This window comes from Hirundo rustica, chromosome 16 (genome assembly GCF_015227805.2).
Source record: "Hirundo rustica isolate bHirRus1 chromosome 16, bHirRus1.pri.v3, whole genome shotgun sequence".
Classification (NCBI taxonomy): domain Eukaryota; kingdom Metazoa; phylum Chordata; class Aves; order Passeriformes; family Hirundinidae; genus Hirundo; species Hirundo rustica.
This window is the reverse complement of record NC_053465.1, coordinates 2,444,958-2,589,136: the sequence shown is the minus strand read 5'-3', so window position 1 is coordinate 2,589,136 and position 144,179 is coordinate 2,444,958. Positions and strand designations below refer to the sequence as shown.

Sequence of the window (144,179 nt, the reverse complement as noted above, 5' to 3'; positions counted from 1 at the left end):
GAGCAACATTAAAAGGTTGTATAGTTTCTTTCATGGCTGTACAGGTGTTTGTGGTGGGTTTTCAGATATATTACCATTATTCATTTATTTTTTTTCTCTATATTACAGCTATAAAGAAGAAATAAGAAATGCCTCAGCTGCTCTCTGCCTTCCAGCACCCCCCTGCATGTGGAGATCTGGCTGGTGTCTCCCACAGAGCCCAGCAAGACCCCAGCCTCAGAAATCACTGAGACTCACCCAGCATTATGCACAAAGGTCCATCTGTTCCCATCTTAAGCAATGTTACCTCGAGGATGTTGGAAAAGAAAGGTTTGGAAAACCTAAGAAGAAATATTCCAAGTATTGCATCTGCTTGTGTAACCTGGCAAAATTTTCCAAATGCAAATCCTCTTAGCAAGGATCTCAAGCCTTTTTTGAGGTTTGGGAACTGTCTGTTTTTCCCCCTCTTCCCTGAAGATCAGGAACATATTCACATGGGTGAAGCAATCCTAGATATCCTGATCCACCAAAATACAGGGCTCAGCATGCTGGTTTTTGGATTGTGGCTTTCCCTCCACTGGGTTTGCACAGAGAGGTGCAGCAGTGTCAGACTCAGCTCCACCGAGGTACCTGTCCTGCCCTCGTGCCCAGCACTGGGATCTCCCAGGGAACACATTTGGGGTTGGGTGAGAATGCAGGAGGTGCTGGATAAACCTTGCTGAGCCCTCCCATTCACCCATATCCCGATTGTTCCCATCCCAAAGCCTTTCCTCATCTTCTTCCCAAAAACTGAATCCCAGGAACGAGATTTTCACTGCAGCAGAAATCTTGAGGTTGTGCATTAATAGGATTTGTGTGGTTTTATCAAACCAATAATGTTTTTGATACAAGTACACTGATTTTTCATTTGTGCCAGCCTTTGTCCCAGCCTGGTCCCGTGGTGCCCATGCCTCCCTGCACACAGCACGAGCCATCCCGTCTGAACTCACCACCGCTCGCTCACGTTCTCTTCCTCTCCCTCCCCCAGACATTCTTTGACATGATTAGTGGCTAAATCAGATTCTTTAATTGAAAGAAATATAACTGAACTTTCTTCTGCTGGGAATGTGCCAGAGGCCACATCATAAGCAATGTCAAAGAATATTGGAAATGATCTGGACCTCTGACATTTGTGTTTAGCGATTCAGCATGCCCCAGGTGGTTTGTTTGGGATCGGAATTTGTCACTGCTCTGCAGAGATAGTCTTTGGTGGCTGGGGCTTAAGGATTGCTGCAAAGAGATATAAGAAGATATGTTTAAACAAGTCACTGGAATGCTTTGCTTTAATCTCCTACAACGTTTTGCACGTCGTGTCCAGGAGGATTTCTCTGTGAGAGACATCCAGCATTGTCTCATCCTCTCTGAGATGGCAGCAATTTTTAAAATACCCATTTTTTAGAGCACCTTGCAGCTCAGATAGGAAATATTGAAATGCAACCCTCTCATTTAGTGCTCATCCCTTTGTTTTTCTGTCTCATCTTCCAAACACCATAACAACTCTCAATACCAGAACAACAGGCAGTTATTCATTGAACCTTCTTCCACAACCGTGCAAAATATAAATCTTATATGGGATCCCACAAGTGGGCCTCATGTTACACTTTTCATGTAAGATTTGCATCTTCCAGCGTATTTGTCTTCTCAAAGAATCACTGGGCTGGAATGAGTCTCCAGAGGTCACCTCATCTGTCCCCATGCCCTGAGGATCCTCGTGTGCACTACAGTCTTCTGGAACCGTCTGAACTCTGAAATGTTTGAAGTGTAGACCAGCCTTGTTACATTTGCACCTCATTTACTTCTCTAATGCTTTCAAATCTCTCAGAAACATCCAGTTCACACACCTCAGAGCTGGTAAGAGGCTCAGCCCTGACTCTCCTGTGTACACCCCCCACCTGCAGACCCTGCGTGGAGCGGAACCAGCACTTGAGGATTTGTAGGTCTCTGGAGATTTAAACCAAGGCATTTGTTACACTGAGGACTACTGTAAAGCCAAGCACCTAAATCACAAAAATATCAAATTCTTCTCGTGTTCCATGAAACTCACTTCCCAAATCCCCGCGCACTTTGGGCACAAAATGCACTTCCCGAGAGCCAAGATCTTGTGAGCAGCAGTTCGCTCTTGTGCTCGTGTCTTTTGGGCCTCTACTGTCAGCTTCAAAGGAATCACTGTTAGTGGTTCAGATGGATTCCCAGCCATGTTTGATTTATTGCTGTGTGATTTATGGAGCTGCTGCTCTCAGGTGCTGGCTGACAGGCAGGGAGCTGCCCCGCGCTTGCACTCGCCACTCCCCCGGAGAAAGGGGGATGCTCTGAGGATACAAAGAGGCTTTTTCTGCACAGCAGCTGGAGACCACCGACTGCCTGGTAGGGGAAACCCTCTAACACCTCCTCATTCCCTCCTACAGCTTAAAGAGGGATCTTCCCCAAATAAATCTTTGAAATGGAAATGCGAATACGTACAGTGGAAGACGCACAGCTGCGCACCCTCACCCTGTGCACACAAAGTGCTAAAAAAAACCCTCAAAAAAAAAAGAGAAAAGGATGAAATATTTTTATTTCTGCTCAAATATCTGCAGTGTTAAATTTTGTAGCTGCATATTCATTTGTAAAACGAGGCAGCAGACGAAAGCATGTCCCAGGCTGGAGGTTCACGGCTCCCCTCACCAGGCAGGTCTCACTGCGTGATTGCAACATCCCTGAGTTTGTCACCTCTGTGTAAATCCCAGCTGGACCCAGCACATGCCTGCTCGGAGCCTTGTCACCTTCCTCGAGCACTCCCTATTTTGTAAATCCTTAGGAATGTCGCTGGATAAACGTTTTGCATTCGAATCATGTGGGGTTGTAGCTTGTTACAGCTTCGATTGTTCTGCCTGGTGAATGCACTCAGCTCTGATTTGGCAGCAGCCACTTAAACTGCCCTAAAATCATGATAAGAATAATTGGAAATGCATATTTTGAGGAGTCTTTTATGACCACATTGATTACTTCGCATTTACATTATCTGCTCTTGTACAAATCTATGTTTTTCTCTCTTTTTATTCCCCCACACAGTTAAACCACTTGTGACAGAAGTACAAAACAGAGCTCTGACAATTTTTCTTGCAGACAACATCCCATAAAGTTTTAAAGACAGATTTGAAGTTGCAGATTTAAATGCTGCAGATTACTCTTGTAGTTGACACCCTTCACTTTCTACCAAACGAGTCTTTACTGAAGTACGAACAGGGGCAAACAAGAACACATTTTTTCTGTCCTAATCAGATGGAGAGAGCACGGAATAGAAACAAGCTCCTTTAGGAAAACACATGCAGAGAGGAATTTCTTGCACAAGAAAAAAGAGAGATTGTGGGAAGAGGGTAGGAGACCAGGCTGAAAAGTCAATGCAAGAACAGACAGCAGAGCCCAGAAGAGGAGGTCACCCTTTTTTACATCCACTGCACTAATAGAATTATGCACATCTCCTTTGGGGAGCCACAGCAAATCCAGCTGGGAACCATTCTCATCAGGATCCTGGAATAACTGGGGATTTCATGATAATGGATAAGCCCACACTGGAAATTAGGCATGAGGAATGAAGAGCCTGCCTGGGTAAGCTTAGATCCAACCCTCGGCAGGAGCAAGCTGTGAACGCCCAAGTCTGGAGCAGAGGCATTTGGGGGCTCCAGAGTGGGAAGCTGAGGTATTCAGGAGCAGGGCCCTGGAAACACTTCAGTCTTGCAGAGCCACACAGTACCCCAGCATCCCTCTGTTAGCTTTAGACTCCTTTGTTGTCTGGTCCTATTACCCCTTAATTCTGGAAATACCCAGAGAGGAACGCCTGCCGTCGCAAACCATGAATGCAAACGAAAGCACACAGCGGCCCTGAGCCCCCGACTGCGGTCTCGCCCTTCCAGAGGACGACTCCACACGGCAGCCCCTTAAATCCACAATGTCCCCAGGACCCCAGAGCTCGATCTCTGCCCTTGTCCGCTGCTATACTCCTCACGCAGCAGACGCGGCCGTATGGTGTGAGCCCGCAGCGCCGAGCGCCCAGGACAGCCGGGTGACAAGGATCGCTGTGGACAGGGGCACTGCCTGCGCCCAAGGGACGTCTCCGTTTAAAAGATAAAAATGTACAGCTTATGCTTGAGATCACCACAGTGGCATCTGGTAGCAGGCAGAGCCGTGTCGCTGTTTGGAGGTTTGGGGTTGGGTTTGGTTTTTTTTAGCCCTCGTCCCTTGTTTTGGTGGTTAAAGAACGTGGGCTGGGCACAAATGAGTCCAGGCGGGGATGGCAGCACGGGCAAGTTCACAAAGTAAGAGCTGGGCTGGAGCTTCTGCCAAAATTCAGATTATTTTTAAGAAAGGGAAAGCATTTTACAATTCTCCTTCAGCCCAGATTGAAGTACCTCCGACAACACATAAAACTGTTGGAATCCTTGCCCAAGTTTAAAAGGAAAATTAATTGTGGGATTGGAAGCAGGAGTGACAGTGTGGCAGTGGAAGCATCCCAGGGCAGGCCAAGGCTGACCACGATGAGAGAGGGGGAATGTCCCACAGCACAGCCCCACAGCCCCCAGCTGCATCCTCCATCCCAGTGAGGAGCTGGACACCTCCAAGCTCAGGCCATGGCTTTTTTCCTGCCCATCACAGTAGCCTGGAGAGAAAAATGTACAGGGAGTGCTCAGCAATTCTCCTCTGTTTTGTGCAAAATGTTGGCTCTGTCGTGGACACAGGATCTTCACAGCAGCCTGTGTGGGCAGCAAGTGGATTGATCCGTCCCTTATTGTGATCACAAAGCTGGAATTAGACTGGAACAAGCTCGTGTGAAACAAACTCCACTGCGTTTAACCCAGCATCCCTGCCAGGTAGCATCTGATGAGGAACACCTCCAAAAGGTGTCAAATCCCTGTCATGCTCCAGCCTCGGGTGGTGTTTAGGGGAGAAAGAGTCTGGACATCCTGTTTGGGCCACTCCAGCCTGGTTTTCCTTTCTTTTGCTTTTTTGTAACCAAATTAGGATGGGTTCATTTTGCACATATCCACACACAACACACAGATCAGTAACAGATTTGGATGCAGCATAAAGCTGGCCAAAGTGAAGAAACTCCTGCGCTATCTCTCATGATGATTCTTCTGTAGTTACTTATCAAATTATTTAGGAATAAATGCCGCTGCAGATGCCTATAAAAGACAGGATGCAAAAGAACCCTGCTGGACCAAATAGTGTCTGTTGAAGCGTGAAATGCTCTACTCTGGAGAGGAAGAATCAGACCTGGCCTTGTCGTAAGTAAATATGTGAAAGACACCAGTAATACAGCTTTAACTGTGTGCTGCCTCAGCTGCTGAGGAAATGCAGCCTGTGAAATAACCAGATAAAAGCCAAGCCTCAGCTTCACTCACAGGTGCCACATCTGCAAGTTCTGAGCCTTGGAAATACGGGAAATCCATCTCTGCAGCTCTAAGCAGACAGCAGGGAAGCACCTAGCACTCATCTTCGCTTCTGCCTTGGGAACAGGAGACCTTGCCTGCCACAAGTCTGCATTTTGTTGCAAAATCACCTGACAAACAGGATTGTTGCTGCACGGTATCACAGTGGGATGCAAAAGCAAGATCTTCAAAGCACAGCTTAAATAGGTTCAGTCTTAAAAGAGGAGCGGAGGCAAACTACTATGAGAGTTTTGCTATGCATGAAGTGTTTCTGACAGACAGTGCTCACCACTAGTGTGGCCCATCAGAGGCTGCAGCTCTTGGCTTTCCACACTTTCAGGAAGGCCACAAGGCCACACTCTTCTCAGATTGCCGGTCAGAACTTTTTGGAAAATGGCATTTGTTGCTCTGGATGTTTTGTGAAGCTATTGTAGCTAGAGGGGCAAGAGGAATTTTTCCCTTTGTTTGCAGCGCTTCCACAATCATAAATAAGCATTGTCTATAGCACTGCCTCTATTGCCACGTCTTGTTCCCACCCACTTCCATGGCAGAAGATCCCGGGCTCAGGGCAGGATCTCCAGCAGCCAAGAAACTCTAAACTTCGTGTAAGATGAGAGCCACAAATCACAGCCCAAACTCCAACACGTCTCAGGGAGTGTGGGCTGCCGAGCTCCCCTGTTTCTGTGCAGACAATAGACCCCCTTTTCTGAGTTATGGCCGTGGAGCCTGATCCTGCAAGGTGCTGAAAGACACCGAAAGGCCGAGGGGGCTGAGCTCTCTCGGGGGTCTTGGCACTTCGTGCTGCTCAGAAAGAGAATGGGAATGGACAAATTTAACTTTGCCCTTAGGAGTTTTATCTCGCCTCCTCCACTCCCTGATCCCCTGAAAGGCATCTCACCGGGCTGGCCGTTTCTCCAGATCTTGTTTTAATTATTTAAGTTGAACTAGAGGACTTTTTGTCATTCCTTTTTTTTTTTTTTCTTTTTTTTTTTTTTTTGTGGAACACTCTGTACTTGGGGGGCCTCAGCTGGATATGCTGGGTTATGCAACCAATGGTTAAAGCTATTGTTTTCAGAAAGAAATTGCATGAATCTCATTAAATGCACTCTGATCAGGGGAGGCGGGATGTGTCTTTAAAACTGCATTTGGATCCAATCCTTTTGTCCCAGATAGAGCTGCCTGCCCTCTTTTCTGATTTAGTCTTAAAGAAACTATTGTGTGGCCTTAATTAATTTCATATTGGATCGTATTATCACACTGCAACTGGCACTTGGTTGGAGATGCCTTCAGCTGGCTGAGAATTGCTCCGAGCCAGGAGAGGGCAGCAATTTCCCTGACAAACCGAAAGTGCAGCACGATGCTTTATTTAAAACAGGTTTGACAAGGTATAAACAATCCAAGGGCACAAGACTAGCTGCAGTGCAAGCTAGAAACGGGGGGGGGTGGGGGGGGAAACAAAACAAACAAACAAACAAACAAACAACGAAAAACACCCCCCACAAAAAACCCAACCAACCAACCAACCACCACAACAACAAAAACAACCAAACAAAATGAAACAAACAAACCAACCCCCCAAAACCCCAAACAAACAAACAAACAACAAAACACACAAAAAAGCCCCCCAACCAAATCACAATTGCAAGGAGGAAAAGGTTTGCCATTCATTACCCAGCTATTCAAGCCACAGGTGTATAAATACTGCAGTCTTTACTGGCCTCTTGACTTAGACAGTGCTGAGCATTTGTCATCAGCCTTAGACACTTGATAGCCACTGCGATGGACTGCAGCCCACGCTGGTGGAGAAACAGAACCAGTGTGTCACTTCTCCTCCTCTCCAACCCCCGTGACTTCACGAGCATAAGCAGAATTGGTACTGGAAGTTCTTGTTCTTCAACACATCAAAGTGGACCAAAAACTAGCCTTCAGTCAGGAGCCATCCTCCGAGCCAAACTCATTCCTGATGCAATTTTATTTCATTTCTTTTGCCTACTGTGAAACACTCGCAGAAAAGCCCGATGACAACAAAAGATTCTGCCCTTGCTCCTGATCTCTCTGTCTCAGTAATATTCACCCTCTCCTTTCGTGGACACAAACCATTAACTGCCTCTACTCTGAGCAGATTGCTTGATACAAAAAAGGAGCAGGAAATTCCCTGAATTTCCTTGTAACCATACTGATTTGCCATTACTCAGTAAAAAGAAAACCAAGTTCCCCCCACTCGGTGTGTCAGGTGAGACACAGCTGGTGACAGCAGCCCGGGGCACACAGGTGACACGTTTTTGGCTGTGCAGAGCCAGGTCTGACAGCCTGTGGATCCCACCCAGGCCTCTCCATCCCCAGATCCCTCCCCAAAGCCACTGCAGGGTGGGGGGAGAGAGAGAGACCCCTCAGCTCCTTCCAAGAATTAAATTCTATGAGATGTGTGAAATGAAGGGATCAGGTGTGTGATGGCCACAACACACTGAAATGCTGGAACAACTACGAGGTGAGGGGAAATGTTTTGTTTTTCTCCCAAAAATTTGGTTTCCCTCTTTTTCTTTTGGTTTGTTTAATTATGCCGAATTTTCCCCTCCAAGGAGCTGCTCAAGATTCCTTTTTCTGCAAAGAGCAGACAGCAAGTTCTGCTTTATCCAAGAAAAAATGAAACCAAGCCTGGGGATACTTGGACTAATACAGAAACATGCTGGAGTTGTCTTTGGAGACAAAAGGGATTTGGGGAATCCTGGCAACTATTTCTCACCATTTTCCCTTCCAAAAAAGCAAATGAAAGACAACTGCCAGAGCTGAACAGGCTGAGTGCTGCTAATCCAACATCTCCAGAGAGGCCAAGAAGTCTCCAGGGTTTGTTAGTGAAAAGTGAGGCAGCCACAGTTCAGCACACAGGTGGGGAGGCAGATCCTTCTCCGGTGTAAACTGCTGATGAAATCCTTCCCTGATGCCAGTGATAATTTTTAATGCATTTTTCTTAAAGTGCTCTAAGGGTTTGGATGCTTATTTTCTGTGTAAAAACAGAAACCAAAAAAGTAGCGATAAATTCAAATAGCTCCAGAAAAAAAAAAACCAAAAAATCCAGGTACAACGGAAAGAGATTAATACACCTTGATTAGGAATCTACTACCCCTTTCAGAGAATGACCTATCCAGCCATTTTTAATGGTTTATCATCTTTCATAGGATTTAGTAAATAGTTTGAGAAACAGTCTTGGTGTATCCTGCATCTCTGCTATTTAGTATTAGTCATCTACAACATGCTCTACACATCCTAATTGCCCTTTAGAAACTGAACTTTTAAATAAGGATCCCGAAAACTTAAAATATGGAAGAAAAATATTGAGTCTAGAATCAGAAATGTATGTTTTTTCTAATGTTTATAAACAGCACTCTAAATAATCAAAAATCCATATTACCTTGAAATAGTGGGATCACAATCCAGACAAACTAGCATTGCTGTTCACAGTACTTTTCACCATTATTTTTATTTTTAAATGCCACCTTTAATTATCTTTCTCCCGTCATAACGTTGCCTTGTCATCACTTCCCTTCCTCCAGGCAAATGTCGATGTAGGAAACACAGGGAAAATTTTGTGCTGCAGAACAGCTGGGCAGTGTTCAAGGTGTTTCTTTTCCTTTTTTTATTTTTTTTTTTTTAACAGCATCTTTTATCTCCTTCTCATTTGTTCTACCTTTGACCTTTGTGATAGCCTTTCCTATATTTTTAGTTCAGATAAATATTTAAGGAACTGAAGTTAAAAGAAAAGAAAATCCATAAGGGTTATCATGAGTTAAGAATACAATTGATGTTCTTTCCTTGCAAATTTCTAATAAAATATGCGACTGAATTTCCTTTCTTTTTCATGCATTTCAGTAGTGAAAACAGCAGAAATGCTGCACGTTTTAACCTCACAACAAGATTCAGCATTTGATATTAGACTGGGAAAAGAATCCCGTAATTACTTCATTCGTATTTTTCATCATCTGCGAGAGTAAAAAATAACTTTGGGCCAGATGCCTAAGGAGGACGCTGGCTCCCAGGCTGCTGGAATACTGTAATTTGGTAATTCTGGTAATTCTCCCATCTGTGAGAGCCCTCAAAGGAGAGCAAGTTAACATTTCACCCGGGGAACAACAGGGACAGAGCCGGCTCCGGGTCACAGCGGCCGGCCAGGGTCTCCTCCGCAAAGTTCGATCATTTGGAACTTTTACGGTGCCTGCAACAACAACCCACGGGCAGCACGAGGATGATGTTTATCAGCTGAAATCAGGTAGCAGGAGAGAGAGGAAAAGCGAGGCTGCTCGCTCTGCTCCGATGTGCGCCCCGAGGGGCTTCCCCAAAGCCGGGACGGGGGTTTCTAGAACCGCTCCTAAAGTCAGTTCTGCGCTTAGAGCCACCCCACAGCCTCTGCCGAAACCGCCGCGGTTGAAAAGACAAAGCCAAAACAGAACAAAAAGCCCATAAAATCGTTTTGCCAGGAGCTCGCGTAGCGGCATCGCGGCTCGGGAATCATTTCAGCTCTTTTAGCTCTTACTACGGGCGGGCAGAGAAGGGATTACACAGGAAAAAAAAAAAAAATTAAAAATAAAATCCTGTCCCGTTTTCTCCTGAACGGGAAGCCAGGCTGCAGGTTTGGCAGAAGCTCGGAGAGGTGACATTTTGCTGGGCTCAGTGTCCCCTGTGCCCGGGGGTCCGGGTGCCCCCCGTCCCTGCGCGGGGCAGCGCAGCGATCGCGCTCCCTGGGCATTAACCACGGAAATAAATACGGCATTAACCGCGGCAATCCCTCGCTTGAACGCACCAGCAGGGCAGCAGGGACGCTGCGGTGCTGTTCGCCCTGCGGGAAGAGGCGAGGAGCCTGGCAGGTAGCGCAGCGACCGCCGGCTGCCCGCGGGGGCTGAGCATCCCCGGCCGGGCAGCAGCGGGACCTCGTCCCCCCGGGGAGCTGCCTGACCCCGCCGGCCTTGGGCCCACCGGGGTTTTTCACCTCGTGGAACCCCCCCTGCCCTCGGGGCCGCTGAATCCCGCGGGACCGGGGCCGGACCGGCGAGGAGGAATCGGCTCTGAGGCTGCCCCGGGGCTGGGAGGCTCCGGGGATGCAGCAAAGGTTCGGCTGCGGCACGGAACGGGTGAGAGGAGGAAGGAGCTTGGCCTCAGAGCAAGCGCCCGGGGCTCAGCCCCTGAGCCCCTTTCGCTTTGTTTTCGCACCTATCAAATTTACAGCACTTTTGGCTGCAGAATTTGTTGGCAAGAGGTTGGCCCCTTTCCGAAGCAATGCTCACTTCGACACCGCGCTCACAGGATGCCAAAGAATCCTTACAAATTTTGTAGGTTAAAAAAAAAAAAAAAAAAAGAACAGCGACAAAGCCCCCCCATCCCTCCAGCCCCAAAGCGGCACAAAATCTGGGCTGTGCAGCTGCTGTAAAACTTTCCTCCTCCCCCTCTGCGTGGTCTGAAAAGAAGGGGAGAGAACATACGTGGTGACATGAATCACTTCAGAGAAAAGCAAACAAATATTGGCTTCTCCGGAGAATCAGAAACGTAATGATACTATAACGCTAGCAGTTTATTTTTCACCGCCTCGGGCTGCTTGGCAGAACGTCACAGTAAAATCATCTAGGCATGAGAGATTAGCTGATGCCTATTTTGCTCGAAGGCTCCGTGCCCTTCTCTCGAGGGACTTTTACACCTGCTGAGGAATGCTGCTTCCCAATCGCCACGGCGGCACCAGCAGGGCACCCCGCAGCCTTTGATCCAGTCGGAGCAGGCGTGCTCCCCAGCCAGCTCCAGGGATGCAGATCGGCTGCAGGAACCAGCCAAGCACCAAAGTGAGCTCCAGCTGCAAAGATCTTCATCTAAACCATCAGAGCAGCAAACCGAAACTCGCGGCGGGGCGGCACACCAAGGCTTAAATCGCATCACACACGCGCGCTCATTGCGTCCTTGGGCCGGGGAAAATGTTGTGGTGCAAACCCTGGGCTTGGCTGAAGGCAGTGAGAATTCCCCCTCTGAGTGGGGGTTTCACTTCAGAGCAATTAAATGCTGCAGTTTGGGTAGCAAACGCTCTATGGAACAGGTGGATTTGCTGTCAGAACGGTCTTTGCACAGCAATTGTTTAAACACAGAACTTCTGTCCCCAGAAGTTCACCAGGCAGCACCAGCATGGCCTGAAAATGAATTTTTTTTTGCCTCTCCTTATCTTGCAGGCAAATGTGGATTTAGTATTGGCAAAATGCACCAACACTGGGAGACCATCTCAATGGAGCTGTCAATCAGGGTTCCTGTCCCATCCCCCAGAGTTTTCCTTAACTTCAGTAGGACTGCCTGCATCTGAAGTTCTTTCCGTGCTTATTTGAAGGCCAAGCACTGGAATTTTATTAGCCTATACCAAGAAGTATTTCTGTAAACTTTTCCGCAAAAGAACATTGAAAACATTTGCATCAGTTTAATTAGCTGGCTGCAGAAGAGCTTTTAAAAATCTACACTAAATTAAAATTTAAAAAGAAATAATAAAACCCGCTGTAAAACTGACTCACTGAAGTAGGTTTACTTTCCCCCAGGCAAAGGAGCACTTGCACCCATTTTGGTGGCATCCTTTGCCTCTGCCATATGCTGGGATTTCGGTTCCCAAGGTCACTAACACACCCTGGCATGGCAGCACAAAGCCCACAGCTGGCAGAGCCACATAGTTCAGAACTCACACAGAAATCTGGAAGGAATCATGCCCTGCAAAAAATAAACACTATTTGCATCAGCCATTATTTAACAACAGAAAAACCACATTTCTAAAAGTGTCCAGGGCTCATCAGGTCCCCATTGCAAGTGGCCTTCAGGACCTGCTGGAATCCACCCCAGGGCTGAGCCAAACCTCATCCGAAAATCACACTAAAAGTAATATTTGTATATTTTTTTCCCCCACAGGTTTTAAGATATTTTTGTTCTTAACAGGGGGCTTCCACCAGGTGCATGAAATATCTGTCACAAACACTCGTCTCAGCAGTGCTAATTGGCACAAATCCCTGCCTAACACGAGGTCCTGTCGTGGTGGGGGAGCTGCTGTGCCACCCCACAGCCCTCCCGCCGCAGCCCCAGCTGTCCCCGGCCCCAGCAGCCTGGAAACCGTCCCAAACCCAGCTTGGGCACCTGGAATTAATATTGCAACACATCCTCACGTAAACTAGGCTCGCACGCAGAAATCAAGCGGGGAAGCCGCGGGTTTGTGCAGAGATGATGTTGGAAGCACGGTTTTGCCTCAGCCCATCTGACTCTGCCTGCTCCTCTGCCCTCTCATGGATTACGTGCACTCCCTGGATCCTGCTGCTTTCTTGACTTGCGATGCCTCTGGGGCATGAACGGCGCTTTGCTCTTGCTTCACACAGCACCCAACACGGCGGTATAAATAACCAAAGCGAGTGAATCAGTGCCACAAACAGCCCTTGTCTCCAGGAATCTGCTGAATCAGAGAGGCTTCCCAGGGGAGGTGCGTTTTGTAAAGGCTCCAAAAAAAAAATGTCAAAAGGCTGAATACGAGGATGCCCTCGCAGATACTGCCATGAAGAAGTTTGGAGCTATGTTCCACAAGGGCTGATCTTGGGAAGAAATATCCTCCTGCCCCAGTGGCTTCTCAGGAAAACAGGAGCCCTGCCCTCACCCTCCGAGCAGTGCAGACCCTCAAAGCTGCCCCTGGACCCACCCAGCAGAGATGTGGCTGGCACCAGCCCAGCTGGTTTTGCTCTGCCAGCCTGGGGCTGTACCCAGCTGGGAGATGCCTCAGCTGGGATGCGGAGAAAGGTTTGAATTTACTCCTCTGCCCCCCAGCAAAGAGCTCTGTGCGGCCCCTCTGCCAGGGCTCCTGCCAGAGGTGGGCAAACCCACAGACAGGGCTGGTGGGCACTGATCCCATCAAGGGAGATGGGAATTGAGAGCCAAACTCTCCTCGGGAAATCTTTCCTGGGTCATCTCCTACCTTGGTTCCAGGTCAAATGAAGGAAAAACCAAACAAGCAAACAATTAAAAGGAAATTAAAGGAAACAAACAATTCCACTAAAACTGGCTTAAATTTTCCTTAAGTATCTCCTTTCCTTGCTGTCCCTTATTTTACCCTGAACACAGACAAACCTCTTCCCAAAGCCCAGCAGACAGTGCCATGGACGTTCACCCTGCGGGAATCTGGGGCTGTCCTCCCGCAGCAGGTGCACACAGCGTTGGAGAAGCACTGCTGTGCTCTCCAGTGAGCCAGGGAAACCGAGGATTGGGCCCTGGACAGCTTTATTCCTGCCAGAAGAGAAGGTTTTAACACAGGTTGTCCTGGGAGACTAACAGCATTCCTAATGTATGCAAAAAAGAAGAAAAAAAAAAAGCCTGGAGAGAGAACAGAGCTCAGCGACAAGCTGATTTGTCACTCCCTGAAATGCAAGAGTTCTTTAGGACAGGATTCTTAAGCCGTAGCTTGTAAAAAGCTGTTTGTTTTGTGCTGACCTTCCCCTTTTATGTAACATGAGAGGCATGCTTCAGCGAGCCCTGAATGCAGCTGAACATATGTCGTCAGCTGTGCAGCGCTGCCCCTCCGATTAAAATGGATTTTTGGGAGCATATGTGGGAATGGGCTCTCCACAGACACTCAAGGGAAATGAGGGAATACGGGGCAATTAGCAAGAGCAATCCCCAGACCTCGCCACTAAGCCTCCGTAGGAAGTACAAAGACTTATCTCGTGGGCATGGAAACAATTAAGGTCAACAAGTAATCGTGGAAAAGGAAACTTTAAAAACAAGGACATGGTAAATGACCTAGTAAACACTCCTTTTGCCCCCCTCACAGAGCTAGGACACATTTCATCTGGGGTTCATATGCACAATCGAGCTGGCTTTTGCCTCCCCAGCCCCCCTCACATAATGACTTCCCTTTGCAATTTCCTGGAGGAAGTCGCTGGAGCGATCTTTTAGTGATAAAAATAAGCCGTAGTGATTCTTAATTTTCAGTCAAAGAATTCTCCTAATCTCCTAATTAAGGAGCGTATGGCAGCAATGTCGCTTAGAAAGCATCAATGGGACAGGCAGCCCATACAGAAGAATGCAGTTATTCTGGAGGACAGAGGTATCCTATGGATCATTTGGCCACATGGATAATATCCTGTGTCTGACTCCTTCTCAGAAGTACACGCAAAGAGGGGCTACTTTTGACGATAGACTCTCTCCACAGTTATTTTCTTTTTACACAGGTCATTAGCGTTGGAGAGGAGACATTGTTGCACCCTTTCTCCCAATTTTAGAAGCATTAATTGAATGCTGAAGCCTCAGCAGTAATTGGCAGCCCAGGCTCTGTCACTCATTTTCTCACTTCCCTCTCAAGCAGGCAGGACAGAATTTCTGAGGGTTATGATGGCACCAGGGAGTTCTCCGGGGTTTTGTGTATTTGTTTTTATCAGTCTGACTTAACATATGTTATTTACGTGTCCTCTTCACGAACGTCTGAGAGGTGACCTGGAACAGCACGCGAGTGTCTGCTGCCAGCTCGGAACCCCTGACTTACATATGGAATGAGCGGCATTATTTCCATCTGAACGTGGTTCTCCACCCATTCAGCTGCAGTTTGATGTGGGAGCCCCTCAGCATGGCCAGGGAAGGGAAGGGAGAGGATTTGTGTGTAGGCCAGCAGTGGCTCCCAAAATGAGGAGTGCAGTGACACACAGAACCTGTTTGAGTTCAAGGACAAGTGGTAACGCCAGATCCTGTGTCTATAGCAAAGCAAACACAGATTTCCCAGTTTCTTGTCTGTATTTATGTCTGTATTTCTCAGTTTCTTGTCTGTATTTATGCTCTGGCCAGATCAAGAGGGTGGTTTGTATCTCTGTAGCTCAAGAACAAATAGAAGTCGTGACCCTGGGTCTCTGTCTGACAACAAACCACTCTTATTTGTGCCATTGTTCCTTTCATCATCACAATTTACCTCAACAGTTAATGCAGCAGTTTGAGCTGTGAGGAAAATATGGATAAGATAATATTAAACAACTCTAACAGTTTTGCAACGTGACACAAAAAACTCCTTTATGCCCAGGTTTGCAGGACTTGACTGCTATTAGTGCATCACCTGAATGAAAGGACGTAGTTAAAAATCGGTAGGAAACTGGTTTTGTGCAAGTATCCTCCGCTCTTTGTTTGCCTGCTTACTACATCATAATCTCATCCTAAAAATGCGTCCATTCAATGTCACAATCATATCTGAAGTCCTTGTCACTTGTTTCTACTGCAGGGTACTCACAAGATGCTTTTAGAGGAAGTACTCAAGCAGTACATGGCCGGAGGCTGAATCTGACACAGGGTGACTGTAACAAACTGTGACATGTGTCACAGCTCCTCTCCGATAGACCTATAATGATTGCTCTGGCCAGAGAAGAAGACATCTGAAGCCAGTAGCTGAATAATGCTAATGATACTTGGTAAACATCACAGTTCAGATATAATGATGCATTTCTCTGAAGAAAGATGCTGAGAGCTGAGAGGGGCCTGACTGGCAGATATTCCCCCCCTCCCATCTGTTTTACCATCCATAAACATCCTTGTGCAGTGCTGCAGGCAGGGAGCTCTCATTTTATGCATCCCAAACTGCAGCAGAGACCATCTAGCAGAGGGAATACATGTGTCAAACATGTCAATAGAGATGATATAATTCCATCCATGCATTTCTGGCATCAGTCTGTCTCTATCAAATAACGGCACATGGGAATCATCTGGCTGCATATGCTGCACCACTTCAACCTCAGCAGCAATAATTTTCGTTATTTTAAGTCTGTAAGTTCTCTGGGGCAAGGAATGTGCCTTCCTCACCACCAGGGTTAGTAATTAGCTGTGTTCTTGTGACGCTGCAGATTACAGCAGAGCAAATCAGGTGTGCCAGGTGTGCAGCTCCCCAGACGGGTCAGGCCATGCACCAGCGAGCTAACAGCCTAAACAGGCAAGACACACAACAGAAATATCATCCTGTACTCAGAGCTGATGTGCACAGGGGTGACACATCTTGCCCAGGGTCACAGAGAGGGCTGTGTCAGAATGCAAAGCCCCATCTCCCTAATCCCAGTCCGGTGTCTCTGTTAGAAATTGCTCCTTAACCACTGGACTGAATAGACTTGCAGTATTTTACACATGGCTTAGCCTAGTACTGCTGCATCACAGCTGTCTCCAGCTGCTTAAGAAGCCAATGTTTGTGCCATAAATTATGATTTTTGGCCATGTGACTGTTAACAGTTCCCACTCCTTCCCAGTAACCCTTCCCCATTAGCCACAGCCGAACCTCAGCACTGGCCGATGACTGACAATTGTTACACAGGGCAGCATCCCCGTGTCAACATATTCACAACACCTGTCATCACTTCTTGTCAGTAATCTTGATCTAGTTATGATTTAATTCATGCTTTGTGTGTCATAAGCCAGCAGTTAATTTTTTTCAAAGCAATCAAGTGAACTCTTTTGTTGAGCAGCTTCATTTCTTTGACAGATGCTGAAATTAGACTTCTTTTTTTTTTTTTTTTTTTTTTTTTTTTTTTTTTTTTTTTTTTTTTTTGTGAGCAGCTCATATCGTTCTGGCAAATAAGAAGTGCACCAGTGTTACCATCTCCCAGTGCTGGGGACTCTCAGTGTAATAGGAGCAGTGATACAGAATTCCCTACAGGAAGGGAAGCAAGCCTGGCAGCACACCCAATTCACACTAACATCAAGCTAATGACGGAGAATTTGTGACAACACAAGACTGGATTTTGAACTGCTGCTGCCTGTGCCAAGCTTTGCTTTAATTTAAGCAGATTCCTGATGTGAACTTTGCCCGTGTGCTTTGGGCAAGATTGTCACCACACGCCGTCTTCCTGCGGTGACAGTCACCAACGGGTGCCCCTGAACACGGGGATGGAGCTCGTCTCCTCCTGCTCAGCGTCACGGTGAGGGAGGTGTGACTTGCTTCCCAAATGGAAAGGTCATTGCTAAATTAAAAGCTGGGATGGAGTGATTTAAATAAAAAAATCATTTTGTTGGAAGTTAGTATTGACTGCTCTTTTGTCTGTGAGGCATTGCTGACAAGGGTGTATCTCAAGATCTAGAAAATTCCAGATTTTGACTAAAAAAGGAGTAAAGGACACTCGCAGAGCTTAGCTTTCCTTGCTGTAGAAATTAACCACAGCAAGAGTTACATCTTAATAGTATTCTCCCACTTCATATAGAACAGTCAGAGTTTCTACCCAAGCAGGAAAACACACTGTCCAAAGTTTCCAAGCAGAGAAAACCCCCAATCACTGAAACAAGACTGAGGAAAATGTATGTTTTAAGGAAAACAGAGCAAAATCAGAGATTGTAAGAAGCCATCTGAGCTGCCCATTTTCATAGAGAATTACAGCAGAACCTGGCAGGCAGGAATCTCCCTGGATTGCCATGAGCTGTCCAGGAGGAACCACATGACCCCCAGATGTTCTTTCCAGCTTCATACAGTTTGTGATACTGAGGTCTTTGAAAGTCACCTCACAAGGACATCAGCTGACTTCCTCAGCTCTCACTGGTTTCTGTGAGAAACCATTTCATCAGGTTCTGTGGATTTGTGCATGCACATTTTGTTTAAATATTCCCTAACTTGATCTTTCTCCACCTAGGGAAAGCCTTCCCTGCTCAGGATTTTCCCTCTGGCCCCAGGACCAGCGATTTCAACACTGAGCCAAAGAATCCCTTTACTTCCTTGGCCTCTTTCCTGCTCTTTGTCCCCTTCCCATCCCTCTCCAGATTCAACCCCAGAAGAGCTTTGGTTTTCCCAGCTCCATCACTGCAGGCTGTGACAGCACTTGGTGATCCTGCCGGATCACCTGCTCCTGCTCCCACCTTTGGGTGCTTCCGAAACTCATCAAAAGACTGCCAGGCTAAGAAGGCAGGAATAATCTGTGTTCATTCAGCTCCACAAACTGCTCTTGGCTTGGAATACACCTCTTTGGTTGTATGCGCTCACAAACTGGATTTATTTTTCAAATACCTGACCCAGTGCCAAAAGAGACAATCCATAAAAGCTGTCAGTTACCAATTACAGCTGGGAGTGCCATAAAGGAGTCACAGCAACAGCTGATCAGATCCCCGATGAAATCCACAGTTACCAATCCCACAATTGCCCTCACTGGGTTTGTAGCACCACAGCTTCAAGTCAAACTGGGAGGGAACAAACGCATCAACGGAGTCGCCTTTCTGCCGACAACTTTCCGTAACTTGTGTCGTTTGAAAAGCAGCTCCAGATTAAATCTGAGATATTCTTGTGATATACTGAACTGCAGAAATCCAGCCCTGGATCTGGATTTGAACAACTCAGCTGGGCAGCCCCTCTGGAGCAGGACAAATGCCCCCAACTCTCAAATGTAGGTTCATCAAACCCTTTGTACAAACGCTTGCAACTGTTTTTAAATCATCTTAGGCTCAATCAGTAGCACAAAGAAACAACACAGTTAAAATCTTTTTCATGTAACACACAAATCAATGAGCACTTGTTCTCCACAAGATCCAAGACAGGCAAAAGTATGGGCAGATGCTTGGGACAGAAAATGAAATCTCAGGTAAGAGAGATCTAAAAGCTTTCTTCTTTCACAGCTGCTGCTCTCCCATGGTGTTAGCACTGCAGGGCTGTATTGTGTTCCGGTAAACTTATATTTATTTCATAACCACAAGCAAAGACTTAGATTTCTGTAGCGGCTGACCAGTAAATAGATGCATTTACAGTACACAGGAATGAATTCAGAAGTAAAGAAAAAGACTGTTTCAGTGTTTCAATTTGCTATAGTAGGGCTTAGGAGAAAAATGCCAAACTAGAACGTTTCTTGTGATTTCACATTCGTCAAATGAGAAAAATACATAATTTCAAACAGCAATGATAAATTTGAGCACAGCTAAAGGTGTGCAGAAATTTTTTGTAACCAGAACTTGTCCATGCTGAACATAACCCAATAAAGCCAATGATTGAATACATCAGCACACGCTCACATACATGTAAATACTGTGACATTTATCCCTTTTGCTAAACTACTTCCTTGGAGGGTGAAAGGTCAGACTAATCAGACAGAAATTAACTGCAGCTGGGGGAAAAAAAAAAAAAAAAAAAAAAAAAAAAAAACACACAAAAAAAACTTTAGTGAGAAAATGCTTAAAATAATTGCGTTGCTTTTTTTAAACCACATTATTGCTCCTCTCCAAGCCGAGCGCTTGGCATGTGTGCAAAGGCTGCAGAGAGCACTTAACGAAAGGGAGAGTTGGAAAGGAAACATTCCCTCAATTAATCCAAATCCATATCTGTACATGCATGGAGACAGCAAGTACTCTGAGGCTGAGGAAATGCTCGTGTGTCCGGGTAGCCACGTTAGCCCTTCACACACGTTGAGCAGAAAGCAACAGGCTGCTGCAGTTTGCTCCCAAATAAATGAGAGGCTTTAAGTAAAACAATTTCCAGCACCACCCACTCGAGCAGCAATATTGTCATGGTTTCATTTTACCGCTCCGAATGGCAGTGCAAGTTTTTGCCTGTTTGGAAATGTAACGTCGAAGCAACTTGTTTTAATTTAAGCGAGCAGAAGCTGCCAACCATCTTCGCTCCCTGGCCAAGAGGAATTTATCTTACACATTTATTAAGTCATCATCCAGTTAATTACCATCATTTTGTAAATAGTGTGGCAGAATGAAGACAGCCATCCAGCACTGTTAAGCTAACACTGATAAGAGACACAAAGGGGCCAGGCCTCAAAGCAGTGCAGAGTCACTGTCACTGCAATGGTAGCAGTGGAAATGCCCAAATTTACCTCAGCTAAAGAAACAGCCCACCTACATTTCCTCTGCTATAAATATCAGATGTGTTTTCTCTAGCCAGCCACTGTCTCAGCAGAACTCCATCTTCCAAACTGGTGTTTTCACTCAAAGGAGCTGCTCTTGGAGGTGTTTTCCTGTCCGTGGTTGTTTGGGTGGAGAAGGGGAAATAAATTACAGGGTAAATAAAGCACCAGGGACGGAACTTCATTCACAGGGCACAAGTGTAAAATGAAAGCTATGAGGACTAAAACTTTTGTCATGCTTGAGTGAAACCCTCCCTGCCCAAAGATTTTAATCTTAAAATAGTTCGTTTGGTTGTTTGGTTGGGGTTTTTTAAAGCAGACTGGTAAGGAAAAGCATTTTTCTTTGGAGGATGAGATCTGGATTTATTGACTAGATAATAGCCTAGTTCTTATTCTTCACATGGCACTGCAATCCTGGTAAATCAATGAGTTAAAGAGTTATTTACTCCCAGTTCTAAGAGAAGAAAGAGGCCAAATTCTGCTCAGAAATGTAACTGTAAAGAAGGTTCCTCCAAACTTCCAGCAAAGCAAAATCCCTGACTGAGCAGATTTTGGCGCTCCGTCAATCTTCTGAAGGCTACTTTACATATAAAAAGTTACACCAGATTAACAAAATTATGCGGTTTTAAAATAGATAATTAAAGCAATACAGCTTTATGTGAAAATACCCTTGAAATAAACTCAACCTAGTTTATAGGAGTTTAGCTGCACTGGTTAATTTACAGCACAGCTGTAAATTGCAGTGAAAATGGTTGGCAGCGGCAGGCTACAACATACTTATATCAGCACAATGGTTTACATGAGCTGAGTTTAAACAGAGTCTTAAACCACATCAATATCCATGCTGAGTCAAGCTCTTGCATCCTCCTCTTCTTGTTTTGTTAGTTTTTCTAGCCCAGTTGTAAAAACATCGAGTATAATTCAATAAATAAAGATATATCATAACAAGAAAAAGACACCTGGACACTGGCTGAAATTAACGAGTTAATAAAGTCTGCTCTGACATTCAAACACAAATCTTTGGCTCCCTGTGTGAGCAGAATGGGAAGCTACAGCTCCACTTTGCTTCTTTCAGATAAAACTCAGTGAATTAAAGGGGTCGGAGCAAGGCGCAGTCTGGGTTTGTTTTCGTGTCATAGAACACAAACGTGCTGTAGGTTCCTGTGTACAGAAACATCTACAGAAACTGCCTGTTATCTGCTCTGCCCAGAGTCCTCTCACAGGAGCTGTGGTGAGGACAGGACCACTGGAGCATCATCCGCAAACTCCAGGGGCAGAGCAAGCTCCTTATCAGCACTACACTTGAGCAGGTGCTTAACTTTAATTACCCGCTTACAATCTGCCGACCTGAGAGGTTTATGAGCCCTCTGTAATGGCTTCTGTTGTAAATACCAATCTTTGACTTCTCCAAAATAAGGGAAGCTGGAAGGACAGAGCCAAGCCTTGCTCTCAGACAGGAATCAGCAGCTCCTGGTGGATGGGGAGCTGCTGCTGTGAGATTTGGAGGAGCCAAAGGATCGGGTTTGGGCTGCTGTTTGCCATCCTTGGAGCGGTTTTTGGCTGAGGTGGAGCTTGTCCATCACATCACCTGCTGCACTGCTCAGCTCAGCAGTCCCATGCACGCTCCTGGCACCTTGCTCAGCTCAGGGGATTCACCCTCTATCACCTGGCCCTGCCCTCCCAAGATGAATATACAGATCTAACATATGAAAAAGAGCAGAATTCGCAACCATGCCTTGTTATTTCAAACCTTTTTATCCCCTTTCCATTCAAGGAAGAGGACAGATGCTCAAGATGCTGTTTACACCGAAGTTAGAATGCTGCTTATTGTAAATTGCAAATTAGGTTGCAAAGACATTTCAACAACTAGTAAAACTACTCACAGTTCATCTGAAATTATATTTTCAGGATTCAGAACAAGTTACCTCATCATCATAAATGACCCAATTGTCCAAAACACAATAAGGACATGTCTTAGAAAGAGACAAAGAGGACATTATTTTCCCTGGTCTCTATTAATAGGGATTCCCCCAAACAGAAGAATCATTTGAGTGGAGATATATTTGGAGGCAAATGAATAGGTCCTTCTAGTTATTCACAAGACTATACTGTTGAGAATGTAGCAGTTATTTAAGTTCCTTTTTTTTTTTTTTTTCCAATTGCACACTCTGGAGTGGTCTGACATGTGATTAGCTGTTTTCTTTCAGAAAATAAACTGCATTGCACAATGCATTATTTTTTCATTTTTCAAATGTGCCAAATCATTAGAGAGATGTCTAGGTGTCTCCAATATGAGCAGGATCCCTTGTGAAATAAAAAAAAGAGAAATTTTATCCTCTAGAACCATCAAGAAACCTGAATATTCAGCTGGGTCTGATCCTCACCTTCCTGGAGGGGGGATTCCTCTAGGCTGCACACAGCCACTAACCCTGCAGCTCAGACACAGAAAAGAGTTTAAGGCTGCTCAGAAACTTGAGCAGGACGGCTGGAGAGTGTTGCTGTCACTGCTGGCAGTGCCAACCTGGCTGCTGGGAACACAGAGGGACAGCTGGAGGCAAAAATGCTCTGAAAATAAACATCAGGTCAAGCAGAAGGGTGATGGGGAGACTTGAGAAGGAAAAACCATTTTATAGCAGTGAGGACATAAACACCTCTAGATTTGTTCTGTGTGTCCAGGAAAGATTAAGACATTTTTTATTTTTTTTTTTGCTGCTCAGAAAAGAAAGGGATTTAAAATACATGTGTTGTCTTTTCTTCTGCTCAGAAGATGCTGCACTGGCAAGAGATGGAGAAGTAATATCATCACAAAAGAGCAGTCCAAGCTTCCTTTGGTGCCCAGTGGTAATTAACAGTTATTAAGCTGGGCAGCTTTTAAGTGTGCCAGGGACGGGCCAGGATAAGTGGAAGCAACGCAGTCTTGTGGCTCAGAGCTGCATGTGGCCAAATTCTCTGTTTTCCCAAAAGGCAAATGAACCCACTAGGAGCGCCCTGATGCCATGTGAGGAAGGCTTCAAACATGCAGTTTGTCTCGTTTCTGGCTGGCGTGGATATTCCCAAGCTCCCTGCGGAGCGGCTCCTGCAGCCAGGGATTGCTGCGGGTCAGCAGCAGAGCCAGGAGCTTTGTGGCTTCCAAGGCAGGAACGATTTTTCCTGACCTCTAGTGAAGTCCCTGTGCAAGTGTTTCAAAGCCTGAGGTGACACTGAGGCCACCGAGCGCTGATTTTCGAGCCCTCCTCCCGAGCGTGGCTGTGACAGCCCCGTGTTCACAGCCCAGCCCAGCTCTCCCGGCACAGGCACTTGTTTCTCTCAAAACAGAGGAGGAGAGAGCTGCCAAAGTTTCTGGGAGAACCAGTCAAGACCCATCTGAGTAGCTCGCAGCTAATGGGTACTGTAAAGTACCCGTGCCAAACATGCTTCACCTTTGCTATCTCCCCTTTTTACACAGCGTTTTATTTTTATAATGATGTTCCCATTAGCTCAGCCCTATCTTCCCATCCCATAGCTACAGGCCATTAGCTACTCTTTTTTTTTTTTTTTTAATATGAAAAAAAAATAATAATTAGAATTGAAAAAGTTGACTAATAAAGGAGAAGACTGTTTTCTTTGGCAGCCCTACTCCCTTTATTTATATTGGCATTTCAGGACTCCATCCTAACGAAAGATGCACCTCAACTTGCAGAATACATCCTGCCTTCCCCCAGCAGCAGCTCTGTGGCACAGCTTGTCTGTCGTGACCTCTAATCCTTCTTCAGCCTCCTCTGGGTCACAGGCACCACTCTGGCTTCCCGTTACCTCAAAATAACTCCCCAAAACGAAAGCCAAACATAACCCCTGAAACAATTCAGCAGAACACGAGAGCAGCTTTGTGTTGATCTCAAGTACAAGAGCTGCAGGGAATTTTGGACTGATAGAATTTCTGGGCAGCTCCAAGAGGAGCACGAGTTGAGTTTGTGAAGGAACTGCTGCCAGTGCCCAATTTTGCTGTTCTGGCCCCTGAAATCTCACAGGTGGAAACGCTTGCACTGCCTTTATATCTTTCTCTTGGGAAAGACAATGCTTGTTCCAAAGCATTCACTGCTAAATACGGAGAGGAATCCCACTTTTCTGGAAATTTCACAAGATTGGGGAAATCTTATTCCTAAATTGGTCTTTCCCATGATTAGAAAATACATAAATGAAACATTCCTTCAGGTAAGAAATAGGCAGAAATACTGTGAAGACAGGGAGTTCTAATAAGCTGTTTCAAAGCTGTATTTTTGAAAAATGTTTCCAGGATATATGTATAAAATCCAAAGGTCCCATTGCTTGTTACTTGGGTTGCCTTTGCAGAAAGAAAAAAAAAAAAAAAAAAAATCCCAGTAATCATGAAATTATGAGATATGGAGGAGGAATGAGCCATTGAAAAAGTGCTGAGGTTGAAACTGCTGCTGACAGTACAACACGGACACGTGGCTTGGTGATATTTTACCTATATCTGGCTATATTTACATAATTCCTACCTGCAAACCCCATTATCAGACAACAAATTATTTTCAAACATCACTGCCCAAAGTGTTCAGCGCATACTGTGATTAAAATTATCTGTATGCACAGAATGACTTTTCAGTTTACTCATCAGCTGCCTGATAAACCACAGCACTGAAAATAAGACAAATAAGATGGTTTGCAAATACTTCCATCTGCCTATTAAGGCTCGATTAACATTCCCACAGATGCAGTAAAAAAAAAAAAAAAAATTAAAAAAAATTAAATAAGTTCAGTTTTAAAAGCAAATAGGTCAAACAAATTACACATGGAATCTGGCACTGCTAAAGAAGGGTAAGTACATGCTTAGATTAATAAGTAATTACTCAGACAGCAGCAATGTCTTAATTTCTGGCCACTAGATTTTTGTTAGTGATTTAAATTACAGCTGTAAAATGTGGAGGGGGTTAAAGTTACGATCTGTGCTGGTATCCCAGTGCCACTTTCTGGACACCTCAAGGTTTTCCTAGACACATGGAATTGCAGGAACTGCACGCTGTGAACTGCAGATGTGGTCTGCAGCTTTAATCTCAGGAACGGAATTGTTCCGACGGCCGCCACTGTTCGACACCTGAGACTTCACACAGCTACCACTGCTCCCCTGGGAACGCTGGGCGGTTTTTATCCTGCAAGCATGGAGCAGAAAGCATGGATTCAAATTCCCAACACCCAAGAGAAAGCTCTGGGCTTGGATTTTTCCCTGTAGCGGGGCGTGCAGGCAGCCTGGTGAGGTAATCCAGGGGATGGATAGAGCAGTGTTTTACCAGAAGCAGCAGCCTCAGCGCTCATCTCTCACATTATTGAGCCCTGGTTAGCAACTCCAGCTGAGTTCCAGGGTGTAGGTGATCCCTTAGGCTCAGAGAAAGAGGGACATCCCTTGGCTAACCTTCCTCAGACTCCAACTTTTTGGTAACTCTCAATGTCCCCTCAGTTCCTCGCTGCCCCCGTGTGCCGTGTCGGGATTTTGTGCAATTAAATGGCAGCTGGAGCTTCCCCAAGGTAAAAGTGCTAAAATTCGGGCACTGTGAATATTTATGCACAGGTTAAACCTCCTTCTCTTCCCACCATCCATTAGTGCCATGCTTTGTTAACCCCAGCAAATAAGGTCCACATCAGAGACCCTGGGAGTTCAGGTGCCCAGCGCTGACACTTTGGCACAGATCTGTCAGCTCTGGACGCGCCGTGTCCTGCTGCCTTCCTCTTAGGGATCTGTGACACACACAGAAGCAGCACAGCTCTCATCTCGGAGCTTTAGCTCCCAGCTCAGAGCCCACATCATCTGAAAACAAAGAGAGAAAGAGAGAAAGAGAGAGAAAGAGAGAAAGAGAGAAAGAGAGAAAGAGAGAAAGAGAGGAAGAAAGAGAGAGAAAGGAAGGAGAAAGAGAGAAAGAGAGAAAGAGAGAAAGATGCAAAAAATCTTCCTAGCGCAGGCAATTTCCCGTTTTCCTTACCCCACCTCAAGTCTGGCAAAAGGAATACCTTCAGGACTTCAAATTAGAGGTGCGGGTACTTTCAAAAAGCACAGCGAGCTTTTCCTGAAGGAGCTCTGGGCTCGGGGCTGCGGCTCCCGAGCCTCCTCCAGGGCAGGGGAGAAGCCCCAGAGTGGCAACACTTTCCGAGTGGAAAGTGTTTTTAAAAGTAGGGCTTCAGGAGTAAATAAAACTCTTTCGACAATAACGAAAGTAATAATGAACTTTCTTTTCGTGTCAGTTTTGCTCTGTTAGTTACTTGATAATGCGATGCTCTATAAAAGGCTTGAAAGAAGATTCCTTGTCAGTCTGCGGTGCCTGGGGGTAATGCGAGCTGCTCAGCCCTCACAAGTAATTAAAGATAATCAGTGAAAAATGCGAGGGTCTGTTGTACTCTGCATTCCAAACCCCACCTACAACAGGAACAGCTCTCGAAATGATTATTTAAATTTAACCTTTCTTTTTTTTTCCTTGGGGATTGGTGGGGGATGGGATTAGTAATTGTTTTTCTGCTGGTGCTGCCGTGCTCCCAAAAAGCAAGAAACAATAAAAAAAATCAGCTTCAGGATGATCGATACTGACCGAAACACACTTGAAGCTCTGAACTGGCTTTTGTGTTTTCCTGCCTCTGACAGATTTCTATCAGCAGTGTTTTACCTTCAGGTGTATTAAATGACAGAGCCAAACCTGCTTCATCTCCTGAAGTGGGATTAATTTACCGCAGAATATTTATAGGAACAAATAACAGCTCTAACAAATAAAAGAATAATAATTCTAATAACAGCACGTATAACAGGGAAGGTTTCCCAGGTACTTCATAGACAACAACTCCCTCTGAAACTTTATTTATCATGAGCAGCAGTGAGAGCTACAGCCCGGCAAATAACTTTGAAAAATCAAGCCACTTATTCAGGTGCAGACTCAGCAAGGGAACCGCTGAGTGTTGAGCAATTTGGGAAATCTGGTTGAGACTGTCTTTCATTTCCAGCGCTCTTTGAACTCCCTGGCACAAGCCCTGCTTGCTGTACTCAGGGAAACCGGGAGCTGCCAGCTCTGGCCACACGAAGTGTGCCTCGGATCGAGGTGTGACATTCCTTGTGTCCTGGAAGGGGGACAGCAATAAACGGGAGGCACCAGAAGCAGGGGGGGAATTTAGATGCGCTCGGTGTGATGTTCCCCTATTTTATGGATGCACTGGACCGCGGAGCCATGGAGGGCAAAGCCAGCCTGGGGAGAACCCGGGTGACACAGCCTGGGTAACACAACCTGGGTGACACAGCCTGGGGACAGCCCAGGTGACACTGTGAGTAGGAGGCTGCGGCCAGGCACCCCCCAAACCCGCCAAGGAAGGCCCTGTGTGTGAACCACGGCCTCACACTGGGCATCCTCTGCTCCCCTTGCACTCGCTGAGTGTCAGAAAATCCTATTTGACCTGCTCAGGGTTCCGTGTCCCAAGGACAAAACCCCCATTGACTCTGTGGGGTCAAAGGAAGGGCGAAGCAGAAGGGAAATCCATGGATTTGGTGACTCCTGAGCTCTGAGGATGTTTGAGTGCAGAGTGTGACATGCTGAGCCTCCTGCCACCTCCCTGGCTGGAGAGCTCAGCGCTGCTGGCTCTGTTAGCAGCTGGGAAATGTTCTTGTGAAATCTGTGTCAGGCACTGGCGCTGCTGAGAGAAGCACAGTTATTGTCCTTTAGGGCACTGACCAAGCCCTGGGGCAGGTTTGGATGGTTGCTGCCAGGTTAATTCGGATTAGCCAAAGAAACAAAGGAAAGGAACCATAAAATTATGGCAAACAATCCATAACACCTTGAAAGGTACTACATCATGGGTTTCCAGACTTCGTCAATTTTTGTACCTCAAACAATTTTCTAAACTGTTAGAAAGACATAATCACACAGACACAGGTACAGAGAATTTACAGTTCCTGACAACAGCTTTTGCTTTTACTAGGTGATTTTTTTTTTTGTGGATTCCTTTGAAGTAGCCAAGAAAACCACATCACTGCTTCTGTGATTCCACAGGCAACAGAAGATCATCAACTTCCAATCTATTTTGTCTAGTAATTGTACATGTTTGTTTCTCCCACACTCCGCTGATGTGAAGTTTAACACTCAAATATTACCAGTTAAATACAAAACAAAGCAAAACTGTTGATGCATTATTTCACAATAAAGTAATATAAAACCATGAATAATGGGTTCCAAATGATGTAAACATGTGTTTAGAGTACTGCTTAGAGCACTGATGCTGACCTAGATTTGACCTTCCCAAGTATCCACAATCTATTCCTTCTTTAAAAATAAAAAAATGTTGCCTAAAGGAAAGATTGTGTTGTCTTCACAAATGATGAGTGAGGATTCTGTGTGACCGCAAACAACAGAAATACTGTACAGGTCGTAATTAAAATGACCTTAGAAAATATCCCATGGAAAAATATTTTCCAAGAGGCTGGATTCCACTGAATTTTGTGTAGACCACACACTTTAATTCCAGTCCTACTGAAGTAATTGAGAATTTTTCCATTGACTTCTATGTGTCCATGGTTTGGCCTTTGTTAGCCATACATGGAGCATATAATAAAATCAAACATCAAAACCAAAAGCTGGTCCAAAGTTCCCTAAAAAACATGCCCACAGGGAATTGCTGGGGAAAAATGCACAAAACATTTCTGGAGCGAGTGAGTTTGCAAAAAATATTATCCCACTTAAAAAAAAAAAAAAAGTCTGAGAAATTTAATTTAAGCCATATGGATGCACAAAGCATGAAATGAATAAGGAAATGATGTTGATTGTTAATATAGACATCTGAAATCAGCCACAACGAAATCTTGTTATGTCAGGATTGCAGCAGCCCGGATTCAGACAGAACATGGAGCATTACACAATCGATATAATATCATTACCAGGACATTCCTAACAAGTTTTAGGCAGAGACAATGTCACGTCTTTTCAGCCCGAAAAAGCAGTACGTCTACAGAAGATGCAATCATTTCGGTTCGGACTTTTAATGATCTATATAAAGGCAACAATGGGCTGTTTGTTACCAGCCGAATCGGGGTTCCGCCCAGCTCCAGCGAGAGCCACCGCCACCCTACGCAGAGCTGGGTGCGCTCAGACACGTGAGACTAATGAAAAAGGGAGCAGGCAGCTCAAACCCACGGGGGTTTGCTCCCCGAAAAGCGGGATATCCCGCGCCGCGTCGTCCGGCCGGGCGCGCACGCACGCAAATTAAACGGCTCGTCCCCGAAAGTCCCGAAAGCGAAGAGATGTTGCATCTGTCTCGCTCGGCGTCAGCACAGAGAGCGACTCAAGCCCTGCCAAATCGAGTGTGACCTTCAATCTGCCACTCTCACGGTGAAAGGCAGCGGAGTAAATTACTTGGCCTTCCCTTTCTATTGAGGGTGAATGCGAGCGGGCCGGCGGGACCTGCCGCCGCTCCATCGCCAGTGGCACCCCACAGTTTACACAACCCGGCCTGAATGCCATAAAAGAGGGGCTTCATTCACCGGGGGCCCGCATGCAAAAGAGACGCCCATTAGATCATAGTAATTATTCCATTTACATCACACAGTGCCACAGTGGGACGTGTAGGACTCATCAAACACTTCTCTTCACCGGGCCCGGCTGCTAATGAGGCCCAGTGGCGGCATTGTGCCTCCCATTTACTCATGGCCGTGCCTGCCTGCCAACAACAGCTCAGCCCTCCAGACAGGCTGCCCCTTTCAGAGCCATTTATTCCGCGCCCAACCTCTGACCCCAAGGGTTATGACATCAGCAGCCCTGATTTGTGATCATTTTTATTGGCGGACATTCAACTCTTGTTTCCTGTGTTTAACTCTGCCTCCCTTTTTTTAGCTAAACTTATTGGTTCTAATAGGCATCTGCCAAAAGACTATAAAGTAAGCCAGAGCTCGCACAAAGAGGCTTCTGATCTTGCTATAAAAAGCCCCACAGCTACTATTTATGCCAATAATAACGAGTAATTCATTATCTAGGTGCACAAAATCTGTTAACCACTAAAATGTCGAACGATTTGGAGCAGATGTCGGACAATTTTATGAGTTTTAATTAAAATGCTCTATGTATTTTCATCAATACACCTGGGTTTTTAAATTTACAAAGATGCTACATTGGCGCACAACGGTACTTTGCGAATGGCATTTTTTTTTTCAGAGGGGGATTAGGAGGGGATGATTTGGGCTAATCAGATGCTGATTTGTGGCGAATTTTTTCCCCATTAAGGTGTTGATGCAAAATCAAAGAGGAATTAGAGCTGAGATTTAAAAAGACAGCGCTTTCTTGGGACAAAGCAGCGATATTTCAGGAGTCAGTGAACTTCAGTTTGTCTGCTTGAAATAGAGAAGGGGAATTTGCATTTTGAAGCAGAGTCATTAATTTTAAAGCTAGTGTTCTAAATGGAAATTAAATATCTTTAGAGAACAGGTTCTCAAAACACATGTTTTTCATAATGCAGTTTGTTTAAGCACTGCGATTTCCATGTAGCAGAAACAGGTATAATAACAGACAGCACTTACTTTATCAAGAATGCAAATAAAATTTTTCTAAAAATTTGACATTACAAATCACTATGCAAGCACATAATCACAAGTTTGCATGATTTATGTTTTTAAGCATTTGTTAAAAAAATAAAATTTAAATACTTAAGAAGCTGATACTGAATAAAATAGACAATATTTTATCTCTGCTCTTTCATTTGGCTAATGGGAAGGTTTTGGCCTGAAGTTGAAAACTAACTAGTTTTTAAAAAGAATGGTTTTCCCTCAATTATAATCATAAACAAATTAACAAAAAAGAGGATCCTGTTCAGCTAATTTCAAACAGTTACAGTCGCAGATGATGATTGCAGGAAGTGGTTAAGTAATAGAAGATTTTTTATTGTACCAGTGAGGACTCAGTGTAACCAGCCCTGCACAGAATCTTTGTAATGCAGCCCTTTCAGGGCTAATATGGATATTGAATGGATTGGATTGGGAGCTGCCACCAATCCCTAATGTATCTCTAATGGAATCTGAGGATTTACATTTGTTTCCCAGATAAGATTCTCATCCAGCTTCTCTTTGTAGTCAAGTAAATAATTTTACTCATTATTTGCTAATCTTAATTTCATCATCTCTGCCAGCATTACCTTTATTTACATAGCTCATTTTTTGACAAAAGCTGAGCTGCTCTTCTTTGTGCAGCAATACTTTAGGATTGCACTCCCTACCCTAAATTGCATGCAATTCACACAGTTTTGTACACAAAACAGGGAAATGCATGAGCATTCCTAAATGACCACTCATAGATATTCATGCAAGCAACAACCTGTTTTACATGCAGATGGCCAGAAGTTTCCCTCTTTAAAAAGCAGGACACACAACCCCCTCCCCAGCCCTTCTGAGGGAAAAAAAAAAGAAAAAAAAGGCAGGGAGGAAAAAGAAAAAGCAAAATGAAAACAAAGAGAACACACTGGATTGGATGCACAGGAGAGCTCCAGGGGCACCAGCACTCTCTGTTGGTTTGTACAGCACTGTGGGTCTGGATCTCTTTAGATTCCAGACTATGGAAGATGGCAAGACATTAAAAACTCTGCACTGCAGGTCAGCTGAGCCCTCTCCTCTCACAACAACTTCCTTAATAAATAACTTCACACAGGGCACCGTGATTGCGGCTGGTGGCCCCTAAGGGAGCCAGGGAAGCAGGTCCATGGAGTAAGTGGTCTTTAAAGTCAACTGGAGAAAACAAATTGCTTGGTTTAGTTATTGTGATGCGCTTCTCCTGAGGGTTTGCCCTCCAGCTAGAAAGTTACCTATCATCATTTACCTGTATTCTATTGTTGAGGTGAATTTTGAGGGGGAAATAAAAGAAACAGCCCTCCACCACATCCTTTGGCAAGAGACACCGCTCTAACATATTTCACGTCCTAGGACAGTTTTTCTGGGTATTAAACCATACTTTTGGTTTAGAACATACAGAATTTTTAGTGAGATCAAGGAGTCACTTCTGTAGGACAAAATTCTTGCTAATACAGCCAGCAACAGCCAGTTGATTATGTATTAAAAGCAACAATGTTCTAAAGTTTTAATCTTTCTTCCTGGGCTTGCAGAAAACCTCTCTGTACCTATGTGCAGGTGTACAGATGCCATCCTCAATCACCATATAAATAACAACATATTTCCTCACAATTTGTTGATATGACACACCAATACATTGTTCTGAGGAGACAGAAAAACTCCAACACAGTTTAAGTGCTCTCAGCTCTAAGCACGCTAAGAAACAGAATTATTTAGGAAAAGCAACACCCTCACCCTTCATGAGCTATTACAGGACTATGGAACAGCTGAGTCTGGAAGGAATTTCTGGGTTTCATCTGATCCCACCTCCTTCCCAAAGCAGGGCCAGCCTCTCAGCCTTGCTGCCCAGGGCTTGTCTTGCTTTGGTTTGCCAAAGTCCTTCTTGCCCTGAGGATCCCTGGATTTGATGCTGCTCACCAGGTGCAGCCTCACCACTGCTGGATGGAGGGAGAGAAGATGAAGACACTTCACTTGTGTCTTCATCAAGCCTATAACTCAGTTTTCCATATTATTTCCACTTCCATGGAACCCTTCCTCCAGGAGACAATTCAGTCACTTGTGCAGCACTCCTGAGAACAAGGAAGGGATAGGAGCTGGCACTGGAGTTCACCTTGCAGAACCTGATGTTGGACTATACTTGGGGCTGCATCCAGGCTGTCTTTTTTAGATCCCCCCATGAGATGCTGAGATGAGAAAAGCTCAGCTTTTCTCAGCTCTATTGGCTGCAGAAAACTCCTTATACCTAGTTTAGCCTACAGTGAGACAGAAACGTGAAGCTGGGAGCAGGAATCACCAAGGCACAAACACAGGACCTCACTTCACCCAGTTTCAAACTAAATCCACACTTCAAAGCCAAACTCAGCCCAGCACACGGTCACAGGCTGCAAGGAAGCTGTGCACTGCTTGGCTGAAGGATGTTAATGCTCATCACCATTCAGAGCACTCAGACTGGGGAAAGCTTAATTAAAAACATCTGACAGGCCATGATTATGTTCATACATAATCGCCAGGATGCCTGTACCTGTTATGCCAGATCTTCATACTGTAAATAATTAGCTAAAGGAAACCTCAAGAGGTTTCTTCAGAACACATACTTCACCATATTCTTACAGCATTTGCAATTTTAAAATCAGAAATTGAAGTGTATTTTAAATAGGAAACACTAATAACAGGCCTGCTTGTTTCTTCCCTGCATTAAGAGCAGGATTAATTTTCAAGCACTGCTGCACATTTTCCAGAGCAGTCACTAATCTGCTAATCTGTCTTTTGTAGAAGTGTTTAAATCGTTATGATCAGCTTCCTCATGCAAGTATTGGGTCGAGTATTGCAGTGGGATAATTAGGAAAACATGAGGCAGAATTCCAAGAGAAAACAATGCAACTGGGGAGAAAAGAAACTGGGTTTGCAGTTAGGGCACAGGCTGAGGACTCGGGGCCTTTGAGCTCTCTGTTGGGACCTGGACCCAGGATGAACATGACGGAAATTCAAGGCTCAGCTCCCTCCTCCCAGCCCCTCGCAGCTCCTCAGTGTCTGCATTTGTAGTGATTAGTACAGGACTGCCCGTCCTGAACTACAAATCCCAGCTGATGCCTGAATCCTGAGAAATTTGCCCAGCAGAAGGTGCGATGCTCCTGCAAATTTCCTGGCGAAACTGTCGCCTCCAGATGGGAACCTGGGAACTCAAAGGCTGTCCCTGCTGTGCAAGGTCCTGGATGCCAGGTCACTTACTCACAGAGGCTCTGAGTAAAGGACAGGATGGAGTCTGGACCAGGACAAACCACAGGCAAGGGCTGGAGCTTGCTCTGGTTCCCAGGTGTGTCACACACCCCTTGGTCTGGAAAAAACTGCTGCAGAGGGAAGATCCCCGAATAGTCCCAGCTGTAGAAACACTGGGAATTTTAAAGCCACGTTTAAAAAACCCTGTCATCATACCCACAGGTCCCTCACACAAACCCAGTGGGTGCCCAAGTGTGTGTGACTCAGATCCTCTGCCTGCACACCTGCATGGCACTGGTGACTGCACTCAGTTTGGTTTATTTTATTTTATTGGACTTGGTAACCTAATAAAAAGCAGAAGAGTTCAAACCTGTGACCCTCCCTTCCCAAACTGGTCTTTTGGAAATACCTGACACCCGACTTGACTTTTCATTTCTGCTTATTAGAGTGAAGTTTTGCTGCTTACAAAACGGAAAACAAAATTTCACAGTATCTCAGTGGGGTGAAAAAAAGCAAATATTGATATTCATCCCAATGAGCTTTTGTTCTGTTAGTTCTAGAGAGTGGAAAATTTGCAATGCCCCATCTTTGTGAGGAACACCATGAAGTAAATGCTGTTTTCCCCAGATGACCACAGCCAGTTTTTGCAGCATGTCTCTGCGGTTAAGTTCACACTGTCCCTGAACAGGCATTTCTGTTACGCATTTCTCTCACTGAAATATCTCAATATCAAATGTAGTTTTTCAAATGATATTCCTATTTTTTCCGTAAAAATCACAAAAGCTGGAACTTGATTTACAATTGTGAGAAAACCTCAAACACCGAAGTTTTGAAAACCAAAAGTGTGGAGTGCAATTTCTTTCCCATCCCTCTGCTGAAACACTCTTAGAGAAAGAGTTTTGCCTTGGAGTTACAAAACATGCAAACACAGTTTTTTGACTCTGTCCCATTAGGGAAAAAATATTCAAACAAAGCATGACTTTTTTTTTCTTTCTTTGACATATTCAAACACAAGTTATGGCTGATTTCAAACAGCTCTATGGCAGGCAAATGTAATCTCAGAAATGATATATGCAAAGAAGTGCCCCTCTGTAGCGCTTGCTTGATGCTGTAATTTTTGGAAGCTGCAGATTGAAAGCAAACCAGTTATTTCCTGGAACTGGCATTTCATAAAGGTTGCAGTCCCAGTTTTGTAACTCTCCACAGGCTGCCCTGGTAGGAATTAATGAAATACCTGGGCAGAGGAGTCAGAAGGGGAATTGAGTTCCCAACACATTCCAGGGTTGGCTATCGCCACACCCGCTCTCGACAATGACCAGCCCTCAAAAGACAGCCACAGAAAATTTGTCATCAGCATTCCTCAACGTGCAGCAAAGCAAAGGGAACAGTCAAAAGGGGAGAAAAGAAATCTTCTGATTCAGGCAGAAGTTGCACGTCTTCAGAGAGGAAAGCTGTAAGGGAGCGATCGAACTCCATAGGAACGTGTGTGGATTGAACAAGTTCTTCTTCCTGGGAAGGGCTGACCCAGCCCATGGGTGGAAGGTGAATTTATTGAAAGGAAAAACCAGGCAGATTGGTGTTTGAGGGGCCATAAAGTGTCCTCTTGGCTGACATGGTTGTCTCCCCTCTCCTAACAAAATCACAGTCAGATTTCAAGCCCTTTTGTTGTAGACCGTTTCCACCCCAAATGGGTGAAGGTCAAATACATTTAGGATGAAATGCTGAAAAAATCCCATTTGATCAATAATATCCATGACACGTTAGTGTCACACAGTGCAACACTATTCTGTTTACTTAGGTGCCACTTAGACTGAAGAATAACAATCACTTTACACTGATTCTCTCAGCAAGAACCATCTTTAAATAATCAACATAATTTGAGAAATCAACACATTTTCACAAGACTGTTACTTTGGTTTGTCATTATGAAAAAGTCATTCCATAAATCTAAAGTAATTCCTCATCATGTCCTACCATCATCTGTCAAAAAGGTACTTATAAATATGTATACCATCATTCTTTCTCTTTTTTTTTTATTTTTACATGAAGAATGTATCAATGCTACAACTAATTGGGCTAATTTGCATCAAAGACTATACATAATTAATTTGTTTGTTAAAAGCTTTCAGCATTTCTTACAGGAAGTGCAAGAGATCATTGCTGAAGTTTGAAGAAGTAATTAGCAATAACAGATGTCAATGCACATAATTGTAAAATGAGACCAGAAAAGGTACTGACAGAGCCTAATTTCACAACTGGGTTTCTATCAAATATTCTGCATAATGGAATATAGAAACAATTATGAGTGTTTGTTCTTTCCTCATTCCAAGGAGAAAGCTCATTTTTACCACTAAATAAGAGCCTTACTTCTACTACTGCTTAAATTAATTATGAGATTTAATCAGTCTGTGCTTAGACATGACCTTGTCATGAATTTCAGCCACTCATTCTTGGAAGAGAAAATGCAGAGCTGCAGCAGCTCCAATGGTCACTGGATCTTGTGATGGACACAAAACCAATACACACCCCCCAAAAAGAGCAGGGGGTGCGTGTGTAACTTTACTGTGACTTTACTGTGGTCTTTTCCAAAACAGAATGAACCACATGAGGCTGGAGGTTGGCTGAAGCCAAGGGGTGACCCGGGGTCACCTCTGTCCCACCTGTGACCAAGTGTCACATTGCATGGGGAGGTGAGTCCCTCCCCTCTCAACGGGTTTGTCCCCTCTGATGCTGCAAATGTTGGGCACTAACAGCTCCCAGGGCCGTGTTAAGGCAATAACAGGGAGTGTGGATATCCAGACTCACTGAGCTGTTCTAGTTGTGTGCGTGCAAGTGCCACTCTGGACACTGATTCACAGAGTCCCCTCCTGCGTGCACCTCTGCAGGCTGCAGTGTTTGCCCTGACTCAGTCTTTAAATAAAACTCACAGCAGAACAGATCTCCTAGTTTCTATCAACATTGTTGTGCTGTTACTTGGCCCAAATTCCCCATCCTAATTAAACCTTTCACTGAAAGCACCCGTAGCTTTCAGCCACTCTCAGCCCAGCTATTTTAGTGTGCCTTTCCAGTGTTTCCATAAGCAGCTTATGGCCCTGGAAGGAACGTGGCCCAGCTCTGGAGAGACAAGTCCCCATCCATAGCTCTTACATTTGGGACTGAGGGTTCCCTACAGGGGACTCTGTCCAACGTGCTCTGGCAGATCACTGCCCAGCTTCTCCCAATGCCTTCAGATTACACGGCTTCCTCAATCGCACCCTAACACGTACAGACAAAAACGCCAAGAGCACGTCTTATTTTAGATATCATTTTATTGCTATCTGTGACTTCCCACAGCGTCTATCGATGCTCCAAAAATTGTTTTTGAAAGACAGAAACTGCTCGCCAATCTTGCCTCAAAGGAATCCCTCCCCTTGGAGGAAACAAATGGTAGCTACAGAGCACGCAAATGAAGTGACCAAGATGCCTATTCAGGAACTGCTGGCATGGAGGATAATTATGACCTGTGAAAAGCTCTCCTGGAATCCTATCCATTAGGATTATCCTACATGAAAGAAGAGTTTTTCAGTATGAAAAAGGGCAGGTGTGTCCACACCACAGCCTAGGTGCCACCTTCATTGTCTGAGCGACAGTTTCAGCACAACCCAGTTATTACCGTTTCCTCTTGTATCCAGTCTTAACAAGATTAAAGTTTTCTGTTCAATAAGCACCTACTCTTCACTGGCCAGATCATATTAGCATGGTTGGCATTCCACCAAGGTTTAGCAACTCTTTCTAAATGGAGTTTAATAAAGGACTTCGCAAGGATCATATAACTAGACAGAAAGAGTGTAGATAATCAAATTACTGGCTTTCAGCACATACTTAGCCTTCCTTGCATCCAGCCAAACAAGATTTCACATCAAATGCAGGAAAACTCCATGCAAATAAGCTGCTAATGATTATTAGAAGATTCTCACTCTTATGAGAGGATGTCTTATGACAGGTACTCAACATTTGCTCAGATGATTTGTCACCTCATTTTACAACAAATTTGAGGTGACACTTTTCATGTTTAAAGTGCTCCTGGAGGTATTTCAGATTAATTACTCCTTACAGCACCTGTGAGTTTACTACTAGTGAGTACTCAGGGATCAAGGTAAGTGCTTGCCTATGGTCACCCACCAGCGCAGCTCTGTCCTCTGAGGCCAAGCCCATGCACCACAGGCTCTGCTCAGCCCCAGGCGCCCGCCGGGCACCGTCAGCACCTTCACGTGAGCCTTCACTGTCCCTCATTGTCCCTCTGGTGAGGCAGGCACGGCCAGGGACCCCCACATTCCCTGGCAGCCAGCCTGAGCTCAGGTCTCAAGGGCAGGGTCCGTGATTTGAGCACAGTTTATGTGGTTACCCACTGATGGCAAGGACAGACAGCACCCAGCATCTCCAGTTCTCCACAAGTCCAAGACCGTTCACTTCCCCCCATTCCACTGCAGCTCTGACGCAGAAAAGCCAAACTGGCATTAAAGGCGGTGCTTCCCAGTCCCACTCTTCTTTCTGAAGGCCTGGAATACATTTCACCTTTCCCATTGTTCATCCTTGACTGTACATGTTTGTGGGATCCCGCTTGTGGCTGAGGCAGCTGGCAGGGCAGCTCCAGAGGAGGAGATGCCAGGTCTGCCTGGGCTGTGCATCACTAAGTGTTTGTCTTATGCCTAGACCTGCCAAAAGCCCAACATCAGGGTTTCACTGTACTCTCCCAGCATAGCAATGGTTAGATCCCTTTTATCTCTGATGGTAATTTTCGTGGACCCCTGCCAGGTTCTTTATGTGTTACAGAGTTCCCCACTTCATTCAGAGAGAACTGTATTGTTCTCTTCCCTATTCCCTCAAATATATTTCCAAAAAATCCAGCTCTGAAAAGAACAGGTTTTCTTGGAACCTGGTGCTGGAAGCCTTGGCTGCTGATAGCTCCTAAGCTGCACGGGCATCACAAAGATCTTTACAGTCAGAAGCTTTAATGAAGTCAGACCCAGGCCAGGAGCTTAAATCAGACCATTAGCTTTTTAGCATTGTTAGCTTTTGGTGTTTACACACTCAGACTTAATGTATATAACTAATTAATACATAAAATTACATCGGCTATTGAGCTGACTCCCAGTCTGAATACACCCTCAGTTTTATCAGTGAAGAAACTGGCCGTCAGCTGGTGTTGCCTCGAGGTTTCCAAGCGGATGTCACAATTCCCAAATAAAACAGTGAAGACCAGAGCACACGACCCACAGCAGGGTGACCTAAAAACTAGAGCTGAGTTCATGTCAGGCTGAGGCAGAACTTCAGTGGAGGAGAGCAGAGCTGCCTCCGCTCCAGAGCCTCACCATGGTCCTGTAGGGCAGCTCACTCGTGTCAGAACGATTCACCAAGTTTTCCCTATGGAAGGGAGCCCATCTTTGCTGGATAAATTTGCCATTCTCAGTGCCAGAGATGTGTGCAGGGCAGGAGGGAGATGGGGGCTGTGGGGTGGTCCCTATGCACAGATGGAGGATTTTATGAAGAAGACAGAATTCCATTGGAAAACCTGTACCTGTGACACCCTTTGTGGAAAACCAAACCCACTGGGCTCTGACACACCAAAGTGGCAGGTTGGACTTTGCATCCCGGTGCTTTTCCAGACTCCAGGAGAGTTTGGCACCACGGTGTGAGGCTCTGCTCACCCAGCAGCACAGTTCCCTCCCCAGAGCACTCACAACTCACTTAAATACACCTCAGCACCCTGCTGCGTTCTGGGACCCTGCATATCCTCTGCTATTCAAGCAAAGTAACCAGAGCATTCTTCATTTACAGCCTGCCTCCTGGCAGCTACACTTCATGACAAAACCTCGCATGGAAGCATAATAAAAACATAAACGGAAGACAAGGCAGCACGGCTCAGTGGATTTCATCTGAGGGGCTGAAAACAGAAATCCTCAAAGCCACACCTTACACAGCCATAACCTCCTCCAGCAGACCCAAGGGGAGCAGGAGGCTGCCGAGGGGAGATGCTCAATTTCCAGCCACAGCTCCCCAGTTCCAGCCACAGGAATTCCTTCTCGCTCTGGTGGGGTGTGCCCACCCACCCCACGGGAAATGAGATTGCTGGCCATCTCCAGCAGCAGGGAGATATTATTAATGAGATGTGGAATTCCCTGGGAGAGAAGAACACCACCTTGGATAATCATAAGGAAAAAGTCATCTCTTTTAATTTTATATTTTTTTTCCTCCCTGCACTTTTAGGTTTTTTCTAGTCTGACAAGAAAGGCAGCTCTTGGCTTTTATCAGAGAGCTTTTTCCTCCTGCCCAGCTCTCCAGCAGCAGCAGCTCTGCTGATGCAGTGTTTGGGCACTACAGGTGCTTGGAAGCACCGTGGCTGCTGACAGCTTTCTCTTCAGTGCTCAGAAATCTTTCTAGAGAATTTAGATTTAATCCAACACCGTTTTACCTGCAGACACAACTCCTGGTTGACTGAATAATGAAGAGGTGTTTTGATATTCAATGATCATTTTACAATGATCAGACTCGTCTCATTTTCAGAGAAATCAGTGGCAGTGGAGGGCACTACCATCTTTTTTCGTTTATAATTAACCAAATTTAAGGATTATAATTGAGGTTGGAAACAATACAATGATTCCTTTCATTTAGCTTAGAGTTTTTCATCCATTGCAACATATAGTTTTCTTCTTTTTTTTTTTTTTTTTTTTTTTTCGTTTTCTATTTTGGCTTTTAGGATTTTTGGTTTGGTTGCAACAGGAAAAGCACTGCAACACTAAACACAACAAAGCACTAAAATATTTGGGAAGAAAACACAAGAAAAATGAAACGTGATTTCCGACAAACACATTTTCTTCCCTATTCTCCTTCCAGTTCAGAAACTAATTATACACACAGCTGTGACTGGAATCTGTGATTGTTTCCCCTAAATACTGCAGCTGGCTTTAAGCACAATCACATCCAGAAAGACTTTGCTCTTAGCAGCATGAAGTTTAAGAAATAATAAAAGGACGAAATAAGTTTGAGCTGCAGTTTTGCCCACGAGTGTAAAGAGTTATTAAAACTTTTAAAAGTAGGAAATATAGAAACTACTTAAGAGAAACAGAATCCAGATCAGAGTTCTCATTCCCTGTTTCCCATCCCTGCTGTTACCTTTACAAGAATGAAATATTTCAATCTTGAGTTTTTTTCACTTAATAGGTTACAATTAAGGACTTTATAAATTATGTAGATGTTGAATACTTATTTTTTTTTAGCTTCTTTCACACACTCTCTCTTTTTCCCTTTCTCAACTGCTTTGCAGACTTTACTTAAAGAATGGGAAATTGCACAGTCCATCTAATTAGTAAAATCACAGTTGCATGCAGCGTGCCTGGACCAATGGCTGATATCAGAATATTCCTTATCAAAGACATTTCTCTCCTGGAATCTTGTTCCAGCCCTAGAACGGCTGCCCAGAAAAACTCTTTGCTAGGGCAAGCACACAGTGATACTTCTCCCAGCATCTGCTCTCTACCCAAATAAAGTGTTGGAATTACACAAGGAGAAGCAGGATAAAGTATCAGATATCTTCACAAACCTTCTATTTCACAGTTTTACCCAGTTCAGACCTCACAAAGCCTGTGCACACACAACACAAATTATTTTGGATTTTCACCAAAATGCACGACTTTAGCATCGAAATCTACAGGAGCCCATGCAGGATATTCCTCACCTTCCTCCCAAACACTGTGATTCTGTGGCAATTCCCCATGGACCTCTGCAGCTTTTTCCCTTTGAATTTTTGGAAGTGAAGGAATGAGGTCTGCTGGATGTCAGCATGCATCAGGCTCGTTAGGGTAGAGCTTGAGTGCCGAGAGAGCTCAATCTGAACGCCTGACTCCAAACGCTGGAGAGCGACAGTTAATTTTTCTAATGATACACAAAAGTATCAGGAACACTTCTGACATTTTCCTTTTAATTTTTTTCCCCTACAACCTTCCCCAAAAAATCCGCAAATCCAAACGACAAAGAGCTAAAGCACTGAGAAGCACGTGGTTCTCTCTGCTTTGGAAATGTTTTGAATTTGCTAGGAAGAGGTTTCTTATTACAAATACTGCTAAATTCAATCCTCTGCCTAACAAACCTAACAACCAAGTCTCTTGAAAGACAATTACATACCATTAAAAATAAATAGTAGAGATTTTTTTTTCCCAGAAATCACCATAAGGATTTTATAGCTAGCTGAAAGCACAAATATTTTTCTAAAGGATGATTAATTGAAATAAGCCTAGCTCAAAATAGCTTTTCATTTAAATTTTCATTTAATTTTAAATGACCACTCATTTATGATTGCTGCTATTAAAATTAACCACTCATCTTTTGTACAAACCAAGACAAACTCTTTCCACAAACTTGGCATCAGATGTTACAGAAGAAAACACCCACAGCCTGCACAATCCCTGAAAGATTGGGCCGAGATCTATATATTGAAAACCCCAAAACCAATTTAAACAAATGGAAACCTTTCCATGATGCAGCATCTGATCCTATAGAAGTTTTTCCTGCACCCTTGCTCGTTGCTTTTCTGCTTTGAACAAACTACCTGAAGACTTGGCCACATCGCAGTGTTGTTGTTGGGCACAAGTTTCTCCTACTGAAGCTAAACTGGGGAAAAAAAAAAAAAAAAAAGAAAGATCAAAGAAACTTTCAACAGTGAAATTAGGGCACGTAAAGTTGAAATAGGCATTTCTTGCAACATTTAACTCATTTAACTCTTTTGATTGCAGGCTTTCTCTCTCTAAAAGGAAGCGCCAGAGGAGATAAAAACACTGTCAAAAAACGTGGGCCAAGCTTTTTTTACTTATTCAGCACCCCTAAAGCACAACCTCTGTCAGTTCCCAAGGTCTGTTTTGCAGCACCTTTCTGAGGCAGGTAAGCTGCTACGGTTGTTTGAACCACGGGGAGGGAATTCAGGACACAAACCCTGCACCTAAACAGCAAACCTGGCTGAGCGTCTGTCTGACAGCTGCTGCAGAAAGTACAGGCAGAAAGCACTTGAATTGATCCGCTTGGTAACAAGTAAATTCAATGCTGTATCTACAGGTAGACAGGCTCAAGGATTTTATTTTCCAAAGCCCTGGACACTCCTTTCTTTTCCTAGAAAAGCCTGGTCTCATCTCTGGACCACCAAGAGCCCTGAACCATCTCCTGGGCTCTGCACAAATAAAACTCGCCTGAGCAACCCCCCAGCTGCCTCACATACAGCGAGGCCGAGCTGTGCAAAAGTTGTGTTTTCTTTCCAGCTGCCCAGAGCAAAAGAACTTTCCCCTCTCTCCATTCTTGTCTGGCATCATCAGAGCGCTGCGCTGAATCCAGCTGTCTGCCCCTCTCCGTGCCCAAGAGGCACGAAGGACACGGAGGAACTGTGGGCTCTATCACATGCAGGGTTTCTTTTGCAGCACATCAGAGTCAGACACGATCCCTTCTGACACGACATCAAGGAACAGTTTTGTTTCTTTCTTTACCCCAAGCTAAACGAAGGGTTTATATTCCGCTTTGTGGTTAATGTTGTGTTCGGAGCCACGGATCTTTCTGAGCCTCTCTGCTGGGTCATGCGCCTCTGCAGCCCACAGCCCACTGAGAGCTTGCTCCTCAGAGGTGCTCGCCTCGTACCTGTTAGGGCTCTTTTCCTTTCCATTAGGTACATTTTTGTTCCCTTTGGTTTTGGTGCCTCTCCCGGGGCTGAAGGAGCAGAGCAGCAGCCTCAGCAGGGAGGATGAGCCAGCCACGAGCCCCATGGTGAGTTTTGGGGACACCAGGGGTGGCAGGCGGACACTTCTGTGGTTCCACACATGAACAGCAACCCCTGGCAGCCCTGAACTCGCTCATCAAAACCGCCCTTTCCTTCTCTCCCGCATCCATCAAAGGATCTCCTCGTTGGAGGAGCGGCTTTGGAAAAGATGAAAAAACAAAGGGGAGCAGCAGGGGAAAAATTCCTCCAGTGGTTTCAGTTATTTGACCATTCCAGTGTGGTCTTTTCCTTGCCAAACTTGGATTATTTCAATCTTTGCTGGGCATTTGGGTAATGGTGGGAAAGGCTGTGCCATTCCCATCACAGCAGGAAATGTCCACCACAAATTCCCCACAATAGATTATAAAAAAATCTTAATTCTTTTACAAAGATAAAGTTGTAGATAGGCATTTATCGATTTCTTTTTCTTTAAAATTATGATTTAATTTGTCTGCAGATGATTATGGTCAACATAAATGAAAGGAAAACCAGCAGAATTTTTAAACAGTATTTCTTGCGTAAATTAAATCAGCTCTCAAAAACATCTCTCAGAAAAGAAGCAATTTAACAGACAAATGGAGTTTTTCAGTCAAAAGTTCCATCTTTGTGAATATATACAGTCCCAGACATGAGCAGAACCTGGAGTGCCACCAGGACAGGGAGCAATCAGAGGAGCCAACTGGAAGCTGCATCATTTTTCTATCTTCTTAATATTGAAACCCTTTTTTTTTTTCCCTCCTGAGCTGAGTGGATTTCTATAGCACTTTCATATGCACACAAATTCATACCAGGAGCTGTGTGTTTGTATTAATCAAAAGCATGTGGCAACACGCTGCACGTGTAGATAAACACCATGGTTAACTGAGAGAAACGTTCTGCTCAGAGTTTTGCTGGTTCTGTTCTCTGTTGTTTTGCATTTATTAACAAAAATTAAAGAAACCCCAAAGTTTCTTAAAATTTCCCATTGAAAAACAGCAATTTTTTAAAAAATTAATTTCCTCTTCCCTACACTGAGCAGTAATTATAACATACTTTTTTTTTTTTTTTTTTTTTTACTCTAGACAGACACCAGCATTTCTCTCATATGCCAAATTCTTTATGCTATCCTACTTGGAAATTGAAATTGATGGAGGACATCTGATCTAAAAGATTCTTTTCTTTAAGTTTAATATGCTACATCACATGATCTTGTCAGGTGGGATCATGTCAGTGATATTTATGCCATAATGTGAATCAGCCACGTATAAGTTGACTGTACTAATGCAGCAAAAGGACGCAGATTCTTTTGGCAGTTTCTTGCCTGACTTTTTCCCTTTTCTTCCCTTCTTTTTCAAGAGGAAAAAAGTCTGAGTTGTGAGCAGTGGCTAAATTACAGAGAATCTTCTACCAAGCCCAGATTCCTGATCTGTGCTTTGTGTGGGTGGATTAGAGTAATAGGAAAACCATTAGAGGAAAATGAAAGAGAGCTTTTATACCATTTTCTCTTGGCTCAGCTGTTGCTATGGTATTTTTCTTCTACAAAACTCAGAAAATTCAAAATTCTGTTTGTGGAATCACCTTTCTCTGACTGATTTTCCCTCTCATTCTATCACTGAAATGCAGCAAGAGGAGCAGTGTCTGAGGGCATCTTCCAGCTGAGGACTAGGATGAAAAAAGATGAATAAATTTACAGAGTCTCTGACATGTTATGGGACTCCTGGCAGCCTAAACCACGATGGGTGGCAAAAGAAACCTGTCTGAAATCCTTGCTGTGCCCTGAGGAAGGGTCTGAGGGCAAATTCTGCTTCCACTGACACCATTCTCCCTCTGCTGAAGAATTTGGTGGTGGAATTTGGCCACGTGCAGCCAGTTTTATGCCTGGGCTGCTGGGTATTCCTCTCTCACCTCAGAGACACAAGTGCATGGCACCGTGACAGCCAGCCTCTGTAATCCCTGTCTCTTGAGGACAGAAATCATCCCTCCTGCTGGTAACCAGGAAATCCAACCGGGCAGAGGTTTCTGCCAGTAACTTCTTCTAGCTGAGCTTCAAATAATCTTTTTGAGGTCTCTTTCCTATGCCCCTTCCAACACAGAGTTGTTTCCACTCTTTCTGGTGGCACTGGCCCCCGCTGTCCCTTTGGTCTGTGATGCTTTTCACAGCCCTTCACTTTTTCACAACAAAACAGCAAAAAATTGGCCGAGAAAACCCAAATACGAACACAAGGCTCCAAAACTCAGTTTGACCACAGAAGCCATGACTCCAAGGCCAAGCTCACCCACCAGGTACAAGGTGTGCAAAAGCCTGCACTGCTTGTGGTTCCAGATTAGCATCATTTACCCTTCACTGTGAAGGTTATTTAAAACACAGAAAAGCAGCTTTGCCAGTTCTCATTGTATCCCACACAGAAAGTTGCTTTAATTTGCAGTTGGTGGGGAAGTCAGCTGTTCCACCTGTGCCACGACAGGCTGCCTGTTCCTGCTGCTGCTGTCCCGGGGTGGCTGCGGGAACGTTTCTGTGGGAATGAACCTGGCTGCTAAAAATAGAACGGGGAAAAAAAAACCTGGCTTTTAAATTTTACAACAGGTTCTCCTGCATGCAAACTGGGAGCAGCTCAGAAATGTCATCTCAGAAGGGCATACTGCTCTAAAATTGCATTTCTGACCCCCCAAAAATAAAGGTTTTCCTTTATTCCAGACCAGAGAGGAATGCAAGAGCCAAGTCTGACATTTAGACTGCCATTATCAGCTCATGAATGGTTACATTAATAATAACAGAAGATATTATTAATGTTTAAGGAAGCATTAAGTCTTTGTTAACGATAATTAATGTGTTGTCTCTTTCTGGTTTTCAGCAGATACAGGAGAATGACTTTTGTCAGAAGTTTGGAAGCATCTCCATGTGGGCAAGGAGCTGCCTGCAGGTAACTAACACTGCCCCAAGAGGTGACTAAACCAGAAACAGATAATATGTCGTGGGAGAAGCGCTGCAATAAACAGAAATCTGCTGTTTTCTATTCATTTGTGCCTTTACAGAGCTGTTCAATAACACCTGATTTCCAGAACTTTAGTTCCAGAACTTTAATCCACAGGTTAGATCTGTTCCATTCCACGATAAGAAGCAGGTATTACAGAGAAGGCATCCCATTTTTTCCTACTCTGATTATTTAAGGAAGATGCTTTTTGCATGAGTGGACAAAACCTGCAACAAACTTCTCCACAGCTCAGTGGAAACAAGGTGCCACTGATCACAAATAACATATTCCAACTGACAGAGAAAGATAAGTTACATTAGTTTATATTTCTGGAGATGATCTAAGCTCTTAGTTATCTGTTACATCAAATGTCTCAGTTTTCTTTCTGTAATCTAATATCCACCTTCAAGCTCGCCCTACATTTAAAATTTATACAAGTTTTTTCAGATGCTGCCATTTTGCCTCAGGCTTTGTAGGTGTTAAGCTCCAGTAATAATCTACACTGTTTCTTTAAGAAAGTTCATCCATTCACTTTAATTACATTTTCAGCCCTGGTTATTGTCCCTGTGCCTGCAAAGAATGTTTCCAGCCATAAAAAACCATTATCTGCCACAATTATGGATAACCAGAGGATGGCCAGAGGGCAGAAATGCCATGGTGAATGATTGTACCGCAATTCAGCGCAGAATTTATAACTTTCCTCAGGGCTAACTGTCAGCCTGATCACAATGCCTGACAAAAAAATCCAGTAAAGCAAATGCAGATGCTTCTTTATGCCTGCATGGTTGCTCTTTTAATTTATTTTTTTTTTTTTAATTAAGGTGCAGTTTGTAGTGATACATTAAGTTGCAGCCACCGTGGATGCAGCACTACAGAAAGGACGCTCGGCCTGATTCATTCTGCTGGAGCACAGATTTCGACCATGCAAGTCCAGCACCATGGCTTCAAACACGTTGTTCCAGTGCAGCCAGGACCCCTCTGAGGTGTACAGAAAACACTGCTGAACATCTGTCCCAGTGGCCAAACTGCAGTTCAGTTTCAGCTCTATCACGGCCTCCCTGCTCTCCGTTACAGATGGAGACAGAGATAATTTTCCACAGCTTCCCATGTTACTGCTCTTGCAACATTAGATCTTTCCATCATTAATTCTTGTGGTTATTAACATCCAGAGGAATGCCAGACTGGAAGAAAGATTAACTTTTTGACACATATTCAATTATTTCTCTCATTCCATCAGGACAGAGGTTTGTGTTAAGCCCCCTGATGCAGGATTTCAACAGAAGAGGGCAAGGAGATCATGAGTCCCATCACGATATTTCATGAGGAGAATAATACAAATCCTTCTCTTTTTTATATTTTTTTTCCAGCCAGAAGTCTCAAAGTACAATACAAACATGACTCAGAATGATCCTCTTTGGTTTTGTGGTGAAAGAAACCGAGCAGTTGAGAGGGGCTGGGGTGATGTTCCTGGCATCCTTGTCGCCTGTGCAACTTCCAGCAGAGCAGCAGGATCTGCCATCCCACCCCTGCCCATGGGAGCCACATTTTTGGACCCTTGGAAAGGGATAAAGCAGGTTGAAATTCCTCCCCAACCTCTGTTGTGTTCCAGACTCGTTCAGCCTGTGCTCAGGTGCTGGTACAGATTCCCACGGAGCAGGTGAACCCCAAAGTTGGACTTTGTGCCTAACCTTAGAATTTCACAGAGAGATAAGAGATAAAGCTAGGATCTGTTGCTCCTGGTTTTAACAGAGGATGTTGCTTTTTTCAGCAAGAAGTGCAGAATAAAGAGCTTGAAGACAAATCTGATTTTTACACCAATATCTCCCCAGGATTTCCAAAAATACTGTGTGGTTCTACCAGAACAATAATGTTTATGGACTTTAGGAGGTCAAGGGCTTTCAAAGGTGTGGGCCTCCACAGATCAGGCAGAGAATTCTCTGCAGATCAACCTGATTTTCCTCACTTTAGTTTTAACCACAAGAATTCGAAATGTAGAAAAGATAAAGGGTAAACATTTCAAAGAAGATGTCAGGGCTGTGTTTTGCTCAGTTCTGGGTCTTGCTGTGAGATAGCTTAGTGGGAAGGTTCTGCTTAGCAAAATCCCTCTGAATTCTGTTCCAAACTTTCGGGGTTTCTTCCTCTGAGCACAACCAGTTCTGAACCAGATGCAGCAAGAACTTTTTGAGGAAGAAGCATTTCTAACAGTCTTTGAGAAGGTAAATCTTCCTCAATTCCTACCACCCTAACCCCACTCTGGCATGAACAGGTCACAAGATTTGGCACCCCTGATCCTGCTTCAAACTCAACTTCTACCCAAAACGTCATTGGAGGCAAAACTCCACCCCTTGGCGTATCTTCAATAAACCATCATTCTACCTGAACCTCAGAAAAGACAAACTATTAAAGTAGTAAGAGGATAACTTAATCTCTCTAATCAGATAATCCTCCAGCACATTGGACATTTATTTGCAGGGTATGTTCTACCGTAATAAGTTTGCAGCTCAGATTGAAACAATTCCCCACCCTCAGAAAAAAGCTGAAGGAAGTGGTTGAGACATTCCATATCTCAGGTGCCATTATGTGAATGTGAAAACAAATGAGTTTAATTGGGGAGAAATTCATCCCAGAGAGAGGGCTCGCCCAAGGCCCTTGTCTGAGAAACCCCACTTAACTCTGCTCTAGCACAGAACAGCTACCCAGGCACTGGATGCCAATTAAGCCCTACTTATCTTTTTAATGAAGAGCTGAATCTGAAAATGAATTATTGTTTTGATGTGTAAATGCTGTTGGTTTGGTAAGGCAGTGGAAAGGATTCTATCTGGGGGGACAGGCAAAGCTGAGGTGATAAAGGGTTTGCATGAACATCCATGAAAACGTCACTCCATGGCTCTCCACCAGCATGGAAAACAGTGCCTGGCACTCAGAGTAAAACTGCAAATTCAGCAGCCCTGGATCCTCCTGTGTCTTTGTGCCAGTTTCACCCAAGCATTCCTTTCAGAGACCAAAACAAACAGAAAAGCTTCTCTGAAAACCAGAATGTCTCATTTCAGCGTTAGCTAAAATAATTGATTTGTTTTCTAAGCAGCCGTTCATTCTCAAGTTTCCCTCAATGTCATAAAAATAAATGTTAAGTATTCAAAAATAAAGAAACTGTTTTGCTTTGGGCCAAGACAGATACTTATTTTAGCTTTTCCATAACTTTTCAATTGCTGAAAATATTTTAGATTTTTTAAAATATTTTTTACCAGGACTAATTGTTTTCCTAAATTTAAAATGGTCCAGGTGAAGCAACTAATACAAGTCAACGTGGTCAAAGATCCTGGAATTAATTAGAAATAAAAAGAAAAGCCTAACTTCAGTCTCATTTAAAATTCAAGTTAGGGAAAATTTTCCTGATTTTTTGGCTTTTGCTGAGCTGTGGCTTTACTTTAAGTGGATTACAACTTTCAGGTGGCTGCAGTCCTGAAGAGGGATTTTTGGAAGACAATTTCCCTGATACTGATCTTTGGAAATGAAAACTTTTCTCTTGCTCTGAAAGAAAAGTGAAATACGGTTCTTCCTTCTACCTCAAGTGCCAAAGATCAGTGAGCTGGTTTGGATCTCCCCAGTAAAGGCACTGAAATTCATCGGATTTTTCAAACCCCTGGAATCCATGACTGGTGAAAACACAATGTGCAAAAATCAGGGATGCCCTGTCCCAGGAAGTGACCTTCAGCTTGGGGTCTCCAGACCTGAAGCAGTTCAGGGACTTTGATCAAAAACTTTCCAAAACCCAGCCCATAACAAGAAAGCTTAAATATTTAATAAAGAAGTGCACTCAGCCCATTGGAAGAAGATGAAAATCACCAATCCAGAGGAAAACTTATTCAAAAGTGTGGGAGATTTTTATGGTTTTCTCAGTGGGCTTCCGACCTTCTCCTTACCAATCATAAATAGTAGGATTTGAAGACAACAACACAGAAATTGTTTCAATGTGTTAGTAGTCAGAATTCCACTTTAGGGAGTGGAATAGTGATTAATTAATTGTCTGACACATGGATATTTCACTCGCAAGACTAAATTTCCTAGGAGAGATTGTTGTCACCTAGATTTGAGGAATAGTAAAAATTGTCTCACAACTGACTCACAATACAAACATTTTTTAAAGGCCAGAGAAGTCACGGGGATGGGAAGGGTGAAGGGAGACACTGGCCCTTTCTCACCTCCAGAATATGCTGGTTTTCTGAGATATGAACACGAGTCACGATTAAGGTGTAAACAACAAAAATTGATCTATATCTATAGGCCTCTGTTATTTAAAGAATCACTGGAAAATATCATTGGAGACCCACGCTCTTTCACCACCTCAGTCATATATCCATGTGCAGGTTCGGGGTCTGTGACTAGAGGTGTTAATTTCCAGTTCATAGTTTAAAAAAAGACAAAAATACCATCCTACTGCTAACTTAAATCATCCTCGTTTCTGCCCCACTTCATTGCATGCACAAAGATCAAATCCCTCATCCCAGATTGTAATTACAGTCGTCAGGGAGTAGGTGCCATCTCCCCTTTGCAGGGTCCTACACCTCATTAGTCAATCCTACTATTAAGAAATTCTCAGTTTTAATAAATGAAGGTGGTGCTCATCTCAAGGCTGAGAATGGATGTTTTTATGGAAATAAATACTTGATGCTTATCTTCACAGCATCTCCTTAAGAAAACCATTATCACTTCAAAATAGTTCCTCCGAGCGAAGAAAGTACAATTACGTAAGCCTTGTGCAAGCCAAGCCAGGAGGAGATGCCAGGCTGTGTTTATGTTTTTGCCATATTTTAGACCCAAAAAATCAGCCATGGGATAGGCTGGTGAAATTTAACACAGTTTGAAACCTACAAAGACCTGGTGCTTCAGCCACCCACAGAAGAACAAATGCCTCTGACAGGCTCCATTCCAGCTGACTCACAAATTAAATCTGGGTTTTGAACCTGCCTTTAGTAAGAGCTTGTTCCTCAGGTAGGTCCATGGAACAACGGGATAACAGAATCCAATGCTTTGCTTAAATGCTAAAAATCATCCACTTAAGGGGAGCAATTATCACTGATCCTTCAAGCTAGATACTTAACATTTAATATCTTACTCCCTAAGATATGAAAATAAGTTATTTTAACCTCCTGAAGTAGGTTTGAAAAGTCTCCTAAAATTTCTCAGGACCGGTCTCATTTAGAAGTAAGTGGAATTATGTTCAGAAGCTACTTAGATGCTTTTAAAAAAATCCTGTGTGATATTTAAAATACACAGCCCCACAGGGATTTTCCCTTCAGTACTTCTTGAAATCAAGCTTAAAAAATGGACTTTGGAGCCAAGACGCGTCTTTGTATCTGCATTTTCTGTTGGCTGGTTTTCCTGCTGTAACACAGGGCTGCACGGCTCTGTCCACAGCAATACCCGAAACACCGCCAGAGCCAAACTGCGGTTCTGGGGCTGCTGAGTGGCTGGGGAAGAGGCTGTGCTGAGACTGCCACGCATCAATCACGTCAGGATCCACCGTGCCTGAAAATACTGTCACTGGTAAATAAAAGGATTTCAAAACCTCCCCCAAAAAGAGGGTTTTGCAAAGTGTTTTCCTTTGGGAGCATTAAACTGCCCAAACTGAGATTCTTTACCACGCTCTGCAGAGATTAAGACTGATGGCAAAATGAACTCTCTAAAAGTCTTGGGAAATAATGCCTCCTAATACCCAACCTTAATACTCTGAGTACTCCATCCTTGCTAACTCTGAAGTGCAATGTTTGGAATGCATATTTCATATTTAGTCCTTGCAGTGCACAGGAATGTGGATTTCACAGTTTTTTAGAGTGCAAACACTCAGAAGGCAAACAGAAGACTACTACATGATTACTGTTATAATTAATAAATAGTTATATTACAGAAGTACACAAAATTTCCAGTCAGGAGAGTGACCCTCTACTTTTAAATAATGCACATGTTGGTAGATTTCTATTTATGATAATTGCACCTCACAAAATAAGGAAACTTAGTTGCATATACAAGACTCTAGGGTGGCTTTGCCCCCGTGGCGTTGCATTCACAGCCATGCAGCTCCCCGGGAGTTCAAGGGAAAAGATTAAACTACTGTCAGGATGGAGAATAATCTGTCTGAAATGCAATTACCATAAAGGGAATTTTTACATTATTTTAGTATTGTATTACACAGAAAAAAAAAAAAAAAGAAAGAAATCACAGTAAGCTGTTCTTGTGCCACCAGCACCGCTCTGCAACAACCCCAGCGCGTCCTTTAGTGGAGCAGCTCCCAGTTTGCACTAGCAGGAGGAATGTAAGCCTGCAGGTTTCTGGGGTTATTTGACTCATCAATTAGTAGGTGATCTCAGGGACACATCCACTGGGCACACCAGCTCTCAGTACCAGCTCAGTACGAGGCTGCCAAACCCCCTAAGGATGACGTTCCCACCTGGTTTCCTTTCCTCCCAAGCAAATCCCTGCCCAACCTAACGGCTCTTTCGTTTCCAGCGAAAATGGAAACTCGTAGCACTACAGAAAATTCCCCTAGCAGGCTTTGTAACACCAAATCCCTTATTACTGAGCACACGAGCATTGTAAGAACTCAATTAGGAGCCCCCTGACCCCTCCACGTTGGCACAAGACGCACATCCTGGCTGGGCACTCCAGCTGGTGGGGAGGAACACTGGCTTTTGCAAAACCCGTCTGCCAGCAGCTGGAGCTGGGACTGCTCACGCCCTGTTGTTGCAGACAGCGAGGAAACCATCCAGTGTCCCAAATAAATTAATGAATTACTCTCCTCCTCCCAACAGACTCAACGTTGGAGCCGGGAGCCGTGATCGCGCTCCTGCTGCCTCTGAGTCACTGAGAGCCCGGCACAGTGTGCAGAGTCAGCAGAGGCGGATGCTGAGCTGCATTGTGCCTGCAAGTCAGTCAAACCAGTTTAAAGATAAACTCCTCTTCCCCCGGCCCCTCCACAGGCCCCTCTGTGCACACACGGCGCTGCCGTTTCCCGCCACGCAGGCGGCTTTTTTGGAAGAGAGCGCCTGACTGGCATCAAAGAGCTTTTGCCCCTTGGGTTAAACCGTGTTAGCTCGGGCCCTGAGCAGGCAAAGGAACCAAAGCTGAGCTTTTCAGAGGAGCCTGGAGGAGTCAAGCATTCAAAACCCATTAAAATTCAACGGCAGCGGAGCACTCGCGCTCTCAGGTGCCGTTGAACATCTCGGCCTCCATCTCAGGGTTAAATCAAGATGAGGAGCTGTCACCTCGTTGCTGTGGTTTCTAAGGACAAAGGAGGGTCCACAGCTGCACAGACAGGTAGGGTGAGACCCTTCTGCTCAGCACAGCCACAGAAAACTGCCCCCAAAGCTGCCTCATTGATTTTGCCCCAACGCCAGAGTCATTGCACAGCTGGAGAGCGTAAATGGCGCCTGGTGTAAACCATTGTACTGTGGGAAGCAGAAAACACCTTTTTAATTTCTTCTCTAAACTTTCATTGCATATCCAGCTGCATGGAAATGGGAATTTCTCATAATGAACCATTTTACATCCGTCTCTGATAAAAACTAAATTACTGGCAAAACGTATTAAATCCCCTCTGCCACTGATGTGGCATTTGAAATTAATTGCCAGATAAGTTATGGGAGATATTAAAGGTCTGTAAGTAAATTTTAAATATTATAATATTCAAAATTCAAACCATGTTGATCACACACAAGAGGCTGCATAGCTTGTTTCTTTTGTCTGGCTGTGATGAAATGCTAGGAATCCTTTTCTGGTGAGAAAATATATGTATTCGAATTTTTTTTTGTGAGATTTATTGATATTTGCTTAATATTAGTATTTTAGGTGAATGTTTCTGCCACAAGGTTCAGCTGTATGTTTGATCAGAAAAGTAAAATGCTAAAACTAAGTGAGTATCATGATTAAAACCTCAGGGAACATTTTGGGGCAACTCAAATTTTGGATAAATCTAGCTCACATAAAACTGGTGCTAATCCATATATTTTCTGTCATTCTCCTATTCCAGGGTAAAGAAAATTATATCTTCCTTTTTTAGCAATAAGAATGAAAGAGTTTATTCTCATTAAAGCTACTAAAATTTCTCAAAGCTTGATTTTTTCCAAATAACCACATTTACTTTTTTACACAAAAAAACCCCACTTAATCTGCAAAACTTATTTACATTGAATCATTTTACCCTATGGATATTCTCAAAATTTTTTCAATTCTTCAAATTTTTCAAATGTGTTTGACATAAATTAAAAAAAAAAAAAAATCTGATCCTGCACCTAATTCCCACTTTCCAAGCTGCAAATGGACATAACTCTTGAAAGATTTTTTAGAAGAGATCATGTCAAAGAGAGGGAAGTTAAACACGCAATTCCTTCTAAATTCCAGTAGGAATATTCCCACTATAAGATGTCTTGAAGTCGTTATTTGACCCCAGGATGACACAACATTGTAACTGCTGGGCCTCAAGGCTCTGTTCTCATTGTAAATGCAAAGGACAAGATACAGACATTTTCCCTGGAAACAGAAATTGCAGATGCCCAATCTTTCATCCTGTTTTGTGCCTGCTGCAGGTCAGGAGTGGGGTTAGGAAAAGATGCCCTGATATTCAGGTCCCAGATTATCGCCCCTTATTCCCATTCAATTACGAGCAGTTATATCCCAAAATATTGCTGCTTATCTGATTCCAAGGGTATTGCCTTTCCCACTGATCCCAGGGCAGTATTGCAGCCACTAAGGTAGCATCTATAATTTTCAGTACGTGCCACTTTTCCAAATCTTTCCATGGTGTGTGGTGAACACCGGTGATGGTTACAAATAGAAATTCACCTTGGGTCACGCTGCAATGGATCTACGAGTCAGTGCTCTGAGGGACGGAGGAGGAAAAGGAACTGTTATCATCAGCAGGAGAAGAGCCAGGCTTATCAGGAGCCCTGCAGGAAATCCTCCTCTGTAACCCACAAGGTATCAAAGACAAGAAAAACAACCGATGTTGGGATGGCAAGTGAGAGCCTGGCTCCAGGAACGCTACAGGACATCAGGCAAGGCCGTGGCCAACTTCCACAATCAACAGCACCTGAGATCTTGAGGATCTTGGCCACGGAACACATCAGCACTGCACAGTATTGAACTAAAAAATTAACAGAGGAGGGACACACAGCTATTCTAGGAGTCAAAAGCAGCCCTGCTACACCAGCATAGGGTCTGGGAGAATTTCCCAGCATTTAGTGCAAATGCGAATTTGTGCTGCGCTGCACCATGGCCATCTCCAGTCTCTCAGTGCAACGGGTTCCATTGATATAAACGGTGACAAATGACAACTTGCAGGGTTTTATGGCGGTTGTGCGAATAGAAACCATTATCCCCAGTGGGGAATATTTAAACACCTATGCTGAGCCAAAAGCCAGGGCAGAAGTGGAGGCAGGACCCCATTCCAGAGGTTTTTCCTCCATCTCCCAGCATTGCATCAGTCCACGGGCAACTCGCGCACCTCGAGAGCATTTCAGGGAGATCCAGGAGGGACTGTGCCTACTTGCACAGGGAATTCAAACAGCTTATTACCAAAGCCATTTTCTTTTTTTATTATTACTTTCTTCAAACAAAGCTAATAAATCAAATCACCCAAGATGCACATTATGCAAAGCTTAATTAGATTTGGCACACATCTCGCTAGGAGTAGCACCCATCTGACTTCAGATCAGAGAACTCAGGTCTGATGGGTGGAACCAAATCGCCCACTTTGGAGTTGCTAAATCTACTTTTAAATGCAGTGTGTTTGCATTTTTTCACTCTGGGACCTGGAGGAGGTTAGCTTTGTTTGACTTCTGGGCAACGGGAGCAGTGGAAGAGATTTCAGAAATAGAGGGAGTCATTTCTGCAGAGAAGAAATCTCTTATTCTGCAGGCATGGAGGAATCGCAAAGTTGGCAGCAACCATTTCATGGGGCTTCATTTCACACAGCTACTGTGGGCTCATGGAGCTTCCTCCTTGACAACCTACTAGGGTATTCTAGGGTATTTTTAACGGAAGTATAAAAATGCAAAAATTCTATTTTAACGGCATTTTGTTTGGCATAGCAATCTTCATTGCCAATACCTCTTCCGGCATTATTTCCAACCTCTTGTTTTTCTTACGCACACAGCTCCTCTAGAAACAAGACCTTCTGAAAAAAAAATCAGCTTTATATTTTTTAAAATGTTTTTATGACTTTAATAGAAATGAAAACATTAAAAGGAAAAAAAGGGAAATACTCTAGGTCTATTCAAGCAAAGGTGGAGAAAATTTTTTTTTAAAAATAAAAATGCTGCCTCCACACTTGACCCCTTCGCTGTTGTGGAGGAGTAGCAGTGACCTGCAGGGTATTGAGAAGAACTCACCCAGATGAGCAACATCTCTGCAGATGGTGCTGAACCCCCAGAGCAACCTCGTGGTTCCCTAATCCCTGTTCCATGGAGCGGCACATGGAGGGGGAGAGGCTGTGATGGACAGACTGATGTAAAAATGAGCTGAGAGCTCCATGGGGAGCCCTGTGCTCCAGATAACAAACAAACCACAGCCTGAGCACGAGAGCAGAGAAAGAGCGCACGTTTTGTGGCTCGTGGCCAGGCTGTACCTCAGCTGGCCGTGGGCTGCTCACAGCGGAGGGAGCTGGTGTCAGCCCATGGCTGTGGTGGCACTGGAAAGGCCATCACTCCCTGTCAAACAGCACAGCTGGCTGGACCAAGCGGGGTTTGCTTCACAGAGAGCCCCACGTGCTGCTTGTGCTGCCCAAACGAGCACAGGCTGAGGCCCAAATTTGTGCCCTGCACTGCCAGTCCTGATCACCATCCCCTGCATCAGCTCAGGGCAGGAGGGGCAGCACAGAGCCCAGACAGGTCCTGCTTGGACAGACACCCTCTGAGCTCCACACTCATCCACGTCCAGAATGGACACAGGGCTCGTGTGCCCAAAAACACCGGCAGCACACAGCAAATTTTAAATAACCAGCGCCTGCAACGGGCAGCTCACAGGCAGTCTTCCAGTTACCACTTAATTAAGAAAAAATATTAACATATTCAGTAAATTATTTAATGAAGCAACTATTCCATGCAGAAATCCTAGGTTACTCCTAGTCAACCAACGCACAGAAAAAGATAAGATAGTTTCAAATTAATTCTTTGGAGTGACACACGCATTCGGGGTCTGCCCTTAAAAAGGTGTTGGCCTGCACTGCTGAAGCCTGAGTTTTGTAACCCAAACACCTGACAATTTTTCCGTCTATGAGGCGGGAGGCTCACATTTGCCTTATTCACAGGCACAGAAATGGGCAGAAATAATTAAATAAAGGGAGCCCAGCTCATGCTCCAGTGCACCACGCATGAGAAGCTGCGGCTGACAATGACATTGAAAACCAGTTGTCAGTCTAATGTAATCAGAGAGACAATTGGCTCTGCTGGCAAGAACTGAATTAGTGTTTTCTGTCTGAATCAGTGTCATCTTCCAGGGAGCAGTGAAGCTTATGCAATGATAACAAAACTCCCCAGAAGCTGCATTTGTTACTGAAATATGGTGGTGCTTTGGTGCTGTGTAACCTCATTCTGTAACAAAATATACCTCATGGTCATGCTGCTGTTCTCATGTTCCTTGCAATGATACAATTCAATGACCAGATACGAGATCAAACTAGACAAGCATAATATTAAAACTTTAAAATCTCCCTTTGAGAGCTGATGTGGTTTGTTCCCAGGCGTGTTGCCTGCTCTGTCACTCACTGTGCGCACACCCAGAGCATGAAATCGGGGCAGAGTCCAGGCCTAGATGCAGCTTCAAATCTTTGTGCTTTGAGGGGGACAGAGGGGTCAGTGTTGCTGGGCTTCATTTTCCTAATGAGGACGGGTAAATTTCAAACCAAGGTCAGATATAAACAAATGTCCCGTCACGAGTAGGACCCGCTGCTGATGCATACTTGGATTTTGTAGCGAGACATTAAGAGTCAGTCCTCAAACAGCCTCTTTAGTACTGTGACAACACCTGGTAACTTCACCTTTATTCATGTTTCAGTGCATAGCATGGGTTGCTGTTGAGCGCTGGAACATGCTGAGTTAAAAAAAAAAAAAAAGAATATATATACACATATATATATATATATTTTTTTTTTTTCACTGTGGTAGAAACCTCAGCTGCATCTGCAGCCCTTTGTCTGCAGAACCACCCCATGGCTCCTCATGGGAATAGTTTGCAGGGGTCTCCTTCCACATGGTCCAAGAGGGTGGAAGGGTGTACAGGTACAGAACAAAAAGGCTACCTCAAGAAATGCCACTTATCTTCAGAAAAACACTACTTCAGCCCAAAAAAACTCTTACATTTACATATAATAATAAAATATTAAGAATTATGTTTATATTACAAACAACTGGCACTAAGGAATTTCAGGTTTATCTTCTATTAATAACTGTCTTCTCTTGTGTTCAGCAATATGGATCAATAGGAAACCCAATGAAAGCAACAAAGGCAGGGAGTTCTCATACACTGGTTTTAAATATGTTTTCTCTTTTTCATCTACAACACCTGCTTCTTTGAAAAGATATTGGTATGAGGGGAGGGTACTCTCACTGGACTGATATACATCTGTAATTAGCAAGCTGATCGTCCTCCTCAGGCCAGGGAGACACTGCATGATCTGACATTTAAAGGCATGACATCAAAATACATACCCTCTTTTTTTATAATTAACATTCCACATTAAATATTCATTAAAACTTACATAAATTATTTCCTTGTTCAAGGCTCAACTTCTCTGTCCTTGTTCAGACAAAGCTCTCACTGAATGTGTTTACCCAGCTAAGACAAGACGTGACCACACTTCAAACCTCTTGCCATTAGTCTTTGTCAGCCTCTGGTCTTGCTCGGAGAGCGCAAGGCTCAACGCAAATCCTAAAGTTCCTTGTGTGTGATTCCCTCTTCTCTTCTACAAAAACCACCTCAAAAAAATCCCGAACAACAGCAGGAACCAAAAACAACCAAACAAGTCCCACAGAAACCCTCCTCCTGTGTAGGAACAAAAGCGCTCAAGTACAGGAATTCTGCACGAACAAGAGGAGACTCACGGGAGCGGGAAGGGCTCGAACATCCCCATCACATCTGCCAGGGCTCCAGAGCAGGCCTGCACCGAGCTCCTCGCTGCAAGACAGCGGGATTGAGATGGGGAGGGAAGGGGAATGCTTTATGCCTTACATCTACTCTGTGCCAAGCCAAAGCCCCAAACAGGAAATGTTTCCCTAGAAGAGTTTTGGAACAACGCGCTTTTCACATGGACAGGGTGAACTTTTTGGGTCGCTTCAGAAACTGCTTTGATTCACTGAAACAAGGAGAAGAAAAAAGGCTCAATGAGGGCCAGGCAGATGACCACATCCCCTTGGCACACACCTTGCAGGCCAGCTCTGCCCTCTGAAGATGCGGACACTCTCCAGTAGTGCTTATTTATCTGTCACGTTGGGGTGATGGATGTTGCTGTTGCTCTCAGAAACATATGCTCACAAGTTTATTATGGCACTAAATGCGGGCTGGGTAAGAATCTGGATTGTTTAAGTGTCAAACAGTGACAACATGTGTACAATACAACACAGACATCAAGGGGGAACCAGCTCAGCTAATATGTGGTATTCATATAAGCCTTTAGGAACAAAGACCACCCATAAAGCCAAACCAAAGCTGCCACAAGAATAGGTGGTGCTGCTTCCGTCACTGCGTACTGGGCGCCAATTGGCTTCCTAATTAGATTTGCAAGCTAATAAAAGGCATAAAACGCAATAAAAGGACAATGTGTTATAAGTTTTCCTATGACAAACGTTGCTGTAAGCTCAGCAGATTTCTGCTCATGGTAGGTCATGAGCGGAACACCCAGTGCATGTTTGTTTTTCTTATGGCCAGGTTTGTTTTCTTTGTCTTTTGTATGACTTATTTGTAAAAGTTTGTACCTTTTATTAATGAGAATTAACATTTCCTTAACAAGGATAGCTCTGTGTATCACAGTTTTCAAGTAGTCACCAGGTGACGATCAGCATAAATAACTCTCATGCGGCTCAGCATCTTCCTTCAAATAACGGTGTTTTGTTCTATTTCATATTATATTTCGTAAAAGCACATGGTAAATTGGCTAGCCCCAAAAAAAGAGAACTGATAAATAAATTAATTAGACCACAAGGAAGAAAAAAAAAACCAAAAAATCTCCTTAAATACGTGAGTTGGAACTTAGGAATCTTGGAGACAGCAGCACCACAGGGGAACTGCTGAAGCTCTGTTTCCATCCTGGAAGACCAAAGAGTTCAAGCAGAACTGGAGCGTTGCTTGACAAAGATTCAAAAGGATTGAACAGAAAAGGAGTAAAAGCAGAGTGGCAAAAAACCCCAATGAACCAACCAAACAAAAACACAAAAAAACCACCCAAAAAACCCACAACCACCCTAGGATAGAAGAGAAGGATAGATGGAAGAGGAGAAACAACAGAAAAATAAAAGATTGATGGGAAATTTAGACTGAAATCGAATGCATCTTCATCATGTGCACATCTTGTGAGTGGTAAACTAATTTCTTCCCTTGATATATCAAACCATTAATATCCAACTTTCCTTTCTCAGTGACTGTTAGTAGCAGAATGACCAAATGAAAAAATGAGCACAATAAAACAAAACTGCAACCCTTGCTCACGTAAATTAACATCTAAACCTAAAAAAAACCCCTGTCCAGACCCTGTGATCTACAGTGCAGGGGCCTCAGAATACAACAACCGCTCTGAGAAATCCTTAAACTCTCACGCTACAGAGTGAAAGTCCCAGAAGATGCCACCACATCTTAATTAGCAATTTACAGGATGAACTGAGGAGAGTTCTGAGGCCTTGAGCGGCACCATCCACCCCACAAATTCAACAGCAGCAGTCCCCACATCCCCTGAGACAAAGCAAAGCTTCCCAAGGCAGGACCCTGCTCATGAGCCAACAACTGGGACCTCTACTGGGATTAGGATGGCAAAGGCACCAATTCCTACTCAGATGTTCCCTTTGTCCAGCACAGCCTCGCTCCCCAGCCTTTTGGAGAGTGCTGCGAAGTCTTTTCCCCGGGCTCTCTCAGTGGAGGTGGGTTGAGGGAGGTGTGGGTGCTGGAAAGAGAGAGATATTGGCTCCAAGTTAAACAGCTTTTTGTATGCACAACCTGAGGCATAAACAAGTCAGGATTTGCGTACTGGACCTTTGCATACACAATCTGTGTGCACTGGAAAAATCATTTAATAGTCCTATTGCAAGGGTGTGAAAACCCTGGGTCAGCTTCTTTGTATTCTAAACAGCATAGAAATGAGTGTGAAATAAGGAAATCCACAAGCGGCTTTCTGCAGTCCGTGGGTTACCTGAACAGGCAGCTCTGGGCATGAGTGGGGAATGGAGAGGTGGAATCACACGGCCTATGCCGTGAAGAAAACCAGGTTGGATGGCCAAAAAGCTCCGTGGATGATTGGGGTAGACCCCAAATGACACCACCTCGTAGCCCAGCAGACGTGAGTGACACCAAAGCTGTGGCAGAGATCAAGGAGCAGTGGTGGCACGGGGACAAGGCATCACATGGGTCCAGATGTGCTCTCCACATTTGTGCTGGGTTTCATTTTTAAGAAAGTGTTCTTCCAGGGGAGGACCCCAGCTCTGAGACCTCTCGGAATACAAGGCTTTTCAGAAGTGACTTGAAAGGAAAGAGGGTGGGGGAAATCTGATTTAATAAATGATATATAGGAGTATAATTATATGGTTTTAAACACAGTTCCAGTTCACTTGTCTCAGCAAGAAACGCTGGTGTGTGAGAGAAATCATTTATATTGCTTACTATGGTTTTTCAATCTTGGCAAGCACTTTTTCCATTCTAAGATGTGGGAACACCCACATCAGTAATTATATACGTTAGCAAAAATACAAGATAACTTGTATTCTGGAGAGGGGGTTTCTCCCATTTCTCAGTGAACTCTCAGGGCAGTAAAAGGGAAGATTTCTGTTCTACAAGCTTCATAACTGTAAAAAATCATTTCTGAAAACATGAGCTTGTTTCTATGTAGTAAAACAGATCCATTATCCAAAATATTTATCATCTATAACACTTCCATGACAAAACTAACGATTTTTCAGTTCCGGGCACCTTATCCAGTGAGAAGAGGATTAATAATCCCCATTGCTGGGTGCAAATCAGCAGAGCCAGTGGTGAGATTTTACATGTTGTAAGCGGGGGTTAATTGACAGGGCACATTCACGTGTGCATTCCAGCAAACCTGGTGCTAGAATGGGAAAGCTGAGCTTTCTGAGCAGGAGCCGCTTGCTAGGATTTCCACAGGGTGGGAATTCTGGTGGAGAGATGGAGGGAGCCCGTGGCGTGAGGCCGCTCATGTGCTCCAGCCGCAGCCTGAACCACAGCTTGGTCATCCCCAAAATTCCCCACTGAGGAACGGGCTGGAAAGCTCATCCAGCTGGGAACACTGCAAATACCTGCACAAAGTTCAGCTGTGTCAATTTCCTCTCCTGGTTCTCACGTTGGCTAAAGGGGACCAGGACTATCCAGACATGCATTTTGCAGGCAGGGGTGTTTAGGTAAATGACAGAGAAATCTTACAGTCCATAAGGGAACTATTCACTTCCATAATCCTGCCACATGCAATCCTAAAATGTGCAGGACATGCTCGTGGAATAGTCACAATCCTTTACCTGACCTTATACAGAATGTTTTCTTGCACAGATTTTTTCCCAATACGTGTCTGGATATAAAGACACGATCGCTCCTCGTTTTTTGTTTTGTTTTCCTTTCTTTTGTGGTTGCACAGCTCTCAAATCTCAATAAAGATTTAATTACATGCTGCATTAAAAGAGAATTGGGTTAGCTTTCTTTATGGTTTCTTAAATATTCTTTTTATTAAAGCAGATGCAGATCATTCAGGAGAGCAATGATAAATAATGGTCCACAGGCTAAATTATAACCTGTCCTTTTGTGTATTTTGGAGTTAAAAAGCCACTAGACCTAAAGACTTCACACTTGTTGGGCAAGGCAAGAATGGGATAATCATGTTTTTCTAACCCTGGATAACCCCAACTTGCTACTTGCCACTAAATGTCCAAAACTAACTTGTATTCCATTTAAAAACTATATATATATATATATATATATATATATATATTTTTATATTTATATATATATATATATATATATATTTATATTTATATTTTTTATTTTTTTTTTCATACAGAAATAAAATAGTTTTCTTCTGATGTTTCTTGTATGTCAGCATAGGCTGGCCTGTGCTGGAGCAGACATTGTCAAAGCCCAAATTTCCAGAGTTCACTGCAAAGCTGCAGGAGAGATTCCCCCATGTCCTGGGAGTACTGGGGTGGATGAGAGCTAAAGGCAGGAAGAGACTTTGTCCAAACTGAGTGATATTTGAGAAGGACGGAAAAAAAGAAACTGATCCACTGGCCTAAAAAAAAAAAAAAAATTAAAATTAACAGCACCATGAGTTTTCTGTGGGCTTTATGTCAAGTTGTAGGCTTTTAAAATTTCCAAAATATTAAAGCCATTCAAATCCTCAATTTTAATATTCTAAGATTAGATAGATAGATAGATAGATAGACCCCAAAATTACCTTGTGTATTTCCGGGATTTTAAAATGTTGACCTCCCCAATCCCAATCCCTGTAATCCCTATCTTAACCTGCAAGCTTTCCTTAAGTCATCATCTTTAACCTGAGCTGAATTACTATGTCAAATGCTTGAGAGCATTCCACGTTTCACAATAGTTCTGTTTAAACAGTATTGGGCACAAAAAGCACAAGGAAAAAAAAAAAAATCCCCCCACAGCTTTCTGGTTTTCATGCCAGGTTTTTTAATATCTTAAATGACATCACTTGATGGAAAAATTAAAAAAACAGACCATTATAATGCTACAATCTTAACTAGCTCTTAAAAGAAAACAAAACACACTCCCCCCCTTGCTGCCCCCCCCCCAGAAAATCCAGATGAACACAGAAAAAGCTGTCAAGCTCAGTCTTGTCCAAAGCAGATCTGCCAATGCTCTGACAATGTTTGCACTTGCTTGTCAAAATGGTCACTTCAGCTGAGCATCATTTACACTTTGGCTTACAAATTAGTTATGTAAATTGCCTATAAATTTAACACAGAAGGAAAAAAAAAAACCCTGCCTTTTAAGTTACATGTATAAATGTACATGCTTTCTATATATATTATAAAATGTGGCATCATAGGGCCAACATTTCCCGGCTGAAGCGAAATGTTGCAGTTGGAGCACCCGGGAGAGAGCGGAGGCTGGAGCACATGGCTCCCTGCACCTGGGCTTCCCTCCCTCCTCTGCCACCAGCTCACTGCTGGAACTTGAACAAAAAGTCCTTTTATGCCTCACTTTCTCAATCTGCAAAGTGGACAGAGTTAGGAGTTAGCCCTTGCACTATCTAGCAAATGTAAAGATTTTCTCCTCTCCGGGAACCACTTCAGAAGCTGTCTGAGCAAATGGTCTACTCTCTGAAACTGCTCAGAAAGCCATTTTCAGCAAGAAGAGGAATGTAGGAATTTTACCAGCTGGTCTCTTGGGCCAAATTGCACATTTTTGGGAGCTGTGTTGCTCACGTAAGGTGCTGCACGGCGCTGTTAATGCACAGGGGCTGGAGGAGTGCCTGGGCTGTTTATGGGAATGTCTTTAATTGTTCAGCAGATTTTAAAGATAATTACCCATATTGTTATTAAAAAAATAAAAAGGTGCTGAGAGAGCTTTGTCATGGATTTCTTTCCTTCGTTTATAGAAAGAGTTCAGCTGAATATTTACACCAAGACAAGTAGGACCAGTTAGAGTAGGAAGAGAAGAAAATCTTCGAAGGAGAGAGGATCCTGCACCTGGGACTACTCTGGAATTGAGACTTTCATCATAACAGCGAGAGCTTGTGCAGGAGGGAATTTTAAATCTCCCTGAACTCTCACACTCTAGCTGTATATGAAATAAATAAATCATTATTAGGGACAGAAATGACTGGAGACAGGCTCTAATCCTGCGTCCCTCAGAAACAAGGACTGAGGAACACCTCTTAAAATTGGGATTGATAATACTATCTACACCTAAAGTGTGAAATCCTTTTGAGAGGATTTGTCTCCTCACTTCTCCCTTTCTTCTCCAACATGTTGAATACCAAGAAAAAAACCCAGCAATGATTGCTCCGACATGTCAAGGAAACCATCATGAGCACACATTCTAAAATATTATTTCCATCCTCTGATCATTTTTCTAATCAAAACTTGCTTAGTTTGCTCTTGTTGATGGAAAAATACTGCCTGTTAATGAAAATGGCCAGTGAGTGACTCCTCGTGAAGAGCACACACAAAAGCTTTGCTATATTTAGTCATCACTCTATCCGGACATGGGGTTAATTTCTGCCTCCCAGGATGTGCTGGCATTCCACAAATCACTAATGGGGCAGGAGATCCCAGAATTAACACCAATGGGTAATGCCCAGAGCATTAATATCCCGCTTCACAGCACCACTGACTATCACAGTCATCTTCAGAGCCTCAGCCTGTTCTCTGCTTCAGAGGTTCCCAAAGTACCACAGCCCCAACAGGAAGGTGAGACACAGATGCATGAATTTGCTTCCTCAGTCAACTTGCCACTAATTGGAGTTGGAAATGCTCAAACCACTGGATTTATGGCTCTGGAAATCAAAACTCTCCATCCAATTCAGCTGACAATCACACATATGCAGCAGAAAAGCGTTACCAACTCTTTAATTCTATTAAAAGTTCCTTGCATTTCAATTCCTATGCCAAAATCAGGAGCTGGACAAAGCTTTATGCATCCCACTTCACGAAAACACCATTCCATGTTATTCCTGACCCATAGATTGAGGAATGAAGGACTGGGAGAATACAACAATTTATCCTGAAGTGTTTCCGATCCCAAGGTCTTCCTCCACAGCCAGGGACACATGGACCTAGCAGCTGATCAGCCCGTGAAGGACCAGAGTAGGAAAACGAGGATGAACTCATGTCCCAGGGATGCTGATACAAACACCACAGAGGTCAACTTCCATTTCACTTTTACGTCACATCTCTTATGCCTAGAAATTCTACCTGTGCATGAATCTACAGCAAAGAGAAGAGAAACCTGGGGAAAAGAGAATACCCTTGGAACACCCGGCACTGTCAGCCCACAGAGCTGTGCTGCTCAGAGGGAGGCAGAATTCCAGAGGGTCAAATAACTGGAGTGCGGGTTGCGTTTGGTCTTGAGTCACAACTTGGTTACTTGATAAGAAATCAACACTGTGTGTGTGCAAGGTGAATTTAGCCTGAGAGTCTTCTGTTTTCCAACAGGCAGCACTAGGAGAGAGAGAAATAAATCCCTGCAGAACTTGCAGAGAGCTGGGAACAGCGAGACAGCTCAAGTGATCCACACTTACACTTATTATTAGAAGTGAGAGAAAGCTGCAAATAAGCCTGTGAATATTCTGTTTCACTGCATTCAAGTTGTTTTCCAACCTGATTCTTCAAGTGAGCTCCTACACATCAATCTGTGCAAATACCAGAGCAAAAACCTCCACGTCACTCAAGACTTTGGTATGCTGCTTGATCAGGACAAGGAAAAGGAACAGGTTTTGAGACTGTTGCACTGAGACAAGTTTTGCCTAAAAATAATGTCCTTTAAAGGTGTTTTAAGAAGTGACTTTTAAATTCATGTTCATTTTTGGTATTTGCATCAATCCCTTTTCCAACCAGGAAAAAGAAGAACGCCACGTGACTTGGATACCCATTACAAAGATCTGAAACTTTAAATGTTGGAAACCCACAATGAAGCGCTGGCAGCCAATCCACTGACAAAGAATGAATCAGGAAATCAGCTCAAATAACGAATACATTGAGGACTTCATAATAAAGTCAATTACAATTCATGCGCAGAAAACAGGCACCATTCATCCACCACCATCCGGTGAATCAATCCCTGAATTCCCCGTTATCTTGATACATTTCTCTAACAAAGCTGGATCTTACAGCAGCTTTCTAATTCAGCATTTTCTGACAGTAAGGGAGTGGGAGAACCTATGTGGAACATACAGACTGTCAGTTTTCCTAAGGGACAGATTTAGCCGTTCCTCCTGGCCTTCCTCCTGCTGGGAGTGATCCCACAGTATAATTTAGGTTAAGGACACGTCCCACCAAGCCACTCAGCAATCTTTGTGGGACACTCTACAGCCAACTGAAGAGCTGGACCTTTGTCAAATATCTGTTTTAACCCGAGGTGAAAGCCTGGCCACAAAAAGTTTTAGATTTGGCTTCAGCAGAGCCAGGTTGGAGTTTGGCTTGTTGGCAACCGAGGGACAGGAGGTAGAAGCACGTTTTCCCTGTAGGTGCTCCTTTGTATTCCTCAACCACTTTCATCCACTCCCGTGTGCTCCAAAATCTTTAGCCAGACAGCTCGTTTGCATATGCTTTTGAGATACTAATTAAACACGTACAAACAAAGAAAAACCTTGCAGCAAAAGAGAAAACACAAAGAAATTAAGGAACTTACTTCAGAAGTCTCGGGTAAGCCACTCAATTGGGTTTTCCCCGCAGATTCCCCTCCTGCCTTGACTTCCCTGATCCACACACTCCGCTAATTCCAGCAGCGAATCCATAAATTCATAATCAAGTGGAATAACTCATAGACATCAACCACAAAGCTCCACGAGCATAACTGCACACAAGCACATGCTTGTTTAAAGAGGGGATCTGGAGCACCTTGAGAAATGCGTACAACACACGCCGTTCATCGGCTGGCTCCTGGGATTGTACTGTCTGAAACAACGCAGCAGCTACAAAAAAAACCCAACCCAAAAGCATCAAAAAAACACAAAACCACAGCACTGAAAGTATTGCACCAGTAAAAGAGAACTGGAATTTCTGTTTGAATTCCAGCACAGAGGTGACAGCAAGGGAAAAGGGATCAGTCTGGAAATTCAAGATGCTTTTAGTCAAAATTCAAAAGCAGAACAGTGAGACTGGAATTTTAGATGATCTGTTCAAAGGTACTCCTTCTCTAGCTCCACATTTCAGCATGATAAATGCACCAAGCTCCCTCTAATACCCTCTTTCTCCACCAAGGAAATTTCCCAGAGAGAAGAAGATCTCAAACTTAACTCTCTATATAATACAAATAGGAATACTCCTTTTTTTTGGTTTGCCACAAAAGCACAAGGTTTCCTCAGGTCTACCCAGGGCTCAGAATATTTGGGCTTTAGATAATACCTGACAGCTAATAATGGCTTATCTCGTTAATTTTGCTCTTGGGAAAACGGCAAGAGTTGATCAACTCCTGCTCCCTTTTTGTATGTTTGTTTCCTATCACAGAGGGTTTTTTTTTTTTTTTCCACAATGAAATGCAGATAAGAAGTTCACCTCAACAAGATAAAGAGTGAGATGGGTGCAATTAAGTCTATGGAGTAATTTGTTTTCTACAAGACCAACGACTTCAATAACATAACATCTAAAATGCTGGAGGTATCAAAAAACTGGAAACAAAACCAATAAGAGGAAGATGAAATGTCAGCAGATGGATTAACATCACCGAGAATGTGCCAGATTCTTAAGGCTATATTAAGCAACATTTTTTTTTTTTTAACCCAAAGCAAATTCTATGATAATTTTAATAACTTTACTGCGGAACTTGATTTCCTTTCTAATTCCCTATTTTCCTGCTCGTTACCGCTCCGGCAGGGAGGGGGGCTGTTCCCAAATCCCTGTTGTGTTCCAGTGTCTCAGCTGGGCTGCGGATCCCTCGCTGCAAAGTTCTCTGACGCTGCTACGAACGCTCATAATGTCACAACCACCATTCCAAATGATGTCATCTGGAGTTTTATTTTTTGTTTAATTTGCACGCTTTCCGCCCCCTCCCCACAACAACAACAACAACAAATTATATATATATCTATATCTATATATAAAGAAAAAAAAGAAAATATAAAAAAGAAAAAAAGAAAATATGAAAAAGAAAAAAAGAAAGAAAACATAAAAAAGTGTGGTTTCCTTCTAGCTGATTTGCTGCGCTTGTCAGCCATCACCTATGTGCTGGCTGTCCCAGGGTCTGAACACAACCCCCTCAGGGGATGTCTATATATAAAATATGTGAGACTCAACGGACAGCTGATTTAATATGACCTTATCAGCTTATGGCACAGTGTCTCCTGCCATTTTTCTCTGACAAAATTGAGGTGCTTTTGGCAGAAGGCAATAGATACACACCATATCATGTTTAGCTCCATCCCCAGGAATTTAACAAGACTGATGCAGCCTTTCTTATCATTTTTCCCCTCTCCAAACGGGATTTTCAGGAACGTTGAAAAAAATGGCACATCACTGCCTAAACACCCGGCTTTGCTGTCAAAGAAACAAAGGCTTTATGGGGCAGTTTTTCTTTACATAAGAATTCTTCTATTTGTGTTGTGGAGGGGGTTATTTTCCAGTGAGCCTCGATGAGACCGACACGGGGCAGCAGAAAGAACACAAATTCCTGCACACGAGAGAACTCCCAGGTGAACTGAGGATGGAAACTGCAGCCACGAGTGGTACAAATACACAAGGGAAATAACTGTAAAAATTAGTTTACGGGATATTTGACCAGTTGGTTTTGTTTTGCAAACCCTATTTCTGGGCACAGCAGCAGCAGGGTTGATGCACAGCCTGCTGCCATCCACATCTCTGCATTTTCCAAGGGGAAAGGAAGCTGGAAAATGTAACTTGGACATGGCTGTGCGTGGTTCTGGTTCCAGCCCAGCAATCCAGGTCTTCAATCTTCCTCCCTGTGCCTCCCCAGTGAGGATGCAGTCACAACTCCCTTTGCAAGGAGCACAAAACACATTGGTAAGTGAATTTAAACGTGTGCCATTGCTCCCTGTGGCCTTCTGCACCACTGGGGGCTGCATTTTCAATTAATTCCGATTAAACCATCGGCTCCCTTTAGAAACCAGTCTTGATTCTGTGTAAGTTTGTTCTAATTAGCACCAAATAATGAAAGTATAACAGCAGCACCTATTCCCCCAACATTTTTAACAAGCTGTCAGAGAAGGAACAGTGTGAATAACAGCAGAGTTTAATATGCTACTTTGTGCCTTTTTTTTTTTTTTTTTTTTTTTTCCCCAATCCCTGCATTGAGTTGCTTTTAATATTTCCGGGAGACCAGAGCAACGAATTTTAAGGTCAAGTGAATACACACAAGTTCTTATAGTTCCTTGACACAAAGAGTTCAATCTTGATTTAAAAAAAAAAAATTACCCCATGAAGAAATCTCCTCAAATGACTCCAGAATGTGTCATCTGACACATTTATTGCTCAGGGTCCCTGCCAAAGCCATTCAATATATAATTATCTCAGCTGTGCAGCAACCCTTATGCCTATGCATCCAAATTCTTTAGCTTTCTCCATGAGAATTTTAAAGGAAATGTTTTTTAACATCAAAATAATGGTAAATTATTGAACGTCTGAGGTGTTTTTCCTTATCAGAAATCTGATCCACAGGTGATAAAAACAGCAATTTACTCTCACTACTGATCAATTGTTCCCATCTGGGAACTTCAGGGATGCAGAACTTCCTCTCACCATGTACCTGAAATATCCTGTAGGCTCCACGAGGAGCAGAGAGCCCCCCAAGGGAGGAAGAGGTATTTTCAGTGATTTTTTTCATGTTATCCATTTCCCTAAAGAAGAGATGTAGTGAGAAAATGAGGGTGGGGTGGGGGAAATCACGGATTGCTTCTTGATACAGATGATATTGATCCTGATTCAGGAAGTTCCTGATCCTGAAATCACTGGAGGCCGGGGAGGCGTCAGTGTTTGCCCCACTTCTGAAATCCCTGCTGCAGATGCAGTTGCCAGCCCTGAGTCACCCTGCAGTTTGCAGAGGTCCCTCCCCCTGGCTTCCACACAGCAGCGCTCTCTTTTTCCATGAGAATCCACAGAATGTGTCCCACCTTGCTGGAACGCCTTCAGACGACGCTGCAGCTGTTTCCTCAGCCTGGGCCAGCTGCTCAGATGTTCAGTAATTCCCCTTGAAGTCATAGGAGCCCTTCCAATTCCTGCCACCTGAGAATGCTGCCTGCTGTTCAAACCCGATCCCACTGCAAATATTTACATGGAAAACAGGTTCAGGGAAGGAGAGACTGACAGCTTCATGCCTGATATCCTAATGGTGGGCTGGACAGCGACTTATCTCGTCTCTGATCAAACCTACCAGCTACGAACAAAGTTGCACAACTGCAGGAGGCTTTGTGTTGCAACTTGCAACAGAAAATGCATCATCCTGCACCGTGGCCGAAGCGTTCAACGCACTCAGATCTCTTCTCGTGGGCTAGCAGAACTTTTTGTTATAGGATTTTTGTTGTTGTTGTATTGAAGAGATGTAGCTCTACTCTTTGAAGTTTAAGACTAGTTGTAAATTCCTTGAAGTCAGCCTTATTTCCTTTTATATTAGCATGTTAACAAGCTTTGGAAGACTGACAGACCTTACAGGAAGACACAGCTGGGTGCTCCTCTAGTCTGGGCTTAATGAAAACCAGAACATGAAGGCTGAACTCTGTGGCTTGTCTGCTGTTTACAGACTCGGCAGGAAGAACCCACTGCCCCAGTGATGAAGGCAAAACGTCCTCATCAAATACTGATACTTTCTGTACTACCAAGGAAAACAGTTGGGATTAATTAAGAAAGGAAATGCCACAATATTTTAAATTACTTCTGTAGTTTAAACCTTTGTACCAGATGAAGTCCAACAATAAATAAAATAAAAAAAACAACAACCAAAAAAACCCCCAGCAAAACAAAACAAACAACAAGAAACCATCCCACCCTGTGGAAGACTGCAAAGACGGGATTTTGCAAAGAGGAACTGATTAAAGAGTGAGGGCCCAGCCGTGAGTGTGATCCACATCTGGACTAAGAAGAGGCAGGACACCTTTCAACTCCTCCATGGTACCATGGACCAAGTGAAAACGTGAAAGATCAGGAAGAATCAAAGATTGCACTGCCAAAACTCTAAGTCAGTGAAAAAGCAGACAGCAGTCGCAAAAATCCATCGGGAATCAGCGTTTGTCAGGATGACAGTGATTCCAAAGGATGCTCCAGGGATGTCTATCCCACAGTGAATAGCACAAGCCTTCTGCAGGCAGTTTTATGGCCACCTTTGGCGTTATTTGGGTTGGAAGCATCCTCCCATTCCTGGGAATCCCTGATGCTGCTCCAGCCTTTTTACACCTCCATTCCTGCTTGCCCAGGCCCTGACTGTTGAAAAACAAGTTCTGGAGAGCTAAAAGGGACATGAAGCTGTGCTGCTGCATTCTGGAGCTCTAACATCTCTGGAGAATATCCAAGAATATCCTGGATTTTAACAGCAGATTTTACTATGGCATCTATTTACATAAACTTCTTTTGATTTAGTGAAATATATGCTCCAACACACTCGCAGTACATGTCTAATTTCCACATGCATAAGAGATAACTGTAAATATAAATCAAATAAATGCAGGCACAACTGGCCAGCTCCAGTGAACACCACACACAGTTGCACTTTTCCCACCAATCCATAATGCCTCAGACAGCCGAGTGCTTGGGAGGAAAGAACATCCACAAGCTCAATAAAACCCTCTTCCACATTGCTATTTTATGTCCCTTTTTAACAAAATCCGGCTATCAAATGCCAGGACAAAGCTAGGAGCGCAGTTTTCAGCTCAACCAGGCAGAGTTTTGCTGTCATTACAGCAACATCCTCAGAACCCCTAAATGTTGCCATCAAAGGTCTCCTTGGAACCCTGTCCAGCCTCACCAAGAGGACGCTGCGCTTTCACGCACGCTTAGAGCATTTTGCTGCATGCCAGATTTCCATGTGCACCTGATTACGCAGCCAAAATATCCAGCCAGAAACGTAAATAACACGAGGTCTGCAAAGTCTTAGGCTGCAGCGTCGAGCATTCAAAGCGCAAGCTCGGAATCTGCTTTGATGAACACTTAAAATAAATCAGGGAAAGGCGGCCAGCCCGGTGGGTATTCCCAGGCCCCGCAGGGGAAAACTGGTGACTGACAGAATGTACTGGGGCTACAACTGTTGCAGACTCAAAACCAAGGAGTTGCGCTCACTAATAGGAAAAAAAAAATCCCCCCAAATTCCATGTATTACAGATCAAAACCATAAGCACTTCCTTTAACCAACAAGATCATTTCACCAAGTGCATGAAAAGCGGTGAATCCAGCAGAAACAGCAATGCTTTCACTGCCAAGGGGATTTAAACTGATGATTTCAAAATACAGATATAAAATGTTTGGAAAATCTGCCTCCTGTTTCGTTATAAACCATAAAGCCTTTGTGTAGCTGGGTTTGCCTCAACTTTGCTGAACTCAGTGCAGCTTCTGAATAGGCTTTTTATAAGGCAGGAGATGTCAGTTGAATTAAAAAACAAAGAAAAGCACAACCCAACAATCTAGGATCAGGACAGAAGCCAAACAGCTCAGGTTTATAGATTTAAGAAATGTTTTTTATGTGCCTCATGCTCTGTTTATTCTCATGGGTCAGTTGGTGGTGATAACATCCAAATTAAAGATCTTTCTCTGACTTTATAATACATCCTGTGCCCTTCACTTGGCTGGTGCAGCCAGTCTCTAGAAGTTCATACAATGCTTCATTAGTGCTCATTCATTTGGGAAAGCAGTGCTCCATCTAACCTGAAACGTTATTATGGACCTTTATTTATTTATTCCAGTCCTACTTCCCATTAAAATTGTAACTCATCCTGTTCAAACATTTTGCAACTTCATCAGATAGGATTGACCAGTGGAATGACCTCCCTGATTCTGTTATTAGCCTTACATTTCATCTCAAATCTCTGCTTCTGACTCTGAGAATTCATAAAAGAGGAACTGTTCTAAAAATAACACATAGAAAGTTTTGACTAATGTGGAATGAATGTGCTCCTCTCACAATCTCCATGTAACCTCCATAATGTCAAGCCCCTGAGTGATTTTGTTGATTATGTACAGCATCCTGACATGCAAACTCACAATTTAGCCTGAAGACATTTGCAATTAATTAATTAATCCCAACAGAAATTATCAAAACTCATTCACCGGGCATTGCACAGCCAGCAGCAAGCACGAAGAGACTTTTTAACCACGGAGAAGAAGAACTCTTCAAGCAGAAACAAAGCCTGCTGCAGAAAACAAAATGTAAATCTTGGAACAAAGAATGCTTCCTGTTAAAGCATGGATGCACAGCGAGTTGCCCAGGGGTTGCACGAGGTCCTTGCAGACCTACTTTGATGCCAGTCACCTTTCCCTCAAGGCTTTGAGGGTTGTGTCTGGCCTCTGACACGGATAACCACAGCATCTCAACCTATCACAGAAACTCTGACGTGAGAAATAAGCAGAAGATATCCCAAAATCCTAAGGAGGTATTGATGTTTGGTGTGCCTTTTCTCCTGAACGGGCAAGAACTACACATTCCTTTTGCACAAAGGAATCAGTAGACACGGCGAGGAGGAGCTCATTGAAAATCCTTGATTTTAAGGTGCTTTTCCATCTCAGAGAATCTTTCATTAAATGCACAGGAGGTGCTGGCACCACGTGTGCTCCCCAGCCCAGTTTCAGCGGAGCTGCAGCCCCTTTGGAGGGGCTGTGACTGATCACAGGTGATGGCACAAGTGTGACATTTCTGCTGCACATCACGCGCTGGGGCAAGCCTGGGCTCACAGTGACTTGGCTGGGGAGTGAGAGACCAACAATGCTGAGCTGCAGGGGGGGAAGGAGGAAACCCCATGGAAAATGCAGCTAAATACAGCTGCTAACAGCTGGGGGAGAAGATTGGGCATTAACCTCCAATCCTAAGTTACAGCAACGATGCAGCTCCACCACGGCACCCACTGCAGCCCTCAGGATCCCTCTGCTAAAATCCAGATTAAGCTGATTCCCAGTGGCCTTTCAATCCCATTGTGGGTTCTTTCACAAGTGCACATTTTGAAGCTGCTGCGTTGACAGATCTGAGCAAGAGTGAGAACAAAAAGGCAAATCCAAGAGCATCCTTCTGCGCACACTGGTGCTGCGTAGCGCTTCAGCTCTGCTGGACCAAATCAGTTTCTGAATAGTTGATAAAGAGCTTTTTATAAGGTAAATTATGTAAGTTAAACAAAACCATAGCAATCTGGGATCAGGGAAAAAACACAAAATATCAACAGCCACAGAACCTGAAGTGAAATATTTCAGAGCAAAATTTCAATTTAGTCAGTCAAAGTATTTTGTTTCAATGAAGGAGCGTCTCAGTGTTGACTGTTTTACCCTTTTTTAATACAAACGTTCTAAGGGAAAAGCTGCTCTGAAATTTAAAATGTAACACTTTTAGTTTCTTTGAATAAAATTTCATCAAGACCATCACTATTTTGTAAGGGAGCAGGGGGTAAGTCATTTGGACCATCCCAAGTTTGGTTAAAAACCATGTTTTTGTGCAGAAAATGCTTTTGCCAAAAGTTTTCCTTCATCCAGTTTGGTTTTCTTTGTTGCCTGCCAAATCCACAGCAGGGATTTTTAAATTTTTATTTCCTTTTCCTGTGATTTTTCCCACCCCACCCCAGGAACCTCTCCCTTCCAGAAGCTCCTGGTTTTGCTCTCTGGTGAGACTGGAAGCGCGACTCTGGGCCACCTCAAAGACCATCTGCTCTGCAGGGCCAACCAGCCTCTGCTGGATCACATCGTTCTTTCCTTCCCTGAGATGCTCCAGGGTGAATTTTGTATCTTCCTGGTCCAGTCCAACGTCAAACTCAGCTGCTGGAGCGGTAGGAATGTGGCAGGACTAAATCTGGGCTTCCCAAATAGATTTCCTACATGCAAAGTTGTGATATTTAGCCACTTCTTGCCCTCAAATCAGGCACGTGGGGGTGGCTGTGGTGGGTCTGAGGGACACCAGATATTTGTGTTTGCAATAGAACAGAATATTTGTGCTGACAATCTGACCCAAGCCAACACCAACCCCTCCTTTCCCTTTGGAACAATTCACCACACCTGCCACTAACCCACCTAAGGGCCACCACACCTACATAAACTCCACCTCTGCAGAGAGAGTTCAGTGCTTTGTTCTCATCTGTAATGACTTTTCTTCTGAAAACTTAACACAGAATTTAAAACAGAATTTGCTCCTTACAGCACAGACAATATTTCATTAATAAATTCTTCACTGGGATCTCATCTCATATCCCATCTCCTGTCACATGTGCAGGAGCCACCACGATATGATCAATATTTAAGATTCTCTACACGCCAAGTTCCACCGCAAACTAAATACACAACAAATTATTTTTTGTCTCACCCCTAACAATGCTTTCGAGAGGCTTCTTTTATAACTTTTGCATTAACTTTCTCCTTCAGGTCTGGGACACTTTAAAGAATCGATTAAAATAATAACTTCCTGGTTATGAGACTCGTACATTGTGCAGCTCAACATTTTAATTCCTGGTGGTTAAGGCTTCCTCTGCATCTCACACAGCACTTTCCCAGTTGCCTCAATTACTTTTCAAGCAGCATGTACGTAATAAGGAATAAAGCAGTGTGTGATTGGACAACTGAGCACAGCACAAGGAATAATTTGCTGAGTTCTGTTTATGCTGGATGTTGAGAACCCATTGCAAAAATTAAAGGGAGGAGGTTTAACCCCTGAGCCTGCTGGGCATTTGCACATCCCCACTTCCTGCTCTGTTCGTTAACCAAACGCAAACCAGTCCTTCATTTACATTTTTATTCCTTCTAAATATGCCTGTGTTTAGGACACAGAGAATCTAAATATGTGCAAGATAAAAAAAAAAAAATGCATTAATGGTATAAATCTGTCCAGAGCAGCTCCTTGGAAGCACACATGGAGAGCACGACGATGCAGTTAAGAAATCCAGCCCCTAGATTGCAGGTGTCCATCACAAACAGGCATTAATTAACATTAAAGAGATGTCCACACTGAGCAGATGATAAAGACACTGCAGTTCCCAAGGCTGATATGAGGATGAGCTCTACAAGTCACCTTCTTTTAAAAGAAAAAAATACTGAGAGGGTTTTACCCTTCCAGCTCAGTTCTAGAAAGGGGAAGAATTTCTCTTGGTTTTCCTCTTTTAAAATATCAGAAGGATCAGTTTCCATCTTCTCCATTTTTGATGGGCCCCTCAGAGGTATCTGATGGGTTAAAAACTCCAAAACAGTGGCCAGGCAGTGGCAGGGAAAAAGGCTGAGCTGCCTACAGAAACCAGGGCAGTTCAGGGAGTGAAAATCCCCACTATTGCCCAAAGCTGCTTTTTTCCTTCATTATAATTTCACCAATCTTTGCTAGATTCCAGATGCTACAAAGTTAAGTGAGATTTGACTGGATATATGATGAAAAAAAAAAATCCATAAAATCCCTAAAGGAATCCTCTTTAAACATCTCGCTACAGCATTGCTATGACCATAGACATTGTCACCAGAATATTTCCCTGATGTCAGATATCTGTGATTCTGTGATGAGTATTTAGGGACAAATTCTCACACAGGTGTCTCTAGCTGTCTCTACAGGGGGCAAAAATGACCCTTATGAACCTGCACATGCACCAAAGGAGCAGCACCAAGCCAAGGAGTGCACACGTTGAAAACTGAACTAGTACCTTTTTTTTTTTTCCTGCACTTAATGACACAGAGAAAACATTGTTTCTCCTGTAGCCTCAAGAAAGGAAGTACTAAAAGATCATTTTTAAGTATCATAACAATTTTCACACAGCAGCTTCTGTGAAAAGGGGTCCCAGTTATTTAATCCTCTGAATGCAAGCAATCCTGGGATGAATCCATTGTGTGAGTTCCAAAAATTGAAACAAGAGGCACAATTCAGGCCTAAGACAGACTGCAATTTACCTCCCCAATCCAGTAGCTGGAGGCTTCAAAGGGAAAATACAGCTGAGAAGAAAGAAAAACACAGTGGAACAAATTATCCACCTAAATGATGTAGAGGGACTGGAATCCGGCCACAACTGTAGGATTTAGATTTCTTATTCTGTAAAGGAGAGTGTAAAATACAGTGTGACAGGTTTGGTAAACTAAGGGCCCAGCACTCTCTTCCCACCCTCCAAACAGAGATATCTTTGCAGGGATTGTTTGAGTCAGACTGGGCAAAGGAAGGGAGTCAGAGCTCTGCTATTCCAATCTGACATGTCTCTAATTCATTTAAGACAGCTGCCAACTTAGGAAAGCCACCGAGAGCCACCCTGGGCCATCAGGCCACCCCTGAATTTGCAGATCTTCCCCTTATCTGTTGTAATCTGTTTTGAATCCAATCGCCTATGTTTGAATAAAACCCTTCTTTTAGAATAACATCTTGATTGAGATGAGAAACTGTGATTTCACTCCATAATTTTTTCCCCCCTCAAGGCTCAATGCCCTGTTACCTGATGCTTTACCTCTAAGGTGAACTTAATGGGTTTCTCCTCCACTCTTTGGTTCTTCCCATGTCTTTCTTCACTAGATTAGAAACATATATTGCAAACTGTGCCCTGGAGACATATAACGAGGTCACCTCCCTTCTCAGAAAAACTCAACAGTCTGAGCTCTTTAGTTCACACAGCAAGGAATATTCTTCACAAACACAGCAGTATTTGTGAGTTTTTCACTCCTCTTCCAAAGAAACCAAACGAAAAAATTCATCTGTCTTTGCTCTACTCTCCACACTCTGACACAACGAAGGTCCCTCCCGTGCAGGCAAAGCTCACAAAAACATCAGCCACAATTTTAAGGGGGGTTCCACCAGTGAGGGGGAAGCTGCTGCTTTGCACATCACCACAGCACTCTTCCTCCGGTGGTAGTTACACGCTGCTAACTGTTATTTTGAAATTTTCAATCTAATTTCTGTAAAATGAAGCCAAAGTGCCTGTGAGCATTGATGAGAAGGAGCTTTTAGTGCAGGTCAAAAGAGCAAGGATGATTCACAAAGCTTTGCACAAATCGTCTGCAAGGCACCTTCCTGCCAGCTCCCTTCTCGTGCAGGTTTCCAGGTTTCCACTGCAAAGTCCTAATTTCTCTCTCATGTTTGTCTCCTTTCACTCTTCCCGACAAACCTTTGCTCTTTCTTGAAGATCATTTGCCTACACGTCAGTCACATTCAATTCAAAAACTGTGTTCGAATAGAAAGGGGGGAAAGATGAGTTACTTTATTGTGATAATAAGGAAGATTCAAAGAATTACTTGTTTGCAAAACAGCTATTTTCCTAAATTTACAAAGCAGTGGTCAGAGCCAAGATGAGCTGCTCTTCTCCACGAAATGCAGGCGAGAGCCGAATGGTTCTTTCCTGTGCCTTTATTTTACCAAACTCGTCACACCAGATTTTACACTTCCTTCTAAATTATGAGCAAAAAGATCCCTTTGTTTGTCATTTTTTCCGCTTTGCTGGCTACGGATCATGATCCAACAGTTCCCAGCCCCTGCTCACGGCAGGCTGAGCTCCTGGAGCCCTGGAAAAGCTCCTCATGGGTCTCCAGGGCACCCTGAGCCTCCTGGGCATCGCTCACACCCTGCCCGGCTCTGCTGCGCGCCTCCCTTCCCACTGCCATCGTTAAATCGCTCCCCAGAGCCCGGGGAAAGGCGCAGCTCGGTGAGAAACGCTTGGATCTGTGTGTCTGCGAGCACCTGGCACGAGCCCCCAGCTCCTCGCTGTGTTCCAGGGGCAGGGTGCCACGCAGGGACACAGCCCGTGGCCTGTCAGCGCTGCTGTAACGCTCAGAGCCTTTATTTGGATTATTTCACACACCTTCCCCTGCAGGAGCTGTCACTGCTGCCTGCCTGCCGCGGGTCACCAGCGCAGGGCTCCTTTTCCTACCTCGAGGCACGGAAAGCTGGTGGGTGGCTCGGAGAGCCAGGGGAGGAAATAATGCTGTGAGCATCGCTTGGTCTCAGTTCCTGTCCTGGAGGCTCGTTCTGTTATTCACAAAGCAGCAGCAAACAAACGGGGAAAACTGAGCAGTACCCTCCCACCTCCATCAGACAAATAGAGTCATTTCCCCCCACCCTTTTTTTTTTTTTTTTTAATAATTAGCACGCCCAGTTTTATGGCTGAAGGGGACTGGGTATCCCACGACAAACTGAGCATCGCAGTGAATCTGGTGCCATGGGAGGAGGGCAAGAGCAGGGACAGTAAAACAAGAGAGCTTTAGCAGGAGGTCCTGGATGCACACCCAAGCCTGCAGTGACAAATGAGAGCACAGAGTTACCCCAGCACTGCCCTGGGAGCCTCTCCCAAGGTGTTGCTTGCCCATGCAAAGAGCCCTCATGTTTATGCATCACACACCTGCACGCACACACACAGGTGTGGCATTTCTAGGTGTGGGGTGGCCCAGAGTAGGGGTGACCTGCCCGGGCACTCCCAGCCCCTCTGCTTGTCCCAGCACCTCCCCGGGCTCTGCCTGGCCCTGCTGCTGGCTCTGAGTCACCTCACGCAGGTCCCTGGTGCAGGGCACGGCCGAGGTGCTCAGGATGGGACCAGCACTCCCTGCACTGGGCAGGAGCACCAGGAAAGGGGTGACACCAGGACCTCACGCCAGCTGAGCACGGGCAGCTCATGCCAGGAGTGGCGCAGAACACCCAGCGAGGCTCTGGCTCTGTCCCTGCTCCCAGGGGTCACCCGGCGGTGCCAACAACACCTTTACAAGGAGCCTTTTCCACTGATACTGGAGAAATCCTGCTGATCTCGTTCACCTTAGATCTCTACACCCTGCAAACAAAGTGCTTTGGAAGCTGCCATAATCCCAGCATAATCTAATGTAGAAACTTTTTTCTTTCCCCTCTCCTCTCTCTTTCTTTTAATTTGCCCTGATGTGTTTAATTTGTTGCGAGGGGGCAAAAGTTCTGGTGATCTTTTGGGCAGACACACACTATGTGAGTCCTTTGCAAATGTAAAACTGATCTACTCAAAACTACTGCATAATTATTGAGTCGAAGAATATTTGGAGAAATATTTCAATGATTTCAGTGATTTCAATGCGACTTTTCAGGAAGCTACAGGGAGATTCCTCAAATAACTTTCATTTCTCAATGAAAAGATATTGTTGAAATTTTCTGAAGTATTTCCTTTTTTTTTGTTTTGTTTTAGAATGGTGGCAACTTTGACACACTAATAAATCTTGATGCAAGACTGCTTCAAATGTAATTGTACTAGCTGTAGGCTAGATTACAGGTGTCCTTTCAGACACTTTAACTTGCTGTATTTACATCTCGCTGCATCAATTGTACGGCTATTGTAAACTTTATATTATGCAAGGTGTGTAATTACACAGCATCCCCAACTCCCATCACAAGTGCACACCTGGCCTGGTTCTAAAAGCACATTCCTTCTCAAAACGACTACGTAATTAGAAAATTCCACTTGTTGGCCACAGCTCTGTGCTCAGCACACGCAGATTTTACTGTGAAACGCGTTACCATTTCTCTCACGGGGTCACTGGACACGCTGTGAGCTGCTCATTGTTTTTAATCCTAACATGACCTTTATACTAAATACAAAAAACAACCTTGGGATTGAAAAGCATGGCATGGTGTCATGAGCACAGAGAATGATTTCAATGAGCCCAGCGCTGTTTGATCAGGGCCCAGTCCTCCCAAGGTGCTGAGTCCTCATTTCCTGCAGGTCCCAAGCTGGAGTTTGTGGTGTCCCAATTAAAATCGGAAAATGAGGCATTTAAAACCCGCAGCCACTTGGAGAACTCTCACTTTGAGAGTTTCCAGCTTAAGATGTTTTGTCACACTTATGAGTCTCTTACAGGGAAACCTTCAAAACTTTGTTTTCCTGCATTCACACACACACACACACACACTGCCAAAACTTCTGTGGGAACACTGAAATGATAATTTTGTCTCTGATTTACTCGAGTGGGTTGGTTAGAGATGTGTGTGAGGGTCTCTGCAGTGCCCCCTCCCACAAACAGGGATCAAGGATGGTAAATATATTGATAAACATCTGCTGCAAACAACGGGGAACACACTCTGGGTTCCTTCCTAGAAGGGAGAGGTCAGGAAACGCAGGGAAATTTACAGGAAAATTACAGGACTGGGAATTACTGGAAGTGGCAGCTCCCTTCACACGTATTGTTGAGGATAGAAGGGAGATAATTGTAAATCATTACAGAAGAAAAAGTGAGCACCGGATCCCAAGCCCACAGAAACCCTTTGTAAAAAACAAACAAACAAACAAACAAAAAAAACCAAACAAAAGCAAACCAACTAAAATAAATGCAAAAATGCTTTCCCACACCCCTTTAATCAGAATTTTAGATTCATCTATGTGATCTGTGAAATGGTGGTTATCAGATTAAACCCCAAACTTCTCAGCTTAGTAACACGGCCCCATGAATTCACATGAATAAAGGGGCCAGATTTATAGGCAGATATTTTAATTCTTAAACAGTTAAGGTAACAGTCAAAGAGGTGCTTGGTTACTTACACAAAGGGAAGGCTATAATTGTAACATCTTTGCTCTAAGGTGAATAATTAAGTAGATTCCACTGACAAAAGGATGAGAAGACTGTGCCTCGGGACATTTAGTCAGTAGAACTAAGCAACAGGTTACAGGCAAGCAAACAAGGCTGTATTTAAACACAAACCCAATGACTCGATTATTTTCAATGCAGAAAAAAAAATCCTAAAATGAGCAATCCTTGGGCAGTTTAATAGAATGAGGCAGAATGAATAAAGTCAAGGTCACAAATATTGTTACAACTTTTTTTATGTCAGGGCATCATTTTACTGTTCTATGAGCTTTTTCCCCTTGACTCTCAATTTCTTCACAACAAAGGTGGCAATAGTAAAAAGAAAGAATATATTATATATTAAACCTATTCTTTAGTTAATGAAATCCTCCAATAAAGCTCAGCCATATTAGTGAATACATTTTGCAGATTTGATCCATTGTGTTGAAAGCGATAAAAGAAGACAGCTACATATTTGCATACAAAACTTTTTTTTCTTCACTGCAACTGAGAATTTAAGTATTCATAAATAAAATTGTAAAGTTCTGTTGTGAGAAAAATACAGAAGTCCTGCGTGGTGATCCACCCAGAAATCAGAATCAAAGGAGCTGCCTGGGTCTGCAGCATTTAGTTGAGGCTGGAAATCATCTCTCCACTGTGTGGGTGCAGACCAAAAGCCAAGGAGAGGACAAAGGACATTTTCCCCAAAGTCTTCACATATTCTTAGCATTTCTGCTCCTGCTGAGGCTGGAATCAACCCTTCTCCCTAAGGAATGAGGAGATTGTCACCTTCACATCCTTGCTCTTCTACCTGTGGGCTTGGATCACCCTGTGATGGCACCACAGGAGCCCCTTTGAGGCTGCAGAGCTGCTCGGTACCTGAGTAGCGATCCAGCACCACGGTGCACAAACCACCACCAAAAATCAGCCCCTGATGTTTGATGTCTCACAAATCCACCCTGCAGGGAGGAGGGTTTCCAGCTGCAGAGCCACTGGAGGCGGTGCATGCTCTGGAAAGCCAGGAGTTCTGCCCTCAGAAACGATCTAAAGCCAGGCTGACTTCACCTTGTCTTGTCTTTGTGTCATCTGGGAGAGAGGTGGCTCTTGGATGGCAGTCAGAGAACAGCTCTAATGAGGCCTGGGTGGCAGACAGGGTCAGCACACACACAAACACTCCAGAAAAGGATCAGTCAATGCACTCACATCCAGAATCCTGGGGACGCAAAAGGCAGGAAGCCAATGGAAGGACTGGATGGGCTGGGCCCAGCTTCCATCCAGCAGAACTATCATCTTAAAAGAAGGATTTTTAAGCTTTTCTTTTCCGTCTCCTATTAATTTGTTTGACATGACCTTATCAGGACTCTGCTAGTTATGCTCTGCTTTCCTTATGTAGTTGTTTTCAACAAAGTGAAACTGCATATAGTTGTCTCCTTCTGTTATGCCTTCACTTCTGCCGTGCTGAAACATTAAAACAATTTGAAAGATATGACAACGAAGTTCCTCAGTACAGTGAGCATGTGGATTGATATGTTTTGATTTTTTTCTTTAGAGAACAAGACTTGTCAGTGCTCAACTAGAAAAGCTGCCAAACACATCATCATCTCTCATTCACTATGACCCAGGTGCTGTCAGCCCAAACCGACTGTTTTCAGTAAAAAGAAAAAAAATCGCGTTGGGTGAGTTCAAAACGGATCCCGAGAGGTGCCAATTAGGAGGCATTTAAAGTGCAAATTCGAATGTTAATTCTCTGAGTTCATTTGCTCTGCATCCATTACCGAATCCCCAGTTTAAAATGCACTTTACAGCCTGGTTCTGTGCTACACAATCTGTTTCTTCCCTGCTCCACATACCCTTACTGTTGCACGTAGGGCTAACAAATGCATTTAAATATTTGATTCACTGCCATTAGCAAGAGAGAGGGAGAAGAAAAACTTAATGACGGATGATATGATACGCTGTGCACAGAATGCCTTCATGCTATTCACAGCACATTATTATCAACATACCTCTTCTCATCATGTGCATTTTTTAGGGAACTAAAACAAACAATGCCACTGAACCCAGAGGAGATTCCCTAGTAAGAAGGATTAAAGTCTATGGATCATATAAATGCTGTTGAGTGATCGCTTTTGTTCAAATCTTAACTGTTTATTTTGGTCCTGATTTTTCTGCAGTAAACATCTTTACATTGAAATGTGGCTTTACTACCTTAAAAGGAGCAGTGAAATGTAATAAACATCCAAAACCTGCTTTTATATACCTCAAAACCAGCCACCTAAATCACTAATCTAACCACTGCAATCAGCAGCGTAGCAACTTAATCCTGGGAGAAATCCAGATGGAAGTGTTGAAAAACATCTTTGAAACTACTTGTATTTTAAAACGTGTTGCCAAGGCAAAGGTTCTTTGTGAGGATGTTAATGCTCCTTTTGTCATCTAGAAATAAAAAAAACCTACATCTACAAATTGTGTAGTCCTTATATTTTGCACATTTTGAATGCTTTTTTTGCAGCTTTCACCCAGTGGAAGACAACAAAGTAATGAGCTGTATCCCAAGGGCCCAGTCTGGCACAGGAGGAGAATGACCAACCTGGACCTGCCACCAACATTAAAGGATGTCCTGTACATGGAAATAATTTATAAATGATCCTGAAATCATTGCTGATATTAGGATATCACCATATACAGCAATAACATCATGTGAACTAAAGACGCTCCCAGTTTTTACATGGGTTTTGGAGTCAGAGCGCACTTCAACGCATTTTGTGTTGGATGGTTCATTTTGGACAGAATATCATCAGAAAAAAGTTAGCTTTTGACACCTGAATTTTTCCAGTTTCCAATGGAAAAGCTAAAGCAAATCAGGTGCCTGCAAAGGAGACATATTTGATAACAATGAGACCATTCAGATGCTTAAAACCACGCCTATGCACAAATGACTGCAACATTAAAATTTTTCAATATTGAAGACATTATGTTTGACTACTTGCACAGGAATCCAGGGGGGACTCTGTCCTCTACTCTTCATTAGTAGCAGAACCCATGGTAGGGAAAATCTCCCTTAAAAATTAAGCTCAAAAGACTCACAATCCAATTATAAAGGAACCTCCCCTTCTGCTCCGCCATTTTCTCGCACAATTTTTCACCACATCCACAATTTTTTTACGTTCCTCAAACATTTTGCTTTACTTGCTTAAAGAGGCACTGTGGGGTTAAAGGGATGGTGCAGATCTCCACCTCCAACTGCTCTTCGTGATGTTTTTGGATGAAGAGATGCCTGAGCCTGGTGAGGAGATGCTACACTGGGAATTCTCTGCCAGGCAGCTGTGCCAGCCCTGGCGAACAGATGAGCAGAGACCAGGGCTCAGACACAGGAGGAAACCAGCCAAGAGAAGGAAACAGGGCAAAGTTTAAAGTACACAATCACTCCCCTGGCATAGGTCAGACCAAACTTGAAGTGCCTGTGCGCGTTTGGCTATCTCTGCTCGCTTGCGTTGCTCCACATTAGCGGCTCAATGACAGGTAAATTAATTAATTTCCCAGCATTTGGTGCAGCCAGCATGTGCAGAATTGCCCAGCCAATGTGAGACCATTTGGTCACACAGCATTTGCAATTTGCTTCTATATTTAGGCCGCTTGCCTGCAAAAGCCCACACGTATATTCAACAAGGTCAGTGGATGAATATGGGCGAGTGGTGAGCAATTTCTGCCGTGGTGAGATGCAAACGTGATGAATCAAAGCTGTTTATTTCTCTTACATCTTAAAATGTAAAAAATACACACCCCTGAGAAACACCTTGTGAATCTAATTTCCACTATAGTGTTTGTTATAAAACAGTGTCTTTTTTGACCTTTTGGGAAAGGGTGTAAAAATACTAAATTTGATTGAGATTTCAAATTTATAAAAGCAAAAAAGCCCTGGAAGTTTCCAAGAGAAATATATGTTTTAAACTCAGTTTCCTCTTTTCTCTTTTTAGATAAACAACATAAAAAGAAACAAAAGAACAACTGAAGTAGAAGTAGAAAAGCACTATACAGATAATTGTTTTGGTCTATGTCTACGTCTAATCTAGACTCTGACAGAAGACTGAAGCCTTCTTGCATGTAAAAGCCGAAGTAGCAGTTCCATTTTAATAGCCTAAATATTCTTAATTTTCCATTTCCTTAGATAAAGTATTTATTGGTACATACTGTTCCTGTAGCAATCAGCATCGGTTTTAATAACTGTAAGCATATTTACATTTTTCCTTCAGAACTATGAGCATTGTACAAGAGGCAACAAAAGAGAGAATCAAAGATATGATACTATCAGGAAATATGATTTTTTTGAGTCCTTTGAAATTAATTGAGTTTAAATTGCCTTTTTTTCCCCCCCTTCTTAAAGCACTTTCCCTTCTTGAGGTTAAAATCAAGGTTCAGAAGGGCCAGACCTTTTTCTTTTTTTCTAGGCAATAACTACTGACAGGAGCCCTGGTATTCAGGAGTGCTTCCAAAGGGTCTCCAGACGTGGCCCCCATTCTGCCTTGTCTCTGACGGGGGCTCGAGGAACACCACGAAATTCCACAACCAAAAAAAAACTCCATCGCCTCACGACAACTTTCTTTGGCCCTGCTCGGGGAAGTCAGCTCAGGAAGAAAACACGTGTTGAAAAATTCATGGGAGCGCAGCCCCCTGCTGAGGGGCGGCTTTGGAACGGGAACATGTAACGTTCCCAAGCACCCAGCGATGGAAAAGTGTCCTGAATTCCAAGCGCTCTATCTCGGCTCTATCTCCACATGAGCTCTAGCCTGCAGAAACGGAATTCACTGTTCCATGGACAAGTTCCAGGAGCTGTTTCCGTGTGTGGTGAATGCCAAAACTGGGCCTAGTGGGCTGTTATTAAAATGTTGCTGTCAAGCTATTAAACGCTTGAAAAGCCCAGAATTAAAAGAAGCTTTATGCATGTACTCCCCACGGTGTTTCTAATCATGCCATTCATGTCTGCAGATCCAGTTCCCTGAAAAATTTAGCTACAGTTTGTGTTTATAAATCATTTATTTTAAAGGCTGCCACCACACCACCAAATCTCAGGCCTCGGTTTAATCTGCAGTTTGAGCAGGGGTGAGATTGTGCTCAGAGATTGCAAAGCATTCTTCAAAGGCACGGCTGAGCACAGGTGCTTTAGGGGACTGCTCCTCCCAGAAACAGAGCATTTTAAAAGCATCACAGCCTCCAGTTGGACCAGTTTGCACTGGGAGCCTGCGAGAAACTCCTCCTTCACCTGCATTGCCCCCGTTGTACATCATTCCCATAAATTCCCAGGACGTGTTGGGCCAGCTTGCCACAGTTCAGCTATCCAGCTACTGAAATGAATGGCTGAAAGCACGGAATTTACTGCATCTAAAAATCTGTTTATCTTTCCATCTAAATGAAAGGCTTTTTCCCATCTTTTCATAAGATGTAAGAAGCTATCTTTGCAAAAGTCTTCTAGCTGTCTTTCCATTTCCATGTTCAATACCAACCCCTTCAAAGAATAAAAAATTGAAATAATAAAACCAATGCCATAATTCTTTTTCTCATCACACAGCGGGTAACTTTCAGAGTTAGAGACACAATGAAACACATACACAGTGAGCAAAGCAACAATTGTGAGAGTGAAGGCACAGAAAGCAAAAAAATACAAAGATTTTAGGAAGTGGGAGCTGAATGATGGCATCAAAAGCATCAGAAAACCGAGGACAGGTGAGGGTACAGCAGCAGTGGGTTCAGTCCCATGTGGGATCTGGGCTGGCTGCATCCCCTGCTCTGCCTTGTGGACAAAGAGCCAAGGTACAAGGTGGAAGAGAAAAATAATCATCCTGTAATTGGCTGCTCACTAATGGAGTCTATTGATTAATGGCCACAGAAGACCCGGTAATTTGTGGTCAGTGGTGCTCAAAAGATAAACAATCTAGGCTGAACCAGCCGTGTGGAATCCCTCCAAACTGGAGCCATCCTGGGGAGACTTCAGTGTTTTCAGGGAAAAGGGGACAATCCCAAGCATCCATCACTTCCCATGGCACCAATCAGGCTGAGGTGTTTTATTTAATCTGGGCCAAACACCCCAAAATATATGAAAATTCTCAAATGTCTGGGGTGTAAGAGTTGAGAAGATTTAGGGAGACTTCAAGAAATACAGCAAAAGGCACATTTTCATCTCAGAGTACTTGGAATAACCCAGATCAAGGGAACACAATCCAAGCACCCACTTTTGCCAAAGGTGATTTTTAAGCCTGTCCTCATCTAATCCTTCTGCGGGGAAGGAATCGTTGGTAGGATGATAAATACCCTTCATAAATGTTCTTTTGTGAGACCTGTGGGAGCATCCTTGAGAGGAAATCTCACGATCCTGAGGCAGACTGCACTTGATACTCCCAATTCACAATTATTTTGTTCAAGTGCTTGATACAAGATAGAAAGGGTTAGATATCTAGAAAACCTTGCATGTAATACCCTCCTGACAGATCATTACACGAGTCTAATTGAATTTAGATCTTGAGATATGCTGCTCAGAACTCGTTTGCACTTCACTAGAAATGAGATGATCATCTTTACACAGAAACTGTGACGCATATTTTGGTGCACATGAAACAAATACCAAAATATTCAGGTATTTGTGTGCTTTATTTGCATATAGTAGCTACCTCTGTGTAGGAACCAAGCAATTACTGTAACAGGTAATTATGTACTCACATATAATTTGCATAAGAGGGCAAAAATATCCTACAGTTCACTCATTCTGTAAATATTTGGGGCAAGAATGCAAACAAGAGGTAGAAGAAAATCTGCATATTTGCCCAATGGACACAAGGGAAGAAAAAAGAAATCTCCATTGTTTTCTCATAAACAATTTCCACTTTTCCCAGAAAATGTATTTATTCTCCTGTTACTAAATTCTAAATTGCAAGAATAAACATATGCAAAAAGACAAAACATTGATATTTTTCTTTTTAGACCTTCTGTTATATGTGAATCACAGCCTCTTGAAAAAACTCTCTAATTACTGCAATTTTTGCTTAGTGAAAGAAAAATTTGTACACACACAGGCCTTATAATTATTCAAACAGAAACATTCTTTTTGACTCAAAAGGGAATGTTTCTTTGAATTATGGCAATTATTTAACAAAGAAAACTGTCACTCTGGAATGAAAATCAATAACTTTAATTTTAATAAGAAAACACTTCAGCATTCACCACTCCTTTCCTTACTTTGTAGGATAAATCATCTGCCAAACCTATACTCATGTAATTTTTTTTTTTCATTTCCTTAAATTTTTAGGATTTAAACACTTTACTGGGAAGAAAGCCTGGTTATGCATCCAATTCCTTTTCCAATTTTCATCTGTGGATAAGAAATTCCTGGAACATCTTGCCCTTGTGCTAGTCATCAGTGGGTTACAGCAGGCTGCCTTCATTGCAAAAATCTATAATTAATGGATATCTGAGATTTGGATCCAGTGTGTGGATGTTACAAAATCCATCACAAGTTTTCATAAGCTTCACAGAGAGCTGCTTTCCTTGTCCTACAAGTCCGCCTTGAACTCCACCAAAATATAAATTAACTCCCAGGAAGTGAAGCCAATTCAGGTTTCTGGTATCTGAACACGGTGGGGTTGAAATTGGCTGAGCAATAACACGACAAACCTAACTCTGGGTACCCCTCACTTCCCCACTTTCCTTGATACATAAGTGAATTTCCCTTCCTTGAGTTCTTCTTATACTGTAGGGGAAAGCCTCTAGTAATTAATTTTTCCACTAGACACATTCTGCTCTAGAATGAAGCAAAAAGAAGATTATGGTTTGTTTTTTTTTTAACTCCTAACAGGCAGCACAATCCTGTTTTTACCTTTGTGTGAAAGCACCTTCTAACACACCTTCAGCCAGCATTTAGGGAAAGGTGTAGCTTCCATGGGGGACAAACCACTTAAATCAGTTCTTACAGTGACCTGGCGATGATCTTGGAACAGCAACCAGTGCAGAAGTGTGCTGAGGACTCAGGTGCACAACCAGCAGATAAATGAATATAGAGAAGTAACAGTCAGTGGGTTTTTCTGTAGCATTTCAGGCAGTAGCTTGGGTTTTTTGAGTGTCCCTTTCACCCCTGGTGTAATTCCCAGTGCTGTGCCCAAGGGAACAGGGCAGGGACCATTGACCCCATTCCCTACTCAGAGGCAGCAGCCCAGAGCCAGGCACTGCACACCCATCCCAGAGCATGGGAACCAGCCCTTCGCAGCCTATGCTAAATCCCAGGCATGTTTATTCCCTAATCCCAGGGCTGGAGAGCAGCAAACACCTGAGTCTCCATTAGTTGCCCAACAGGATGGGACAATCATCACATGGTGCTTTTCACACCTGCTTCCCTCTCCCTTTTATTGTTGGGAGGCATAATATTCAAACTAGAAGGATAAGACAATGCTCTGCATCATTTTAGCCACTTCGTTACGTCTCAGGCAACATTTGATCTTTTTCTCCCCACTTATCTGACATTTTTTCCTCTGTTTAATTCCATGTTAATCAGCTGATAAACCCAAGCTTGAAGGAAATGCTAGAAGGTTTCTGAACTTCTCTCCAGAGAAATATCAGAAACACCATACAGTGTTTCTCAGAATAACTTTTTAATACGCTTCTGCATAGCACTCTATAAAACGTTGCATTTGTTCCCTTGGTGTTCCTTGTTTGTTTGTAAAGCCCTTCCTCAGCTTAAAGCACCACAGCCAACAGTTTGTCACATGAATGTACCGAGGAGCAAAAACACCTCCACAGGATTCTCAGCACTGCCAGACTGGTTTAGGGCCCTCAGCACGTCCTTAGCCAAGCTGTGCCTCATTTTACTGAGCAGAACGAGAGGTGTAATCACAGAGTCTGCAGTCCCTTCTGGGCTCAGATGAAGACTTTGTCTGTGTTCACTTCTAAACTGCTTTTTTTGGCAGAGTTTAAAGCACAGAAATGAGAGTTTTGTATGTTGACACAGAATATATATATTTACATTGAATATATGTATACAGGTACATATATGTTCAGAGCTCCAGGTAGGAGAATTTTAAGCAAATGGAAATAAAGATAAAACAGCGACACAGGACTTCCACAAAGCAAACAGTGGAAGTGATGTCTAGGCCTTAAAACATCACACACTTGATGGGACAGGAAAGTTCTGTGCTCCCAAATCCCTCTTTGCTGCCCCTTGTCACACAGACACTGGTCCATGGGGGAGGCTCTCAGGCAATGGATGCTCAGACAAGTCACTGGGAATTGTGCTGAAGAATTTGGGGGCAAAAGACCCCCAGCACCTCACAGCGTGGAGAGCAGGGAGGGAAATTCACTCTGTGATGGAAGAACTGAGCACCAACCTTGTGTCCTGCCTGGCTCTGACCCCAACACACAAATTTAAAGGGTTTTTTTATTTCTTTCCCCTCCTCAGTGTAGTTTGTTGCCACTCGTTGCATTGACCTGTAAAGCCAAGGTCTGACCCTTTCTTTCGAGTCCAAGTGAGAAAGCAGATGAGATACTGGGACAGAGGCAGACTTTTAGCCTCAGAGGCTGGCAAGGGAGGCAGAAGTGCTGTGCCTGAAATCTGTGTTGGGCCATGACCAAGACATCACTTATTCCACAGCCATCCACAGACTGTCACTTCATTTCAGTACTAGAAATGAAGGGTGGTCTGACACATAAGTCATTAGGAGAAAAAAAAAAACCAAATTAAATCAATATTCCTAAGCCTCACAAGAAAAGAATGCATTTGAGAGTCAGATTTTTTTCAAGAAGAAAGTCAAGTCCAAATGCTAGTTAGGCCTGTCTGCAGCTGTGAATTGTGCATGTAAAAATATACACTGAGACTTCTTTAAACATGGAGCCAATGCTATAAAGAACTAGATGTAATTTTCCAAACAAAAATGTTATGGTCCCTACCTTAATTTAGCTGACTAGTTTGCATGCTCAGAAGATATTCACACTTAGGGGTAAAAAAATAAATTAATTTTAGACATGTAAAATTCTACCATTTCACACCCAGAAAAGGGAGGGCTGTGTCTTCCAAGGAAGAGGGGAGCATGCTCGAAGTGAGGACCCTAAAATGACAACCAAAGCCTCATATTGGTGCTAATGTTGTTAATTTACTCTTTAATGGAAAGCTACCAATATGAGAAATTGGAGGGTCTTTTGAAGACCTCAGTTTGTGGAGCCTAAGACTTGTATGTCTGACTGTGAGAAGAACTGAAATTATTAATCTATCAAACCATTACCAAACTAACATCATACTTTTTCTACCAAAAATATTTTAACGTTTTCTCAGCACATGAAAAATTCAAGACAGACCCTTTTGTAGTCAGTGCTTGTCCTAAATTCACCAATACTTCAGAATTATGCCAGAAACACACAAAATCTATTTTATTCCACTTGCTCTACCACAATTGTTTAAAGATGGTTTCTTGTTGGTTCATCTGTGTCTCAAGTCAAGTGACATTTATGATCTTAAAGTTCCTGTAAGTTTTCCTCAAAAACCAGGTCTTTCCAGACAGCTGAATATGAGTTACAGGTAAAACAAAATTTCTAATAATTTAGAATTTCTAAATTTCTCTCATGTGATCACCTTTATGAGGATAGACTGTAGGAATAGTAAAAAAAAATAAAATAACTGTCATTTAACATGTCAAGGCCTTTGCTTTTAGCGGGTCCTGCACAAACACGCTGAACTCAAAGTCTGCAAAAGGCTAACACAAGAATTCTGCTTTAGATTATGACTGAACATTAGTGACCTGTACAATGACAAAAATCATTGAACCAGTCAAGGCAATTTGTGATGAAAAATTACAGAGCTGGAACAGAAGCGCGCTCGGAGCGCTGAAGAACCCCAGAGTCATCCTGCTCTCCTCAAAGCAGAATGGGCAAATCTTCCCCCAGCAGCCATGTCAAATCCTCTGCTAACTCTGATAAAGAATGAAATATTTTAGTGCCCTCACCAAAAAAAAAACCAAAAAACACCCAATAACCTGCATCTGAAAAATCCTGCTTGGAAGATCGCAGTGTTTGGGGTACGTAGTTTGGCAGAGTCACAAAATTACATTTCAAAAATCCACTTATTTTTCCAGCGTCAAAGCTCCTTTCTGTGCACGATGACAAAATTGACTCCAGTTTCAAATGCACCTGTCAGAGCTGTCAGCCATCAGCAGCACTCTTTTGTTGTTTGGTTATGCTGCCAGGCTATTCCAGCGTGTTTTCACTGAGAGGAGGAGGTGTCGTCTGAATATGGCAAAACAAAACTGTGACTCACTCAGCAGAATCAGACAGACCTTACAGTTTGGAGTAAGGCACACTGGGCTGTCTGAGGCTGCAGACTCCTCCAGACTATCTTTCTGCTTGCACAGCACCAGCGCGGAGCTGATCCCTCTGCAGCGAAATAACAAGGTAATGAGAGGAGCCCAGAGCAGGCAGCAGCCCTGTGAATCAGCACTGGCTCCACGCATTGCTACACCGGCCACAATTAACACCCAGCCCGCACAGCGGAGGCGGCAAAGCAATGTTGGGGTTAGCACGGCCTGGCAAATAAAGGAATACATAATATTTATAGAGCAAAGGAGGAAGCACACAATTCCTTTGGATGTGTACGCCAAAATTAAAGCTATCTGAGCATTCGCTTGGTTTTTCTTTCACTGGTCTTTTTCTTGCTTATAAATTTGTGCCGCCGAACCCAGGCATTTTGTACCCTGTGGCAACTCCTGGAAGTTACAACAGTTGAACTAATGAGATCCGTGAAAGCACTCCCTCTTTGAGAGAGGAAATGATTTTTAGTCAAACAGTTGAATGTTTTCCCTACCATCTGCACAACCTTTTGTTAAAACACCTTCTATACCAAGACACCTGATCAAACAGATGGGGGAAGAAAAAAAAGTCTTTGTTAAAGTTTTGGCATTCTGTTTCTTCAATCGGAGTCTTCCAATAAGTTTTCAGCAAAACCAGTCTTATGGTCCACATATTTTTAATCATAAATCTTTTGCCAAGAAGGGGTAAAAGGAAGCAATTCATGGTGCCCTGGGGTGTCTTTATATGTCTGAAAATACACTACTGCAAGTCACAGAGCCATAGCATGGTTTAGGTCAGAGGGAACTTTTCAGATCATCCAGTGCCACCCTTGCCACCGGCAGGGACAACTTCTGCTGTTCCAGGCTGTTCCAATGTCCAGCCTGGCCTTGGACACTGCCAGGGATCCAGGGGCAGCCACAGGTGTGGCACACCCTGTGCCAGGGTCCCACCACCTTCACAGAGAATTCCTTCTCAATATCCCATCTGACCCTGCCCTTGTCAGCTGAAGGCTGTTCCCCCTTGTCAAAAGTCTCTCCCCATCTCTCTTGGGGTTCCTCTAGGCACTGGAAGGTGCCATAACATCTCCATTTTCTTCTCCAAGCTGAACAATCCCAACTCAGCCTGGTTTCACAGCAGAAGCGCTCCTTCCCTTCACTCCAGCGTGTGACCACCCCACAAAACTTGTCAACCTCTTCTCCACAGGCCCCCTGCTCCCCACAGCAGCAGTTCCCGGAGTGTGAAACACACTGAAGCAAATACAGCAAACACTGACTGAAGTGCAAGGGAAGTGTCAGAGAGGTACCACCCATGCACCAAACTTATCCTTGAAGGCTTGGGCAAGCATCTGTTATTTTAAATGTTCAGTGCAGATGTCAGTCCTGGCCAACCATAACATCGTGGTACAGCTTTGGACCAGCACAGAAAACCCAAAATAAAACACAGAGCCTCTTGATAGTTACTATTAAGTGCTCAAAATTCAGGTAACTCATGGCATAGCAAAGGAGTGTTTGTTCATAACTAAATGTGTGAGATTCAGTGCTGGCAATACCCTAATTGAGATAAGGTGTGCACAGATTATGCCCATAAAGAAACAGTGTAGCTGATTTTATTTTTTTTTTCTCTTGCCCTGGAAAAGATCACCACCGCTTAAAAAAAACCAAAACAAACAAACAAACAAAAAAACCCCCCCACAAACAACCAACAACAACAACAACAAAAAACAAACAAACAAAAAAAACACGCTAAATGTAATTTCTTTGCTAAGAAATGGATTGCCAAGCAGCTTGGCAGAGCTGTCAGAGCCCTTGTACCAGGCTGGGCAGCGAGGTCAGGCAGTATTGGCAGTAAGGACTGCCTGCCCCAGATGGCTGCACTGAGCTGGGGCCCAGGTGTCAGCACATCAAAATCACAGCCCTGCTTCGTTTCCCCAAACAATTATGCCTTTAAAAAGTCAACCAAAAGGAGTGTCAGACCAGGAACTCCTGAACTCTAGTGGGGTTGGAAAGGAAGCCCAGTGAGCACGGGCAGTGTCGGGCACATCAGGCAGCCTCATTCCCCACGGAGCCCATTCCCCTGGGCACAGCCCCTTCTCTGGAGTGGCACACGGGGCCATTTATGGGGGAAAAGCCTGGCAGATGCAAGAGTCAAGTGCCAAGAGTCTGGATGCCTTTTCTCCTCAGCACTGCCAGCAGCGGCATCTGGTTGCATGGCTGGCTCCTCGCTCAGCACTCACGGGGGGGCCTGGCCTCAGCTCTGCGAGGGTCTGGTGGGTCAGTCTGTCTCTGAACAGCCACCAAAAATCCTCTCTCCCTACACACCCTTTCACTCTCAAAGGGGAAGAGGACAAAGAGAGGATTTTGCCCAAACACACTCCCCATATCCTCTCCGTGCTCTGCCCGGCGCCTGGCCTGGCTCTCAGCGGGCCCGCGCTGAGGTGGGACAGTTTAGCATCAAGTTTTCCTAATTAAATTCACTCTGGCTTCAGGTCGGACAGGAATGCGAAGATTGTTGTGTGTCAGGACGGAGACAGCCTGCCAGCAGCCAGGGCAGAGATAGGCACAGGGCTGTGTCACGTTTGCCTCAGCCTACACGCCGTGCACAGGCCGGGTCTGCAGCTCGGCGTTTGCATGACTAACTACGAGCCTCATGTGCATTTACACATTCATTTATGCTGCCAGATTTTTTGTATATTCACATGGTGCAACGTGTTTTCTGGAAACTCGGGTTCCTGACTCTGAGGTATTTGGGATCTCGCTGTGGAATCCAAAGACTCATTAACATTTCGGAATTAGGCACCTTATTGGAAACAGCACATGATTGTAAAACAAAACAAAACAAAAAAAAGCATGAAATATGCAGTTTTTTCTCCTCTTCACCTCCACCACATCATTTATCATAATATGAAGTCTAAACTGCTCTTCATGACCTGTTAGTCATTCCAACACAGACAGCAAAACTGGCTGTTCCCATTGATTCCCCTTGCTTTGAAATGTATATTCTAAAAGCACATTTTGACTTCCACCTTACAAAGAAATCCATCCATAGAAAATAAATGTAGTTCTTAACACGCTTCTGGTACTACACTCATTCCTTCAATTTATTTAATATTACCACTTTTCACTGGATTGACAACTCAGTAATCTCAGAAGTGTCTCTTGAACTGTCTGCACTGCTGGGGACCTCCGAGAGCAAATGTGGGGCTCATGTTTGAAGTGCAGGAAGCACAGAAGGGCTTGCACTGCAGCGCACGTAGATCCATGTGTGGGAATGATTATCCTCAACTTTTCAGCTCTTTGATGCATTGTGTGAAAGATACCCGCAAATCTTAACCAAAAGTTTCCTACATTAAAAGCGCAGCCAAGCAGAGGAGCCTGGTCTTCTGGCTGTGGAGTTTTGCCTGAATATATCCCCATGTGAATACCCTGCTTTGAATGATGTAACTTGAAAGGATCGTCTGCATTGTGCAGAAATTCTGTTTCCCATTACTCATACTTGTAAATGTATCTGTTCTACAGCTCCCTAAGAAATGAACAAGCCTTAGCATCAGAAATATTCCTAACACATTTTTAGGCAAAACAGAACCAGCTAGCTGTTCCATGATATTAAGCAATTCTTTCATGCTTTGCAATGCCTCCCAGTCTCAAGATAACATTTGGATGCGCTTATGCAATTTCTGAGATTCCCTACACAGGTACTATCAGGTCTCTTCCCACTCTGACAAGAGCTTTTCCCTGGAAGCCTCATAAACTGCACTGCTGACAGCTACACAGTGGTGGAAACAGGCAGGAAAGTGCCTCAGATGTTGGGACAAGAAAGTATTCCAGCATTTTTAGCACCTGGGACTCTTGCTTAGCAAACATCCCCACCCCAGCTGCGGTATGGAAAAACTACAATCTCTGTACATATTTTACAAAATATAAAAAATGGTGAAATAAAAGAAAATTAGGATTAAAAAATCAGAGTAAAAAAAAAAAAAAGAAGATTTTACCACAGCATAACTTAGTCCTTAGACTCAGTTTGATCTCTGAGCAGTATCACCACTGCCTTCAGGGGATTGATTTGATTGAGAGATGATGTGGAACCCTACACTGAATTTAGCTTGGGTGAAAAAGTTCAACTGTGCATCAGATTTTGTCAAATTCAGTAAAAAAAAAAAAAAAAAAAAAAAAAAAAAGCCCCATAACAGGATCCTGTCTGTACATTCACATCTACAACAGAAACTTTTGCTACCTGAGAACGTCAGGTAGAAGAAGGAGATTTTTACATTGTGTTTTTATGCTTACCAAAGTACCACACGCAATCTTAAGAAAGCTACAATACTCAGAGAAACTTCCTTGTCTTAGGTGTGATCTACTTCAAATCCAGCTTTCTAAAAGGGATTATAAAGGAAGGAGTTACAATGGTAAATCTCCAAATCACTATAGACTAAGCAATTCTTCCTAAACGGCTCCTTTGGGCCTTTCTGCTGAAAGCAACAGGGCTCCAGAGAGCTGCAGCTCTCCGGGATCCCACAGACCTCCCACCTCCTTTGTGCCTCCCAAAGCTGGCAGGAATTGGCACAGAGGAAAGATGATGACAGAGATCTTCCCCAGCAATGAAGTGGGGGATTAGACATTGCGCCTGCAGTGGGGCAATCTGGAAAAATCTGACCACGAGGCAGCAATTTCTACACTCGATGGAAGATTTCAACACCAGGTTCACGTCAGTAAGGGAAGACAAATCTTTGAGCTCCTCTCCTCTGCAATGGATCTGTATTAAAATCTCTAAATGTGACGGTAGATGCTCTTTGATAAATACGGGATTTCGCTTGCTCGCTGCAGTTCCCCACATGCACAGGGTTGTGTTTTCTTTTAATCCTTAGGAGAATGGGATGGCTGAACCCTTATCATCTATCTCACCGGTGTTCATTCCCTTAGCAGCTGGGCAAGACCTCCCCCATTTTTTTATCAATAAAGCAGCACCTGCTCGTTCCTGCCTGTGAGATTGCTGTTTTGGAGCATTCATGATTTCTCCCGGCTGCAACAACTCATCTACCTGTTGCCTATTTGAGTCCAGGCTTCAAGTTATTTGTAATGAATCCTGTAAGGTGTCCTAAGCTGCTTGTGCAGCAGTAACTCAGGACAGAAAGCACAGTTTAAGGATGACACCTGTATTTCTGCCCTGCCCCATCTCACATCAAGCAAAAGCAAAGACACCTTCGCTCCTGTGCTGTGTGAGCCGGGATAAGGGGGGTTTGTACACGGCACCTTCCTGGGCTTCATCAACCTACAGAGGAGAAAGGAAGGCCAAAGGCTGCCTCAAGGGGTACCCCATGGGTTATCACCACACTTCCAACACCTTTCTCCTCTCTGCAGACACTCCAGCACCACAGGGCTGAGGGGGAGCAGAGGACACCTGGTGAAATGAGGCCCTGCTGGACTTGCACTTCTCCCCACGAGCAGCACGGCCTGGGAGTGGCTCCCAGAGAGTCTCTCCATCAAACTCACATCCAGTTTGCAGACGGATCATTCAACCTCCACACATGACTCACTGCAGACCTGAGCTGAGCATCTGCCACCTCTGCCAGCAGATTGAGGAAGGCTGAGGCAGGCTGTAACACAACAATGGACTTAGCAGAGAAAACCCTGAACGCATGGACTTGGGGAGAGGCCAGGGTGATCTGCTCTTGCACCAGAAAAGCTGCACATCTCACAGCACATGATCACTTTTTATAAAGCTACAGCATATCACGGCAACGTGACTGAAATGAGCCTTGGTGACCTCTAAGACTCATTATCATGATAGGTAACATTGGAAGAGTAGAGATAAAGGACCAAGAAGAAGAAAAAAGCCAAGAACGCCATTCTGACCATCAAAGATGACATGCGGCCTCTGTTAATGCTGCAGAGAAGGAAATGCTCTGCTTGGTTTGCAGGAGCAAAGGCAGCCACGGAGCCTTCAACACATTCAGGTCCAAATGGCATCAAAACCCATGGAGCCCAAACACTGGAATAAACCAAAACCACATCATTTCTCCCCTGCCGCCCTTGTCAATTTGCACACTATCTTCTAACTTTCTCTACTGAATTGCCTCTTCTATGTACTTCTCTAAAATTTTCTCTTGTAGCTACTTTCCAGTGGCAGTGGTTTATCATTAAACAGGGGCTGGCAAGTGTTGGGAGCTTGGTTTGCTCCACGTTTTCCACGGCAGATGTGTTTTTATTTTAACTGGAAGCAGTAAGATGGTTATAACCGGAACATCCACAGTAAAAGGGGGTCACACTAAACATGCCAGACCTGTCTGGGCAGGTCTAATTTAAACACCAGCCTTTTAAGAACGGGACTGTCTTTGAATGAGATTTCTTTGTACTACTGAAGACAGCACACACCCTTTTCCTGCTGCTTGATTAAACAGCACTTGCCCAATGAATAGATCTTGATCAGGAATAGAAAATGCATGGAGCTGTCCTGGGGAAAATGTGCTATATCCTTTCCCAGACTCACCTGTGGGAAGACGTGTACAGCTATATTGAACACACAGGCCTTTCAAATCAGTCCTCTTGCATCTGGACCTCTGCTCTGTCAGCTGTCTGTGCCTTTAAAGTATTCCCTTTATGCCTCTGAACATCATAAAGCATTAATGGCACTGGAAGTGTCTCACAGGAAAGCTGTACTTTCAGATTTGGCTTTGCCCTTGGAGGGCAAGCACCAACCAAGACATGAACTGTTCCATGGTCGTAGCCCAAAATCCCTCATCCCAATCACAGCAGAAGGCCTGAAGTGCACATTTCACTGCTCTTTTAGGAGTGGATCCTCCCTTGCTAAAAATAACCCTGACTTTACTGCAGAACAGTCACCCCTCTCCTTGTGCCACTCACGCAGAAGCACACACGCCAAGGACAGCGAGGCAGGAAAGTGCCAAGGAGGAGCTGATGTTCACATGCAAGGTGAATATCAAAACCTTGCACTGCTGTGCTTTGCTTTTTCCCATTTCAGGGAAAACTTCGGCTTCTACAAATGCACCAAGTTCACGTGAAGAAAGCATAAACTCCACACCATCATTAGATTTCTAGAATAACAAAGGATAACAGAAAATTTCCCTCCAAGAAAATTTGCTGCCTAGAACTCAGAGCTGGATTAACTCAGCTGTCTGCTCCAGTTTTCCTGAGTTATCTTGGGGAAATCGTCTCTCTCCCGTAGAGATGAGCGTGAGCTGTCGGGTGTTGCAGCTCCCACTAATTTCAAGACTTTGCTGCTTCAACACATTTCAAAAGTTCACACCTCAGCCTCGTTACTGCAAAATGGAAAGAACAGCATCTCTTGACCTCACAATAATACCATGAGGATAAACACGTCCAAGGTTTTAAACCTCTGGAGCGTTGCATGGACAGTGGCGAGGTCAGGCTGGCCCCCATCTCCTGGGGTGACTCACTTCTAGGAGAAGGTGCTTGCATTCATTTGGAAGGACAACAAGGCATGACTCAATGGATCAAAGCAATTTATCAGCAGTGAAATCAGCACCTAATGTTAAATTCTGAACTCCTTTCTGCCAGTTCATTTGCATATTAGAGCTTTACATGGTTGGTATTAGCTGAAACTAGACCCACTTGACAGGCAGAATGGTTAATTGTGATTATGAAATTTCTGCAGTGGCTCTGGTAAACATGGTACAAAATGGAAATTATTTTTGCAACTTTTTTTTTTTTAGCATTGTAGTGTATTTGCTCTATTTTTTGAAGGCTTCAAGAGAGAATTTTGGGAGGCTCTCCTCCACCATTCTTTCTCCATCCACACACTTGGCTCTCAAAGGAGTAGAGGACAAAGCTTGACCATGCTGTTAGAGAGAGGATTTTAACCACTCCTCAAAAATTTATATTGTACTACATAAGCATCCGCCTGCCTCTTCGGATGGCAAGGAGGGATCATTCTGCAAAAAGAATTCTTTACAGCACTTCATCCAGCTTAGCCCTTGTCTCCTGGTGCTTAGACAAATAGTTTTTGGTTTATGTAAATAGTTGGTGGATCAAATTTCCCTGGCTGGCACACCCAGCCAGCCTGAATCACCCAGGGAAACATAAAGAGTCACCTTTTATGCAGTGCTTTTTCACCAAGGTACACAAGAGTTGTTACCTTACCCTTTCCCCACCAGCAAACAGATTTTTCATTCTGAAAGAATTTTCTGTGGATAAGCCCGCTGCGTAATGCCTGGTAAAGTTTGGTCTGGTTGAGAGGAGGAACACTGGGTGTGAAACAAAGCAAAATAAATGCTCTAAGTGAACCCTGACTTCTGGGCTTCCATGTTGTTGCTCCCACCACCGAGTGCTCCGGGGTCACCTGCTCTTCCTGCAGCCTCCTCACGTGCCCTGAGTGTGGGGCAGGAGGATTGGGGCAGCTGCAGAAATCATGGAGAAAAACCTGGACGAGCCCCAGGAGCTCACCTACAAGGACTTGTCAGCTGCCATCAGTTGGATCTGCCTCTCCGGAAAGATCAGTTCAAGGCAAAGCCAACAGGATCAAGGGTAGTTGCACCTCTCCAGAGAAAAATTACAGATCAGGAAGCAGCCCTGCATCTTCTCTCCACACATTCTTGGCTGTCCTGAACTGCAAAGCCTCCCCAGATTTATTGGGACAGCAAAGCCCAGCGCACCTCGTGTTTGGCCACAGTTCAGCCCTGCTTCCCTCCTCCAGGAGCAAGAGATCCATCTTTCCCCCTGTTTGAACCTGGAAGGAAACTCTCCTGAGGCTGCTGGTCACTGCTGCAGCCACGGTGCAAAGCTGGGAGGAGATGCAGATCTGCTGCTGATGCTTTTCCAAACTTCAGAACTCATTTCTAGATCAAACCCTTGTTTTAAGGCTCAAAGCTGAAACAGGGTGGAGAAATGATTTTGGACGTTTCTTTTCACATTGTGGTGTCTCAGAAAGCCTCAGCTCTAGTTTTAGTGATCAGTCAGCCACTCTGCACTCAGACGGCCACAATTTAGCCACCAGCAAACAATCCCAGACTGAGACTAGCCAAGAGCTCCCAGAGATCACCACCCTCCATCCCAGCTCCTCTGGACCCCTGCCCACATCCCAGCCAGACCCTCAACCCCACCTCCAGCCCAACCTCTGCCTCACAGCTGCTGCAGGAATTTAAAAGGGACTCTGAGGAACAAAGCACAGAGGTCTGAATTCTCTGTGGAAACCTAAATGTAATCCCTGCTACGTCAGCAAGTCACCTAAGCTATCCAACTATCACACACAAAACACTCCAAAAGCCAAACCCAGCCGCTGGTTTCATTGATGAAACAGAGGGAAATTGGAGTTGCTGGGGTTATTCCTACTCATTGGCCATTAGAAATGTGAAATGCTTTGTAAGGGTTTGATTTATTGCTGGAGAACAATTCCATTGTCAGGCCAGCTCACTTCAGAGCAGAGTGTATAGACTGAAATCTCTTCTGTTTGTTTAAACTCTTTATAGAAATTCTTACATAGTTGTGGTTAAACAGTTGTAAATACATGTGCACTTCCAACTGTGGAACTATCTCTGCTCCATCGCTCTTCTAATGCTTTAACTTTGCACAATTCCCAGTTTATTTTTATGTGAAGTATAATTATATTGATTTGTCTCAAGACTCAGATTCTTTTACTTCATTAATTTTGTTGCTATATTACTCAGACTGCCTTTGTCACAGTGCTTACCAGCAACGTGGAGTATAAAATGTGATGTGTAAATCACATAAATCACTGCAACGTGTATTTTACTCTTTGTTGAAGGTGCAAGCCACAGCACCTTCTACACAATTTCTAGGAGATGCCTTAGCACTCTTAATGCTTTGAAATATTGTGATAACCAGAGAAGAAAGCTCCTAAAAACCTCAACAATTATTAAAAAAAAAAGGTGGGGGGGGGGGGGGGGCGAGGAAAGAAAAAAAGAAAATAAGGAAGAAGAAAACATCTCTGGGTGGATCTTAATTACAAAGCCATTGGTGATCCATGCTTAAGTAACTGGAAGAAATGGTGAGAAAAGAGGAGGGTTCACCAGGAGAAAAGTGTAAGGAGAAGGTGGCATCAGGTGGGCAGGGGCCTGGGCAAGTGCCCACGGCTGCTGGGCAGCTCAGGGCAGAGCTGCTGGTGTGGTGCTCCCTGTGGGAGTTGGCACAGGCTGGAAATTAACTGATGTGATACATAAATCCTCAGCAAAACTGGCTGCACACACCCAGCTGAAAAATGTAAGTAAACAATAATTCCTGTCCTTTTTATATCTATGGCTTCAAGCTCGAGCATGCTTTAATCCTTCATTTTATTTGATATCATTTACCTTATCCAACACATATAAAAGGATATGTTCTCCCTCTCAGACTGCCTTCAACTTTCTATGAAACTGCCTTTGAGTAGGCCAATATTTGTACAGCAGATAATACCTAAAAGGGGCTCCTCTGTCTAGATAGGCAGAGAAAATTCCCTTTTTAGGCCTTCAGCATAGAAAAAAAAAGCACAGTGTGCTTAGAGAGGCGCAGTCTGGCTTCAGCCACATATTTGATATTCCTTGCATGTGTCCCTCATGTCAGAAAGCGGAGGACCAGGTGCCAGAAGTCACTCACTTTTCAGACGTGACATGTCCAGAAACGCCCCCATCTTTGAACAGAAACAATCAGGAGCATTTCCCTCTGGTAGAGCTTTCATAGAGTTGTGAGAAATATGAGGTTATAAAGTCCCCCGTGCTTCAAACAAGAATAGAGGGACTGACAGGGAACAGAAAAGTGGTGAAAACCAGGAAAAGCAGTTAAACAAACGAGCCTGGAGAACTGGGTTCTGTGCCTGACTCCACCTCAGGTGCTTTGTTTGGCCTTTGGCAAGTCACTTCTCTATTTCCTTAATGTTTTCATGGAAACTCACAGTTAGAATTATGTGCTTGTACAAGTCGGAGACCAGCACTGAGGGCAGTAAAAGCACCTTTGAGTCAGAGAAGAAAGAAAAGCAGGGAATGAAATGATGGCGTTGAATATGGAACGGTGAGCTCTTGCTCCCAGTGTCTGACATTGCTCCTTTATCGCCAAGTCATCGACAGAAGCCTGGATTGCTTTGCCTCTAAGGGCCTTATTTTATCTTCTCACCTGCGCGGGGAGGATTTCTCATCGCGGGCGTTTGCATAACCGTGCCTCATCGCAATCATGGTGTGACACTGCTGAACTGGCACCTCTCCCTCTCCGTGAGGTTATCACCACCTTATCGCCACTTGGCCCTCGTTTGCTGCTTTTGCTTCCTGCAGGCTGAGTTGGGAGAGTGGACTGCATGTGCTTTAGATTAATACCCCTCCAGTGACTCCCTGAACATCGTTATCCTAGGGAACACCGCGCTGATTGCCATCTCTGTTCGCAATAGTGTTATATATATTCAAATAAAACCTACATGCACGGCTGCAGGATGCACAGCAGCTGTTTTATGTACTTTAGGGCCTTTAATAAATTCATACTTCATAAATATTTCCATGCCCCAGAATGAATCCGTAATATCTGGTTTCTTTCATCACAGCAGTATGCAAGTTGCTGAAATAGTCTCAGCTGCTGACTTTTTTTTCCTCCAGTCTTATTAAACCACAAAAACTTGTATACACCCAAAAAACTCAATTGTCTGTGGAATGGGAGAAGGCTTTAGACTTCAACCAGCCTGCTTTTAGCTGATCCAAATCCCCAGTGCAAGGGTCAGTGCAAAAAGTTCCACTCTAACAGAAGAAGTTATCACTGAATTAGTGCTGCACACGTAGATGGAAAGATGTGCTGCCTCCCGAGCAGATGCACTGCAGAAATCACTTTTATCGTTAAATACTCCTGCAAAAATCCAGTGCTCTGCTTGACTCGGTTTCAGGAGACACTGCTCTGACTCCCCAACATCCATTTGGCCGATTCTTACCCCGTGATGAGGCAGAATGTCTCACCTCTTTGCAGTGATTCTGATGGAAGTATTGAAAAGTCGCTTGGAGGAAAAAAAGACAAAAGTACTAATTTGTTTTAAAATAATGCTTTCTAGGGAAAAGCCACATGGTGCTGTACCTTTTAAGATCAGAGGGCTGGACACAATGAAGTACCAAACATGACAATTAATGAAAAGCAGGAGAGTGTCTCTGTGATGCCTAAAGCTGAAATCAACCCTGTTTTAATCAATCTAAATCCAGTAGTGGAGGAATCCCAGGGAACACAGTTCTGTCCATAGAAAGTATGGAAGGGAGAAAGCAAGAGAAAGGTATTTGTCAAGACGAGATAATAATAATAATTAAAAATACATTAATACATGGACTGAAAGGTAGACATCACTGTCCAAACTGGTCCCACAACGTTGCATTTCTGTAACTACACCCAGTGAAAAGAACTCTCTATTTTTTACCATTATGAACAGTGATTTGTAAAACCCTGGTGTGCAGGCAGGCACCACCCTCCTGGTTTCAGAGATGGGGCGCTTTTTCACGGCTGTGTGGGTGGAAGGTCCCTGTTTGTAGGGCAGCTCACCCACCTCTAAGGGCTTTCCCAAAGAGCCCCCTGCCCCTCACACAGGTCAGACAAAGTCACATTTCTGTAATTATTGCACTGCCATGAGGTGAAAAGTCTGTGCACTGGGAAGGTCTGTGATCCAGTGTCTGACTTGGGCAAGCTCTGGGTGCAGGCACTGGACCCTCCTTGTGCTCGAGGAGCATCTCAGCAGCACGGAGAGCAAACAACTTGCTACGAGAGCACTTTATGCTGTCTAACAATGTTTGTGTGTGTCTGCATAGATAAAAAAACCACTTCGTGCTGCTGCTGAATGACTTCTTTCTCCCTCCTTATCTGGATTTACTCCAAAGCCAGGATTATAACTGCTCTTTGCTAAGCAACAAATGTTAACTATTGCTACTTCATCAAAATCCTGCACCAATGCATTTAACCAGTTTATCAGCCAGCAAGAAGATATTTTCATATTTGCTAGCCTGGAGCTCCACTAAAATTAAGATCAACTGAGTACAGATATAACAATTATCAATTTTCATTCTTGAATAACAGCTTGAAATTGCCTTCAGGAAAAAGGAGGGTCCTTTGCTTTGGATAAAAAAAAATAAAAATTTAGATATAAAATTAACTACTTTTTCTTCCTCAGGCTAAACATGCGGTTAAGCTCACTAAAGTTATTCTACAGCTTTACAGGTTGCATCCCTATTTGCTTTAGCTTTTAGGGTGAAAAATGAGTAAGTGAAAAAAAGCTGCCAGACAGATTACACGGTGTTACCAGCCTGCAGTTTTATCTATCCCCATACCGAATTATTTCCTGCAGCCAGCTGAAACTGGGGAAGTTTGAAACACCTCTGAAACAATTCCTCCAAAACTGCCAAGAGTGGCTGGATATCAAACACTTGAGTGTAGAGGTGGGTCACAGGGGAAGATCCTCTGTGTCAAAGCAGTTTAAAGCCAATTGAAGAGACGATAGCTTTTCCTAAACAACTTGATAAAAACGGAGATATTATAATATTCATTATTATGCTCAGAGAAATTTAAACGTTTTGCTCATGTGAAATTACTGAGAAACGTAGAGGTAGACAAAAACTCCTGCAAGTTTCTTTTTATTCCATGAGCTTGGCACAAATATCTGGAAGATCTGATGCCTCCGTCTTCCCCAGTCCCCAAGCAAACAGAACAAATCTTTTATGTACTCTTTATAAGACAGCTCACAAAGGCAAAAAATTAACTACTAGAAGAAAAAAACAAAATAATGGCATTCCCCCCCTCTTCCTGCTACCCATTTTTTAAATTTAAAAAGTGCCAGGTGATAGATTGATTTATCTGCGTGCAAAATGAGTTTTCTTCTGTCATGGGGGGAAACAACACTGTTGGGCTTTTTGAATTTTTTTTTTTTTTTCCGTTTTGGAGGTTTTTCCACTGAACATACCTGACATTGTTTCAGTGGATCCTACCATCCGCAGCGAGGCAAAGCCACGCAGCCGAAACAATGTCATCTCTGGATTGCTTAAAGCTGTACAAAGATTAAAGCAGCCCAGTCCTGCCTTGCTCAACCTGCAAAGATTGCAAACTCCTTCTTCAAGGCACGTGTGGCGGGGCATTGCATGGGACCGTGTATCCCAGGAAAAGGTCAAAGGCACTGATATCCTGTTGAGCAACATTTTCTGTGACTGAGACAAATGTAGCATCAGATCAAAAGGGAGGAGGCTGAGTAAAGGATCAGCTTGCTATCAATTTGAAGACACGAGAAAGACAAAGCGATTCCATCAGGAAAAATTAACCCACATAGATAAGGGAGAGATGGTGAAACTGCTTCGAGATATGTTGATAAAACTGCTTCATCAAAGTGGGAGATTGTCTGTAAAATGAAGTCTCTTAGTGAATATGGCCAGCCTTTTTTCCTCTCCTCAGTGAAAACATTTCCCCAATAAATTGTATCATTTGTAATTTCCAGACTTCAATCTTTACGGCTTTTTTTTTTTTTTTTTTATAACAGATCACGTTTCTGAAGTTTGAGTTTTAAACAGCTGAAATTGAAACACCACCAAAAAGTGTTTTAATTACATCAAAATAACTGCTTTCAGGGTTTTTGTTTTGAACTTCTAGCAACTCACATTTTCCACTTTTCCCCCCCAGTCAAACCCAGAAACAGCACCTAATTTAACTGTCCTGCCCAGCTTTCCCCACCGCACAGAGTGCAGGGCGGCACAAGCTCTGCTGGTTTACCTTCGTGCCCATGGAAGAGACAACCACACACCTGTAAAGAACCTTCACAGGAAAGGAGAAGCCACTGCAGGAATCTGTGCCCTGAGATTTCAGCTTGGTTGCAGACTGAGACAACCAAAAAGCAAAAAATTCCGTTTCTTACTGACACTAAACTCTGGATACTGACAGAAACCCGGGATGTCTCCATCCACAACCCTGTTTGTCTTGGCAGCTACAGCCCAGCCTGGGCTCCATGGCAGAGAGCAGTTTCCTTCCCCACAACGTGCCAAATGAATTTCATGCTGATTAAACCGCATGGGCGAGATTAATTCCACCGTACTTGAGTAGAAGAATGAGTGGCACCTTCGGGAAGGTTATTCATCAGGGGAGCTGTTAGGCTGAAGGCCAGCAGGGCTTTCCCCCCCCTACTCCACTTAATCAATAGATGGGGGCAGTAATTACAGCCACCATCAGCAGCTGCTCGGTGCCATTGAGAGCCACTGTCCTGCTGGGCACGGAACGGGCTCTGGGACTGCAATTAGCACACCACCAACAGCCCTGCCACAGCAACCAGCCACGAGCCACTCAGAGAGGTTCACTTTCACAGCCTCACAGACAAAATGCAGTAAAACAATTAAAAAAAAAATTAATTGGGAATCTCTCTTGAAGGAGAACAATGCCACCTTCACCTTCGTTTGTCCCTGCTGGGAGTTCACAAAGGTTTTTGTGGTGGTGACAACATTAAGGAACTGTCTGGATAAAACTCCAGGTCTTTACACCTGTTATGGGATACCTGAGATAGCCACAAGAGGCTCAGGTAGTAACCAACCCATGATTCCTCCCTTTGCTGGCTTATTCTGCCATAGCAAGAGGTGTGCACCCCACGGATGAACGTCTCCCTTCCCCAATTTTAGTAGGAATCAGCCAGCCAAATGCTGGGCTCCATTGAGCTCCTCAACCACAGGAGATCAGTGAAGAACAGCCACACAACTCAGTCTGCAAAGGAGAACCTTTCCATAACAGCAATTTTCCAGGAACTTTCAAACGTTTATTGTGTCCCCGAGCCTTCTGTGTCTGGAGACACAGACACGCTCAAGCTTTTGTAGGTTAATGCAAGCAGTGCATGGAGTTGAGCACAGCATTAGGATTCAGGCCCCTCTAGCTAACCTGCAAATAGAGAGGAAGTTCAGGATCACTGGCACATAATTGTGGAGTTGGGGGAGCCAGCCCAACATCTGACTCTTCCCTCGGTTCGGATTTTCCTGCATATAGAAAGAGTGGGTGGATATGGCAAGACATGCAGTACTTATATATCAGCTGATGTCACATCTGAATGCAACTCTAGATTTACTATTACAGCTCTTCCTTCATCTAGGCAATAACTACCTGCCTGCTAAAAGGCATCAGATTCTTTTATTGTTAAAATGAAACCGGACCTGGTACCCTGGGGCAACTGATTTCAATCTCCAAGTTCATATGGTTTTTCTTGCTGACAAGACTGGTTTGAAGGGGAGCCAAAACGCCAGCAGCAGTTGCCCTTCCTAAGGAGAACCTTGAAAGACGTTCTGAGGGTTGTTAACAGAGTTACACACACACAGTTTTCTGCAACAAACCCTGGATTATAATCAGCTCCCCCAATACTGCACATGGGGTGGGGAGGATACAGGGGGCAGTTTGTGCCCTATGGTGGAGGAGAGAAGAAATCTCGAGTTTGCAGGACATCAATCAAAAAAAAAAAAAAGTCAGGTGTTGCACTGAGCTGCCAACATCCCTTAATGCAGGAGGTGCTGACTGATCAACTACAGGTGCAAGGACCAGATTTTCACATGGTCCAAGGGCTCTTGCACAAAAGCAATGCAAACTTCATGCTTTTTGCTTGTGTATGATCAGTTTTCCAAGTATCAGGCCTGATGCTTTTGGGTTAAACAACATCCAGGGAAGTCACCAACTGTAAAAGTGACAGAAAAGCTGGACATTGTGTTATTCAAGGTTTTTGGGCCATTTCAGAGTAATGGTGTTGCACTGTGGGTGTTCCTATAGCTGTTTCAACACACTTCTACGCTGCCATGTGACATGTTCTAATAACACAAACAGCTCTGCTGCGGATTATGCACAATTGTAAATTTTCCAGATACCAGACATGATCCAGGAGGAGCATTCCCCTTTGCTCACCTCCTCTGCTTTCCCTGCATTCCATGGAACTGTTCTCTGTGAGTCTCTGCAGTTTTCCTAAAGACGCTTCATACCATATTCACCATAAATCAGGTTTTTATTTGAGCCCTGGATCCTCCTCAAGGAGGATTGCAGTTATTAAAAATATTTTTTTTCCCCTTACTACTAAACTAAACCACTGCATTTTCAGCACTTTCTAGGCAGGGGGTTTGCTATGGTTTGTCTGTGCTAAGCAGTTGCTCTGAATAATTGCACCAAACAGATCCAGTTTTTCTGGACCTGCTGCATTTTTCTACATTTTGCAAACACTTTAGGAGAGGAGAAGGAAAAAAAAAAAAAAAAAAAAAAAAAAAAAAAAAAAAAAAAAAAAAAAAAAAAGACACAAAACAAGGACACTGTTGAAACCCTTGGGCTGTTGGGCAGCTCCAGGCCCATGGCACCTCTGGGTGATGGTCTCTGTCCACCCTGTCAGGCTTCACCCATTGACCCCTTCTGCTGGGGACAGGGACTCTCAGAGATGTGACTTCCTTGGCCACCCGTATCTAAAAGAAATTTCATCTATTTTGGCTCCAGGATGGAACCAGCTTTAAGCCCAGATGTCTCCATGGTTTCCATCCCCAACCTCTGCTCTGTCAGCGCTGCTCTTCCTGGCCAAAGAGCCCCCAGGCATCTCCAGCAACTCCTCGAGAAGTTACTGCTCCCTGGTCACACAGCTGGAGAGAAATCCTGAGCCAAAGGCAGACAGGTGTATTCCTTGAAATTTTCCACATTCATTTCCAGGGCTCAGTAAAAAAAAACTTTTTTTTTTTTTTTTTTTCTTTTTTCTTTATAATAGGTGATCATTTTTGATGCTGAAGCTCTGATCTAAGAATGTCTCATCACTTGAAAAAAATAGTTATTTAGAAGTCAATGATATTAAAAAAGGGATCAAATCAAAATGCAGATCACTCTCAGCATACTTTACTCCAGATTTACCATATCTGGAGAAAAATATTGGTGGTGATTGTTCTTGATTTTAATTTGAACCTCTTTTGCACTCTTATATGCCCACTCTTACTAGAATTCGTGTGTATTTGCACTCTACTCTTCTATAGATGAGTCAAAAGTCAGACTGTTAGATTCAGAAATTTAATACTGTCTGCTCCAGACCAGCACACCACTCTCTCTGGTAACCCCATTTCCAAGCAAACTTCCTTGCAGCTCCCAGCCTCTGGAATCTCTCCCCACAAGTCAGTGCAGACCGGGGGTTCAGTCCTCCCAACTCACCACAGAGTCTCTTTTTCCCTTTCGCTGTCAGAACCTGGGGGGTGGAAAGCACTGCGGGATTCCTAGAGAAAAGACAATTCCCATTTCCAGAGCATTTGGATCTGCATGTAAATAGTCTGTTAATAGAGAGCCACAGATGGCTCTTAACTCAGCAGCAGAATAAATATAGCAAGTTTTATTTGATCTGATCTGAGGTGGTTGATGAAGCCATTTGTTTACAAGTGTATTTTTTAAATAAGATCATATGCAGCGCCCAGAGCGTTGTCTGGGTGCTCTTTTATTACAGTTTGTAAAACTCCAAATAAAAACAGGAGGCGAGCCCATCATTCTTTGGAGCTTTGCCTGTGCAGCAGTAGGGTTCTGGGCACATCACTAAGCATTCAAAATAAAGCAGAAAGGATCAAAATAGCAGATTCTCACAGCTATGAATTTGCACTTGTGCTCATCCCCACAGAAAGATGACACAGCTTTTTTTCCTACTGCTACTCACATAGCTGAGGGTAAAGCAACAAATGGGAAACTCTGAGGTTGCACTGGAGATTTGCAGCTTGGAGCAGCCTTACACTGTCACACCCACTTTTCCCAGAACCTTAAAGTTGTATCAAACAATATCACGGTTTTATATGTGCTGGCCACCCTACTGCTCTTATTTATTTCTCCCCACAGAACAGGGTCGTAAATCTGTACCAGGACATTTTAAAAGAGGCAGGAGGGCATCAGTCAACGTAAAGCAACGCTCAAAATCCGTGTGGGATTTATTTACAGCTCTGACCTGTGAATTCCCCCCTCGTTTCTCTTGCTCTGTTTGAGTCGTGTGGAAGCTGTGCACAGGCACAGTCACTCCTGCCACCAAGAGCTGTCACCACCACGCACCCAGACACTGCCCCAGGGCGTGCTAGAGATATTCTACTTCTACCAGAGGCAGCCGGAGCAGACACGGAGCAACTCGTGTGCCCCCAACACAAACATGATCAACACAACACCCACAGCAGTGGGAGGAGCGGGAGGATGAGGAACCCGTCTGGACCGCACTGGCATTTGGATATTGGTCTGTGCGCTCCTCAGAAGATTTAAACAGAGATGAAATACAGCCATAGCACAGGCAGGATTGCAGAAACAGCCCTGTGCAGCCTTTTAATCAAAACAGGGCACATCTGTGCAGACACACCACGCAAACCCTGCTGCTGCAGCTCCTGCGCGCAGCTCGCTCTGGACGGGACTTTGTGCACCGAAGAAAATTGTGCAAACAGCGAAGGAAGCAGCTCACTGCAGCTGGAGGGGACACGGCCACAGCAGCTTCAGACAGAGCAGCTCAGCTCTGCACATCTGGAGTCTCGGGCAGGTTTGGCAGCACAGCTCTGCTCCTTCCCTCAGTGGCACCCAAAGTTCCGTCTGAGCAGAGCAAAGCTCCCTCCCAGCCTCTGTGCAGGATATTCCAGGCTCATCCAGAACCTTCCTTCCCATTTCTGTCTGGATGAGGGCAGGATAAGAAGGTAGATCAGACAGCCCACCTCTGACTGCTGTGCCTGGCTTGCTTTTGGTCTGGTTCCACATAAAATCCAGGCTGGGGAATACATGGGATGAATACGTGAGCTCCCATTGCTGCCTCAACGTCGCTTCAATCTCCTGACCAAGTTAAACTCACTCAGAGAGAAAAGCAAAGTGCAATCTCACTTCAAAAAGCATCAGAAAATCAACAGGGAGAGGCACACCTGAGAAATGCTCAATCACAAGAGAACATCAGTTCTTTCAGTGAGAGACCTTGCACTTTCTCCAACACTACAACCCATCAGCCACAGCCCTGTAAAAGCCAAGCTCCTAAAGCGGCATGGAGATACCTGTCTTGAAAAAGGAAAATAAAGTTTCTGCCTGGCTCCAGTACTGATCTACAGAGAAACACATGAAAATGGAAGCAGGAAAATACTGCGACTTTCATGCTGCATCCTCTGCAGCTTAAAAAAAAAAAAAAATGCAGTAAAATATGTTTATCTTCTTCTTAAGACAGTGAAAATTCAATTAAGTTTAGAAGGAGGAAATATTCCTCCCCTCAGAGCTAAGCTAGAAGCAGAAGAGCCCAATCAGCAACATTAATATGAACTCAAGCCCGTTCCAAGCGTGCTGACCTTAGTGCTGCAAACTCACTGCTGCCCTTCCCCGGCTTGGAAGAACACCTGAAGCCACGGCTCGGCCTCTCTGCCACCCACAGCTGTCCCCTGAGCGCGCTGTGGGGAGATTGTCCTTCAGAGGAGAGGACATCCCGCAGCCGTCTGTGCCCGCCCCACGCTCGGCTCCTCGGCGTCCTTGGCGCCGTGACATTGGCAGCTGCATTTTGGGTGCCACCGGGGACGGGTGTCCTCTGCCAGCCAGACAAATTGGAAGTGGCGTGTGGGGAATGATTGACGCCACGTGTAAGTTCTTATTCTGTCAAAGCCTCGCGACGTCGTTAGCTGTCAAACCCGACCTCCCCTTTGCCACGATCCCGCGTGATGCCCGATGTCTGCCAGGCTTTTCAGCTGCCCACAATACCCACAAATTCCTTTCTCAGGGTTGTACGTGTACCTTCTGCACAGCCTAAAGTCATGCAGGCTTATGAAAGTTCATTTGCTTCACAGAGGATGTTGTAAAAAAAAATATATATTTTTTTTTTTGCTTGATGGACTTACAGGAGAGGAAGTTCTTAAATTTAATGCTTTTTAAAATAAATAAATAAAAATATCTACAGCAAAACTTGCTCATGTACCACCAAACTCTGCATTCAATGGGCAGGATTGAGGGGAAAATCAAAACCATTAAAAATAGGATTTTAAATCCTCCCTTTGCAGCATTCAGCAAATGCACCTCCAAGTTTAACTTATGCAGGAACAGCCAGACCAGTTCAGCTGCTGCTGAAAACTGTCCTGGATCCCTCCAGCACACAACCCAGACCTGGCTACTCCGAAAGACACTTTGCAGCGCTGCCATGTACCCAAAGCACCGAAAAAATTGTTAAATTGTTGTATTCCAGATTGTCATAAAATGATACAAACAAAAGACCAACAAAGAGAGAAATCACACACCTGTCTTGTCAATAAGCGCTTTCTTCATCATTCAGTTTTGTACCGGGTCATTAAGAAACTGATTTCAATTGTTTCAAGGCAGAGAGGTTTTAAACATTCAGAGATTTTTCTAAAATGATGAAAATACAGGATGTGGCTCTTCCTTCAGATCTAAGAATATGTCCAGGCATTAAAATGCTGAACAACTCAAAAAAAAAACCCTTAAATTCTGTGCACTTGAAAGCTCAGTGCTCCACACTTACTTATTTAGACCATGGTAACCCAACCAGTTTGATTGTAACTTCTAATATTTGTTTAGTTATGATTCATTTTATATAAATAGAAGTCCAAGAACTCCAACTCCCATTCTCTTTTGTGTAATTTTTTTTAGATCCTGAAAATTTCACTTCAAGAAAATCCATCACCTTTAGACTTCTACAACCACTTTTAATCCCTTCACGGGAATTTACAAAAACTATGAGTTTTAACCAGAAGGAAGAAAAATAAAAATCAAAGCAGCATAATGGAGAGACCTTATTTCACCTCTTTACAAGGGTCAAGGGAAAGTTTCCAAGTTAGGAAGAATCAGCCAAATCCTCAATTTGTTCTCAGGTCTGCAAAGTTCAAAGAAATATTTCACACCCCGCATGCTCTTTGTTCATGGGGTTTTTTTCCCTGTGAAACTGGGTTTAGGTTGGGATAGAAGGTGGAGAACAGAGAAGGTAACAAACGATGGGCACGGTGGATTAAGCTCTCTCCACTGCTGCCCACCAGGCTGCCGCTGCAGGGCGGCTCCTGTGCGACAGCACGAAGGGACCCGTGTGCCTGCAGCTCCGAAAATACTACAGAGACCACGGGTGTCTACGAAAACGTTACACACAGACCCACGGGTGTCTCCAAAAACGTTACACACAGACCCACGGGTGTCTCCGAAAAATGTTACACACAGACCCACGGGTGTCTCCAAAAATGTTACACACAGACCCACGGGTGTCTCCAAAAATGTTACACACAGACCCACGGGTGTCTCCAAAAATGTTACACAGACCCACGGGTGTCTCCGAAAAACGTTACACACAGACCCACGGGTGTCTCCGAAAAACGTTACACACAGACCCACGGGTGTCTCCAAAAACGTTACACACAGACCCATGGGTGTCTCCGAAAATGTTACACACAGACCCACGGGTGTCTCCAAAAAATGTTACACACAGACCCACGGGTGTCTCCGAAAAATGTTACACACAGACCCACGGGTGTCTCCAAAAACGTTACACACAGACCCACGGGTGTCTCCAAAAATGTTACACAGACCCACGGGTGTCTCCGAAAAACGTTACACACAGACCCACGGGTGTCTCCAAAAATGTTACACACAGACCCACGGGTGTCTCCAAAAATGTTACACACAGACCCACGGGTGTCTCCAAAAATGTTACACACAGACCCACGGGTGTCTCCAAAAATGTTACACACAGACCCACGGGTGTCTCCAAAAATGTTACACACAGACCCACGGGTGTCTCCGTGCACGGATTGGCAGGAGGATTGCACGAACTCAAGGTGCTGTGCTGCTCAGCCGGGGAGAACTCATCCAGACGCAGGATGAGCTGCATGCGCTGTGTTCCAGGAGCTGCCGGAGGGATGGAGGGACACCAGGGGCTGGGAAGGGATGGCAGGGACACCACGGGCTCCCAGAGGGGTGGCAGGGACACCACGGGCTCCCAGAGGGGTGGCAGGGACACCACGGGCTCCCAGAGGGGTGGCAGGGACACCACGGGCTGGTGGCTTTCCCCCACACCCCTCTTACAACCACCCAGGGCAGCAGAAGGAAACAAACCGACCCGGCACAGGAGGTTTTAGGGGTTGGAGGAATGCGTTGGGGCTGATGGAGCAATTCCTGCAGGATCACAGGGTATTTAGCAGGTGATGTTTCAAACTCGAGCGGCATTCTCGACGCCTTTTGAGAAGCAAATCACTCGAGACGTCTCAGCAGAGAACTGCACAGTGACAAACCAGCTCAGGGGGCACAAAGAGCTCAAATACAAGTCCATGGTTCTCCTTGGGAAAGGCCGGGCTGGAATTCTGCTGAGACCAGTTAAATCATCTGCATCTCTGCCTGGGACCACTCGGTACAGCCAAAACTGAGCGTTCCCTTTCCCTGAGCCATTGTTGCAAAGATCCACTTTCTTTTTTTTTTTTTTTTAATTGTATTAACTCTATTAAAAGGGATCAGAAAACCAAAAACAAAAAAGCAAAACTCTTATCATTAGCAAAGGATTTAATAAAAAAACAAAAAAAAAAAAAACAAAAAAAAAACACCTACAAGTCAGGGCAGGAGCAGCACCTTGCTTTGCCTTTGGAACACAGCTTGTGCCTCCTCAGCCTCACCACATCACAAATATTCAGTTATTTGTCGAAAGAGGGGGAAAAAAAAATATGTTCTCTGCTTGCATAATCGGTACTCCTGAAGCTTGGGGATGGCTTGAATTAACACATTCTTGAATTTTAAAAAGCTTGAGTGAGGAAATTCAGCCCACCACCACTCGAGGACTTATTTTTGTCCCCATGGGACCTCACTGCTCAGAGCAGCCAGCTCTTGTGGAACAGGAATTGTCCCCATACCTAGAAATGCGGCAAATAAAGCACTGTCAAAGCAGACTTCATGATCTTTACTACACCTTGATAAGATCAGCTTTTTTGGATCTTCTGGGGTTTGGGTTTCTTTTTCCTAAAGCAGTTGGAATACAAAGAAAAAAAAATCCCTAAAAATTTCAAGGATTAGCTACATCTGCTGGAAACACCCAAACCCCATGTTACTCAAGAGCACATTCAGTATTTTTATGGCATGTCATATATCCAGTGAGTAATTCCTTGGGCTTCACTCAGAGCCGTAATTCCCAAGTGAGAAGCCAAGACCTCGAATGAGGCAGCCAGAAGCAAATTTTTCTGGATTAAACAAGAAGGGCAGATAGGTGGAATGGGAAATTCATCCTAACCTTACCAAAATTAGGAGCCACAGAACATTTGGTGAGAAATCGTTCACTAACTTTCACAGTGTCAAGTGGACCAAGAAATTCATGTTTTACAAATTGATCTCCTCAATAGATAAACCAGGTATCACATGTTCAGCTGTTGATGAAAGATGTGATTTATCATTTGCAATCATCTGACACCAGAAATTGGGGGCTTTACCAGTAATTCTTCCCCCTACATCCATTTCACAAGTTCTGTTAGGGGGGGATAAGAATTGAAGTCAAAATTATTCCCAACGTGAAATAGCCTGAATTAGTTGGATCCACCCACCTCAGCTTTTACAAATTACAAGGGCATCAACAACTGTTAAACTTCTCCACAGAACCTTTTCAAGAGATTTCTGAGTTCACCCATTTCAGGATCAAGGTAGGGTCACTTGCAGGACAGGAGCTGTGTGCTCCAGGTTTCCCTGCTGCTTGTGTGAAACAGGGCAGGAAACCAAATCCCGATTTCCCCACTCTCCCAACTAGCATTTTCCATGGTGGATGGGCCTTTCCTCACTGTTTGCAGGAATATTCCTGAGCAGGGATGGCTTTCCAAAACTCCAGTTTTATTCCCTCTGTCCCTACCCAATGAGCATCATTGTCCTGAACTAAAGGAAACACTTGCAGCAGGATTTGTTAGAGGAGAAAGATAATTCTCTTCTCTCCTTCAACAGAGTCAGGAGAGATGCTACAAGTTCTTTTGCTTTCCATCAAAACTCTTTTCAAACTCATTTTGTGGGACCAAAACAAGCTGGTTGTTGTTGGTTTTTTTTTTTCCCTACTGTAAGTGTAGGCATCCTTCCTTAGTTTGAGAAGAGGGAGGAAATGGTGATGGGAAATCCATTCTTGTAAAAAAACAAAAACCCATGGAGAACAACAGAACCTGGAGTCGTGCTGCAGTGCGTTACATTAGCCACAAACACCAAACAGACTGAGATCCTTTTTCTTAGTATTTCCAGGAAAATAAACCCTAATGTGCAGAAGCCACCCTTGCAGTGCCTGCCTGAGGTTGAAATCAGTGTTCAGCCCCTCCCTGTCTCTCCCAGCAGAGTCAAAGCCATGGGATGCTGAGCACTTGGAGACCCATCAGGTTCCCCCTGCCCAAGAGTTTAACAATCCTCTTTGCTCTCACCAGCAGGTATCACTGAAAAATCTCTTCCTGCCCTCTGCATTTTCCCCAGACCCTGGCAGGTGAGCTGCAGAAAACAGCACCTGCAAGGAAGGAAAATCCTAAATAGCTCACCCTCCTGTGCCAGGTCAGGATCTCTCCTCTCCTGGCCTGTTGGATTGCTCCAGGTTAAACTTCCAGCCAAACACAGCAAAATAAACCTCAATTTTCTCCACTCTGCTGCCCTCCATTTGGGGGAATTTTAGCAATTTGCTGGTAAATCCAACTCTGAAGAGTTGTAGTGATGACTAATCACCAACAGACATGTAGTCACAGCTGCTCAGATATTTATTTCTTGTCTAAACCCAACTCTGAATACTTAAGCACCTTAATAGGAGGAGAATAATAAATACCGTCCAAATATAGGCAGCAATCCAACAGAGCCATCACAGCTCTCTTAAATCCCCCGTCTTTCAACAGTCCTTCCTGCAAGAGCTCTCCCCATTGTATAACAAGAATGCAGCAGAAAAGCAGAGTAGGAAGGACTGGCATAGTTGCCATATTTACTGCTTTCACCTACTTCTTTATTTATTTTTTTTTAAATTCAGTGCATTCAGGTTTGTCTCGGATTCTTTCCCCGTGCACAGCAATCACCTCCCTCTGCTCCCACAGAGATAAATCAAACCTGTCCCAGGCTGCTGGACAGGAGGGGGAAGGGAAACTTTACCGGTGATCTGAGCTTTGGTTTTATTCCACCTTGAAGGGGAGGAGAATCCCAGGGTCAGGACAGAGCCAGAGCCCAGCCAATGTGCTCCATGTGAGCAAAAACCTCTTGGAGCCAAGTGTTCACCCAGCACGGGCACCTGGCCTTCCCATTCCCAAGGGAATCGCAACAGAGTAAGAGGAAAATATCTAAAATACACATATCTGCTGCTAAACAGCTCTGGTTCAATTGGTGGAGTCACTGCTTCATTAATGACAACAAAAATAAAGCTTGGTTGTACATTCTGGGAATCCTGGGATTACCCACAGGAGAATGAAGACAAAGAGGATCCATTCTTAAGCTACATTTTGAAGTTTCCTTGAGGCTTTCCCCACATACTTAGTTTGGCTTTTTCCTGCTACTTCATTCATAAACTTTTAAATAAGAATTTTAAGAAAACCAGGTGATTACAGCTTTACAAAGACTAAAATCTCTCAAATATTGATCTCCCAGTAAAAAACAAAATCAAGAGCCTGTCAAGTTTATCTCATATGCACTAATTTTTTTGCTTAGGTTGAGCTTACAAAGAAGGAACAACATAAACTAAATTATTTTCTCTCAGTAAGCACCAATCAAACGAGTATCAGTGCTTTGAGTTTTTCTTTATGAGGGTAGGGAATCTTAAAGTGCAGAGCAGAACTTTAAGAACGCTTACAAACTTTGGGGGAAAAAAAATAATTAAAAAATTCTTGCACATACCACTACACACACAGAGACATTTAGATTTCATTTAAAAGTTAGGTATGAACTCTATCTTTCTTTTGGAGTTTCCCCCCCCCCCCCCTTCAATTTACTTAAACAGACAGAACTCCTCATTCTTGACCGGGCTTCTGTCATAAAGGTTGGTCTTTCTCCTCAGACACACAGAGAAGGTAAATCCTGCTCTTGCAGTCCACCAAATGAGTTTCTGTCTCCTCTAACCTGTAATTGAGGTTGTAACAGATGGCTTTGCATTTTGCAAGACCAAAGGTTGTGCAAGAGCAGCAGCTTTATTTAAAGGGACAGATTTGTCAGAGCAGCGGAGTGAGGTGGGAGTTTGTGGGAGATAAAAAAGAATTTCTGGCTTTGAAGGACGACTCAGAGAGGAGCAGCGCTTAAAGGCTCCTCTGCCTGTGCCTTCTCCATTCCTATTAGTGGAAATAACAAAACATCCACGCAGCCCTGCGTGATTAAGGACTTCCACCTTCCACTGCAATATTGTCAACATCTCTGCTGCCAGCGCCACGGGCTTCATTGCACCGAGGTCAGGCAGAGAGGCTGCACAACCACCCGAGCTGAGGCCGCCCCAAGAGCTCCAAAACTCAGCCAGGAGAAGCAACATCTCGTGGGTGATGCACCCCTGGCCTGTGATGCCAATCCTTTGTGCAGCATCACAAAAGTAGGAGCGGAAGATTTGGAGTCAAAGCACCAGGAGCTCCAGAAAACATCACTGGGCTGGTGCAAAACACAGCCCGTGAGTCACAGAGCTCCTTCAAATCAGTGACAAACCCTGGTGCTTTCCAGAGGGATCTCAGCTGGCAGCAGGCTGGGGCCCAGCTTTACTGGGATCACACCCAGCAATCCGTCTGGGGACAGCTTCCTGAAGCGGGCACTTGCCAAGGTTTTGTTTGTTTGGTAACAGGGATGGGGAAGAGTCCCAGTGGCCCTGAGAGAGGTTATTTCAGTGCTGCACCTGGGCACGTCTCAGAGCAGCTCCTCTCTGGCTCACGCAGAGCGTTTCTTCTCCCTGTTTTACAGAGATCCCTCCTTTTAAGCCTGTTAAGTGAGTCCAGCCCCCCGGGCAGAAGGGTGGGACCTTCCAACTTTCTGGCTTGCCATGGGTCTGCTTATCAGATCTGATGAAGACATTTATGGGTTGATGGTCTGACAGATGCTCGATTTTCTGACTGGATAAGGAAGTCAAGCTGTTATATAAGAAGCCAGTAAGTACCATTCATTCCTAAAGCAATAAAACACTGCCGCATTTCCAAGTTAGTTGGCACAACCCAGCCGGGTTTGATGCGAGTGCATTTAATCAAATTTAATCTTTAGTTAGGGGCTTCTCTAGCACCCTCCTATCGAGCCTCTAGAACGCTGATGACTGCTGTTACAGTGCTCTGTTTTCTGCAGCTCTAGCCGGGATCAAAACACTTTGCTAACACAGCAGAACAGTCCTGGAGACATTCACACCTCTCACCACTCAAAAACCTGGTCGGGGTTAACTCAGGGGTTTGCTCACAAGTTCAAGCTCAGAAGGTTTGATCCTCTCCTTCACCCAGAATGTTTGGATATTCTTAAGAGTTCTGAAAAAAGTTAAAGATTTCCTTATTAGTAAAATCCCTCCTCTAATCAGGTTTTTGTCAGCGCTGGCTGTCCAAGATGTTTACTGGAGGCAACACGTTGCCATCCAGCATATATTAAATTCAGGAGTGTTTTGTGCTACAGCACCAAGGCTTGATGGGGCACGTTTTGTGTGTTCATTACAGGGAGCCTCTGCAGCAGTGCAAGGCATGAGACCAAAGGCTATGTCCCATTGGCTGCCTGAGTCATTTATTAATGGCCCCATTACACATTCCCTCAAGCTTTCAGTTGCAGTTATCCAGTTTACTTCCAAACTATTTTTTTCCACTTTTGACTTATGCCTCCATAGCTGGAGAGTTTCCTTAGGGAGTCCCAGCAAAGCACCCAGGGATAGCTTCTGAAAAGCCCTAAGCCCAGGATCTTGGTGTGGAAGTGTCACAATTCCAGTTTGGGGCTGGAAGCTCTTGCCATGGGCTCTCCTGCCTTCCATCCCCAACCCATGTAAACACAGGGTGTGGATCAGGCAAGGGAGAGCTTGGACACCTCCTTCCAGAGCTCCAAAATCCCTCCCTTCAAAGACCAAGGAGCCTCCTTTTCTCGTGCTCTCACACACAGCAGGAATAAAGCATTATTATTATTGCTGTTGTTATTATTATTGCTTTGAGTGTATAAGAAACACATTTCTGGAGCAATTCACCTTTCTTGCTGCCATGTGAGATGCACAAATAAAGCCACACAAACTCCATGTCGACCTCAAGAGCTGCTTTCCCCTCCCAGAATATTCCCATTCTCCCTGCCGCTGGATTAATTGCATTCAGCAGACAGAATTAACAGCAGCACTGAGCTCAGTGCTACCTCAGGAGAGAAACGCAACCACTCAGAAGTGACAGAATAAAGGGAAAACTCAGCCCCCCAGATCACTCCCCCATCATTTACCCTGTTGCTGCTGCATTAGGAAATGTCAGGCTGCATCTTTAAGAGCAGACCTGTCTCTGCAGCGAGGGCACAGAAAGCTGGCAGAACGGATGACAGTTTTTGGCAGCGGTTTCAGCTGTCTTGTTGGGTTTTTCAGATTAATCAGCCCCTTTGGAACACTGAACAGATCATCAGGACAATCCCTCAATCCAAGATCTTTTTGCAGTGGGGGAAAAAAAAAAAAAAAAAGTCATAAACTGGGACAGCAGCATAACAGAGGCAGCATTCTGAAAGGGACTCTAAGAAAGTGTCTAAAGCCAATGGCATTTCTGCACCATCACCCTCTGCATGTGCTCACACATGGTGGGGGATTTTCCAGTGTGATTTTTCAGGAAGTCACAGACTGAAAAAAGCTTCTCTCCATGCTCCCCCATCCTCACCATTTCAAGCTCTGTTAAATACACTCTGTCAGATGCCAAAAGTATTGACCGTGTTCTTTATGTGAAAACCCTTCCTTCCACAATATCTCAGACTGCGTGCACATGCCCAACGAATTTTATTTGAAACACTGAGTGTCAAATAGGAGACAAATAGTCAAGAACCTTGTTTTTCCTTAAAGACTCATTTGCAACAATAATTTTTCAGAATCTTAGTTTTTCCACATGAATTCTGAATTCAAGGCACTTCCATACCTAATCAACATTTTCTTATTGCCCTTCCTGGCAGAAACAGAATTCTGTAGTGTAAGAGCAGAAAATTCATTTTACCAATTTAACCACTTGATAATCTGGTATGGCTCTGTACAGCACCTCGCAGTGCTGGCCCTCCGTATTTGAAATTTAGGAAAGAAAGAGGCAATTTTGCTAAGGAGTTTCGCTTTTCCCTCATTACACAACAAACAATTAGCTGTTATGCAAGTTTCTGCTCACCATGAAGTGTGCTCTGCTTTCAGCTTGCTGAAAGTAGCCAGCTTGGAGGAGCCAAAACTGAAATTAGATTAATCCATCATGCTCTTGACCTAAAGGCAGAGCTCCCTGTGCTGATCCCCTGGGCTCCCAACAAGGATTTTTCACCTTCTTCTTGGGTCTGGGTGGAATTTTGTAATTGGGTAGAAAAATCTGCATTGATGGCCAGGGGTGTTTGGTTATTGGGTCAAAAGTAAAAATAATTAAAGTGTCATCTCATAATTGGACAGTTTGTTCTTAAAAGGCCTTGTAGAGAGATAGAGACAGAGCCGTTTTTCACTTTGTTAGCCAGAACTCACAGCTCGTGAGACTGTGACATAGATAAGAATTAATAAACACCTGAGTCCAAACATGAAATCTATCTCTCGAGCTCTCAATCCTGACTCTAACAGAAAAGAAGATAAAAACCCATCAGGCTTCCACTTGCACATCACACCAGCTGAGCACAGGGTGGTGACAGGCAGGACACCTCCAGCAGGCTGAGCCCACCGTGGCACTGGGATGGGACCAGGGCAACCCCCGGCATCTCAAACCACGCTGGCACACCCCCACAGAGCTCACCACCCCAAAACCCTTCCCCTGAGCACAGCTGTGTATCTGAGCTCGCTGGGACAAAGGCGTTGCTTCCAGTGGGAGTGGGCACAGCTGGCGAAGCAGCACTCCAGAGCCCCTCGCGCTCCCTCACACTCCCATGGTGCGGCCGGGACTGCGCTGCTCCCAGCAATTCCATCCTCTGTGCCCTCCAGCCCTGCCCTGGCACAGCCCTGTCCCCTCAGCAGCCCCTGGGCTCGGCCAGCGCTCAGCTCCTCTTTCGCCCCGGTTGTGTTGGCGGTGCCCAGTCACGCTCCCGGATGGGTGAGGAGCTGTGGCCGTCTGGGGAGCAGGAAGGGGCTCCAAACACGACAAAGCGCTGTAGCAGGGAGATAGATGTTCTTATCACAAGCAGCTTCTACTGCCCTAGCCCTGAGAAATCCCATCAGAGAGGAAGAGATGAGTCAAGTCTCCTACAGACACTTTACACATCCAGACATTCTTGCATATGAGAATTTACTGCTTAAAAAAAAAAAAAAAGCAACCTCTGACTTTTTGTGCCTCTCCTCTGCACTGTCATAAACAAGAATATAATTTCAGGAGATGCTGTCAACTTATATTTAGCCTAGTTTTTTTTTTTTAGTTGGTTTTTTTTTTTTTTTAATAAAAGCCTTCTGTAAAGCATAAGATGAACAGAATTTAAAAAACAATTCTTTGAAACAAAACAAAAAAATTGTGTTGTTGCCTTTCAAACCCTTTACCCTGTAGCACCGAAAACTTGGAATTGTCCACAAATGAATACGAGACTGACATGATATTTATTATCCAAGCTTAAAATAGCACAGAACAAACAGAATACAAATCATGGCAAGTAAAAATTAATTTAAAAATTCAATTTAATAATCTAACAGTTCAGGGGCAATATGTGGTTTATATTGGCAGTGGCCTTTTAATCTTGCAAATCATATAATTAAGAAAACTTAATTAGTAAAAGCAGCATTTGAATATTAGAGCTGTGAAAATATCTCCGAAAAAACGGCAAGTATTGGCTTGAACTTTTTTGTGAGCCTCGGTTCTGTGTCTGCATGCACTTCTATGAATATAAATAAAAGGCAGGCATAAATAAATGGCACAAGCACTCAGGAAATTGTGAAGTTAGAGTGTTCACGAAAACCAAAATTGCAACCGCTCGCACTGGGGCCCGAGGCACAGCCCAGCCATGAGGAGCCTGTCCTGCTTTTCCATGAAATCTCCTCATCCCAGCCAGGCCAGGATGGGAAAGGACAATTCCTAGAGCGAGCACAGAGCTCCTCTCTCAAAGAGCCTGCAAAATACTCAGCCACCAAGAGAAACCAAACAAAATAAAGACAGCTGCCTGCTCAGGAAAAGCTGCACACAAGTCTCTTTGGAGAGAGCCCTGACTTGTTTCATCCGTCCAAAGGAGAACAATGGAGGGGGAAAAAAAAAAGAAATAAAAGAAAAAAAAAAGGCCTCCTGGCAGTTTTCAGTCCTAGAAACCCAAGCAAACTTCAGACCTGTAGCTGAGTTAAAAGGCACCAAAGCGCCATCACGTCTCCCTCTCCAGAGGGATCTGGGAGATTCTCACAAGCTGCGAGTCCTTGGAGCTACAAAATTTATCTCCAGCCCAGACAGCTTTTAAAAGCACAAAACCCATTAAACTCCCATTTCCTCTCAGCCAGGTAGCCAGGGAGAATCTGTACAAGGTGGAAACTCCAAAGACTTTGAGCATGCAAATGGTGCAGGCACCGAAATAATGACATCCACAGGCAATATTCCCACTATCCTTGAAGGCAAAAGGGGAGGAAAAGAAAGCCCAAAACAAAACTGTAATTCTGTGAAGTGCCAAAATATTCTCCTCTGTAAAATCTCAGGGAGGCATTTCTCTGCAGAAGCCTGGTTTAATTTCTGCAATATTAGTGGTCCAAGAGTAAAGACACAGTTTGCAGCAAGACATTTTAAACAGACAGAGGGCTCAATTATATTTAAAGTTTCTTTTGCAATATCTGCTCAAGAGAGTTTTTATTGTTGCTCTTCTGCTCTGGGACATGCACTGCATTTTTCTAGAGATGATTTACCATTGCCTTCAAAAAATAAAGAATCTTGCATTCTTAAATTGATCAGATTGCTCCAGTGATTTTTATTTTCTTTATGGACAACTCCCAGAATGGAAACAAAGTTAGGAACCCAAAACAGATCCAAATTTTCCCCAGGATCTTCAAGTCTCTGCTGCCCTTCAAACTGTGCTTAATTTGCACAGAACAAGAGCCCTGAAACCCCACACGCAATCCAAGGTTTTGCCCTGCGCCCACCCCTCCCCATCCGAGTCCTTTTTGCTCAAAGCACCTTTGGAACAGCAACTACGATAAACTGTGACAGTTTTAAATAAAAATAAAGACATGGAACAGGGTCCTTGGTGGCCTGAATGTTGTTCTCGTGGAAGCAAAGGTCATTCCAAGTAAAGGTAAGAGTGACAGGTTGCAGTTTTAGCAGAAATCTGGAACGACTGCTAGGTAACTTCATGGATCTGTGGAATTTTGTGGGATAACAGTAGTGGGATGTTCATGTTCAAAACCCTCACTCAGCCCCAATGTCCCCCTCACATGTCAGAGCTTTCCTACAAATCCTAAACCCCCTGCACGAGGAGCTGCTCTGTTTATCAAACCTGCCCTATCCACGAGCTCATTTTTCCCCCTCATTATCTGCACGGAGCTTGGCACTTGACATCCGGCCCGGAACGATGACACATTAGAGGGATTAATCTCCTATAATTGGGAAAGGCTTCCAAAGAAAACAAGAGGTGCACGAGGAGCACCTCCCCACCCTGACTGCGCAGATGGCACCGCGTCCATCCCTCGTTCCGCTGCTGGGAAGAGGGAGGAAATTCCCTGCTTTTCCAACAGCCCCTGCAGAGATCCGTGCTAAGAGCACATCCTCATCACCAAACCTTTTCTCTCCAGCTGCGCCACGTTTCACAAGGCAAACCAAAAAAGATCCGGGTCGTTTTTAGCCTCTGCACGGGTGCAAAGTGCCCCGGTGCTGGCTGAAGAACCGACGCCAGAAACACACACAAATCCACCAAAAATCTAATTATCGGTGCACCAGGAAACAACACACTACGAAAAAAAAATAAAGATCTGGACCTTATTTATACCTGCCAGAGGACTCGATGAAGGAGGTTGACCAACCAAGAAAATTAACATTTGTTTCTGATAGGGATCTATGCAAAGCAACAGGGTTTTAATTTAGGGCTCTTTTCATCAGAATGATAACAGCTGTCATCTGCTGGGTGAGCACAGTAATTACTGAATCTCCTGTGTGGAAAATGAATACCCGACGTTTCATTTACACAATAATATCTCAATCTGCAGCTCCAGAGACAGCCAGCGACATTCCCACAGAAGGACTGACACACGTCCCACCTCTGAATTCCTGCAATTTCACAGCCAGTTCCCCCAAAACCCTCAACAGCTTTTAAGTTCCTTCCAAAAAAGGCCAGAAGAGTTCGTGACAGTATTTATGACCCTAAATCTTCAAAATCCAGCCTGATTTATCCTATTCCTTCACTAGTTAGTGGAAATAAATAAAGCTTTTTTTAAGTAGCAGGAATATCTTTGTCATGTACAATTTTAGCTTTTTCTTTCCAGATTTATCTGCTATGCTCAGAAGAGATTTTTTTTTTTTGTTCCATTCACCATTTCCACACCAACACAAGAAAAGTAATAAAAATCCACACTTTAAGATTCAGACACCATGTGTTTTTTTTGTTTGTTGTTTTTTTAACAGAAACATTTAAATATGTTTATCAATTAAATAGTAACTGACCTGAAAAAGAGAGCTTGGTTTTCCTCCAAAGTTGAGGATTTTTTTAAAAGGATCAACTCTGATCCAGTCTCTAAATAGAAACAAATTTGTATTTGGAAAGCTAAACAACCTGATGAGAGACTGCAATTCTTTTGCTTACTAATGGAACAGTCTAACTAGAGTCATTATGGGAATGAAACTAATTAAAAAAAAGTGTTTCCATCAAAACATTTGTAATTGCACAGCAGAGATCAGTTTAAAAGTAGATGTTTCCTGATCATTAAAACAAGTGAAGGAAAATTATATGTTTTGCAGAACTGCTTGTACCAGCCTGGGCTGCATTATGAGGCAGGGGGCCAAGAACTAAGTGTTTCCAATCACTAAAAAAAAAAAAATATACCAGTAATTCCTGTATAACCTCACACCTTGGAGAGCAAAACCCTTTCAGTGCACTGCATTGTTTTTTCATCAGTTGGAGAGGATGTGGCAAATAACTCTGGATGAGATAAATCACTTGGAAATCTGTTTCAATCAATCATTTCCCCCTTCCCAGCCATGCCCTGAAGATGTTTTGCCGAGGACTGGTTTGCATTCTGAGGAGCTGAGCTCGCCTGCCTTTTGCATCCCCTGCCATGGAGCAGCGCCTCCTGAATGAGATTCCTGTCCCTCCAAACTGCCCCTCTCAGCTCCTTCCCTGCTCCAAATTCACGGAGCAACTTTGGATTTTAGTGTCAGCGCAAAGGCAGCGAGGTGGGAGCCTGAACGAGCTGCTTCTGATAAAATGAGCTTCGTGTTAGGCAGCAAATAAATAGGAAGCGCCCAATTCATCTTTATATTTTAAGGCTTGTGCTTAACTCCTATCAATTGCAAAGCTCTCTCAGCCAGCTCTTGATGGTCCCGATTTAAAAAGAAAAAGCAAACAAAACAAAAAACCCCCAGCTTGAGTTTTCAAAGGAGCAAAGGAATCAGGGCATTCATCCCCTTCGGAAATCAAACGAAACTTTGGATGTACAGAATAAAAAGAGTTCCTATGAAGAACAGCCAAAAGTCAGCCTGAAGGAGATGTTTGAAGCAGATGGCAAGAAGCAGGGCTTCTATTTGCAAAATAAATTTAAACTTGAACGAGAGTGAGCGAGTGTCAGACACCGATCCTTTTCCACATCAACATAACTCAAGACTTAATTTTTTTTTCTCTCCTGCAGACAATATGTTCTGATGAGAGATTTTTCTTTCACCTATAGATGTATTTCTGGAAAAGCTGGCAGGAAACTGCCAAAGAGCTTCTCCACCGTGCTCCATTTAAAGGAAGACACTTTTCTAGAAAAGAGAATTACAGTCCAGTACAAGAAAATGAAGTTGACAAGTTTACTTGGAATAAGGAATGATTTTTCAGTAACTAAAGTTACAGCTTTTTTTTTTAAATTACTTCTTCTAACTCATTGTACAAGAGTGCTTACAGCAGTTATTAAAAAAACAAATCATAAAATTAGAGCAGCAGGGCTGGAAGGGATCTCGAGCAATCTTCCAGCGAATTCCCTCCCCACTCCAAACTGAGGTTTGTCTAATCTTTTCCTCAGCTGAAACTCACAATCTATCCCAAATATCCTCTAATGGCTAAAAATGGTCTTCTGATGTCTAGCTTTGTAGTCAAGAAATTTATTTTTATGGGTGAATGGGCACAGAGGATAAACTCTCTTCCTTCTTTTTGGAGGCTTGTAATGCCATCCTGGTCTTGTCTGCAAGAAAAGCAGCTCAAGTTCAATCTTTTTTTCCCCCAAACTCTTTTCCCCTTCCTTTTTAGCTACTCTTCACCCAGTCCATACCTTTCCCAAGTTATGGTGCCTAAACCTGGAAATAATCTTGCTCCTAATGCTCTACCAAAACCAAGAAGAGTGGGAGACTACGTCTGAGATCTTCTGCAAACTTTAGTTCATTTATAATGCTTTTTTCTTTAGTTTGTGTTCAGCAGGTGCAGGTAGAACCACTACGTCCCTTTTCCAGTGTGCAGACACAGACGGGTTTTCCTGCCGGGATCCCATAAGAATAATAAGATTTGTACTTCACAAAGCCTCATCTCCAAAAAAATGAGCTGAAAACCTGAATGGATGGTGAATATCTTACATAATAGACATAAAGCTGTGCGTCTGCACTTCGAAGATGGTTTCCCAGCATTCTGTAGAGGTGCAATTAAGTGAGGTTTTTTAAATATGGTTTTAAATTAAGATTTTGCTCCTTATTACCTGGCAGTTCCTCACTTTAACTCCAGTAAAACACATAATCAAAGTGCTACTAAATCATCACTCGCTGCTCGTCCATGTAAGTCTGCATTCGGGTCTCAAAATTAAAATAGGAAAAGACAACAGAACACGAGGTATATTATTTTCTATATTAATTTTAAGTGTTACAAACAGTATCTCTGCTATTACAAAACAGTGATTTAGGCAACTGAGCTAATTTTGGAGCATCTCTATGCAAATGTGCTGCTGAAATCACACCTCAAATACGAGTCACCCTTCAGTTTGGAGACTCAAAGAACGATTTCATCAGCAAATGGCTTTGTTGGGAGCACCACCGGGTAATTGCAGGGCCCCGGTGATGCTGTGCTGGGATACTTTTATCTCCACACACAATTTATTCTCACACCTGCACGGTCTGAGCGGGACGCCTCAAAAGCAGGACTTTTGTCCTTTCTACGACCACATTCAGCACTGCCAATTCCACCTTGTTCCCTCAAGATGGAAGATTAGGAGGACGGCTGGCAAAGAGTGCAGAGTAAACAGAATAAATCAGTTGGTTTGTCAGCTGGGTGAGGAGTTTTATGCTTGGAAACCCAAGACAAAGGGTGCTCCACGCACGGCTGAAATGTCCCTGCTCGCCTTCTCCAAAGCCTGAAGTTAACTAAACAAGAAAAAGTTGACTTAGGAGGTCACATGAACATTGACAGCAAGTGGCAAGTGTTTTAAACAGAGTTGCTCCAGAGCAGGAATTTCCAATGGTGCAGATTCCTGAAGTTTAGGGAATGACAGCCCTGCTCTGACACCTGTCCTCCCACACTGCCACTCAGGTACAGCACACCAGGGACATTCCCATGTCCTGTTGCCAAATCCACCACTGCCAACGTGTCTACAAGCAAAGAAATTTCAAAATAAAGCCCAGCGTGTGACAGGTTGGCTCATTTGCTTAGGAAATGTCATTTTTCCCCCCATTTGATGTACAGTTGAGGAATGATCCCGCTTGCAAAGGGAAGGCAATTGCTCAACCCAGCACACTCTGGCAATTTTCACATAATTAGCAGAATACATTTAGTCTTAACCTTCTTCTGATGAATTCAGTCACACCTGTTTATGTGAAATCAATTAAGAGACCTTAATCTTCTTAGACAGTTTCCAGCACCCCGTCCACAGGTTCAGGCCTGTTTCTTGCATTGCGAAGTTTAAGTTATATTAAAAAAGAAACAATTATCCTATAAACACAAAGACCTCAATTATACCTTAATAATTAAACCCAGTTACACTCTTAGTCTGCAGCCTCTTGGTGGCCAGCCACGTATCAGTGCAGTCGGTTTTGCCTCTGAGAGGGGAAGGGGGAGCAGAATCACCCCAAAGCCGGGTCAGCAGGAGCGTGTCTGTGCCAGAACGCACATTCCTGTGCCTGGATCTGCTCAGGACTTGTGCACTGACGTAAGGGAAGACTCTGCTCACGGGGTCATCCGAGGAAAGGAAGCCCAGGCTACCTCCCCAGAGCATCCAGAAATCCCCCTCCTTTACAGAAGAATTTTTGGGGCAGGATTTAATTTCACCTCACTTCAGGCATGTCCCTAAAATAGACATTGACAGCGAGGCAGATGATTCATCCTTCAGAAATGCCTGTGCTTCCTCACTACAGAGCCTCCAGGAGAAGCTCAGGTCAGACATCCAGAGCTGGAGGAGACAAATCCCACCATCGGTGGGGATGTACCAACAGCACTGATATTCAGTGAGAGAACAAGGTGCACGAATCCCTGCTCACCTCTGCAGCCAGCAGTTACCTGACTAGTTGAAGCTAAAAAAAGAATAATGCTCCCAGTCTCCACTGGGCATAGTTTGTGGTTCATGGCATGAGGCAGGGTTTTATGCCAAAAGAGAATTTAAATCTCACATCTGTGTTTGTTTCTTGGATCTGCTATGCTGGCAAGTGAGTCACCCTGAGAAACCTTAAATTACTTTTCATCATACCTCTAACATCATAAAAAGCATTGAATTAGTGTCCAGAAATAGTTCAAATTGCAGCAGGAGCAAGGAGAAGGCTCAGCACACTCACAGGATTATCTCGTGGGATGCACATGAAAGGAGCTGGGAGTACCTCAAAGGTTTTAGGGCAAAACCTCTGCTCAGCCTACAGAGCTGCACACAACTGCTTCGAGGTGAAACAAAACCGATGAAAATCAGCAGCTTCAGCTGAGGAAACCCTGACATTTATAGTGTGGCGTGTGTGACAGCTGACCCACTCCATGGGACCTGGGGAGACCAGGTCCTGCTCACTGCCAGCGAGGAGTTTCCCTGGCAGCTGTACACGTCCTGCCTTTCCAGCCATGCTCATTACACTGCTTTTAGAAGGTGGATGAAACACAGGAAGAAGAAAAAGAAAAAATATAAAGCCTCCTTTTCACCTCAGCCCTTTCTAGGGAAAATACTGAGCAGCAGCTAAAATCTGTTTGAGATCAACTTTTGTTTTATAAACTTTGGGTTCCATTCTAATTGTTAGGGAGACACATAATAACTGGCTTTAGCATCATTTTCTTTGGACTATCTCCCCAAAGCCACAATTAATGTAAATACCAGTGTCTTGTTAGTAATTTCCTTTCATTGGTAAACGCTGAAATGCAATGATCCGACCACAAATCACAAAGCAAATAAGCTCGCAGTGCTGCTCGGGCTACGTGGTGATTATGCAGTTTGTACACAGAAGAGTTGATAAGGGAGATGTTTTGTGAGCAGAGTTCTTGGACTGTTTGGAAGGGTTTCATTGCATGACAAAGGAGAAACTCTCACATCCTCACATCACATAAACCCAAAGTTTATGCAGGTTGCAGCTCCCAGGGGCACTTGGACATAAAGAGAAAAAAAAAAAAAGCAGAGTCAGGTCTCAAAGTCAGGAGCGCCTGATGTGGATGTGGGATCAGAAACCAGGTTATGGCCTCTCCTCAGTGCACAAACCTGGGGGGATTTACTGATTTACTCCTGCATTTCTTGCAGGTCCTGAGGAGCCTCTAGTGATGGACAATGCAAATCCACAGCAGGTGAAAACCAACCTCTCTGTCTCTTTTCTCCATGCCAGGAGAGCCCTGGTGAAGAGGAGCCACCACCACCTCTGGGCACGCACAAGTCTCAGTCGTTCTAGTTTTGCTGTCACTACACATCTTTTTTACCTTTCACGTGCTGGTGTAGCAAGACACAGGTATTTTAATGCCTTATTTTCATTTTATCACTGGATATTTTGTTTAACAGCCAAAAACGCACATCTACAGTCAAACATCCAAATATAACTGAAGCAGGTTTCAGTCAAAATCCCTCTTTCCCAAATCACCTCTTCTCTGCCAGCCACAGAAACCCACAGAGACACTACTAAAATATGAAACAGCAGAAGATGCTTTCCAGAGAAAAAAGTTAAAATCCTTGCCTGAAACACAATTGGTACAAACACAAGATCTGACTCCACGACCAGACTGCCCTGTTTGGTGTTGCAGGACACACAGCAGGGACGGGTTTCCAACACAGCCTCGCCTTCATAAAACCACAGCCAAAGTCACTCCGACCAAGTAGAAATCCTTGGGTTTAACTTGGCATTTTTGCAAAAGGAACAGTTCAATCCCAGTTCTTCCATGCTGCTCTATCAATTAACTCCTCAAAAGTACAGAGCCATCACTTACCGGCAGGCCAGAGCTGTCATTCTCCCAACAGGGCCTCAGGAGTCTCTCTCCTGGCAGGAAAAGCCATCAGCTGCAAGGAAGAAGATGGAGGGATAATGAAATTAATTCCTTTGCCTTCCTAAGCAACTTAAGTATCATCCTTCCATATCTGACATCTTGCAGTTTAGACTCTCTCCAGGGTGAGATGCAAAATGAGCGCGGTACCCGGGTTTCAGTGATAAGAACGGTACATGCCAAGGGGAGAAACGATTTGCTTGTGGCTGTGCAAGGCATTTGGACAAGAGGAAACGAGCGCACAGCTGTACTGTAGGCTCCAGGTTTCTGGACTCTGCAGCACTGATCCCTGCACTTGCTGCGCTGGTGGAAGGGAAATTTGCTTCTCCAAATGAAGGGGTGCATTATTGTGCCATGATCACAGCCAGTTCAGGTTCTCTCAGACTTCCACCACTCTCAGGTCAGAGGCAGCACCTAATCCCTGCACCACCTTCTCCTGTAGGAACTGCACAGTAGTGGGGCTCTGCTCATCTCTGCCATGGCTTGGAGAGGCCCAAACTACTCTGCAAGGATGGCAAAATATGTCTAATTTTGTTTTCCCAGTCACAAAGGGTTGGCACATGCCTTCCCAGTCCCACTGCACCTTGGCATGCAAGGAAAACATAGGGGAAAAAAACCCCACTAAAACCCCACACCAACTTGGAAATTGACAGTCTCTCAAGAACTGATCAGATGCATGTGGATGCAAACACACAGAAAACTATTTGTCATCTTGTGTATTCTCACATTCCCTTTCCCCTCCTGTTTTTCCTCTAGGCAGTTTCTATATTCTAACCCCAGCTCCAGTTTCTGCTCTGGGTTTTCATTACGCTCCTGGTGTAGGAGCCACACATCCCTTCCCATCTTGTTCTTGCCATTTATTGGGAAGTGCCCATAGACGATTTGCAAAGGCCTGAGGCCTCGCTGGGGTACATTTCTCAGCATGAAAGTCCTCCAGCTCCCTGTTGATCCAAATCACTGTGAATTTTGTTGCCCTTCTTGGTATTGCCTGACTCCCTGACCCTGTGGTTTATGGTTAGTCCGATCTCCGTGCTTCCATCAGAGGACACTTCTCAGCTAACATCAGATTAGAGCTGCTGATACAAGAGGAACCCCCTAAGAAATCCTGAAGGGTGGAACTGGGAATACAGCACTGGAGAGATAAATCCCTAGCAAACATGATCAAAACGATGGATCTTGCCAAAAGTGCCCCTTGCCCAATTTCTTGTTCTTCCCGAGCTGTAGGGTTCCCTTCACACCCTCTAATTACTCACACCTTACTTAAGGAACACTGGCTCAAACAAACAAACGGGGGAAAAAAAAAGTTACAACAACGTAGCATGATCTTGACATACAAGATGTCAGAACCATTATAAACCCCTTTATTGCAGAACGATGTCCTTTGTGCTTAGAGGCATGCTTGCTATTCATAGATCTACTGCTCAGCTGTTCCAGTTTTTAGTTCTGCATAAATGCCCACTCATTATGTCCAGAGGGTTTTGCCTGTAGCTTTGTGTTCGTAGCCTTGAGGCAAATGTCTTGATGGCTTAGGGAACTCGCAGCGAATGACCAAATAACATCGGATTTTCCACAGCAACGAAGCCATTATGGGACAGCATTTCTATGTAACAGCACCCTTCAGTGTGCAATCATTATAGCTAAGGGTTTAACCGGGCTCTGGGGACAGAACAAAATCACTTTGAAGCCAAAAAAAAAAAAAGGAAAAAAAAAATCCACAGCGAAATCTTAAGCATTAGATTTCTGAAATGCTTGAGTCAGGCAGCTTTGTCGGTTACAGTACAACCAAGTGAAGGGGAAGGAGTTTTGTGCACATCTTAAGAATGAATCCAGGTGTCTGGACCCACACATGCAGAGCTGGGAGTGCAGCTTTCCTCGTGCATTCCTTGCACACAGAGTTTCCTGCAGCTGCATCTGGAGCCACCACAAGCACACACACACAGCCCTGGGTAATATTTTTAGCCATAGAATTTTATCTGTGGCCAAAAATTGAGTGGGTCGCTCACAATTTTGAGGGAAATCTGGTCAGGCTGCAGGAGATGACACAGAGCCTTTGTAATCCTCCCAGCCCAGGGAATCCAGAACCCGAAACCTGCCCCATTCCAGCTGTGGCACCCCCCACACACTGACTGAGGGATTTATCTGGGGGTTCCTGCTGAGTTAAAGGCCTGTGCACACCAGGTTAACAGCAGAGAAGGAAAAGTTTGTGATAAAATCAAGGATGCACCTTGAGCACTGGGCGAACACTGAGCTGCACAAGTGTGGTGGGTTCAGCCTACAGCCACCCACAGCCCCGCTCCTCCTCAGCAGGAGAGAAAAGATCAACAAACTCATGGCCCAACAAAAACCACCAAGATCCCTGACCATTGCTGCCATGAGCAAAACAGGCTCGATTTGGGGAGAACTGATTTAGTGCATTGTCAAAATACATAAGTTTGGATGGGAAAAAATGAAGACAGAATTAAAAGAACACCTTGCACACCCCCTCAGACCCCCCTGCTCCAGCCCAGGTCCTGAAATGGCTGCAGGAGATCCCTGCAGTGCTTTGAGCACCTCCACAAGGATGGCAAGGCTGCTCCTCACCCTTTCCCCACCAGTCCTGGGCAGCATTTTGTCCTCTCACACCTTTTCTCGTGGTCAGGGACTCAGCACTGCTGACAGACCTGGCTGTGGGCATGGACACACAGGAGAGGAAACCTGGACCTCTCCAGGGAGGGAATCTCTCAAACTGGAAGGCAAATTATGGTCAAACCCCACCAGAAGTCACTCCCTGCTCTGAGGGACTGGGCTGGAAGAGGAGCTCATGTGGAAAGGGAGGCTGTTTTGGTGGGGAATGTCTGGAAATAATCCCGTGAGGAGCAATCTGTGCCAGGGGCCAGCCTTAATGAGCTCCCTGTGGTGGCACGTGGGAACCTCCACCGGTGCTTCCAGGAGAGCTCCCAGGTGGCACACACAGCACTGTCTCCCAGGAGAATGAAACCCATCCCAGACATCCCTGGGAAAGCAAGAACAAGGCGCTTCTGGATGGTTCCTTCCGCCCCTCAGCGCCAGGCACCCGAGCCAGTCTGTTCCCCAGCACATCCCCAGGGATGAGCCGTGCTTTGATTAATCCACAGAGATGCTGGGGGTTGCATAAGGGCTGCATTGATGAGGCAGGAAGTTGAAGCATGGAGCAGAAATGCATGACTGCATGGAAAAATCCGAGGTGTTCCCACACAAGCGACCCTCTCGGATAATGAGATAAAATGGATGAAAGTTAATGGATTAAAATGCTGATGCGGTCCAGCTCTGGGATGGGATGGAAAAGGAGCTCCCAGGCACATCCCTGCCCAGTCTGTAGCCCTCACACAACGGCTGTGGCGTTCTGACAGGACTCAGAACAACAAATAGAGAGCAGGGACAGATCTGACCGCGCATCTCGCCCCAGATCCAGCCTGACTTCTGCATCTCCAGGAGGGCTGGGCTAACAGCAGCGGCCAGCAACGTCACTGTCACAACAACTTAGCACTGCCAGGAGTAACAGGAAGGATAACCTCTGCGTTACAGAATGCTTCAAGCCAGCAGCACCGTGCTGAGCCCAGCAGTGACTCACCAGAAACGCTCTCCGTGTCTGGAGGGGGCTGGGGAGGGCTCCCCTCGGCCACTCCTGCAGCTGTGGCCAGCTCAGCCCCAGAGAGCAGTTGTGCATTCTACCCTCAGCCTCTTCCCTCCCCAGGGATGGGATTTCCCACCTGCCTGGTGACAGAAGGAGTCTGGGCCGCAGGGATTTTTAGGTACCTGTTTTTGAGAAGGAGTGCTCTGACACCTTTCCCTTGTGTTGTAAAGGTCAGCTAATACATCCCAGAGGGGACACTCTCACAGTGATTAAAAACCCCAAAAAATTAGAGCGGAGAAGTGTAGTTCTTTCATTATTTGCCCAGTTCAGGCTTTGCAACTTCTCATATTTCTTCCTCAGACACAAGAACCTTCTTCCCTTCAAACTGCGCATTTGGGTAAGCTGGGAACAACAACTCTTGTTGTGTACAAAGTACTTGGGACACAGTCCCAAAGCTGCCTGCATATGATGGTGTTTCAAACCTCAGAAATAAGTACAGGGCACAAACACCAGCTAAAGAGACTTCCAGCAGCCAGACATCAAGTCACCAGCTCCAGGAATCTGCTCTCACACCCAGCAGCAGCAACACAGACAGGTTTGCTCGGCTCCTTGTTGTAATGAAGCTCATTAAAGTCCCAAGGGAGGCTGTTCCACAACATCCCAGCTGCAGTGCACCCTGTAATAACCATTTCCACCTTTCACAGGACCTGGCAGAGTGGTTCAGGTCAGAAGGGATCACTGCAGGTCATCCAGCCCAGCCTCTCTGCTCGAGCAGGGTCCCCTTGAGCGCCTTCCTCAGGACTGGGTTCGGACAGCTTTTGAGTATCCCTGGGGAATGAGACTCCACAGCCTCCCAGGGCAGCCTGTTCCAGTGCTCACATCACCCTCACAGTAAAGTTCTCCCTGGGTTTTTTTTGGTGGAATTCATTGTGCATCAGTTTCTGCCCATTGCTTCCCATCCTGTAACTTGGCAATACCAGTAAGAGCCTGGCTGTGAAAAAAAAAAAAAAAACCAACAAAAAACAAAACCTGAGCAAAACATTCAAACGTGATTGAGAGTGGCCCAGAAAGGGACAGAGAGATGGAAGAGGCGCCTTTCCAACAGACAGGCGTGATGGCATCCCGGAACACACACAGATCCAGGCCATACTCAGAGTTCAGGGAAGGGCACCACAGGAAGAGTCAGCTTTTCTTGTGTCATCCTCATAAATGCAGCACAGCCTCGCAGTGGATCTGTGCAGGGACACACTTGGAAGGGCAGGGATATAAACCCAAAGGAAGAACTGGAGGAAAGAAGCAGAAAAACATCCAGAGATACAAAATGCTGCGGTTCAGTGAAGCCCATCAGCACAGACATGGAGCTACTCCTCCATGCAGCCCTCTATTTCAACGTGTTTATTCCCTTTTATCCTATTTTTAAGTTTACACCCTGGTGCCAGGCAGGAGATTTCCCCCTTCCCAACCAATAAATTCATAAGAGATGTAAAAAGGGAGGGATGAGGAGGAACAAACATAAAAATGTGAAAATGTAAGAATTTTTCACAAGACAAATCCAATTCCTCGTACAACCACTTTTTAAGGCCACGTTGACAAGAGCAGATTACCCCCTCGTGACAAGGAGCTAATTGCTCTTTTAGTCATGCAAAGTGTTTAGGTATTTCTCTTTGACTTGTTGCGATAAAAATCAAGGGCCCTGAACATGTGCCTGATCTGACCAAAAATACTTCAGAGGTAGCTCGCGGTGACCAGAAAGGAATTTCACCTCCCAAACTCAGAGCAGGCAGCTGCCGCTGCCTTTCCTCGCACACACAGCTGGATCAGGACGTGGACACCCCTGCCAAGGCCTGGGGAAAAGCTGAACACCACAGCTTTGGGAGTCCAGCAGGGAACCGTGCAGCTGGGGATTAGGAAACCAAACCCTGCTGCAGGAAAGCCTCTCAGGAAATCCAGATTTCTCGTTCAAGTCTTCATCACCTACAAGCACAGGGCAATGCTGGGAGCGGTTTGCTTGGTTCAGCTCAACCAGCTGTTAAAATCACAACCAGTTCCTCCATCAAGAGCTGAAGGTGACTTGCAGGCAGCTCTGTTGCCCAGCCTGGACACCCCATTCCCAGAGGGGAGCTGGGCACCTGCCCCACAGCAGCTCCACAGCCCCCAGGTGTCACTCTCAGGGGAGCAGATGACTCCGTTTCCAAGCTCACCTTTACACCGGCCCTCCTTAAAACTGCAATTTTATTATTATTTTGTTAATGCAACAGCGGTAGCTAATGGGCTCCATGGCCGTAGCTGCACCCTGGGATATTTACCAGAGTTTCACAAACACCAGCCTGGATTTCCTAACGCATCACAAGAGACAACATCCGAGCTTTACAGTTTCCTGGAATGGTTTTTTTTGCCTCAACTCCACGTATTTTTCACTGAAGAAGTTGTGTAGGATCAGCCTCTGTGGGAAGCAGCGAGCCCAGCAGAGGAGCAGCTGAGCAAGCAGGCATCAGCACTGATCCACCTGGTGATCCTTGCACAGATCCCACTGCTCCCAGAGAGCCAGCACCGGCCAAGTCTAAGCTTAAGGTGCATTTTTGGAGATCCCAGGCCGTGCACTGACCTCTGCATCAACGTCTGAGTCACCCCCTGTAATTAAAAATACCTTGGCTTGGTGACTCTACGAGCTTTGGCTCTCCCTGCCACAGCCCTGCAGTGCAAGGAGGGTTTCTCCTGGGAGCGGCCTCCAGCAAAGAGCTCCTTCACAAGGGATGAGCTCCCCGGTAGTTCCTTTCTGTTTACGGTCCTTCCTCTGGGTTATTGTTCGCCCCAAGAACCCTGTGACAGGTTTCCACGTCAGACAGTCACCCCTGAAATCCTTCCTGACCAATTACTGTCACTGCCATTCTGGAAACTACAAGTTTCTGACAACCTTTTTCAAAAGGATATCCTTTATAAAAGTTTCACCTCTTTTTTTTTCTTTAATTAAAAAAAAAAAAAAAAAAAAAAAGAAAAACCAGAAAAGCTTTCCTCCGTTTTCATCTCGTGCAGCCCATTATGCAAAGGCGCGGGGTTTATGCGAGCAGCATCCCCGCATCCCTCGCACACAGCGCTGCAAAGCTGGAAGCCTCGAGGTTTCCCGGAAAAGGAGAATATTTCCCTCATCCTCACCGACCCACAGCGCGGTCTGGAGAGAGCCAAACAGCTCATCACACTCTTTTTTTTGTTTTTATTTTTCCTTATCATAGCTTATCTGAGGGAAATGAATACAAAAGAAACCCCGTAATAGATTTAACGCCTTTCTCTCACCTTTTCAGTTCTCACCCAAAGACTCATTCTCACCTTCATGTCTCTGATGCAACTCACTACCCTACCTTATCAGCAACGCTAAAAATTTTTCTAAAAGGGTTAATTTTAGCTCCGCACGAGTTCTTTAACGCCGCAACCGCGTAAATCGCGAAGAAAATCACCAGAGTTTTTACTTTAAACGTCAACAAACAAACAAACAAAAAAAAAATCATCACTCCGAATCCTCCCCTCAGCCAGCAGCTTTTTCTGGGGCGTTTCCCTAAAAATGCTCTTTGGGACAGTCCAAGGAGCGCCTCACAGCAGCCTTGCCAGCCCCTTATCGCTTTTATCTGCCCCCGGACAAAGGCGCTGAGCGCCGGCGTTTGCCGCCGGCATTCCCCGGGACCGGAGCGGCTCCTGGGGCTCCGGAGGGAACAGCCCGCCCCTCGCACAGAAACACGCACAGAGTTTCTCCTTTAACGTCCTCACAACGACCTCATACACATGCAGATGTTCCCCGGCTCTCTGTTAGCCGAGTTTACCTTCGCTGAAGGGCGGTGCTGGCAAATAAATCCTCGGGAAGGAGCAGCACCCAGAAAGAAGAGTTTAGGGTCGGTATCTGCTGCTCTGCTGAAGCAAATCGGCCCCAAATCCAGCGCGTCCCACTGAGGTGACCGCCCAGACCGACCCCTAAACGCTTTAACCCGGGCTTCTAGGAACTCGTGTGAGGTCTGGAAAAGAGCATCCTCTGCGGAAAGGCCAAGCTTTAGCTCGGAGTGATGCCTCTGTCCACGTTTCTCCTTTGTCTGAGCCACCTCAGCTGCTTACAGCCCGGTTAAAGGCTACATACACTTTTCACTTAATGAGCAATAGGACCTTCAGGTGTGCGTGGTTTTCCCTCTGAAGGGGGCAGTGCCAGAACCCACCTGCACTGATGTGTCCAGTGCAGTCCCCAGGTGTTCCCTATAAGGTGGTGAAGAGCCAGAGCCCCATCCCACCTGCTTCTGGTTCAGAAAATAACGCTCTGTGTTTGTTTAGACGCCAAGGGTTGCTGGGCATTGGGTCTCCAACACCAGAATCTCTGCTGACAAGTTTTGGTGTTCGCTGCGGGTTTAGGGACACAAGGATCGATGTCCAAGCACTGCACAGGGGCTTCTGGCAGTTTAGAGCCCGCCCTAGAGGTCACCGACACTTTGACCCTTTGGCTTCCCCTGCACCTCTGAAAAAACACATTTTCCGCACACCTTTTCCCGCTCTGAACATCCTCCAGCTTCTGTCATGTTTTCTCTGGATTTCACCACCCCTTAACCCTAAATATAGCTTTTTTGGGTAATTAAGAGATCCTTAATTCATTAGACTTACGGATTTAAAGATTCAAAGCTTGACAAATGAGCCCAGGTAAATTTGGCTGGAAGAGCTGGAGAAATCGACAGGTCCCAGGTAGCTGCCCTAATGCTTCTCCAGCACAGCCCAAAATATGTGTGCCTCCATCGCAGCTCACAGCCAGCACCCAGCTCAGCCCCAGCACGTCCAGATCCGCCAGGTTTGTGCTCTCAGCCCTCCAGCAGATCCTGCACCTGCAGCTGTCATGGAGTTGGGGTTTTTTTGATTTTCTCTATGGAGCTGATGTGATGCAAAGAGGGAAGGACAGGATGAAGACCTGGCAGAAGCGGTTTCTTCTCCCAGACAGGACCCATCCCGCCAGAGAGCTGAAATCAAATATTTTCCCTTCTCTCTATTTAGCAAGGGAGCTGGCAGAATTTCCAACCACTTTCTGTCACTGAAGAACTATTTCAATTAATTACAAATAATTGTTTTATTGCATCAATCATGATCTGTCCATCCCTTGGTTTAAATTCCCACTTCCCCCTTGGTTTTATGCTGGTTGACCTTGAAATATAAACTCCATGGTCACCTAAAAAATCTCTCCTGTTACTCTGGACTTCCTGCTGCCCTCACGAAAAACTGAGTTTTGTGGCATGGAGCAAGTGTCTGGATTATTTCATGCTTTTAATTTTAAACTATGGGTAAAAAATAATCCCTATGAATATTTCGGGAACGGGTCATGGCGTGGTAGTAGCCTGTGAGAAAGGCCTTCACAAGGACCAGCTCAAAAGGGCTGCTCAGCTAAAAGAGAGGAAAAAGGGAATATTTGTGGGCAGCCCTTACACAACAATGGCACATGGAAACCAGCTGGAACATCCCTGTGAGACAGGCAGGAACATCCAAT

General features: G+C 44.3%; 1 long non-coding RNA gene across 4 annotated transcripts; it reads right to left on the bottom strand.

Moving 5' to 3' along the window:
* Positions 1-83,244: 83,244 nt before the first annotated feature.
* LOC120760093 (uncharacterized) lies at positions 83,245-142,755 on the bottom strand. Of its 4 annotated transcripts, none has more exons than XR_005703281.2 (3): positions 142,492-142,755; positions 135,034-135,103; positions 83,245-84,053 (listed from the first exon to the last, which is right to left on the bottom strand). It is a non-coding gene; the product is annotated as an uncharacterized LOC120760093 (long non-coding RNA). The 4 variants fall into 4 exon arrangements; XR_005703282.1 differs by lacking the exon at positions 83,245-84,053 and adding an exon at positions 84,193-84,745; XR_005703279.1 differs by lacking the exon at positions 83,245-84,053 and adding an exon at positions 104,629-106,534.
* Between the last annotated feature and the right edge of the window lie 1,424 nt (positions 142,756-144,179).